Source organism: Meles meles, chromosome 7, assembly GCF_922984935.1.
Source record: "Meles meles chromosome 7, mMelMel3.1 paternal haplotype, whole genome shotgun sequence".
In the NCBI taxonomy this organism is placed as follows: domain Eukaryota; kingdom Metazoa; phylum Chordata; class Mammalia; order Carnivora; family Mustelidae; genus Meles; species Meles meles.
Genome location: NC_060072.1, coordinates 104,406,600 through 104,550,778, shown reverse-complemented (window position 1 = coordinate 104,550,778; position 144,179 = coordinate 104,406,600). Strand labels below are relative to the sequence as shown.

Here is a 144,179-nt window from a genome sequence, read left to right as displayed (position 1 = left end):
TAAATGTCAGATTACTTGCACTCGTATAGTACCATGAGTTTATGAAGTCCAGGATGGTGTAGAATTGGTTCTTTTTCCTGTTATATTTTTGCTTGAATCTTAACTCTGGAAATCACTTGATCTAGGAGAAGGCTTTTTTGAGCTTATTTCTAGAACATCACAAGTATTGAGAACAAAGTAATGTGTTTCCTTTCTAGACCATGTTTGTAGTTTCTTTTGAAACTTTTAAAAAAGGTTTTATTTATTTATTGGACAGAAATCACAAGTAAGCGGAGAGGTCCGTAGAGAGAGAGAGGAGGAAGCCAGCCCCCCACGGAGCAGAGATCCCAATGTGGGGCTCGATCCCAGGACACTGAGATCATGACCTGAGCTTAAGGCAGAGGCTTTAACCCACTGAGCCTCCCAGACACCCCTCAAAATCACTTTTTAGACATGTGATTTGTTAGATATAGCCATTGTTCCCCAGACTTCTATCACTTGAGTATTAAATATACTATTATGTTTTAGTATTTACCTTTTAAATCTTAAAATAGTTTAAAAACAAACTAATCTCTACTCCAAGAAGAAAACCAGCATCAATTTACCATGAGTAACTATGAAATAAAACAAAAAATGTAATTAAATTCTAACTAGATACTAATGCCCCCCAAGGCTCTGAACCCAAGAAGCCTGCTCTTTGTTGCAGTGAGAGAGATCTTACCCAACAACAAAATGGGGCTCTCTCTGTGGAATTATCAGAAGGATAAAATTGTAAAGGGAAATTGTAATTTCCCTGTGACTCTATACTATTTACTTCTGTGTTGTATACCACCCAAAGTCTCCTTGTGTGCCACCAGTGGTGTGGGTCCTGCACTATGGAAACACTGACCTGTACTAAGAGAACTGGGAGGTAACTTCTACCGGCAGCTCATTCTATTTTGTGGCTTTGAGGAGTTCAGCACCTAGTATCTTAGAGAACTTACTTGCTTTTTTTTCTTTTTTTTTTTTTTAGTTCAAAATGTCTTTAATTTATTTATTTTTTTTCAGCGTAACAGTATTCATTGTTTTTGCACAACACCCAGTGCTCCATGCAATATGTGCCCTCCCTATTACCCTTATTTGCTTTTTGATAACATTATAAGGTTGTTCAAGCAGTTATGAATTAATAATACAGGAAGAACAGTGTGATACCACTAGCAAAGTCTGCAACTCTCCTGGTTTGAAAGTTACCTTCATTAATAATTTTCTTTTGTGTTTATTTTTTTTTATTTTTTTAAAGATTTTATTTATTTATTTGACACACAGAGAGAGAGAGAGAGAGAGATCACAAGCAGGCAGAAAGACAGGCAGAGAGTTAGGGGGAAGCAGGCTCCCCACCGAGCAGAGAGCCCAATGTGGGGCTTGATCCCAGGACCCTGAGACCATGACCCGAGCCAAAGGCAGAGGCTTAACCTACTGAGTTGCCCAGGTACCCCTTCTTTTGTTTCTAAAGAAAAGATTCCAAGCAAAGTATATATAAGGAACTAAAATTTTATATCCAGAAAATAGTGGGCCCATTACATATAATTCATGTTACTGGGTGTATTTATTAAGCAGAATAGTCCAGAGGGTTAAGTCATTGAACTACCATGTTTACCAGAACCCATATATGCAGGTATGTCTGCAACTGTAAAATCTTGCTTAACTAGGGGTGGGGGAGTCAAGATGGCAGAGGAGTAGCAGACTGAGATGACATCAGGTCTCAGGAGTTCAGCTAGATAGCTAGACAGCTAGATAGCTATCAAACCATTCTGAACACCCACAAACCCAATAGGAGATCGAAGAGAAGAAGAGCAACAATTCTAGAAACAGAAAATCCACCACTTTCTGAAAGGTGGGATGTTTGGAGAAATGAATCCGAAGTGATAGGAAGATAGACCTTGGGGGGAGTGGCCAGCTCCCAGCAAGCTGTGGCTCAACGGAGCACAAAATTCAAACTTTTAAAAGTCTGCTCCACTGAGGGACATTGCTCCAAAGGCTAAGCAGGGGTGGAGCCCTCACAGGGACAGTGTGGTCTCAGGTCCTGTGGGGTCACAGAAAGATCAGGGGTGTCTGAGTGTAGCAGAGCTTCCGGGTATCAGAACTGAGAAGCCGGTGGCAGAGACGAGCCAAGGAGTAAGCTCTCAGCTCAGGGTCACCTCAAACTGTGATTCGTAGCACAGTTGGGCTACTGCTCTTTGAGCAGGGCACCCACAAGTGTAGATCCAGGGAGACCAACCTCCATTCACCAGAAGAGCAGAGCAGGAGGGTCTGCCAGGTTTGGAGTCTCCAGGCAAGGCTGTGTGCCAGAGACAGAAATGCTCCGTGACAGGCCGGGTGAGCTCGGAGCATGGCCGGAGACCAGGGAGACGGGACTGATTGAGCGCTTTTCTCTAAGGGCACACTGAGGAGTGGGGCCCTGAGCTCTTGGCTCCTCTGGACGGGAGATTGGGAGGCTGCCATTTTCATTCCCGTCCTCCAAAGCTCTACGGAAAGCATTCAGGGAACAAAAGTTCCAGAGAGCAAACCTGAGCAGATTACTTAGCCCAGCCCCTAAATATATATATATATTATATATATTTAAATATATTTATATTTATTTATTTATAATATATAAATATAATATAATATTTATAATATATTAATATATATTATTATATATATATAATATATATTATATATATATATTAAAAGAACAACAGGCAGTTGTTATAATCTTTTTAATATATTAAAAAGAACAACAGGCAGTACCAAAGGCTAGGGACCTAATCAATACAGTCATTGGTAATATGTCAGATCTAGAGTTCAGAATGATGATTCTCAAGGTGCTAGCTGGACTCAAAAAAGGCATGGAAGATATTAGAGAAATGCTGTCTGGAGAAATAAAAGCCCTTTCTGGAAAAATAAAAGAAATAAAATCTAACCAAACTGGAATCAAGAAAAGCTATTCATGTGGTGCAATAAAAAATGGAGGCTCTTACTGCTAAGATAAATGAGGCAGAAGAGAGAATTAGTGATATAGAGGACCAAATGATGGAGAATAAAGAAGCTGAGCAAAAGAGAGAGAAACAACTACTGGACCATAAAGGCAGAATTTGAGAGATAAGTGATAACATAAGATGAAAAAATACTAGAATAATTAAGCTTCCAGAAGAAGAAGAAAGAGAGAGGGGGGCAGAAGGTATATTGGAGAAAATTATTATAGAGAATTTCCCTAATATGGCAAAGGGAACAGGCATCAAAATCCAGGAGGCACAGAGAACCCCCCTCAAAATTCATAAAATTAGGTCCACACCCTGTCATCTAATAGTAAAACTTACAAGTCTTAGTGACAAAAAGAAAATCCTGAAAGGAGCCTGGGACAAGAAGTCTGTAACATACACTGGTAAAAATATTAGCTTGGCAGCACACTTATCCACAGAGACCTAGCAGGCCAGAAAGAACTGGCATGATATATTCAGAGCACTAAACAAGAAAAAGTTTCAGCCAAGAATACTATGTCCAACTAGGCTAGCATTGAAAATAGAAGGAGAGAAAAAGCATCCAGGACAAATAAAAACTACAAGATTTTGTAAACACCAAATCAGCCCTACAGGAAATATTGAAAAGGGTCCTCTAAGCAGAGAGAGAGCCTAAAAGTAGTAGATCAGAAAGGTACAGAGACAATATACAGTAACAGTCACCTTACAGACTAATAATGGCACTAAATTCATATCTCTCAATAGTTACCCTGAATGTTAATGGGCTAAATGCCCCAATCAAAAGACACAGGGTATCAGAATGGATAAAAAAACAAGACCCATCAGTATGTTGCCTACAAGAAACTCATTTTAGATGTGAAGACACCTCCAGATTTAAAGTGAGGGGTGGAAAACAATTTACCATGCTAATGGACATCAAAAGAAAGCTGGAGTAGCAATCCTTTTATCAGATAAACTAGATTTTAAGCCAAAGACTATAATAAGAGATAAGGAAGGACACTATATCATATTCAAAAGGTCTGTCCAACAAGAAGATCTAACAATTTTAAATATCTATGCCCCTAACGTGGGAGCAGCCAACTATATAAACCAATTAATAACAAAATCAAAGAAACACATTGACAATCATACAATAACGGTAGGGGATTTTAACACTCCCCTCACTGAAATGGACAGATCATCTAAGAAAAAGATCAACATGGAAATAAAGGCCTTAAATGACACACTGGACCTGATGGACATCACAGATATTTTCAGAACATTCCATCCCAAAGCAACAAAGTACACATTCTTCTCTGGTGCACATGGAACATTCTCCAGAATAGATCACACCCTGGGTAACAAATCAGGTCTCAAACAGTACCAAAAGATTGGAATTATTCCCTGCATATTGTCAGACCACAATGCTCTGAAGCTAGAACTCAGTTAAAAGAGGAAAGTTGGAAAGAACCCAAATACACGGATGCTAAAGAGCATCCTACTAAAGAATGAATGGGTCAACCAGGAAATTAAAGAAGAATTGAAAAAATTCATGGAAACAAATGATAATAAAAACAAAACGGTTCAAAATCTGTGGGACACAGCAAAGGAAGTCCTGAGAGGAAAGTATATAATGATACAAGACTTTCTCAAGAAACAAGAAAGGTCTTAAGTACTTGACTTAACCCTACACCTAAAGGAACTGGAGAAATAACAACAAAGAAAGCCTAAACCCAGCAGGAGAAGAGAAATCATAAAGATTGGAGCAGAAAACAATGAAATAGGAAAAAAAAAAAAACAGTAGAACAAATCAATGAAACTAGGAGTTGGTTCTTGGGAAGAATTAATAAGATTGATAAACCCCTGGCCAGACTTATCAAAAAGAAAAGAGAAGGGACCCAAATTAATAAAATCAGGAATGAAAGAGGAGGGATCACAACCAACACCAAAGAAATACAAACAATTATAAGAACATATTATGAGCAACTATAATGCCAGCAAATTTGACAATCTGGAAGAAATGGATGCATTCCTAGAGATGTATAAACTATCACAACTGAACCAGGAAGAAATAGAAAACCTGAACAGACCCATAACCAGTAAGGAGATTGAAGCAGTCATCAAAAATCTCCCAACAAACAAGAGCCCAGGTCCAGATGGCTTCCCAAGGGAATTCTACCAGACATTTAAAGAAGAATTAATACGTATTCTCCTGAAACTGTTCCAAAAAATTGAAATGGAAGGAAAACTTCCAAACTCATTTTATGAGGCCAGCATTACCTTGATCCCAAATCCAGGCAAAGACCCCATCATAAAGAGAATTACAGACCAATATCCTTGATGAACACAGGTGCAAAATTCTCACCAAAATACTAGCCAACAGGATCCAACAGTACATTAAAAGGATTATCCAGGGGCGCCTGGGTGGCTCTGTGGGTTAAGCCACTGCCTTCGGCTCAGGTCATGATCTCAGGGTCCTGGGATCAAGTCCCGCATTGGGCTCTCTGCTCAGCAGGGAGCCTGCTTCCTCCTCTGTCTTTCTGCCTGCCTCTCTGCCTACTTGTGATCTCTCTCTGTCAAATAAATAAATAAAATCTTTAAAAAATATAAATAAAGAAAAGGATTATCCACCACGACCAAGTGAGATTTATTCCTGGGCTCCAAGTTTGGCTCAACATCTGCAAATCAATCAATGTGATACAATACATTAATAAAAGAAAGAACAAGAACCATATGATACTATCAATAGATGCTGAAAAAGCATTTGACAAATTACAGCATCCCTTCCTGATCAAAACTCTTCAAAGTGTAGGGATAGAGGGCACATATCTCAATATCATCAAAGTCATCTATGAAAAACCCACAGCGAATATCATTCTCAACAGAAACTGAGAGCTTTTCTGCTAAGGTCAGGAGCAAAACAGGGCTCTCCACTATCACCACTGCTATTCAACATGGTACTAGAAGTCCTAGCCTCAGCAATCAGACAACAAAAAGAAATTAAAGGCATCCAAATTGGCAATGAAGAAGTTAAACTATCACTCTGCAGATGATATGATACTTTATATGGAAAACCCAAAAGACTCCACTCCAAATCTGCCAGAACTTGTACATGAATTCATTAAAGTATCAGGATATAAAATCAATGCACAGAAATCAGTTGCATTTCTATACACCAACAACAAGACAGAGGAAAGAGAAATTAAGGAGTCAATCCCATTTATAATTGCACCAAAAACCATAAAATACTTATTAATAAACCTAACCAAAGAGGCAAAGAATCTGTACTCAGAAAACTATAAAGTACTCATGAAAGAAATTGAGGAAGACAAAACAAAATGGAAAAACGTTCGATGCTCATGGATTGGAAGAAAAAATATTGTGAAAATGTCTGTGCTACCTAAAGCAATCTACACATTTAATGCAATTCCTATCAAATTACCATCCATTTTTTTCAAAGAAATGGAACAAATAAACCTAAAATTTATATGGAATCAGAAAAGACCTCGAATAGCCAGAGGAATGTTGAAAAAGAAAGCCAAAGTTGGTGGCATCACAATACCAGACATTAAGCTCTATTACAAAGATGTCATCTTCAAGACAGTATGGTACTGGCACAAAAACAGACACATAGATCAATGGAACAGAACAGAGAGCCCAGAAATAGACCCTCAACTCTATGGTCAACTAATCTTCGACAAAGCAGGAAAGAATGTCCAATGGAAAAAAGACAGCCTCTTCAATAAATGGTGTTGGGAAAATCGGACAGCCATATGCAGAAAAATGAAACTGGATCATTTCCTTATACCACACAGAAAAATAGACTCAAAATGGATGAAAGACTTCAATGTGAGACAGAATCCATGAAAATCCTTGAGGAGAACACAGGCAGCAACCTCTCTGACCTCAGCTGCAGCAACTTCTTCCTAGAAACGTCGCCAAAGTCAAGGGAAACAAGGGCAAAAATGAACTATTGGGCCTTCATCAAGATCAAAAACTTTTGCACAGCAAAGGAAACAGTTAACAAAACCAAAAGACAACTGACAGAATGGGAGAAGATATTTGCAAACAACATATCAGATAAAGAGCTAGTACCCAAAATCTATAAAGAACTTATCAAACTCAACACCCAAGAACAAATAATCCAAATAAGAAATGGGCAGAGGACATGAACAGATATTTCTGCAAAGAAGATATCCAGATGGCCAACAGACACATGAAAAAGTACTCCAATCACTGGCATCAGGGAAATACAAATCAAAACCACAAATGAGATACCACCTTACACCTGTCAGAATGGCTAAAATTAACAAGTCAGGAAATGACAGATGCTGGCGAGGATGCGGAGAAAGGGGAACCCTCCTCCACTGTTGATGGGAATGCAAGCTGGTGCAAGCACTCTAGAAAACAGCATGAAGATTCCTCAAAACCTTGAAAATAGAGCTACCCTATGAGGGGCACCTGGGTGGCTCAGTGAGTTAAGCTGCTGCCTTCGGGTCAGGTCATGATCTCAGGGTCCTGGGATTGAGCCCCGCATCGGGCTCTCTGCTCAGCAGGGAGCCTGCTTCCTCCTCTCTCTCTCTCTGCCTGCCTCTCTGCCTACTTGTGATCTCTCTCTGTCAAATAAATAAATAAAAAATCTTCAAAAAAAAAAAAAAAAGAACTACCCTATGACCCAGCAATCACACTACTGGGTATTTACCCTAAAGATACAAACGCAGTGATCCGAAGGGCACATACACCCGAATGTTTATAGCAGCAATGTCTACAATAGCCAAACTATGGAAAGAACCTAGATGTCCATCAAGATATGAATGGAAAAAGAAGATGTGGTATATATACACAATGGAATACTATGAGGCCATCAAAAGAAATGAAATCTTGCCATTTGCGTTGGCGTGGATGAAACTAGAGGGTATCATGCATCATGCTTAGTGAAATAAGTCAATCGGAGAAAGACAACTATCATATGATCTCTCTGATATGAGGAAGTAGAGATGCAACATGGGGTGTTTGGGGGGTAGGAAAAGAATAAATGAAACAAGTTGGGATCGGGAGGGAGACAAACCATAAGTGACTCTTAATCTCACAAAACAAACTGAGGGTTGTTGAGGGGAAGGGGTTCAGGAAAGGGGGGTTTGGTTATGGATGTTGGGAGGGTATGTGCTATGGTGAGTGCTGTGAAGTGTGTAAACCTGGCGATTCACAGACCTGTACCCCTGGGCATAAAAATACATTATATTTTTATAAAAAAATAAAAAATAAAAATTAAATTAAAAAATGTAATCCACAAGTGTATTAACAGCTAAATAAATACACTGTAGTGTATTTGTACAAAAAAAATTAACTATTTTCAGATAACATGATTTTATATGTAGAAAATCATGATACACAAGGGGAAAAACACCTCAATTTGAGGTAAGAAACAAATTTACAAATTTACAATGTTGCTGGATACAAAATCAGCACACTAAAATTAGACATACAGATGGCCAACAGACACCTGAACAGATATTTAACATTACTGATTATCAGGGAAACACAAATCAAAATTACAATGAGATACCTCACACTTGTCAGAATGGCTAAAATAAGGAACACAAGAAACAACAGTTGTTGGCAAGGACGTGGAGAAAGGGGAACCCTCTTGCAGTGTTGGTGAGAATGCAAACTGGTGCAGCCACTCTGGAAAAAGTATGGAGGTTCCTCAAAAAAGTTGAAAATAGAGCTACCCTATGATCCAGCAATTGCACAACTAGGTATTTAACAAAAGGATATAAAAATATTGATTTGAAGGGACACATGCATCCCGATGTTTATAGCAACATTATCTACACTAACAGCCTAAATGTCCACTGACTGATAAATGGATAAAGAAGTTGTGGTATATATAGAATAGAATATCACTCTGCCATAAAAAATAAAACCCTGCCATTTGCAATAACATGGATAGAGCTAGAGAATATTATGCTGAGATAGTTAAGTCAGTCAGAGAGAGACAAATACCATATGATTTTAGCGGCATGTGGAATTTAAGAAATAAAACAAATGAGCAAAGTGGAGAAAGAGAGAGGCAAACCAAGAAAAAGATTCTTAACTATAGAGAACAAACTGATGGTTACCAGAGGGGAGGGGAGGATGGGGGGAATTGGTGATGGGAATTAAGGAGGGCACTTGCTGTGATGGACACCAGGTGGTGTTCGGATGTATTGAGTCACTATACTGTGCACCCAAAAGTAATATTACACTGTGTGTTAACTAGTTAGAATTTAAATAAAAATGTTTTAAAAAATCTGTTGAGTTTCTATACATTAATATTGAAAAAGTCTAAAAACAAAATTAAGAAAACAATTCCATTGACATAGCATCGAAAGAATATTTCCTGGAGTCAGCCTACTGTAGAAAGAGATTTATTAAGTTTGTCACTTAGCCCTAAATTTAATAATTTTCTATAAATTTTCTCTATCTTCTAAGAAAAATGAAAAAAAAAAGCCATAAACAGGGTTCTTGTTTCTTCTTCTTAGTCTATTGAGGAACTTCACCAAACATCTATAATTGAAACAGTCTTCAAGGTCTTTGAAACTTACAATTGTAAAGAAACAAATATACCATAAATATTACCATAAATATATGGTAAGATAAAGGGGAAAAGTGGTTTGAGATGAGAACACAAAGAAACAATAGATTACCGTTATTGTTATTGACACAAATCCCCAGAATAAGGCAGCGATCGACCATGAGGGAATTAGGATATAAAAAATTCATGCAAGGATTATCTCCTTGTTTTTCTCTGGGAAGTTTCTGTATTATTTTCAATAGCAGAAAAATGTTGCTGATCTCTATTTAAAGATGGGGAACTAAATAGACACTATAGAATCTTCCCTTTTGCATCAAGACTTTCAGAATGACAAGGAAATTATTTTTTAAAAATCTATAATGGTGCTCAAATTAAGTGGAAACTCAATAGACCTAGATTCATATACAATTCTTGGGGAGAGATAACCTAAAGAATAAAATTAAATAAGGAAATCAATACCCAAAATGTATACTTAATACCATATATATTACTACTGAAACATATGAGTGGTAGTTCCAAGAATGCTTCAAATTTAGCACAAGGAGAAATCCAAGGGCAAATGGCAGGATAATCACATTCACTCCTAAAGTCAGGTTCAAAGATAGTAACTCTAGGGTATCTAAAAGACTTTAACATGAAAAATTATTGCAGGGTCATGAAAGACAAAACTTCTGAAGAAAATAAATATTATGAGAGAGAGACAATAAACACAACAAATTAAACACTTTATATCAAGGAAACACTTCAAGAAGATATACAAGATATACAAAATAACTAAAAGTAAGATATTCAAAGAGACATTAAAGGATATTTAATTAATTTTTAAAACCTAGACCATATAAAAATTTTCCTTGTTGAAACAGAAAACCCCTCAAAATAGTACTTGAAGGGCAAAATGAACACCATATAAAAAATATTCTCGACCTGAGAGACATAAAGAGATAATTCTCCCCAAGTACAGTAGATAGGGAGATAACAAAGATGAAGAATATAAAAATAAACATGAGAGATATCCATCTAATAGAATTTATAGAAATATTAAATGAGAGAACAGAAGATAAGCAGTAACAGGCATAATGACAACAGATGAGAAATGTCCAGAATTTAGCAAAAACATAAATCCTCACTTAGCCTTCATAGCAGGAAAACAGATGATACTCAAAGGAAATAGAATCATATTGACAGCAGACTATTCACCACTAACATTGGCAAGAAGGAAATTAGACAAAAATCATTGTTACCTTGACCATACAAGGAGTTCTTAGACATGACACCAAAAGTACAACAAATAACAAAACAGTCTGCTGGGATGCCTGGGTGGCTCTGTCAGTTAAGCATCTGCCTTTGGATCAGGTCATAATCTCAGGGTCCTGCTGGAGTCCCTCATTGGGCTCCCTGCTCAGCAGGGAGTCTGCTTGTCTCTCTCCCTCTGCCCCTCCACCCTGCTCATGCTCTCTCTCTCTCTCCCTTTCTCAAATAAATAAAGTCTTTAAAAAAATAATAGAACAAAGTGCTAAGTTGGATCTCATAAAATCTAAAAACTTTAGTTCTTCAGAGTTAAAGATTGAAAAACAATGATTTCTAGAAAATAATTGCACATCATATAACCAATAATAAACTTGTATCCAAGATACATAAAGAACTCTGATAACTCAATTAAAAAAAAATTAAAAAGGGGCAAAAAGATTTGGATAGTCACTTCCCCAAAGAAGATACAAATTTACAGATGGAAAATGAGCACATGAAGACAAATTTGACATCATTAGTCAGAGAAATGCAAACCATGATGAGGTGTTAATACACACTGATAAGAGTGGCTAAAATTAAAAAAAAAACTTGATAATGCCACATGTCGACAAGAATGAAGAGCAACTAGAAATCAAAGGCAAAATGGCACCACCATTTGAAAAACAATTTGACAATTTCTTATAAACATAAACAAACCACACGACCTAAAGATCTCACTGCTAGATATTTACTCAAATGAAAAGAAACTTTACTATTCGCACATAAGCCTGCACATGACTGTTTATAGTGGCTTTACATGTAACTATCCCCAATGGAAAGAACCCAAATATCCTTCAAATGACTACTGAATAAACAAGTCATAGTACAACCATACAATGAAATACTATGAAGCAACAAAAAGAAAAACTAATTACACATGCTAATATATATGGATGAATCACAAATGTATCATGCCACATGAAAAGAAGTAAGACACACAATGTTGTATTTTGTATGAATCTACTTCCGTGACATTCTGGGAAAGATAAAACCATAGAGACAGAAAACAGAAGGCATGGCAGAAGAGAAGTTAATTACCAAGGGCCATTTTTGTTGTGGTGAAACAGTTCTGTATCTTGATTTTGGTGGGGGTTTTACAACTATATGCTTTTGTAAACACTTGCAGAACTATCCACTAGAAAGGGAAAAATTTTACTGTATTTTGCCTTAGTACAGGTATTTTTTTTAAAAAACTAAAACAATAAAGTTTTCAGTAGAAAAAGAGAGCATTTTTCATGATATCGGAGTAAGTTGTTTCTTAAATAGGACACACACACCACTAACTTGAAAAGAAATACACATAAATTTCCACAATCTGTCCATTGAATGATTCTATTAAGAGAATGGAAAGGCATCCCTCAGAGTGGGAAAAGATATTTATAATTCACATATCTATAAAGAACTCATATCCAGAACACATAAAGGACTCCTCTAATTCAAGAAAGAAAAGACACATAACGTACTAGAGAACAATGGACAAAAGACTTGGACAAGCACTTCACAAAAGACTACTCAAATAGCCAATGAGCATCATTGAGGGAAATGCAAATTAAATCCATATGCAATACAACTACGGACCTAACCAGAGCAGCTAAAATGAAAAAAACCTGACACTGTCAAGTGTTGGGGCATATACAAAGGAAACAGATCTCTCATGTTGGGGGAGTATAACTAATACATCAAAATACATGTACACAGTCATCATAACGGCACCACTTATAAAAGCCCCAACTTGAAAATCACCAACACTAAAATGAATCAATAAAACATGACATATTCAGATAGAGGAATACTCTACAGCAAAGAGAAGGAAAGAACCACAACTACAATCGACAATACTATAGGTGGATCTCACAAAACAATATATAAAACAAAATTCCAGGTATCAAAGATTACATACTTCATGATTCATTTACATGCATTTCTAGAGCAAGCAAAATATATTGTTTGATATTCAGATGTTGGTTCCCAATGGAGAATGGTACCTGAATGAATGTACAAATGGGGCTTCTGAGATGTTTGTACTGGCCTCTTCTTGATCTGAATGATAATTACTTGAGTGTATTCATTCTGTGAAATTCATAGAACTGAACAATGGGACTTGTGTACTTGTGTATTTGATGTTAACATTACATTGAAAGTTCTATCTACCATTTGATAATGGTGTGTGCTTTTTGTATACATCATGCTTTAAAAATTAATTCAAGGTGTACTAAAAACCTACCCAAGAAATGAGAAAAATAACTTATAGTAACCTAAGAAGTTAGGAGGGGGTGCTGGGAATATTTCAGTCTGAATGCATCCCATCCCTTCTCCACTTTTGTTGTTGTTGTTGTTGTTATTATTATGTTCAGTTAGCCAACATATAGTACACCATTAGTTTTGATGTAGTGTTCAACAATTCATTAATTGTGTAACACCTAGTGCTCATCACGACACATGCCCTCTTTAATACCCATCACCCAGTTACCTCATCCCCCCTCCCTTCTGTAATCCTCAGTTTGTTTCCCAGAGTCTCCTTCCACTTTTAATTTCAGCACATTCCCTTCTCCTGACAACCTAGCAGGTCTTCACAGAACAGATCAGGCTCTGTAGTAATCCCCATAAAGGAAATCGATGCAAGTCTGTCACTTCTCAATGAGAGAGCTTTTTCAGAGAGTCCCAGGGTAAGGATTAAGTATAGTGTTTTCTACAGAATGCTTGGCTTTCCAGTAACTGTGACCTCACGGATGAAGAAAAGCTCTACTATCTGGCTTGTCTCTTGGGCTCCCAAAATCTGAAAAGGAGCATTGTTGGTTGGCTTTTCCAGAAGCAGACACTGAGACAGAATTGAGGGTGCAAAATATTTGTTAAGGATTAATGTCTCTGAGAGGAAGCCAAGTGTCAGTGTCAGGGGTGTGAAAAACAAGATGGACTAAAGGAAGAAGTTGAGCTATGATGCAGGTCTCCCAAAATCTCAGCGATTTTGATAGGGAAGGCTGGAGCAAGTGTGGACTGTTTTGAGTGTTGTAATAATAATTTGTTCTGAAAATATTTTCATAAGAGGGATAGAGAATTATAGAAACCACAGGTCCCAATAAACTTATTGGAAGATTGTACTCTTCACGCCATCAGAATTTTATTTATTAAAATGTATTTTTATTTTTAGTATTGAGGTATATATTCAATATCATTAATCACCAATGAAATGCAAATCAGATCAGTAATTAAAAGCAAGAATTACCTCATTCATTTTTCTATACCAAGAATTGTGTTTGATGCTCCAAGTATCTGTGAATCAATAAAAAGTTCAAATGAGCAGCAGAATGTAATGCAAGTAAGAAATTTAAGCTGCTCTCCCAGAAAAGGCAATCCATGCATCTTGTCTGGTTCATCAGAAACATATTTTGAAATTGGTAATGAGCTTTGGGAAAGTTGGCCTCAGGAAGAGCCTAAAATGATACTGGTGAGTTCAGTTAATCCAGCAGATAATTACATCTCAGGGAGAAATGATGAAGACTTACCTTTAAGCACTTACATGCAGATAACTGTGGGAGTTCTATGACAGTTGAAACTGTACTGTTGACACAGGTTGGTACACAGATTATAAAAAGAAGTAAATGCCACAGAGTTTATGATGAGAGCAAGCAGGATAATTATACAGAGGATTTAATAAACTGTGGGAAGAGGTTGGGAAATGCAATGGGGTTGGGAAGAGAGATTGGTAAGGAAAAATGAGAAGAAGTTAGCAAATGAAGGAACAGGAAATATTATTAAGTGGGTATATTTATTCTGAATACTCTTTCTCTGGAGTTGTCTTCCCACCTAAGACCACTGAGTACCTTCACAGAGAGTACCTAATAAGAGAACAGCTGAGATTGTACAAAAGGCCTAAAACACAGCCATTCCTTTCCCCTGATGCGACTTTGCTTTTGTCTTCCTAGATTCCAAGATGGCCGAGGGTACTAAATTTTGGGGTATGGCACCTATCATCCTGAAGATGAGCAAAGACCCCACCAACTTCTACATAGGCCGAGCACTGTGGTTCAGCATTACTTTTCTGTATATTTCAGTTGTGTATGTAGTGCAAAACACCTGGCTTCACCTAGATGTAGACTTCCAGTGCCATGGAAATATCTCCAAAACCTGTCTGGCAGAATGCTACGAGAATCACTTCACGAGGCCTGTATTAGGAGTTTGGTATGTGGTTGGCTTTGCCTTTTCCTCCATTTTTTTTGTGATGGAGTTTTTTGTCTCTCAGAGCGTGCATAAGCAAACCAAGATATTTAAGAAGGCATCTTTGGAAAAGGAGCCCCATGGCTCTGAGAGAAACGCAGACCACGTAGACACAAAGGAAGATGAGATTTTTGACTTATCCCGAGAGAAGCCCCTCCTGATAATGTATCTTGTCTACTTTCTCGTTCAGTGGTCTGTGCAGGTGATCTTCTTGGTCATTCTCATTCACTATCACCTACCACTGATTAAAAAATCCATTCAGTGCAGTACCCACATGTGTCATGGACCTTATGCATGCGTGCTGTTGGGGACACAGGAAAAGATGATGTCCATCATACTTCTGGCTACACTCTCAGTGGTTATCATGATGTTTTGTATTATGTTTTTCCTGTATACCATTAACACATACATAGTCATGGGACATAAATCGACCTGAGACATACAGAGGCTCTGTAAAATCCTGACAGTAGCCTTGACGATCAGCACTGATGACAAAACATGGAACGATGGCAGAGGAGGCCTGCAGCAGTCTGATACCCAAAAACAGACATTCTGGATCCTACTTTCACATTCCCAGAACACTCTTATCTTAGAAAAATAAACTCAGAGATGGGACAAGCCTGCTTTCTTCTCATCTGGGTAATCAATTCATTTCCCAAAGGAAAAATTGGAATAGGTTTCAGGGTATTTCAAAGGCAGGAATGTGAGGGCATTTTACCCTAGCAGTTTGAAATCCTGTCTATGGTGAAATTTTAAGAACTATTCTTTTTTTTTCTTTTTCATTTTCATGTGTTTCTTAGTTGTTGTTTTATGTTTTCTTTGGTAAAATGTCTAAGTTTTTTCCCTGCTTTTACTTTTTTTTATTAACATAGAATGTATGATTTGCTTCAGGGGTGCAGGTCTGTGAATCATCAGTCTTACACAATTCACAGCACTCACCATAGCACATACCCTCCCCAGTGTCCATCACCCAGCCACCCCAGGCCTCCCCTTTCTCTCCCTTTATGCCATGGTTCTCAACTTATTTGAGAGGGAAATATCTTGAGCAGAATAGAGTGGGAAAAGAATTTCTCCCTCCTTCTGTTCCAATTCATTTTTATCCCTTCCTGTCTCAACAAAAGATTTATGGAATCAACACGACCATATTCTAGGAAAAAAGAAAAATTTTCTGCTCCCTTAGCTCTGCTGGAAGCTGGAGGGTGCTAGGCCTCTGAGTAGCAGTACATAGAATTTTGTGTTTTTTTGTTCCTCCTTCCTCTGTATTGGGCTCAGAAATTATACTGTGTCTCTATGTGAATATGGACAGTTAACATTTACCAACATGTACCTACCTACTTTCTCTTATTTTAAAAAGAGAAGAAAAAATTTATTTTATTTTTTTTTAAGATTTTATTTATTTATTTGACAGAAAGAGATCACAAGCAGGCAGAGAGGTAAGCAGAGAGAGAGGAAGGGAAGCAGGCTCCCGGCAGAGCAGAGAGCCCCATGTGGGGCTCAAGCCCAGGACCCTGAGATCATGACCTGAGCAGAAGTCAGAGGCTTTAAAGCACTGAGCCACTCAGGTGCCACCCCCCAAAAAAAACTTTTAAAAATGGGGTTATAGTAGGTCAGCAAAGAGTGATTTTGACATGTTTGGGTGGGTTAAGTGGCGATTTTGACAACATGGTTTTTCCTTTGGCGTGTTTAATGGTGATGTTTAACAGACATCCTTACAGTTTAAGGTGACACTTTTAAACTCTGTCCTAATAATGACTTAAGCCCTGCCCCTCAGTGGAAGAATCAGCAGAACCTATAGAATCATATTTGGAATTGACATTCTCTATTGTAATTTTGTTTCTGTTTATTTTTTTTTTAAGATTTTATTTATTTATTTGACAGATAGAGATCACAAGTAGGGAGAGAGGCAGGAAGAGAGAGAGAGAGGAGGAAGCAGGCTCCCTGCCAAGCAGAGAGCTCGATGCGGGGCTCGATCCCAGGACCCTGGGATCATGACCTGAGTGAAAGGCAGAGGCTTTAACCCACTGAGCCACCCAGGCGCCCCTGTTTCTGTTTATTTTTAAATTTTCTTTTTGTTTCACTGGAAAGGAAAGATGATGTTCAGTTTTAAACATTTGTATAAGTTGCTTTGTTATAGTAGAAATAAATGTGTAAAAAAAAAACCCCAGTGGATTAAGAAGATGTGGTGTGTATATATATATAAATCTGGATACATATCTTGCCATTTACAATGATGTGGATGGAACTAGAGGTATTATGCTAAGCAAAATAAGTTAATCAGAGAAAGACAATTATCATATGATCTCTCTGATGTGTGGGATTTAAGAAACAAGGCAGAGGATCATATGGGAAGGGAGGGAAAAATGAAATAAGATGAAACCAGAGAGGGAAACAAACCATAAGAGACTCTTAATCTTAGGAAACAAACTGAGGGCTGCTGGGTAAGGGGTGGGATGGGGTAACTGGTTGATGGACACTGGGGAGGGTATGTGTTGTGGTGAGTGCTGGGTGTTATAGAAGACTGATGATTCACTGTTATATAAGGTGATGAATCACCCGAAAACAAATAATACATTATACGTTATATGTATTATTTGTTGTATGTTATATTTTAAACATTATATGTTTAAAAAGTACATACATTTATACAAATAAAAGGTACTTTTAAAAAAAGGTACTAGGGGGGCACCTGGGTGGCTCAGTGGGTTAAAGCCTCTGTCTTCGGCTCGGGTCATGATCTCAGCATCCTGGGATCGAGCCCCGCATCAGGCTTTCTGCTCAGCAAGGAGCCTGCTTCCCCCTCTCTCTCTGCCTGCCTCTCTGCCTACTTGTGATCTCTGTCAAATAAATAAATAAAATATTTTTTTAAAAAAGGTACTAGGGGTGCCTGGGTGGCTCAGTGGGTTAAAGCCTCTGCCTTCAGCTCAGGTCATGATCCCAGGGTCCTAGGATCGAGTCCCGCATTGGGCTCTCTGCTCAGCAGGGAGCTTGCTTCCTCCTCTCTCTCTGCCTGCCTCTCTGCCTACTTGAGATCTCTATTAAATAAATAAATAAAATCTTAAAAAAAAAGGGTACTATTCTATAGAACTACAATATGTTCCTACAATCTCACTTTCAACTCAGAAGAATTGAAATCAGGATCTAAGATTTTATTTATTTATTTGAGAGAGAGAGAGATAGTGAGAGCACAAGCGGAGAGGAGAGGGAGAAGCAGGGAGCCACATGTGCGGCTCCATCCCAGGACCCTGGGATCATGACTTGAGCTGAAGGTAGACACTTAATTGACTGAGCCAACCAGTCACCTCTCATTGAAAGATTTTAAGCAATAAAGTGACATTATCTGAATTTATGTTTTCAAACTTTGCCTTTTGGAACATAAGGACGTAAGAATGTAAAAGAACATAAGAATGTAAATGTAAATGTAAATGTAAACTGAAAGACCTTTTAGAAGACAATTGGAATTTTCCAGGGAAGGTATGTTGATAGCTTGGACTAGGGTAGAGATAAGATATCTTTTCAGGTCTGAGTCAACTAGTCAGTGCTAGATTGGACTGGGAGGCCCAGGAAAGGGGGAGTCAAAGATGACTCCTAGGTTTTGGCTTGAATAGCTGAGTATGTAATGGTATCATTTGCTGAGATGGTGACGAATAGAAAGGAACATACTGAAAAGGGAAAGGCATTAAGAAAAAGGGAATGTTCCATTAGGGATATAGGAATTTTGAAATGCTTGATAGAGAGCCAGTTGGGGGTGTTGAGTAGACAGTTTGGTCCATGAGACTGGAACTTGGATGAAAGTCTGACCCGGAAATATGTCAGTGTCTATATATGGTCTTCCAAGCTATGCAACTAGATGAAGTCACTTGCAGAGAGTTTGTATAGGGAAGAGGACCAGAACTGAGCCCTGAAGCCCTGAAGCCCTGAAACATTCATTGTTTCAGCAGTGGGGAAGCCAGCCAAGGAACCAGGGAGAAATTGCCCCAAAGGGAGGAGGAAACCAGGACTATGTGGTGGCAGAAAGACAGTGGAGTCAATATTGAATACAGCTGAGGGCAAGAAAGTCCCCATTGAATCTGGTAACCAGGAGAGCAAAAGCAGTTTCAGAGGCTTGGACAGGGAGATGAGGAAGAATAGACAGTATAGTTGGAAGCAGGCCTGTGCCACTCTCCTCTCCTTCAAGACCCTTGCAGAAGAGGGAGGGCTGGCTTACCCTTACAGTGGAGGGAAGGGAATTTCAAATTATTACCTCCACTGCTTTTCTTACTGGGTGATGGGGAGATGACTCACTTTTTAAAAAATCTATACATTGATAAACATTGGATTGGACTGTGTACGTGCATATATGACATGTTGTTCATCATGCTGAGTTCGATTTAGTTTGATCAAATATTCTTTTAACTTTAAAATTTATCTTTATAGACTTCACCATGACAGCAAACATCTGTTTAGTGCCTGCTGAGATTTCTTCTAGTTCCCCTAATGTTCTAAATTGAAAATGATGATAGCCCCATCTTGTGGACTTGTTTAGCTTGTGAAGGTACAACTGTGTCCTGTTCTCTATTCTCTACAACTCTCTCTGGAAGATGGTCAAGGCTTTTGTGAACTTACTGGCTTTCTGGTAAATGAAGACAAATCCAAACATTTGGCCACTTTGCTTTATTTTTGTTTTGCTTATAATTTCAGAGAGTCTATGTTAAACCCCATAACTTCATGGGAGAAATAGAGGCTCCTGGGCTAGCAGTGATACAACTGTGAAATCCAGACTCATTCCAATGTCAGGAGGCTGCAGCAATTTCTAGGAAATGTCAGAATTCTAATCATCCCTTGGCCTCTGGAGGTGAAAGCAGGAAGTGTGGCCCTTCCATGATACAGAGGCAGTTATGGAATTTTCTGATTGTGTAAATAATTGAAACTTTTATAGAAAAATTTTGGAGATTAAAGTTAGAAAATAGAAAGCATTCACCATCCAATCACTTGAAGACAGTTGCTATTATCATTTTTTATATCCCGTTTTGGAGCATAGGATTTTGATGCTTATTTTTAAAGCCATTAAGATCATTATACAGAGAGAACTTTGTGTTTGGTTAAGGTTTGAGGGCTTTGGGGTTATGTAGGAAGTTACAGATAATCTATCCATTTCTGTTTGTGAATCAGGAACACAGTGATATTCAGACTGGTTTCTCCAGAGCCAGGCCAGGAGAATTCATGTCCTTAGGAGTTTGCAGTGGCCTATTTTGTGCAGTGAGATTGTAATAATTTTTTTTCTTTCTAACTTCTCATGGCCCCTGGCAAACACTTAAAAGTCTTAGGCAATGTGAAATTTTTATTTTGGTGAGTCACTGTAATTTATGGCCACTCTGACTCCAGGGAAGTGGTTGTTTTAGACATTGGTCTTGAACTAATTGTGGGTGGTCATGGTGCCTACCAGGAGCTGGCTTTAGAATTTGAATTACAGGAAACAACATGTGTTGGAGAGGGTGTGGAGAAAGGGGCACCCTCTTACACTGTTGGTAGGAATGCAAGTTGGTGCAGCCACTGTGGAGAACAATGTGGAGATTCCTCAAGAAATTAAAAATAGAGCTTCACTATGACCCTGCAATTGCACTACTGGGTATGTACCCCAAAGATACAGATGTAGTGAAAAGAAGGGCCATCTGTACCCCAATGTTCATAGCAGCAATGGCCACGGTCGCCAAACTGTGGAAAGAACCAAGATGCCCTTCAACGGACGAATGGATAAGGAAGATGTGGTCTGTATACACTATGGAGTATTATGCCTCCATCAGAAAAGATGAAACCCAACTTTTGTATCAACATGGACGGGACTGGAAGAGATTATGCTGAGTGAAATAAGTCAAGCAGAGAAACTCAATTATCCTATGGTTTCATTTATTTGTGGAGCATAACAAATAACATGGAGGACATAGAGAGATGGAGAGGAGAAGGGAGTTGAGGGAAATTGGAGGCTGAGATGAACCATGAGAGACTATGGACTCTGAAAAACAATCTGAGGGTTTTGAAGGGGAGGGAGGTGGGAGGTTGGGGGAGCCTGGTGGTGGGTATTTTGGATGGCACGTATTGCATGAGCATTGGGTGTGGTGCATAAACAATGAATTCTGTTACGCTGAAAAGAAATTTAAAAAAAAAGAATTTGAATTATGACAGTTTTATTTTGAATGACACTGGTATTTAATAGCTTTACAGGGTCTCATTGCCAGTAGACAGGGGGCCATCAGAACCTCAGTAACAAGTGCATCTGAGGCAAGGATTCGCTCAAAAGGACAAGAGCATCTTGATTGGGGATAATTAATTGCTGCTTTTATAATTTGATTTTCAACCAGGTCTGCAGGCCAAGAATTTGCAGCTAATTCATGTGTGTGAGCTTGATAACTAGCGTTCAAGTAAAGGGCTTGTGCAGGTGTGGGTTGGCTGCTCTCTTTTTGTGCGTCTTTTTAAGCTTTTATTTGCTAAGATTTTATTTATTTGACAGAGGGAGAGCACAAGCAGGTAGAGCAGGAGGCAGAGGGGAAGGGAAGGGGAGAAGCTGGCTCTCAGCTGAGCAAGGACTCAATCCCAGGACCCTGGGATCCTGATCTGAGCCAAAGGCAAATGCACAACTGACTTACCCACCCAGGCGCCCCTTTTAATACTGTTTGAACTGAATTCAGAGCCAAGGGAGGAATCTATGGAGGGACTAAGCCATGGATATGCATGGTTTATAAACAGCCTTTAAGATTCATTCCCCACTTTGACATCCAGAGCCTGTAACATCTCAAAACCTAGGATGCACGGTCTCCGGTAGAAATGACATAGGGATTTGTCCCACAAGGCCTCTAGAGGCGCACTTCATCAAAAGCACCTTTATTTCAGGAACTTGCTGAAAGTGGTTCTCCTGCTGAAATAGTTCTGGGGATGAACATTCCCTGGGAAGCTGGGTTCAGACCTAAGATGTTCCACAGCAAGGAGCAGTCTCCATCGTGGCTTGGGACTAAAAACACCAGTTCCTGGGAGAGAGTGCAGGCCCTGTCACCACGTGGGAGCCCACACCGACACAGAAAGATGGCCCTCAAGGAGAAGTGGAAACTGAACGGGAAGAGCTGCTTCTCAGGGTGTGATGCCGACTGCTTCCCTTGCCAGTTTAAAGGAAAAAAGAGAGAGAGAGAGAAAGAGAGAGAGACAGGAATATCTCAAATGATAATCCCTGAGAAAAGAAATGAGTGACTCCCAGCCCCTACCACATCCTCGTCCCACAAAAGTGGTATATCTCATATTATCAAATTCAACCTCTTTTGACATGTTCTCCCAAGTGTTTTAAAAATTGAGATATAAAAGGACTTGTTTACAAAAACCAGGCTCTGAACTATAGAGAGCAATCAGATGGTTACCAGAGGGGAGATGGGTGGGGGGATGGGTGAAATAGGTGAAGGAGATTAAAAATGCACTTATAGGGGCGGAGTCAAGATGGCGGAGAAGTAGCAGGCTGAGACTACATCAGGTAGCAGGAGATCAGCTCGATAGCTTATCTAAACATTGCAAACACCTACAAATCCAACGGGAGATCGAAGAGAAGAAGAACAGCAACTCTAGAAACAGAAAATCAACCACTTTCTGAAAGGTAGGACTGGCAGAGAAGTGAATCTAAAATGACGGGAAGATAGACCGCGGGGGGAGGGGTCGGCTCCCGGCAAGCGGCGGAGGAACGGAGCACAAAATCAGGACTTTTAAAAGTCTGTTCCACTGAGGGACATTGCTCCAGAGGCTAAACCAGGGTGAAGCCCACGCGGGGTCAGTGTGGCCCCAGGTCCCGCAGGGTCACAGAAGGATCGGGGGTGTCGGAGTGTCGCAGAGCTCGCAGGTATTAGAACGGAGAAGCCGGCTGCAGAGACAGAGCCGAGGACTGAACTCTCAGCTCGGGGTTACCTTGAACTGGTCATGGGCTGGGTGAGCTCGGAGTGCGGCTAGAGGCTGGGGATATGGGAGTGATTGGGTGCTGTCCTCTGGGGGCGCACTGAGGAGTGGGGCCCCAGGCTCTCGGCTCCTCTGGGCCGGAGACTGGGAGGCCGCCATTTTCATTCCCGTCCTCCGGAACTCTACGGAAAGCGTTCAGGGAACAGAAGCTCCCAAAAGCGAACCCGAGCCGATTACTTAGTCCGGCCGCCGCCGGTAAGGGCGGTGCAATCCCGCCTCGGGCAAAGACACTTGAGAGTCACTACAACAGGCCCCTCCCCCAGAAGATCAACAAAATATCCAGCCAGGACGAAGTTCATCTATCAAGGAAAGTAGGTTCAATTCCTAAGACAGCAGCGCAATTCCAGAGGAGGAGAAAGCAAAGCACGGAACTCATGGCTTTCTCCCCATGATTCTTTAGTCTTGCGGCTACTTCAATTTTTTTTTTCTTTTTTCAATTTTTTTTCTTTTTTCTTCTTCTGCTAAATTTTTTAAAACTTTTACCCTTTTCTTTTTTAACGTTTTTTGACTAGTTTATCTAAATATATATATTTTTTCTTTCTTTTTTATTTTTTTCTTTATTTGTTTTATTTTTTAAATTTTTTTCTTTTTTTTCTGAACCTCTTTTTATTCCCTTTCTCCCCCCCAACAATTTGGGGTCTCTTCTCATTTGGTTACAGCGCATTTTTCTGGGGTTTTTGCCACCCTTTTAGTATTTTATTTGCTCCTTCATATCCTCTTATCTGGACAAAATGACAAGGCGGAAAAAATCACCACAAACAAAAGAACAAGAGACAGTACCGAAGGCTAGGGACCTAATCAACACAGACATTGGTAATATGTCAGATCAAGAGTTCAGAATGACGATTCTGAACATTCTAGCCAGGCTCGAAAAAGGCATGAAAGATATTAGAGAAACCCTCTCTGGAGATATTAATGCCCTTTCTGGAGAAATTAAAGAACTAAAATCTAAACAAGTTGAAATCAAAAAAGCTATTAATGAGGTGCAATCAAAAATGGAGGCTCTTACTGCTAGGATCAATGAGGCAGAAGAAAGAATTAGTGATATAGAAGACCAAATGACAGAGAATAAAGAAGCTGAACAAAAGAGGGACAAACAGCTACTGGACCATGAGGGGAGAATTCGAGAGATAAGTGACACCATAAGATGAAACAACATTAGAATAATTGGGATTCCAGAAGAAGAAGAAACAGAGAGGGGAGCAGAAGGTCTATTGGAGAGAATTATTGGAGAGAATTTCCCTAATATGGCAAAGGGAACAAGCATCAAAATCCGGGAGATGCAGAGAACCCCCCTCAAAGTCAACAAGAATAGGTCCACACCCCGTCACCTAATAGTAAAATTTACAAGTCTTAGTGACAAAGAGAAAATCCTGAAAGCAGCCCGAGAAAAGAAGTCTGTAACATACAATGGTAAAAATATTAGATTGGCGGCAGACTTATCCACAGAGACCTGGCAGGCCAGGAAGAGCTGGCATGATATATTCAGACCACTAAACGAGAAAAACATGCAGCCAAGAATACTCTATCCAGCTAGACTATCATTGAAAATAGAAGGAGAGATCAAAAGCTTCCAGGACAAACAAAAACTGAAAGAATTTGCAAACACCAAACCAGCTCTCCAGGAAATATTGAAAGGGGTCCTCTAAGCAAAGAGAGAGCCTAAAAGTAGTAGATCAGAAAGGTACAGAGACAATATACAGTAACAGTCACCTTACAGACTAATAATGGCACTAAATTCATATCTCTCAATAGTTACCCTGAATGTTAATGGGCTAAATGCCCCAATCAAAAGACACAGGGTATCAGAATGGATAAAAAAACAAGACCCATCAGTATGTTGCCTACAAGAAACTCATTTTAGATGTGAAGACACCTCCAGATTTAAAGTGAGGGGGTGGAAAACAATTTACCATGCTAATGGGCATCAGAAGAAAGCTGGGGTGGCAATCCTTATATCAGATCAATTAGATTTTAAGCCAAAGACTATAATAAGAGATAGGAAGGACACTATATCCTACTCAAAGGGTCTGTCCAACAAGAAGATCTAACAATTTTAAATATCTATGCCCCTAACATGGGAGCAGCCAACTGTATCAACCAATTAATAACAAACTCAAAGAAACACATCAATTATAATACAATAATAGTAGGGGACTTTAACACTCCCCTCACTGAAATGGACAGATCATCCAAGCAAAAGATCAACAAGGAAATAAAGGCCTTAAATGACACACTGGACCAGATGGACATCACAGATATATTCAGAACATTTCATCCCAAAGCAACAGAATACACATTCTTCTCTAGTGCACATGGAAACTTCTCCAGAATAAATCACATCCTGGGTCACAAATCAGGTCTCAACCGGTATCAAAAGATCGGGATCATTCCCTGCATATTTTCAGACCACAATGCTCTGAAGCTAGAACTCAATCACAAGAGGAAAGCTGGAAAGAACCCAAATACATGGAGACTAAACAGCATCCTTCTAAAAAATGAATGGGTCAACCAGGAAATTAAAGAAGAACTGAAAAAATTCATGGAAACAAATGATAATGAAAACACAACAGTTCAAAATCTGTGGGACACAGCAAAGGCAGTCCTGAGAGGAAAATATATAGCAGTACAAGCCTTTCTCAAGAAACAAGAAAGGTCTCAAGTACACAACCTAACCCTACACGTAAAGGAGCTGGAGAAAGAACAAGAAAGAAACCCTAAACCCAGCAGGAGAAGAAAAATCATAAAGATCAGAGCAGAAATCAATGAAATAGAAACCAAAAAAACAATAGAAAAAATCAATGAAACTAGGAGCTGGTTCTTTGAAAGAATCAATAAGATTGATAAACCCCTGGCCAGACTCATCAAAAAGAAAAGAGAAAGGACCCAAATAAATAAAATCATGAATGAAAGAGGGGAGATCACAACTAACACCAAAGAAATACAGACAATTATAAGAACATACTATGAGCAACTCTACGCCAACAAATTTCACAATCTGGAAGAAATGGATGCATTCCTAGAGACATATAAACTACCACAACTGGGGGCGCCTGGGTGGCTCAGCGGGTTAAAGCCTCTGCCTTCAGCTCAGGTCATGATCCCAGGGTCCTGGGATCGAGCCCCGCATCAGGCTCTCTGCTTGGCTGGGAGCCTGCTTCCTCCTCTCTCTCTCTCTGCCTGCCTCTCTGCCTACTTGTAATCTCTATCTGTCAAATAAATAAATCTAAAAAAAAAAAAAAAAAAAAAAAAACTACCACAACTGAACCAGGAAGAAATAGAAAACCTGAACAGGCCCATAACCAGTAAGGAGATTGAAACAGTCATCAAAAATCTCCAAACAAACAAAAGCCCAGGGCCAGACGGCTTCCCAGGGGAATTCTACCAAACATTTAAAGAAGAACTCATTCCTATTCTCCTGAAACTGTTCCAAAAAATAGAAATGGAAGGAAAACTTCCAAACTCATTTTATGAGGCCAGCATCACCTTGATCCCAAAACCAGACAAGGATCCCACCAAAAAAGAGAACTACAGACCAATATCCTTGATGAACACAGACGCAAAAATTCTCGCCAAAATACTAGCCAATAGGATTCAACAGTACATTAAAAGGATTATTCACCACGATCAAGTGGGATTTATTCCAGGGCTGCAGGGTTGGTTCAACATCTGCAAATCAATCAATGTGATACAATACATTAATAAAAGAAAGAACAAGAACCATATGATACTCTCAATAGATGCTGAAAAAGCATTTGACAAAGTACAGCATCCCTTCCTGATCAAAACTCTTCAAAGTGTAGGGATAGAGGGCACATACCTCAATATTATCAAAGCCATCTATGAAAAACCCACCGCAAATATCATTCTCAATGGAGAAAAACAGAAAGCTTTTCCGCTAAGGTCAGGAACACGGCAGGGATGTCCATTATCACCACTGCTATTCAACATAGTACTAGAAGTCCTAGCCTCAGCAATCAGACAACAAAAAGAAACAAAGGCATACAAATTGGTAAAGAAGAAGTCAAACTATCACTCTTTGCAGATGATATGATACTATATGTGGAAAACCCAAAAGACTCCACTCCAAAACTGCTAGAACTTGTACAGGAATTCAGTAAAGTGTCAGGATATAAAATCAATGCACAGAAATCAGTTGCATTTCTGTACACCAACAACAAGACAGAAGAAAGAGAAATTAAGGAGTCAATCCCATTTACAATTGTACCCAAAACTATAAGATACCTAGGAATAAACCTAACCAAAGAGACTAAGAATCTATACACAGAAAATTATAAAGTACTCACGAAAGAAATTGAGGAAGACACAAAAAAATGGAAAAATGTTCCATGCTCCTGGATTGGAAGAATAAATATTGTGAAAATGTCTATGCTACCTAAAGCAATCTACACATTTAATGCAATCTCTATCAAAATACCCTCCATTTTTTTCAAAGAAATGGAACAAATAATCCTAAAATTTATATGGAACCAGAAAAGACCTCGAATAGCCAAAGGAATATTGAAAAAGAAAGCCAAAGTTGGTGGCATCACAATTCCGGACTTCAAGCTCTATTACAAAGCTGTCATCATCAAGACAGCATGGTACTGGCACAAAAACAGACTCATAGATCAGTGGAACAGAATAGAGAGCCCAGAAATCGACCCTCAACTCTATGGTCAACTAATCTTCGACAAAGCAGGAAAGAATGTCCAATGGAAAAAAGACAGCCTCTTCAATAAATGGTGCTGGGAAAATTGGACAGCCACATGCAGAAAAATGAAATTGGACCACTTCCTTACACCACACAAGAAAATAGACTCCAAATGGATGAAGGACCTCAATGTGAGAAAGGAATCCATCAAAATCCTTGAGGAGAATGCAGGCAGCAACCTCTTCAACCTCAGCCATAGCAACATCTTCCTAGGAACAATGGCAAAGGCAAGGGAAGCAAGGGCAAAAATGAACTATTGGGATTTCATCAAGATCAAAAGCTTTTGCACAGCAAAGGAAACAGTTAACAAAACCAAAAGACAACTGACAGAATGGGAGAAGATATTTGCAAATGACATATCAGATAAAGGGCTAGTATCCAAAATCTGTAAGGAACTTAGCAAACTCAACACCCAAAGAACAAACAATCCAATCAAGAAATGGGCAGAGGACATGAACAGACATTTCTGCAAAGAAGACATCCAGATGGCCAACAGACACATGAAAAAGTGCTCCACGTCACTCGGCATCAGGGAAATACAAATCAAAACCACAATGAGATATCACCTCACACCAGTCAGAATGGCTAAAATTAACAAGTCAGGAAATGACAGATGCTGGCGAGGATGCGGGGAGAAAGGGGAACCCTCCTCCACTGTTGGTGGGAATGCAAGCTGGTGCAACCACTCTGGAAAACAGCATGGAGGTTCCTCAAAATGTTGAAAATAGAACTACCCTATGACCCAGCAATTGCACTACTGGGTATTTACCCTAAAGATACAGACGTAGTGATCCGAAGGGGCATGTGTACCTGAATGTTTATAGCAGCAATGTCTACAATAGCTAAACTATGGAAAGAACCTAGATGTCCATCAACAGATGAATGGATAAAGAAGAGGTGGTATATATACACAGTGGAATACTATATAGCCATCAAACGAAATGAAATCTTGCCATTTGCGACGACGTGGATGGAACTAGAGGGTATCATGCTTAGTGAAATAAGTCAATCGGAGAAAGACAACTATCATATGATCTTCCTGATATGAGGACATGGAGAAGCAACATGGGGGGTTAGGGGGATAGGAGAAGAATAAATGAAACAAGATGGGATTGGGAGGGAGACAAACCATAAATGACTCTTAATCTCACAAAACAAACTGGGGGTTGCTGGGGTGAGATGGGATTGGGAGAGGGGGAGGGGGCTATGGACATTGGGGAGGGGAGGCGAACCATAAGAGACTATGGACTCTGAAAAACAACCTGAGGGTTTTGAAGGGTCAGGGGTGGGAGGTTGGGGGTACAGGTGGTGGGTAATAGGGAGGGCACGTTTTGCATGGAGCACTGGGTGTTGTGCAAAAACAATCAATACTGTTACGCTGAAAAAAATAAATAAAATGGAAAAAAATGCACTTATAAAATTAAAAAAAAGGAAAGAAAGAGTGCACTTATGATGAGCACTGAGTAATGTATAGAAGTGTTGAATCGCTATCTTATACACCTGAAACTAATTAACTCTATGTTAGTTACACTGGAATTAAAATGAAAAATAAAATGATTGAAATTAAAAATGACTGAGCTACCCAGGTGCCCAATTAAGAATGAATGAATGAATAAATAAATATATACATATATATATAATTCAAGGTTTAAAAATGTATATATCAGTAATTTTCAGTATATCAACTATCACTTTTGCCTGTTTACCATTAACTAAAACCAGTAACAAATTCCAGAACATTTCCATCACACCAAAAAGAAACCCCACATCTATTAGCAGTCAGTCACATTTCTTTCCACCCCACCACCTGGTAATCACTAATATACTTTTTAGCTCTACAGATTTGCCACTTCTAGATAGTTCATATAAATGGAATGATACAGTGTGTAGCCTTTGTGACTGACTTCTTTCACTACAGGATAATGTTTTCAAGGTTCATCCATATTGTAGCATGTAGCAACTCCCATTCGTTTTTAGCAGAATAATTTTTCATTGCATAGATGTGCCACATTTGTTTATCCACTCATCAATTGATGGCATTGGATTGTTTACATTTCTTTTTAGACATTTATTTATTTATTTATTTATTTATTTGAGAGAGAGAGAGAGACAGCAGTGGGGAGGGGCAGTGGGCGAGGGGGAAGGAGAGAAGCAGACTCCCTGCTGAGTGCATAGCCTAGCAGAGCTCAGTGTAGTGACCCTGAGACCAGGATCTTAGCTGAAAGCAAGAGTTGGGTACTCAGCTGAGCCACCCAGGCACCCCTGGATTGTTTATTTATTTATTTTTTTTGGCTGTTATGCATAATGTTCTTTTTTTTTTTTTCCCAAAGATTTCATTTATTTATCTGAGAGAGAGAGAGCATGAGAGGAAAGAGATCAGCGGGAGAAGCAGACTCCCCACCAAGCAGTGAGCCCGATGCGGGACTCAATCCTGGGGTTCCAGGATCATGACCTGAGCCGAACGCAGTTCCCCAACAAACTGAGCTACCCAGGTGCCCCACTATGGACATTCTTGTGCAATCCTAATTGGTTTTTGGGGTCATGGTCATGGGCCCCAGAAATGCAACATAGGTTGACTAGTAAAGTTGAAAGAAATATTTTTCAGATACTTTTGAGTTTCTATTATGACTTTTGATGACACTAAGTGCTGAGATTTGGAACATAATTATGTTTGGATTAACTATCCTAAGATTTGGGGATTGTTTTATTTTTGTTAATGTGTAGGTGTGAAAAACAATTGCTGTGTAATTTTATATGCTTTAGATCCTTCATAGTGAGGCTGCTGAGCTGTGTAGTAAGGAAACAGACACAAAATCAGAGGTCCTGAACTGCAGCCACTCTAGAGAAAGAACAGTACAGGCTGCAGCTGCTTAAAGAATGAAGACATGGAAAATTCATCTAACTGAAATTGAGCAAAAGAGCAGTTGAAGAGAATGATTATTTAGACTTTAAACTGAAATTTGGGACTTTAATTTCTTGGATTTGTAATGCACAGGGACAGCAGAACTTTTGTACACTTTAGCCCTTTGGGACTTTAGCTAAAAGATTTTGGATTTTAATTTTTTAAGATTTATATCTTTTAATTATTTCTTTTTTATTTATTTATAATTTTTATATTTTATTTATTATTTTCTTTTCTTATTTATTATTTATTTATATATCTTTTAATTATTTCACTGGGAAATTAACAATGGGAGGGTTTTTTATTGAATTTAGGAGTATCACAGCATGTTGATATATGATTTTTGGAATATTTTAACTTAATTTGGAATATTTGATTTCATTTTAATGTTTTAATGTTGTTATTTAACCTCATTGCAGAAACTCTGAGAGGCTATGTTGGGCAATATAGCTGGACAAAATTTGGAATAGGAAATAGAACAGAAGTGAACATTCATCTTTAAATTCAGTACGGCCACTGAGATCATTCAATTAATATACCATTTTGTCCCATTTCAGAGCCTAGAGCAAAATCTAATTCTATTAGCAGTAAGAAAGGTCCTAGAAAGTCCCAGAGAAATCCACAAATGAATATAGAAGGGCAGTTATTTTCTTGTAAAAAATATTTTCTTCACTATGGTAAATGTATATTAGTTCTATGCTAATAATGCCTCATGGACTAATTTTTAGAAGATATCTAAAAAAAACCAGAGACCTACATTTAGAATAAAATTTTTTAAAAATGCAGCACAAGATAAGTCTTCTATTCAAAGGTAAAGGAAAAATACAAGGAATGATGGTTGTATTATCAGCTTACTCTTCCATCTGGGAGATGGAAAATTTCTTTTGCTGTAGATTTTTTAAGCAGTTAGATTACAGAGACATTCAAATGTGAAAAAAAAAAAGTTCTGGATTTTCCTCTCTTAGCTGAATCACTGCTACTTCCACTGCCAGGAGTGTAAAAATGGTGACTGGACTTTGGCCCTTCAGTTTTTTCTCCCTGGGCCAAAGTGGAAGATAAATTCGGCCGTTCTTCCAAGTGTGGGCCTTGAGCCCTTTCCTACCAGCATGGGAAAGAGGCTGGAAACCAGCTATTCTCTTTCTGCCCCTGACCTGTCAGTGGGTTTTCCAGAATTTTCCCACTGGCTCCTACTTTACATACTCTTCTCTGGAAAGGGAGTCACTTTTCCATTCCTGGCATTATATCTTAATTTGGTGCAAGTTTGTGGTATAAGATTGGACCTTTTGTTTGTTTGTTTCATCATGCAAGACCTGTTCTTTACTGTTTTTATTTTTTAAGTTCATGTCAATCACTTTTAAGAGTGATTTCAAAAGGATTTCAAGAAGGGCACCTTGGTGGCCCAGCTGGTTAAGCATCTGACTCTTGATTTCGGCTCAGGTGGTCATCCCATGGGTCGTGATCTCATGAGTTGTGGAATTGGGCCCCATGTCAGGCTCCATGCTCAGTGGGAAGTCTGCTTGAGATCTCTCTCTCCTGCCTCTCCTTCTGCCCCTCCTCCTGCTTGTATGCACACTCTCTCTCTCTCTAAAATAAATAAATAAATCTAGAAAGAGAAATAAATAAATAAAGAGAGAGATTTCAAAAATTTGTGTATATATGGCCATTTTATCCTGTCTTTAGAACATTTAAAAATGTTTCACTGTCTCCTTTAAAAAAAGTCTGGCATATTTGTTTAGTTAATGTAAAGACACCATGCAAGTTTCTGAAGCAGAATGTCATATACATTAAAAGCCATCTCTGGAATTTTGAAGTTAGAGAAAAATTCTGCCAAAAGTCCCACCTAGCAGTCTAATTCTAGTAGTGTTAGGAAGCTCACCTACTTTTCTTTTCTTTTTCAAAGATTATTAAATATTACACAATTAGGATTTCACATTCTACCTGGCATATGGTAAGTGTTCAACAAATGTTGGCTTTTTTTTTTCTTTTCTTTTCTTTTATTTTTTATTTATTTTTTCAGCGTAACAGTATTCATTCTTTTTGCACAACACCCAGTGCTCCATGCAAAACGTGCCCTCCCCATTACCCACCACCTGTTCCCCCAACCTCCCACCCTTGACCCTTCAAAACCCTCAGGTTGCCCCAACCTCCCACCCCTGACCCTTCAAAACCCTCAGGTTGTTTTTCAGAGTCCATAGTCTCTTATGGTTCGCCTCCCCTCCCCAATGTCCATAGCCCCCTCCCCCTCTCCCAATCCCACCTCCCCCCAGCAACCCCCAGTTTGTTTTGTGAGATTAAGAGTCATTTATGGTTTGTCTCCCTCCCAATCCCATCTTGTTTCATTTATTCTTCTCCTTTCCCCCTACCCCCCCATGTTGCTTCTCCATGTCCTCATATCAGGGAGATCATATGATAGTTGTCTTTCTCCGATTGACTTATTTCACTAAGCATGATACGCTCTAGTTCCATCCACGTCGTCGCAAATGGCAAGATTTCATTTCTTTTGATGGCTGCATAGTATTCCATTGTGTATATATACCACCTCTTCTTTATCCATTCATCTGTTGATGGACATCTAGGTTCTTTCCATAGTTTGGCTATTGTAGACATTGCTGCTATAAACATTCGGGTACACGTGCCCCTTCGGATCACTATGTTTGTATCTTTAGGGTAAATACCCAGTAGTGCAATTGCTAGGTCATAGGGTAGTTCTATTTTCAACATTTTGAGGAACCTCCACGCTGTTTTCCAGAGTGGTTGCACCAGCTTGCATTCCCACCAACAGTGGAGGAGGGTTCCCCTTTCTCCGCATCCTCGCCAGCATCTGTCATTTCCTGACTTGTTAATTTTAGCCATTCTGACTGGTGTGAGGTGATATCTCATTGTGGTTTTGATTTGTATTTCCCTGATGCTGAGTGACGTGGAGCACTTTTTCATGTGTCTGTTGGCCATCTGGATGTCTTCTTTGCAGAAATGTCTGTTCATGTCCTCTGCCCATTTCTTGATTGGATTGTTTGTTCTTTGGGTGTTGAGTTTGCTAAGTTCCTTATAGATTTTGGACACTAGCCCTTTATCTGATATGTCGTTTGCAAATATCTTCTCCCATTCTGTCAGTTGTCTTTTGGTTTTGTTAACTGTTTCCTTTGCTGTGCAAAAGCTTTTGATCTTGATGAAATCCCAATAGTTCATTTTTGCCCTTGCTTCCCTTGCCTTTGCCGTTGTTCCTAGGAAGATGTTGCTGTGGCTGAGGTCGAAGAGGTTGCTGCGTGCATTCTCCTCAAGGATTTTGATGGATTCCTTTCTCACATTGAGGTCCTTCATCCATTTGGAGTCTATTTTCGTGTGTGGTGTAAGGAAGTGGTCCAATTTCATTTTTCTGCATGTGGCTTTCCAATTTTCCCAGCACCATTTATTGAAGAGGCTGTCTTTTTTCCATTGGACATTCTTTCCTGCTTTGTCGAAGATTAGTTGACCATAGAGTTGAGGGTCGATTTCTGGGCTCTCTATTCTGTTCCACTGATCTATGAGTCTGTTTTTGTGCCAGTACCATGCTGTCTTGATGATGACAGCTTTGTAATAGAGCTTGAAGTCCGGAATTGTGATGCCACCAACTTTGGCTTTGTTCTTCAATATTCCTTTGGCTATTCGAGGTCTTTTCTGGTTCCATATAAATTTTAGGATTATTTGTTCCATTTCTTTGAAAAAAATGGATGGTATTTTGATAGGGATTGCATTAAATGTGTAGATTGCTTTAGGTAGCATAGACATTTTCACAATATTTATTCTTCCAATCCAGGAGCATGGAACATTTTTCCATTTTTTTGTGTCTTCCTCAATTTCTTTTGTGAGTACTTTATAATTTTCTGTGTATAGATTCTTAGTCTCTTTGGTTAGGTTTATTCCTAGGTATCTTATAGTTTTGGGTACAATTGTAAATGGGATTGACTCCTTAATTTCTCTTTCTTCAGTCTTGTTGTTGGTGTACAGAAATGCAACTGATTTCTGTGCATTGATTTTATATCCTGACACTTTACTGAATTCCTGTACAAGTTCTAGCAGTTTTGGAGTGGAGTCTTTTGGGTTTTCCGCATATAGTATCATATCATCTGCGAAGAGTGATAGTTTGACTTCTTCTTTACCAATTTGTATGCCTTTAATTTCTTTTTGTTGTCTGATTGCTGAGGCTAGGACTTCTAATACTATGTTGAATAGCAGTGGTGATAATGGACATCCCTGCCGTGTTCCTGACCTTAGCGGAAAAGCTTTCTGTTTTTCTCCATTGAGAATGATATTTGCGGTGGGTTTTTCATAGATGGCTTTGATAATATTGAGGTATGTGCCCTCTATCCCTACACTTTGAAGAGTTTTGATCAGGAAGGGATGCTGTACTTTGTCAAATGCTTTTTCAGTATCTATTGAGAGTATCATATGGTTCTTGTTCTTTCTTTTATTAATGTGTTCTATCACATTGATTGATTTGCGGATGTTGAACCAACCCTGCAGCCCTGGAATAAATCCCACTTGATCGTGGTGAATAATCCTTTTAATGTACTGTTGAATCCTATTGGCTAGTATTTTGGCGAGAATTTTTGCGTCTGTGTTCATCAAGGATATTGGTCTGTAGTTCTCTTTTTTGGTGGGATCCTTGTCTGGTTTTGGGATCAAGGTGATGCTGGCCTCATAAAATGAGTTTGGAAGTTTTCCTTCCATTTCTATTTTTTGGAACAGTTTCAGGAGAATAGGAATGAGTTCTTCTTTAAATGTTTGGTAGAATTCCCCTGGGAAGCCGTCTGGCCCTGGGCTTTTGTTTGTTTGGAGATTTTTGATGACTGTTTCAATCTCCTTACTGGTTATGGGCCTGTTCAGGTTTTCTATTTCTTCCTGGTTCAGTTGTGGTAGTTTATATGTCTCTAGGAATGCATCCATTTCTTCCAGATTGTCCAATTTGTTGGCGTAGAGTTGCTCATAGTATGTTCTTATAATTGTCTGTATTTCTTTGGTGTTAGTTGTGATCTCTCCTCTTTCATTCATGATTTTATTTATTTGGGTCCTTTCTCTTTTCTTTTTGATGAGTCTGGCCAGGGGTTTATCAATCTTATTGATTCTTTCAAAGAACCAGCTCCTAACAAATGTTGGCTTTTATTGTTACCACTCTTTAATTTGCTCAGCCACATGTGATCATCACACAACGATTTTACCCTATGCTTATGTAATACCTTTTTGCTCTCCTTCTCTCTGCCCTCCCTGGCTCTTTCATTCTTCGCTTTTTTTCTTTTCTTCCTGCTGTGGTCAGCTCCACAATCATCCTCTAAGTCTGCCACTATTTCTATTCTCATTGTTCCTATCAATAACTCCATCAGGCAAATAGTGCAAATTTGTATGTTTACTTTAAAAATTTATTTATTTATTTATTTGAGAGAGAGAAAGAGAGCACATGAGTGGTGGGGGTTGAGTCAAGGGAGAGGAAGAAGCAGGCTCCTGGTTGAGCAGGGAGCCTGATGTGGGGCTAGATCCTAGGACCCTGAGATCATGACCTGAGCTAAAAAGGCAGATGCTTAACTAACTGAGTGGTCCAGGCACCCCTGTATATTTACTTTCTAGTCTTATAAAGTACAAATGTGTTTCTTCTTCTTTTTTTTTAAGACTTTATTTATTTATTTATTTGACTGAGAGAGACAGCAAGAGCAGGAACACAAGCAGGCAAAGTGGGAGAGGGAGAAGCAGACTTCTTATTTTCTTATTGAGGTATATTATTAAATTTAAACATAAACTATTTAAATTACTATATCAACTTACACTAGGAGGTCCTATATGTTAGTATAAATGCATACCACCCAAATATTATTGCTTATGGGGCTATGCCTTTAGTCTTTCATGGACTGATGTGAAGTACCAGATTGCATTTATAATGCAGGAGAAGACCTGCTTCTGCTTTCCATGGCACCATTTTGTATTCAAAGTAAGGATCCTTGTTAGTTAGCTCATGGCATTTTCCTTTGGTCTAGTCTATAAGATGTGGGGCATTTGGGATGACATTTTGGCTCATCCTCATTTTATTTCTTTGGTCACTCCAGACATTTCTGGGAAGAAGGATTTTAACACTTCTTATAGCATTATGTTTTCTGGAAGTCAACCTATACTACCATGGACTCTTCAAAAATCAAGTCATATGTTGTTTCTAATGCTTGGGATCATCTCTCAAAGACATTTGCTGATTACCATGTTAATGTCTAAAAAATATTTTGACGGGTTCTCTGCTCAGCAGGGAGCCTGCTTCCTCCTCTCTCTCTCTCTGCCTGCCTCTCTGCCTACTTGAAATCTCTGTCTGTCAAATAAATAAATAAAATCTTAAAAAAAAAATATTTTGAAGCTCTTTTCCATGAATGCATTACCTTAGCATTCAGAATTAAGATGTGTCTCTGATTCAAAAATCAAAGTAGGGGCGCCTGGGTGGCTCAGTGGGTTAAAGCCTCTGCCTTCAGCTCAGGTCATGGTCCCAGGGTCCTGGGATCGAGCCCCGCATCGGGCTCTCTGCTTGGCAGGGAGCCTGCTTCCTCCTCTCTCTCTGCCTGCCTCTCTGCCTAGTTGTGATTTCTCTCTGTCAAAGAAATAAAAAATTTTTTAAAAAAATCAAAGTATAATCATGGAAACTATTTTTTCAGGAAATTAGATTTTCCTGGCTGAGATAGCAATGTCTGATTGTCAAGGAAAACTCTCCACATGAATAATATTCTAAAGGAGGAATAAAGAGGTTTTATCTGGGAATTTCAGAACACTGAAGGAAATGATTGTTTAAGGGGGGGCCTGATTTTTTTTTTTTTTAGATTGCTTTCCTTTTTTTTTTTAAATTTATTTATTTTTTCAGCATAACAGTATTGATTGTTTTTGCACAACACCCAGTGCTCCATGCAAAACGTGCCCTCCCCATTACCCACCACCTGTTCCCCCAACCTCCCACCCCTCACCCTTCAAAACCCTCAGGTTGTTTTTCAGAGTCCAAAGTCTCTTATGGTTCGCCTCCCCTTCCAATTTTTTTTTTATAAACATATAATGTATTTTTATCCCCAGGGGTACAGGTCTGTGAATCGCCAGGTTTACACACTCCACAGCACTCACGATAGCACATACCCTCCCCAATGTCCATAACCCCCTCCCCTCTCCCAACCCCACCTCCCCCCAGCAACCCCCAGTTTGTTTTGTGAGATTAAGAGTCATTTATGGTTTGTCTCCCTCCCAATCCCATCTTGTTTCATTTATTCTTCTCCTATCCCCCTAACCCCCCATGTTGCTTCTCCATGTCCTCATATCAGGAAGATCATATGATAGTTGTCTTTCTCCGATTGACTTATTTCACTAAGCATGATACCCTCTAGTTCCATCCACGTCGTCAGGCAAAGACACTTGAGAGTCACTACAACAGGCCCCTCCCCCAGAAGATCAACAAAATATCCAGCCAGGACGAAGTTCATCTATCAAGGAAAGCAGGTTCAATTCCTAAGACAGCAGCGCAATTCCAGAGGAGGAGAAAGCAAAGGGGGGCCTGATTTTGACAATGATTCTTTAATATATTGAAAAGGTGAGATAAAATTTTTATTTTTACTTCTTTATAACCACAAGAAGGCACCAGTTTCCTATTTTTAAAAGTTTGACATTGCTGTTTTTCATTTTTTTTTTTTTTTTTAAAGATTACAAGCTGTTTGGGGACATTTGGTTATAACTTTCCCTCAGATACAGGCTCATAGACTATAAGGCTAGAGTTATGGCATTAAATAAGAATTTGTAGGTGGAATAAGATTTATAATATACATCACTTATAACAAAGCTTCATTGTGGAGAGAGTAACTCATGAATAAGGTGCAGTAATTTGTCCACAAATGTTAAATTATGGAGTAAGTTTCAAACTCAAAACCTCATACTGGCAATTTTATGAGCATTTTCTCATACAAAGTCACATAAAAGAGTATAAACCAGCAACTAAAATGCAGTAAATACCAGAAATCTATTTACATGCTTTGAGATCTGGCTATGTATAGGTTTTGTCTTCGTTACCAGAATTATAATGCATTTGTGAGTTTGAATGGCCAAGACCAAGAATCAAAGCAGATTGTATCTGATTGCTCCCCCCTAGTTTTTTCTAGATTAACCTATAAATAGAATTTAGATTTCTCAAAATAACTACAGAATAGATTTTGGCTAAACATTCCATGGTCACACATTTTTTGTGATGTTGCCTTGAGATAACTTGAAGTTGAACTTGTGAGACTCTAAGCCCTGGTGAATTTGGGATAAGTCCCAGAAATGACGAGATGGCCTTGATGATGTGTGTTTGTTATAATCGCTTTCCACATTAGTTTACAAGTGTTAGAACTGTTCCAAAGGACCTAAGGCTAAGTTTATTTTATAGAGGGTCAACCCATTATATTAACATGATGACTGTGCTTTTCTTGTGGAAAACTTGGAAACAGACTAATAATAAAATGTCCCCCTGCCCCCCACTATGAAACTAGATTGCTTTAATTTGAGGGAATTGATCATAGTCTTACAATGACAGTTTCTACACTATTTTAGACAGCATTCTCAGTGTATTTAACATTTGCTTTGACAGCAAAGCTGTGGAAAGAAAGGTTCTGATTGAGTGGTTATGAACCAAAAACCAGGTAAGAAGCCTGACTTTAAGGAATAATTTCTACCCTGTTAATTGTCCTATGGGTCTTAAGGAAATGAGATAGACAATAATCCATTCTTAGGGGGTTAATGAGGCACAATGTCTGAAAAGTTAGCACGTATATTGGAACTTCCTTGATGATGAATGATGTCCAACATCTTTTCAAGGACCTGTTGGCCATCTGTATGTCTTCTTTGGAAAAATGTCTATTCAGACCCTCTACTCATTGTAAAATCAGACTGTGTTTGTTTTGTTTAGCTATTGAGTTGTATGAGAACGTCATGTATTTTTGATATCCGCTCCACTCCAAGTCCTATTTCTATGTTCCCTTTTCCTTGACTAGCACCACCATTCATTTGGACAGGCTAGTTTATCTCTCATCCTATCAACCACTGAATTCTGAAATTTTTACCTTCAAAACATCTTTGGGATTCTTCTATCAGTTTCCACCATAGTCTGAATAACATTTTTTAAAATGTGGCATACTGCATTATTAGCCTTAAAAATGGCTTTCTTGTATGCAATCTGACCTTCACTCTGGCAGAATAACCCTTTCAAATATGAATCTGTTGCTACCACTGCTTCGACAAGACACTTCAGAAATTCCTCTTTACATTGAGGATAAAGACTCTATTTCTAAACATAAGTCACCAGTGCCTGTATGATCTGGCCCCTCCCTCAGACTCTGGCTTTCTCCTGCACCACCTCCCTCACTCCTCTATGCTCCAACCTCCCTGGCCATGTTCTCTCTTGCCACAGAATCTTCTCACATGAGGCTCCTTCTGTCTGGATCACTCTTCTACCTCTCCACTACTTACCAAGTTGTCTCCTATCTTCCCGCAACATAAGCTCAAGCTTTAGCTCCTCAAGCCTGCCTTTATGGACCTGCCTTGCAGCTCTTTCTTGGCACTTATCACTGATAATTTTACATTTGCCTCTATTATTATTGTTAACCAATAATGCCTGTCTTCCCTACTGGGCTCAAGCTCTACAAGGTCATGACTTATGTCTGCCAATCATTAATTCCGTAATCCCAGGCAAGAGAATGTAATAGAAGTTCAATAAATAGTTGTTAGATGAAAGATTGCTTATATTGCTTTACAACGTACTTTTCTATCTAAAAGAAAGCAGTGTGTGATTACTGGTAGGTTTGGGCTGTCTTGAGCATTGTTGTGAAGTGGCCAGCAAAACCTTAAATGGCATACATGAAAGGGATGTAGCAGGCTACTGTGTATGTTCTTTCAGAGGAGGTTGTGGATAGAGTAGCCCAATTTCTCAGAAGAAACAGATGTTGCTCCCACCTTATTTCCTCTCTAGCCGCGTAAAAAGCAGACTAAATGGAGCAAGTTAATTTAGCACAGTTTCAGATGAAGTCTCACACTTTTCTTGGGATAGGATAGCATTATAGGATAGTCAAGGTGGTCTGAGATTGGCTGTGGACAGTTGCAATTGGTGTTCTTCCATACACGTTGGGAAGCATGTCGAAGTTTCCAGAAGTGTTACCCGAAATAAAAATCTTGTTTGCCTACCTAAAAGCTGTTCCCACCTTTTCCTGGGATGTAGAGCCTTTATTCCATTCTAGTGTGTAACCTTAACTCACGCACCTTGAGAAAGATACAGTATCCAGACCCCAGCAAGAAATTCTAATGGATCTAAGCCAGTCATTGTGACCCAGTTCCCTTGTCAGTTATTGAATCTGATGAGGGCGTGCCACTGCGTGTGAGAGGCCTTCCTGTTCTTGGAGAAAAGGCTCTTCTCTTGTTATCAGAGGCACGTGGATAAGCAGTCCCCCTCCTTCTGTTCAATACTGTTGTCTCTGAATGGGGTCCTGAGAAGGCTGCAGCCAGCTTGTGACATGGGAACTAGTCTGCAGATGAGAGACATGCTGAGCATGGCAGAGAGGCAAGGTAGAAAGCTCTGAGCTGCAGGCTAGTTCTCCAGACTCTAGCCTCCAGACTGCCACCAACCCACCACCTGTCTAAAATGTTTTAATGTAATAATTGTATTCCCTGCTTTCTTGTCAGTTTCCTGCTGTAGTATCCATTTGGCCTCTGCCAACCATTTTTCTGTTCTCATCTTTAAACATGCCACCCCCTCTGAACCTATACTCCGCTTGTTTCTTGGCATTTAAAGTCCTGTCATACAAGATCGCTTGCAGTTCCTGAGTGCTAAAGCCTGTTATTTCATGGCTCTGTCAGATTGTTTATGCTTTGTGTTCCCTGTGGTTTAAAAATCCTATTCTCTGTGATGCCTCTCTTGACTTCTGAGATAGCATTTATTTTACCACCAGACCTAGAACCTCTTTTTTTTTTTTTTGAAGATCTTCTTTATTTGAGAGAGGGAATGCATGCAACCAGAGGAGGAGCAGGGTGGGGGAGGGAAAGAGAGGGGAAAAAATCTTCAGCAGACTCCTTGCTGAGCTCAGACCCTGATGTTGGGCCTGATCCCATGACTCTGAGATGACGACCTGATCTAAAACCAAAAGTCGGATGCTTGACCAACTGAGCCACCCAGGTGCTCCCAGACCTAGAACTTCTAACGTAATATCAAAATGATTTCAAAAAATTAGTTATTTGTTTATCTCTCCCCAGTAGACTGAGAACATTCTGATCATTGGTTATTTATCTTTACATTTTCACAACCTATACAAGTCCAAGTTTGTAAAAGGTACCCAGTAAACATTTAATAAGTTAATGAGGTTTTTCCTCTAGTAGAGATAAAGGAGTGTGAACATCAAACCATTGGAACCCTAAGTCCACATGCGACCTACTGTTTTCAGTATAGTGTTCTTACAGAGAGTTTCTTTATTAATCAATGGATGGAAGTGTAAGTTCCAGAGTTAGTTTCCTTGCCATTGATTAAATAATTTATTTTTGAGTCTTAGTGTAATTCTTCTGATGGTCAACAAAAACTAGAAATTCTAGAATTTTTGAAAGGATCTTTTTGAAAGTGATCATTATATTATTGGGCAGTGTTATCTATATAGTGTTATCTATACAGTAAGTCAGTACTGATGCCTTGTTTGTGTATTTAGGGGTTCCTGTTGCGGGACAGGGGATCAGATGTTGAGAGTTTGGACAAACTCATGAAAACCAAAAATATACCTGAAGCTCACCAAGATGCATTTAAAACTGGTTTTGCAGAGGGTTTTCTGAAAGCTCAAGCCCTAACGCAAAAAACCAATGGTAAGTTGATTAGACACCATCCATATTTGGGAAGAATATCTAAAAGAAAGTCATAGTCTTACCTTTAAGTGGTCACACATACTTTTTCTAACACATATGCACATTTTCATTAGTTATATTCCATTATATTTGTAAGTTAAACTGTGTCAAAATGGAAATACCTGTTGACCCTCTCCCTTTTCTCAAATGAGAACCAACATCAAGGACAGAAGCACGAGTGCCTTCATGAGGTTTTTGATAATAGGGTGCTGAAAGGAAATCATGGAAATTATACAAAAGAATGCCAGGTTCCAAAATTGCATTTGATGGAATATGATTACCATCAATAACCTAATTCTTGCTTTTCATCAAGGTGTCATTTGTCATTGTTGTTATTTAAGTTTTTTTTTTTTCTTTTCCTCCTCCAGATTCTCTGAGACGAACTCGTCTGATTCTCTTCGTTCTGCTGCTGTTTGGCATTTATGGACTCTTAAAAAAATCCATTTTTATCTGGTAAAGGCTCTTTTTATTTATCTGACTTTTATTTTTAATCTTTTAAATACTCGACTTTTTTTCATAGTCTGCTTTAGACAGGAGAGAAGAAGCATTTCCTGTTTTGTTTTTGTTTTTTAAAGATTTTATTTATTTATTTGACGGAAAGAGAGAGATCACAAGTAGGCAGAGAGGCAGGCAGAGAGAGAGGGGAAAGCAGGCTCCCTGCTGAGCAGAGAGCCTGATGTGGGATTTGATCCCAGGACCCTGAGACCATGACTTGAGCTGAAGGCAAAGGCTTAATCCACTGAGCCACCCAGGCGCCCCAGCATTTACTGTTCTGGTGTCTAGGTCTTTTTTCCTAAGTCAACACTTCACAGATTGGGTCAATTTGAGGTGATTTTTTGCATTGAAGTAGAAAAGTCTTAATCTGTTATGGTTACATGCCATCTGCATTATCAGGGCTCATTATACTTACATTGCTTTGTGGGTTACAAGGAAAGTTCCTTCAGACACTGTACGAATTTCAAGTTTTATTTTGAGAAAATAATTAATATTTTATTAATGTTCCAAGGATTATGTTATAGCAAAAATGTTAGCTTAGGGGGCACCTGGGTGGCTCAGTGGGTAAAAGCCTCTGCTTTCGGCTCAGGTCATGATCCCAGGGTCCTGGAATCGAGCCCCGCATCTGGCTCTCTGCTCGGCAGGGAGCCTGCTTCCCTTCCTCTCTCTCTGGCTGCCTCTCTGCCTACCTGTGATCTCTCTCTGTCAAATAAATAAATAAAACCTTTAAAAAAAATGGTAGCTTAGCTTCTGTTAATGGTTGGTTTTCCAGACTTCTAGAAAGTTACACCTGTCCAATTACAAAATTTAAAAACATGTAGAATAATTTTGTAATAACAATAAAAAGTGAAATACTACTTTATTTCACAGACACACTAATAAATTTGTGAAAAATTTATATATAATACATAAATATATAAAAATTGGGAGTTCCTGGGTGGCTCAGTTGGTTAAGCATCTGCCTTCAGTTCAGGTCATGATCTCAGGGTCCTGGGATCGAGGCCTCTGCACCTTCTCCTACTTGTGTGCTTTCTCTCTCCGGCTCTCAAATAAATAAAATCTTTAAAATATATATATATATATATATATATATATATATATATATATATATACACACACATATATAAATTTAGTATACAATTAAGAATCGCCTCAAGTGATTCTCATAGTTCTCAGTTTGCCAGTCTAAAATGAAGTAATAATGCCCATCCTAAGTAGTTCCTGTTGCTTTCTCAGCTATTCAGTTTTTACCTCCTGTTTTCTATGTTCTTTATGATTGGTTACCTTGAGAGAAAATACTGATAACAATTAAAGAATAACAGTTGGTCTGGATCAGGACTTCATCCCAGAACTTGCATGTAACCCCATATATTTTAAGTTTTTTTGTGTCATCAAACCTTAGATGAAATTTTAACATCCAGGAATATTCTTTTCTTTTTTTTCCTAAGATTTTATTTATTTGACAGAGAGTGACTGCAAACATGGGGAGCAGCAGGCAGAGGGAGAAGCAGGCTCCCCGTTAAGCAGGAAGCCAGATGTGGGACTCAGTTTCAGGACCCTGAGATCATGACGTGAGCAGAAGGCAGATGCTTAACTGACTGAGCCACCCAAGCGCCCCCAGAATATTCTTTTTATAGCTAGAGTCACCTTCTTTTGTCTCCTCATTTTCAAAACACAACCAGTGTAGGGACACCATATGATTGATAATGGAGGGGTAGGGTTAGTTCTGGCTACTATTTTGTTTCTTAATTTCTTATATTAAACAAAAACATATATCAAAATATGAAGTGCATTGTCTTATAATTTCTTATAAGGTTCAAGTGGTTTGGCTATAAATTTAATTTGCATAATTTATAAAGTCCCTCTGTGTAGATCCTTAAATAAACAATGTAGTGGGCTAAAACTGTTAGTGTCCAATGTAGAATTACTATTTTACATTTACTCTTCCAACTTGTGTATTCTTGGTATGTTAAGTGTTTTCAACAAAACTCTAGTTTTGCCTACTGATTTTTTTTTTCGCATCCAAATTTCTGTCTTAAGGACAATATTTTTGTCTTCTTCTGAGGAAATTAGAAATTTCTCTATTTACTCACATCTGTTCAGTAGGGAAGTTTAACCAAAGGGGAGAGGTTTTAAGAAAGTTTTGTAATAGTTCCCTGTAGTTGATCTAAAGTATTTTACTGTCTTTCCAAGCTTTCACTGTCTTTCTTAATGATGTCATTATTGATATATATCATCTGAGGGCAAGTAATAACAGTCGCTAGAGGAGGAGGCTACATGAAAAGTGAAATAATCTCTTTTAAGGTTTACCCTTTTTTTAAAAAAAAAAAAGCTAGTGCCAGTTTTTATGCTAGGTTTAAGGCAATGAATTTTGTGGTGTGTATCCCTCACCAGTTGTATCAGGATAATTTAGGGTGATGGTTAAAAATGCAAACTGTCCTGGGCCTTTTTCTAAAACTACAAACCAGAAGTTCTGGGCCATGGCCTGGGAACTTGCATTAATACATTTCTCAAGTGAATTTTATGCAGAGAGAATGATTGATTTAAATTTCTCTTGTTAGATATTACAGGGTAAGAGGGAAATAATTTTTCATTTTAAAATATTTATTTATTTGAGAGAGAGAGAGAGATCACAAGTAGGCTCCCTTTCTGAGCAGAGAGCCTGATGTGGGGTTGGATCCCAGGACCCTGAGATCATGACCTGAGCCGAAGGCAGAGGCTTAACCCACTGAGCTACCCAGGCGCCCCAATTTTTTACTTTAATTGGAAGGTGTAAAGATGTTATTTTAGGGGCACCTGGGTGGCTCAGTCGTTAAGCGTCTGCTTTCAGCTCAGGTCATGATCCCAGAGTCCTGGGATCGAGCCCGCATCAGATGCCCTGCTCGGCGGAAGCCTGTTCCTCCTCTCCCATTCCCCCTACTTGTGTTCTCTCTCTCGCTGTGTCTCTTTCTGTCAAATAAATAAAATCTTTTAAAAAATTAAGATGTCATTTTAATGTGAGTCATTTATTCCTTGAACATGGTCTAGGAATCTGGAAGATGTAGTTTCTATACTTCACTATGAATTAATGTATGTAAACTTAAATATAATTTTCTGTACTTTCTTACATCTGAATAATAGGGTGGTTGAAATTTTATGAAACTATCAAATATATAAACAATTATTTTTTTTCTCTTTAGTCCGCTTCCAGACAACAACAGGGCTTGACTTTGCAGTAGAACCCGTCCAGATGAAAAAATGTCACCTTTGAACATGTTAAAGGAGTAAGTTAAAAAGTTTACCCTGCACTCTTCAAATATTATCTAATTATATAAGGCCAATATTTGATTTTAAAAGTATAAAATAGAAAAAAAAATATATATATAGGTCTCTACCTCCAGTTCCAGGTGTTAAAACTCTTGTAATTCTCTAAGTGACAAGAGTACTAAGTGCATCTTTGCTTCTGCAGTTTGATCTTTGATGCTGATGTCTGACACAGGGCTTCTAAATCCCTAGGAATTTCCTGGGTGATAGCACTATCATTTGTATGAGGCCACTCTGGTGGGCTCCTGGGTGGGGCTGGACACTAGAGAAAACGAAGCCATGATTAGAACCTTGGAAGTTTTAGCTTCACTGCATATTCTCCAGCCCTCTTTTAGGTATTGGAAATAAATCTCTGCTGTCATTTCTAACAGAAACTAAAACATGATACTGCATATAAGGAAATAATAGAGTATGTTCAAATGTGATGAAGTATTATGGGAAAAGTATGGAACAGCATGAAGAAGATTGGGAGTTTTGAGAGAAAGATCACAATTTTAAATGGGGTCATTCAGTGTCTGATTGACTGAGAGGGTGACAGATGAGTGAAGATTTGAAGATGATAAGTAAACCATGCATTTTTTTTAAGATTTTATTTTTAAGCAATCTCTACACCCCACATGGGGCTCAGACTTGCAACCCTGAGATCAAGAATCACATGCTCCACTGACTGAGCAGCCAAGTGTGCCTAAGTATTTGAGCAAAGGACACTTCTAGCCAGAGGAAGAGAGAGAGCAAAGATCTTGAGAATTAATGTGCCTGACTTGTTTGATGATCAATCAAAAGGCCACTTAAATTGGAGTAGAATGAGAGCTCTTACTCTTTCCACACTCTGTTCCCTATCTATGCATAAATATTTTTCACAGCCTCGACTATTAGGGAATAAAGTATCAGGAGTCACTATGATAATTTTATACCAAGTAGTTCTTCCCTTCCCTTGGCAATTTTTTAAAAAGATTTTATTTGTTTATTTGACGAGAGAGAGATCATAGTAGGCAGAGAGGCAGGCATAGAGAAAGGAGGAAGCAGGCTCCCCGCTGAGCAGAGAACCCTACGAGGGGCTCGATCCCAGGACTCCGGGGTGATGACCCAAGCCAAAGGCAGAGGCTTTAACCCACTGAGACACCCAGACGCCCCTAAGATTTTATTTATTTATTTGACAGAGATCACAAGTAGGTAGAGAGGCAGGCAGAGAGAGAGAAGGGGAAGCAGTCTCCCTGCTGAGCAGAGAGCCTGATGTGGGGCTCGATCCCAGGACCCTGGGATCATGACTTGAGCCAAAGGCAGAGGCTTTAACCCACTGAGCCACCCAGGCTCCCCTCCCTTGGCAATTTAAACAGCTGTGAACCCTGTGAGAATTGTGAAAAGAGAATAATTGTGGAAGAGGTTGGTGCGGTGAGTATTTGAAACTTATTACTGCAGAGGGCCCTGCCCATTTTAAGATGCGCAGTCAGCCTGCTCTACATTGAACCTGTGCTGAGATTATGGTCAGCAAGGCATTCTTACTTTCTCCCTGCAGTGTATATACTTCAGTACTCAATATACTACACTTCTTTTGGAATGAGTCCAATTCTGATTATGAAGCTAAAGAAGACATATTGATAATACTAGAAAGGGGTCATCACAAAGTTTGTAGATTATCACAGTTTTCTGTGCTAATCTAAACAAATATTACAATTACCGTTACAATTTTATATTGCCATCATCATTATAGAATCTAAATTTATATAGACCAATGTAATTTATAACATTTACCAAAATAGGTGGTCAGTAGGTGGTACCTGTGATCAGTTTTACCAACTCTTTTTTTTTTTTTTAATTTATTTATTTATTTATTTTTTTCAGCGTAACAGTATTCATTCTTTTTGCACAACACCCAGTGCTCCATGCAAAACGTGCCCTCCCCATCACCCACCACCTGTTCCCCCAACCTCCCACCCCTGACCCTTCAAAACCCTCAGGTTGTTTTTCAGAGTCCATAGTCTCTTATGGTTCGCCTCCCCTCCCCAATGTCCATAGCCCGCTCCCCCTCTCCCAATCCCACCTCCCCCCAGCAACCCCCTTAAAGAGCTAGTATAGGAATTTCTTTTCCTTGCCTAGAATTTCTGGTTCTGTAGGAATAATTTTATATATAGTTGCCATAAAAATACTAATAAGAGCTTTTATAACTTCATTCATTATCTTGATCCCTCAACTCTATTCTATATAGATTTTATATACTTCAGTTGGGAATTTTCTTGACACAAAGTTTGGGCAGAGGAAATGTAGCTTTAGTAGTAGATGACATCTAATCTGTTTCCCTTTTTCCTACAATTTAAAGTTATTGATTACCTTGACCAAGTGTCTTCTGGCCTTCTTTCAGTATATGGATATCTTTGAATATTTAAAAAATGTATTTTAATAGATAAAGGGCTTGATCTCTTCTTATATACATTATTTTTTTTATTTTTTGGGGGGATGCTATTTTTTTAAGAATTTATTTATTTATTCAAGAGAGAGAGCGTGCGAGAGAGCACAGGCAGAGGGAGCGGCAGAGGGAGAGGGAGGAGCAGGCTCCCCGCTGAGCAGAGAGCCTAATGTAGGGTTTGATCCCAGGACCCTGAGATCATGACTTGAGCCGAAGTTAGCTGCTTTACTGACTGAGCCTCCCAGGAGCCCCCCAGATCTCTTTATAAACATAAATTTTGAAGCTTAGCATTAACACAAAACTGTACAAATCACAAATCTGTACCTTAGTAAGTTTTCACACAGTGAACTCAGTATATTATTGGCACCCAGCTCAAGAAATGAAATATTATCAGAAACTTCCTAGTGTCCCTTTCTTCCCAAGCAAGCATATTGTTGTTCTGACTCATAACATACATTAATTGGCCTGTGTTTGAATTTTACATAAACAAAATACATGTAGTGTATATGGCTTCTTTCATTCAACATGATGTTTATGAGATCCTTCCATGTTTTTACATGAAATTTTACTTCATTCATCCCCATTGCAGATTATTCTATGAATCACAATATTGTGTATTTTCCATTAGGTAGACATTGGGTTGTTTCTAGTTTTGGCCTAAAGAGTGCTCTTGTGAATATCTCTTATGTTTCTTGGTGAACATATGTATGCATTTCTCCTTAGGGGTGGACAGAGCTTTACTTACAACTGTTAACTTTACAAACATTTTATTGTTTTAATAATTTAATCAGTAATTTTCAAAGACCATTCTAAGCCTAATTAAAAAAAACTCGTTTACTCTTTAACGACTGTATACTTCCTAGAGAAAGTCCTAGAAAATGATCTAGGAATCTAAGAGAGTCATGAGTTTAATTCTAGATTTTCATAATGCCCTTCAGCCCAGAGATGTTTCATGTTTTATTACACTTCTTGTCAGGTAGTTTCTTTTTAACCCTGACCAATGTACTTGAGTTCTTTTTTCCCCCACTGAGAACTATTTAAAGTTGTCTAATACATGGTTGCAAATTGGCTGCAGACGTATTATTAGACCAGTGTAATTTAAAATAAATACATAAAAGTACACACATAAATGTGCTTTTAATTTAAATTGATAGCTAACATTTTTAATGATGTCTGTTGAATTCTTGACAAATCCATAAAAATTTACTGTGCTTGGAGGTATACTTCCAAAAGGTAAGGTACCTTCCCTTTACCATGACTTGACATTAAAAACAAAATACAATAATCCATTGCTAATTTAATTTTTACCGATTTAAAAGCATAAGGTTTAGTTCTTAATGACTATTTTACAAATAAGTCTTCATTCTGAACATACCATTGTATAACATTTTTTTGAGAGAAAGGGGATTTTGAATTTTATTACAATTTCAGATTTTAAATTGTGAAAATAGTGTAGGGAACTCTCCGTACTCTTAACCAAACTCAGTAGTTTTTTAGCACTTTGTCCCATTTGCTTACTTTCTTTACATAAATGTATTTTTAAACTGTATAAGAGTAAATTGTAGATATCATGCTCCTTTAACGCCAAATATCTCATTATGTATCTCCTAAAAAATAAGAATATTCTATTACATAACTCCAGTATAGTTATTAAAGTCAGGAAATTTTACACAGTTCCAGAACGAATTATGAAATTTAGTTATATTCAAATTTCTGCATTTCTCTTATTAATACCTTTTGTAGTGAGGTCCTCTCATCCCCCACCCCAAATCCAGGTTTAGGACTCAATCCAGGTTTACACATTTAGATTTTTCTTTAATCTTTTTTTAAAAATTATTTTAGAGGAAGAGAGAGAGAGGGAGAGCAGGCAGTGGGGAGGGACAGAGGGAGAGAGAGAATGAGAATCTTCAAGCAGATGGATTATGACCTGAACCAGAATCAAGAGTTGCTGCCTAACTGACTGAGCCACCCAGGCACCCTTAGATTTTTCTTCAATCTGAAAAAGTTCTTTAGCCTATTTATTTATTTATTTATTTATTTATTTATTTGAGAGAGAGAGAGAGACAGGGTGAGCACACATGCAAGTGCAAGAGTCGGTCAGGGGGAGGGCAGAGGGAGAGAATCTGAAGCAGACTCTGCACTGAGTGTAGAGCCCCATGCAGGGATCAGTCTCACGACCCTATCATGAGGTGAGCCGAAGTCTAATGTTCAACTGACTGAGCCACCCAGGCTCCCCTCCTCACTATTATTATGGGAGTGGGTGTGGATCTTTCATGACCTTAAAATTTGTGCAGTATACATACTAATTTGTGGAATAGTCCTGTTTGTCTTTGATGTTTTTCTTTCAATGACTGCTGTGATTTATAATTAGAAATACATATTTAGGGGCGCCTGGGTGGCTCAGTGGGTTAAAGCCTCTGCCTTCGGCTCAGGTCATGATGCCAGAGTCCTGGGATCGAGCCCCGCATCAGGCTCTCTGCTCAGCGGGGAGCCTGCTTCCCTTCCTCTCTCTCCGCCTGCTTCTCTGCCTACTTGTGATCTCTGTCAAATAAATAAATAAAATCTTTAAGTTTCACTTATTTGTGGAGCATAACAAATAACATGGAGGACATGGGGAGACGGAGAGGAGAAGGGAGTTGAGGGAAATTGGAAGGGGAGGTGAACCATGAGAGACTATGGACTCTGAAAAACAACCTGAGGGTTTTGAAGGTGGGAGGTTGGGGGAGCCAGGTGGTGGGTATTAGGGAGGGCGCATATTGCATGGAGCACTGGGTGTGGTGCAAAAACAATGAATACTGTTACGCTGAAAAGAAATTTAAAAAAAAAAAGAAATACATACTTAGTCCCACTTCTTGTAGTTTTATAGTGATGACAGGAATAGATTTGTCTTCTGTTAATGAGTCAACTTTTAGGGCACACCTAAGGTTAACAGCTGGTTGCCAGGAGAATCAACCATGTGATAAGAGGGCTGGAACTTTCCACAAATTAGTATGTATTCTGCAGTCTTTTGGGACGAAGTCCTTAACTTACGGTATTTGATGCTATCTCCAGGTGAGTAGCATCAGAATTGATTTGAATGTTAGGGTGCCCGACTGGAGAATTGTTTGTTGGTGTGAGGGAAAACCATATGCTAGAATTGGGTACAAGATTGTAATGACTTTGTGGTGTCCTTGGACTATATGATCATGCTATGCTGTAATCACTTACATTAAACTTTAATGGTTTCCAGTATTTTGTGGTTAGAATTAGCAGTGTGAATTGGGCAAAATGTATGAAGAGGAAAGAGGGAAACATTCTTTCAGTTATCGAATGGGTAAGTTCAAAGGCGTAAAAGGCATATATTTCCTGTACATAGGAAATATAGTCAGTGATACTGTAATAGTGTTGTGTGGTGACAGAGGTAGCTACACTTGTGAGCACAGCATAATGTTTAAACTTGTCAATCACTTTGTTGTACACCTGAAACTAATGTAACTGTGTGTCAACTATACTCAGATATTTTTAATTAAAATAATAAAATCAGCACTGTGATGATCATCTTATTATCTCAAGGCTTTGCCTACATCCTTAATTATCCCTTTAGAATAAATGCTAGATTTACTCATTTATTTATTCAATTATTCTGGATTCTTATTCTAGAAATGGAATTGGTAAGTTAAAGGCGGCACTCATATTTAAGGTTTGTTTCTATACTGCCCACTATCTATACTGACAATGTTCAGCAGTATATAAAACTGTTTGCATGAATCTCTGCTAATTTAGGATTCATTTATTAAAATCAGTACTATAACATCAGAAAGTTTAAAGTTTAAAGTCACAGAATAGCTAAACACTTTTCTTTCTAATCACAAGAGATATTTTATAAAATTGTGGGAAAATTCTCAGTTACAAAAATACATTCTACCATTTAAACCACTTAAGAATAACAATAACGTGGCAATACAAGGGGTAGTCTTAAGGATATTTTTCAACAACTTTCCTTTAAGATAGATTTTTATGTTAAAATATAGCATTAATACAGGGTTTTTTGCCTTTTTAAATGAAAAATGAAAAGTTGTGGAAACCAGAGAAATCTGTTATTCCAACATGTGAAAAACGTGCTGCTGTTATGAAAATTTTCTGACATAGGAAAAGTTACAAAGCTGGAGACATGAACTACTTTACCTCTACATACTTAGTTATGTGTCACCTAAGACTAAGGACATTATCCTAAAGAGAATAATTTATCCTACCGAACAAAATTAAATACCGTTTCCTTAATATCTTGTACTCTGGAATTTTTTCAAATTTTCATCAGATGTCCAAATCAAATTTTCATCAGTTTCTGAAATATGTTTTTTATGGAAGAACATCAAGTCAAGGGTTCATGTGTCACATTTGGTTGCTTAATCTTTTAATCTGTGTTTATGTGAATTTTATCTTTCTTGTTTAATGACAGATAAGTTTATTATGTTCCATTCTCTCAAGATTTAAATGGTAGAGGAAAATTCGTTTTAAAGAAGTTCCTGAAGTGAATCATTGCTAGAGTCATATGTTTTGCTTTGTTTCAAAATAATAGTCATGTGCTTTCAACCTAAAAACTATGTATACATTGATTAATAACTACTTGTTTCATACGTTCACATCAGGTTTTATTTTTATTTTTTAAGTTGAATCAGTGTATTTGTTTTCTCTTTTAGGAATACTTTTAGTTGGATCACCAGGGACAGGAGAGATGCTTCTTGCTTGAGCTGTGGCTGGAGAAGCTGATGTTCCTTTTTATTATGCTTCTGGATCAGAATTTAATGAAATGTTTGTGGGCGTGGGAGCCAGCTGTATCAGAAATCTATTTAGTACATTTTAATGTATCTTTCGTACAATATGAAATTTTGTTAATTTTAAGGGAAGAGGGATTCTTACCCTTTATTTGTTATTCGATTATGATAGCTGACCTCACCATTGTGGGGTTTTGGTTTTAGGTAATTTAATGTGTGACCTAAAACAGAACTGTACTTTCCCAAATAGAGGAGCTAGAAGTGTTAGGTGAGGTTGGGGCCTATTGAAAAGCTGAGTTTTCTATTGTTGTCCTTTTTATCTTATTCATTAATTCAGTAGTATATAATTAAGGAATAGCTAGCCTCAAATCTGATTGTGGCTTGTACAGTCAGAAGAATGAATACTCGGTTATTTTTATTATGTATCATTTTGTATGGTACAGTTTTTTTCCTGAGGCTACTGTTCTTAAATCAGTTTTTAAAAAGAAAGAAAGAGATCTCATTTTATGTACTTTCTCCTTAATGAATGTCTTTTGTTGCCTTTGGCAGTCTTACAGGTTTTTAATACTTACATGATTTTGTTAAAAAAACATTGATTTCATTAAACTTATTTGTATCTCTTTTCTCTTCCTAGGAGAAGCAAAAGCAAATGCTCCCTGTGTTATATTTATTGATGAATTAGATTCTGTTGATGGGAAGTGAATTGAGTCTCCAATGCATCCATATTCAAGGCAGACTATAAATCAGCTTCTTGCTGAAACGGATAGGTAATTGAATCTTCGTCTGTCTTTGGGATATGGTAATATATTTGGGAACATTCAAGAAATAGTGGGGCATCTGGCTAAGTCAGTGGAGCAAGCAGCTCTACCTCCCTGAGTTGTGCATTTGAGCCCCACGTGGAGTATAGAGATTACTTAAAAATAAAATCTTAAAAAAAAAAAAAGAACAAGAAAAAAATGTAGGGAACTGAGTAGTCCCTGTGCATGAAGTCAAGACAAGCTGCATTCTCTGTATTGTGTTCTTTCCATTACTAATGGGGTGACTGAGGTATCAACTCTTCTTAATTGGTGATCTCTATACCTTTTTTTAAAATTTTTTTTTATTTCTTTTCAGCATAACAGTATTCATTGTTTTTGCACCACACCCAGTGCTCCATGCAATACGTGCCCTCCCTATTACCCTCCACCTGGTTCCCCAACCTCCCACCCCTCCGCCCCTTCAAAATCCTCAGGTGGTTTTTCAGAGTCCATAGTCTCTCATGGTTCATCTCCCCTTCCAGTTTCCCTCAACTCCCTCTCCTCTCCATCTCCCCATGTCCTCCATTGTTATTTGTTATGCTCCACAAATAAGTGAAACCATATGATACTTGACTCTCTCTGCTTGACTTATTTCACTCAGCATAATCTCTTCCAGTCCCATCCATGTTGCTACAAAAGTTGGGTATTCATCCTTTCTGATGGAGGCATAATATTCCATGGTGGATATGTACCACATCTTCCTTATCCATTCGTCCGTGGAAGGGCATCTTGGTTCTTTCCACAGTTTGGCGACCGTGGCCATTGCTGCAATAAACATTGGTGAACAGATGGCTCTTCTTTTCACTACATCTGTATCTTTGGGGTAAATACCCAGCAGTGCAATTGCATGGTCATAGGGAAGCTCTATTTTTAATTTCTTGAGGAATCTCCACACTGTTCTCCAAAGTGGCTGCACCAACTTGCATTCCCACCAACAGTGTGAGAGGGTTCCCCTTTCTCCACATCCTCTCCAACACACGTTGTTTCCTGTCTTGCTAATTTTGGCCATTCTAACTGGTGTCAGGTGGTATCTCAATGTGGTTTTAATTTGAATCTCCCTGATGGCTAGTGATGATGAACATTTTTTCAGGTGTCTGATAGCCATTTGTATGTCTTCATTGGAGAAGTGTCTGTTTATATCTTCTGCCCATTTTTTGATATGATTATCTGTTTTGTGTGTGTTGAGTTTGAGGAGTTCTTTATAGATCCTGGATATCAACCTTTTGTCTGTACTGTCATTTGCAAATATCTTCTCCCATTCCGTGGTTGCCTTTTTGTTTTGTTGACTGTTTCCTTTGCTGTGCAGAAGCTTTTGATCTTGATGAAGTCCCAAAAGTTCATTTTCACTTTTGTTTCCTTTGCCTTTGGAGACATATCTTGAAAGAAGTTGCTGTGGCTGATATCGAAGAGGTTACTGCCTATGTTCTCCTCTAGGATTCTGATGGATTCCTGTCTCATGTTGAGGTCTTTTATCCATTTCGAGCTTATCTTTGTGTACGGTGTAAGAGAATGGTCGAGTTTCATTCTTCTACCTATAGCTGTCCAGTTTTCCCAGCACCATTTATTGAAGAGAATGTCTTTTTTCCACTGTATATTTTTTCCTGTTTTGTCGAAGATTATTTGACCATAGAGTTGAGGGTCCATATCTGGGCTCTCTACTCTGTTCCACTGGTCTATGTGTCTGTTTTTATGCCAGTACCACACTGTCTTGGTGATCACAGCTTTGTAGTAAAGCTTGAAATCAGGTAACGTGATGCCGCCAATTTTGTTTTTGTTTTTCAGCATTTCCTTAGCAATTCGGGGTCTCTATACCTTTTTTCATTGATTGTATCATGACAGGAAAGTGATGATTCCCATTGAGAATACTAGTCTGTTTGGAGACGTAAAGAGTGTTTGCTGGTTCCTACACAATTTGTGACTCACTTTTAGGGTTGTGGTAGATTAAAAGTTTGCATCAGTTTTTATAATATAAAGAGCAAGAAGTGAGGTTGCTTTGGAAGAAGGAAAGACTTCTTTTTTTTTTAAGATTTTATTTATTTATTTGACAGAGAGAGTTCACAAGTAGGCAGAGAGGCAGGCAGAGAGAGAGAGAGAGGGAAGTGGGCTCTCTGCTCAGCAGGGTGAGGGACTCCATCCCAGGATCCTGAGATCATGACCTGGGCTGAAGGCAGCAGCTTAACCCACTGAGCCACACAGGTGCCCCAGAAGGAAAGACTTCTTAAAACCAAACAGGAAGTCTAGGAGCAAATAATTTGAATTGGTAAGCTTGAGAATAATTTTTCACAAATTAGGTTCCCTAGCCTTTTCCATTAGGTCATGTCTTCTGAAGTAGAACAAATACTGTGAAGGCATGTAATCATAGATGACTTTGTGATTTATGGTTAGAAATTTTATTGAAGTGTACTGGCCTAGTAACATTTGTTCTTTTTAAAAAATAATAGAGATGTCTTATCACTTTGGCTATAAAAAGGATCAGTCCCTTTTCTTTACTGTTACTAAATTTAATGATAGTTTTGTGTAGAGCATTTCTATATGTGTATTGTTTTAATTTTCAGTGAAATGTTACTTTCCTTCTTTTTTTTACTAGCTTTAAACCCAATGAAGGAGTTATAATAGGGGCCACAAACTTCCCAGAGGCATTAGATAAGTACATATTAAAAGACTGTTTTTACAAGTACTGATACATACTGAAACGTGGATGAACTTTAAAAGAGAAGGAAGCCCATCACCAAACATCACATATGATTCTGTTTATGTGAAATGTCCAGAATAAGCAAATCGGTGGCAACAGAAAGTAGATAAGTGGCTGCCAGAAGGAGGGAAGAATGAAGAGGGACTGTTGGTGGCTATGGGGTTTCTTTTGGAGCAGGGGAATAAAAATATTCTTAAGTTAGATTGTTGTTAATTGCAGAACTCTTACTATATTAAAAACTACTGGATTATCTACTTTAAATTCTGTGATGTATGAATTAAATTTCAGTAAAGTTGTTAAAAGAATCTTCTGACAACTTTATATCACAAAAGTTTGGGGGTGGTGGAGAGCATTTTTAAAATAAAATTTATTACAGTTTTAAATTTTTTATTTTATCATAGAGGTTATTTATACTCTAATTTGATCTAATAGTTTTTTTAATCTTGTCTAAGTCTGTGGTTTAACATTTTATACTTATAGCAGTTGTGATAGGAAGCTATCACAGTGTAGCTCTCATAATAGACTGCTGTAGAATTATTGTTCCTTGAGTGACTAGCTTGCATGTTTTTGTTTATGAGCGTTGTGTACTATCTCTATCAACCTTTGTTCTGCCTTCTGGTTATTGAAACTGTTACCTGAGTCATGTTTTACAAGGAGTTATCTGAATATTTATATGCAGAATTCCAGTCTAGGGTGGAATAGGTGATGGGGATTAAGGAGCACACTTGTGATGAGCAGTGGGTGACACGTGGAATTGTTGAGTCATTGTATTGTACACCTGAAACTAACATAGCACACTGTATGTTAGCTGTCCTTGAATTAAAATAAGAACTAAAACTCCATCCAAGATAATAATCCTTCACAAATATTTAATGTTAATGGATATGAGAGTCATTAACTTGCAACATTTAGTCATATTTATTCTTCCAAACATGAAATGTCTATCAAATAATACTAGAATTTTTATTTTTTATTTTAAATTTTTTATTTTTTAATTATTTTTCAGTGTACTAGAGTTCATTGTTTATGCACCACACCCAGTGCTCCATGCAATATGTACCCTCCACAATACCCACCACCAGGCTGACCCAACTTCCCACCCCCCCAACCCCTTCAAAACCCTCAGATTTTTCTTCAGAGTCCATAGTCTCTCATGGTTCATCTCAACCTCCAATTTCCCTCAACTCCCTTCTCCTCTCCATCTCCCCATGTCCTCCATGTTATTCCCTATGCTCCACAAATAAGTGAAACCATATGACAATTGAGTCTCTCTGCTTGACTTATTTCACTCAGCAGCATAATCTCTTCCAGTCCCATCCATGTTACTACAAAAGTTGGGTATTCATCCTTTCTGATGGAGGCATAATACTCCATCGTGTATATGGACCACATCTTCCTTATCCATTCCCCTGCTGAAGGGCATCTTGGTTCTTTCCACAGTTTGGCGACCGTGGCCATTGCTGCTATGAACAGTGGGGTACAGATGGCCCTTCTTTTCACTACATCTGTATCTTTGGGGTAAATACCCAGTAGTGCAATTGCAGGGTCATAAGGAAGCTCTATTTTTAATTTCTTGAGGAATCTCCACACTGTTTTCCAAAGTGGCTTCACCAACTTGCATTCCCACCAACAGTGTAAGAGGGTTCCCCTTTCTCCACATCCTCTCCAACAAATGTTGTTTCCTGTCTTGTTAATTTTGGCCATTCTAACTGGTGTCAGGTGGTATCTCAATGTGGTTTTAATTTGAATCTCCCTGATGGCTAGTGATGATGAACATTTTTTCATGTGTCTTAAAGCAAAAGTATTTTTGTTCTAACAAACACATTTTTCAGCATTAGGCACTTACAATTTCATAGTGTCAGTAATAAAATAATACTAATTTAAAAACCATGAGAGACTCTTAACTATGGGAAACAAACTGAGGGTTTCTGGAAGGGAGGTGGTTGGGGGATGAGGATTAAGGCAGGCACTTGACGTGATGAGCACTGAGTGTTATATACAGATGATGAATTATTGAACTCTATATCTGAAGCTAATGATATGTTGGTATGTTGGCTAATTGAATTTAAATTAAAAAAACAAAATAGGTAAATGTATTAAATACATGTATATACTGAACTAAAGGAAGATCTATAATCTTAGTAAAAATTTAAAAGCAAAGCAAATTAATGGATATAGTATTATCCAGTTCTTACAAAAGTAACATAATCTATGTATATATTACATATCCTACTTTATGTATTATCTACAAATCCATATAGCTATAGATGATATATGTTTGTACATATAGGAATCAAAGTCGTGGCTATCCAAGTGTGTGTTTGGAATCTTAACTTTTTTTATATGTCCCCCTTGGTTATACTTGTCACTGAAAACATGTAATACCTTTGTAATTTAAAAAAGTAATAAAGAAAATATAAACAATTATAAAACAGAGAACAAGTGAAAAAAAAACCTCCATCCAACTTCTGGTTATCGTTATCTTTCCATCTTGTCTTCAGAGTGTCAGTCCTATTTAATTTGACCTTCAGTACTCAGATTATTAATTTATATTTTCTTCTCATATTCTCCCTTTAGTGCCTTAATACATCCTGGTCGTTTTGACATGCAAGTTACAGTTCCAAGACCAGATGTAAAAGGTCGAACAGACATTGCTGCTAGAAACATGGGGGGGAGGTGGGGTTGGGAGAGGGGGAGGGGGGTTATGGACATTGGGGAGGGTATGTGCTATGGTGAGTGCTGTGAAGTGTGTAAACCTGGCAATTCACAGACCTGTATCCCTGGGGATAAAAATACATTATATGTTTATAAAAAAAAAAAAAAAGAAAAATAAAAAATTTTTAAAAAAAAGGTCGAACAGAAATTTTGAAATGGTATCTCAATAAAATAAAGTTTGATCAGTGTAAGTCTAAGTCTAGTAACAAACTTTATTATTATCTCTATGTAATGGTAATATTTCATTCCGCCCTATTTGTGGTCCTTACTTGATAAATGTCTCAGAAGACCAGTTTTTTCTATGTCCTTTTTTCTCTCCATTTGTATTTCCTTTTTAAAAAGTTTATTTCTTGATAATGACATATGTAGGACATTCTGTCATTTGAATCCCCATTGTAAAGGATGTTTTCTTGGGGTTCCTGGGTGGCCTAGTTGGTTGAGTGGTTGCCTTCGGCTTAGGTTGTGAGGGTCCTGGGATCAAGCCCCGCCATCAGCCTTCCTGCTCAGCAAGAGAGTCTTTCTCCTTCTCCCTCTCCTCCTGCTCATGTGCTTTCTCGCTCACTCTCTCAAAAAAATTTAAAAATTTAAAAATAAATCTAATTAATAGATTAATAAATTAAAATGATAAATATAAATAAATTGTAAATATAAATGAATTGAATAATTAAATATAAAATAAATTAATTAAACATAATTTAAAATAATAAATTAAATTTAGTAAATTTAATTAATAAATTTAAATTTAAAATTAAAAAATTTTTAAATTCCCTTTTTAAAAAGGAATGTTTTCTTGAGGGTATTCAGATAATACTTGAAGATAAATATAAGTGGTTTTAGATGAATGTAAAATATGAAATAGTAGAAAAAGCACATAAAATATCATCACTTTGGACCCAAAAGAAGCAAACTGTAAAACAAAACATATGAAAATATTATGGACCCACTTGAGTAATAAATGCAGCTATTAAATTAAGCTGTAGTATTTTCAATGATAGGTGAATCAATTTATAAAACCTGATATGTTGGGGCACCTGGGTGGCTCAGTTGGTTGAGCAACCGCTTTCAGCTCAGGTCAAGATCCTGGAGTTCCAGGATCGAGTCCCACATCGCGGACTCCCATCTCCATGAGGATTCTGCTTCTCCCTCTGACCTTCTCCCGTCTCATGCCCTCTCTCTCTCTCTCAAATAAAAATAAGTAAAATCTTAAAAAAAAAAAAAAAGCCTGATATGTTTCCTCTAATAAGGGGAGTTTTACAAATGTACATATAATACTAAATACTTAAGTATAAAATATCTCAAGATGAAATTCAGAAAACAAAATGTTTTCTATGAGTATATATTCTCAGGTGTGCTTAGACTAGTAACATTTTAGGTCATAATTTGAAGGTTTATAAATCATGTCTGGCAACTCTGCATTTCTTTATTTTTCACAAAGTTATTTAAATTTAAGAATTAATGATGTGTCCCAATGGGATTTTAATGGTCTATTTAATGGCAATTTTGGTTTTCCTTTAGAAAAAGTAAGTTTATTTTGTAGTTACAGTGATATAAATATTTTAAGTTCTAGTTCAAGATAGCTGTTTTCTTTTTTCTTTTGGAATATGAGTCATTTGTGAAGAGTTGTTTTGGAATTTTAATATTGTGTTTATCTCGGGGCGCCTGGGTGGCTCAGTGGGTTAATGCCTCTGCCTTCGGCTCAGGTCATGATCCCAGGGTCCTGGGATTGAGCCCCGCATGGGGCTCTTCTGTTCCTCGGGGAGCCTGCTTCCTCCTCTCTCTCTCTGTCTGCCTCTCTGCCTACTTGTGATCTCTCTGTGTCAAATAAATAAATAAAATCTTTAAGAAAAAAAAAATATTGTGTTCATCTACATAGCTGTGGATCCAGAAATTATAGCTCGAGGTACTGTTGGCTTTTCTGGAGCAGAGTTGGAGAATCTTGTGAACCAGGCTGCATTAAAGGCAGCTATTGATGGAAAAGAAATGGTTACCATGAAGGAACTGGAGTTTTCCAAAGATAAAATTCTAATGGGGAGGTTTTCTCTCTTTTTTATTTTCCTTGTCTTACACTATTCATTATGTTAGAGAATAAATTTTTTGAGAAAATGTTATAAGAAAGAAAGGTATAGGAGCAAGAAAATATATACTCAAAAGTAGCCACACAACTGGGCCTCTTACAGAACAAATATAGTTTATATAATTATACAGTTTGGGGGCAGGGGGTGCCCATGTGTTTACTCTTGTCTGGTATTGCTGATAAAAGAATAACTGTACTGATAAAAGAAAAATTTTGCTAATTTTCAGTATTTGATTTTAAATCTTGAATCGGCTTCAGAACAATTCCATTATGACATTTCTTGTTTAAATTTATTTTCTGGAAATAGAACTAAACTTTCCTGGTTGATAGTAAGGAGTAAGAGGACAGCTCTTACAATTTTGGTTGTCAGTTGGCAACTTATTTTGGTTTAAAATAACTTATTAATGATATTAAGTCATGTCACTCTAAGAATTTCTTAAAGGCAAGTGGGTTTCATTCATCTAAATATACATTCCTAACAGAATAATTTTATGCAATTAAATTTTTATCCTTAGGGCCTGAACATAGAAGTGTGGAAATTGACAATAAAAACAAAACCATCACAGTATATCACAAATCCGGTCATGCTATTATTGCATATTACACTAAGGACGCAATGCCTATCAACAAAGCTACAATCATGCCAAGAGGGCCAACACCTGGACATGTAAGTATCTTGTTTTTTTCTTTTCCTTCAAATAACACTTTCCAAAAGCTTTTGTAGGAAACTGTTGAGGAAAATAATTAAAAAGAAAATTCAACTAAGTTTTAAGTTTGCTGATAACTTTCTTCTTGAATGTTCTGAACCATTGTGAGATCAGAGACACTCATGAAACTTATCTTCTAATAAAGAATACTAACAGTTCAAATATTATATATTTACATGATGAAATTTAAGTCTGGAATTACAACAAAGTATCATTCTTAAATATGTCATTGTTTTTTCCCTCCGCAAAGAAACTATGTTAGTGGTTCCATAGTCTAAGATTTTTCTCCCTGAGCACAAGTTTCATTTTCTTATCTTTCTAACGATAGACATTTTAAGCCCTTTTTTGGCACCTGGGTACAAGTCCATCCTATTGCAGCATTATCCTATTGCAGGATTATATAGCTATGATATGTAAAATGAACTTTTGCTTTATAAAGAATTTTTCTTCCTTTGTATAATGCCAGTTTTGTTGTTAGTCGCCTGAGACCATCTCTACTAAATGTCTTTGAGCTGTCAGCATCATGATATTAAGCACTATAGCAAGAGCCAGATGACAATTCTGATCATTAATGTAAATATTTCCAACTGTGTCTGGAGTTTTTCTTTGTTATCAATTGTCTAGGTGTCCCTCTTGCCTGAGAATGACAGATGGAATGAAACTAGAGCTCAGCTGCTTGCGCAGATGGATATTAGTATGGGAGGAAGAGTGGCTTAAGGAGCTTTTATTTAGAACTGACCATATCACAACAGGTTGGCTGTAAAGAATGGCTTTAGTTCAGATCGTGCTTGCTGATTTAAAAATATTTTTAAATATTGAGTCTATGTATATTTTTAAATTTTAGGTGCTTCCAGTGATTTTGATAATGCAACTAAAATTGCAAAGCAGATGGTTACCAAATTTGGAATGAGTGAAAAGGTAATAGCTAATTTTACCCCTCCCTCATGTATCAAATGATGACTGCCAAGTGTCTCCTTATGAGACATGGTTCTTTTTTTTAAGACTATTTTTTTATTTGAGAGAGCGAGCATGAGAGGGGGGATGGTCAGAGGGAGAACCAGACTCCCAGCTGAGCAGGGAGCCCAATGCAGGACTTGATCCTAGGACTCTGACACTGTGACCAGAGCTGAAGTCAGTCTCTTAACCCACTGAGCTACCCAGGCACCATATGAGAGAAGGTTCTCGTTATAAATTGGTAACATTTACTTTTCCCCTGTCTCATTCCAAGTAGATTTGTCACAGATCATTCTAAACTAAACTTTTTTTTTTTTTGAGTACTAAAATATAGTATTCACTTTCCATTCTGGCTGCTTGGACAATAATAGTATCTCATGAGTTAAGCAAATGATAAGATATTCTGTTTCTGTTCATATGACCTAAAACTTCTGTTTGCCGAACTTGCTTACTTTGCCCTTCCCACATATTTCACTCTCCTACATTATCACAGTGATTTCACACAGCACTTCTAATACACTACATTGTGGATTTCTGGATTTGGAATAGTGGCAAAGGTTTTCTAAGAAGGTACTCAGAACCATACTTAGAATTTTAAAGTTTCTCTCTTGTTCATACTTTTTAGTCTTACAGTTTCAGAAGAATGTTGAAATTTCTATACTGAATTTCTTCCTTTCCCTTGATGAGGTTTCCTTAAGTATAGGATAGTACTTCCCCTGTTAACATTTATTAGTGGTTTGGGGTGTTTCTGTTCAATTTCTTTCTTTTCGTTTGTTTTAGCTTGGAGTTATGACCTACAGTGATACTGGGAAACTGAGTCCAGTAACTCAATCTGCTATTGAACAAGAAATTAGAATCCTTCTAAGAGTAATAATTCTGTTTTTCTGTGCTTATTCATCTGTCTAGTCATTAATGTGCCTAAATAGGTGCTACCAGAAGATAATGGTTACCTCTGTTTAGAACTGTCACCATATATAATCAAGAGAATGAGTGCTCCATTGAAGCCATGATTTCAGTACGTAGTTGGGAGCCTCTGGTCATAGACTGAATCTTTATTTTATTCTGGCGATAGGCTAGGAACAGTTAATATCAGTAATTATAAATATTCTACTTCAGCTGTAAAACCATAGTGTTGTTAGAATGGGGGGATATTTGATTACTTGAGTCTTTATTAGTTTTTCACTCTGACATATATTTTATTCAACAAATATTAGTTGCTTTGTGCCTCTCTGTGTACACATGCTGAGAATGAAGCATAAAGGTCTTTGAAAACAAGTCTTTTGGATTGCAGGGTCCAGTACAGAATATGTGAGCGTCGATTCAGTGAGATGAGTTAGTAGGTACTGTGGAATCTCCTTAAGGTACAGCAGATGCTTGGATTAGGGCAGTGAGAGGGGAAATTGAGAAAATTGAGAAAAATGAATGCATTCAAGAGATACTGATCTAGTGGAATCAAAGGCCTTTCTGATGTTTGGGTGAGAGAGCAGCTAAATTAAGTAACAAAGCTGTGTTCTCGATTTCTGCCTGGTGCAGTCATCTAGTTGTGTGTGCTGTTGACTGAGAAAACACTGATGATGGCCTAAGGTGGGGAAGTGTGTAGATTATGAGCTGAGTTTTATACATATTGAATTTGAAGTGTTTTCTTTTTTTAAGGTTTTATTCGTTTATTTGAGAGGGAGTGAGAGAGTGTGAGCATAAAGTGGGGTGAGTGAGGGGCAGAGGGAGATGCAGACTCCCGGTTGAGCAGGGAGCCTGATGTGGGGCTCGATCCCTGGACTCTGGGATCATGACCTGAGCTGAAGGCAGACACTTAACCAACTGAGCCGCCCCCAGGCACCCCTGAATTTGAGGTGTCTTAGTGAAGATTTCAAGTTGGGAGGAATACATGGGTCTGGTGCTTAGTGCAGAAGTTGGATATCCATTCCATTCCATTCCATTTGGATGTACATGAAGGCAGGTCTTGGAATGGAAAAGACTGAGCTAAATGGCGGAAAGTCTAGTGAATGAGAACTAGGAATTAGGGTTGTAGATGGCAGAATGAAGGATGTTGAAGTCAGATGGTGTAAACTTCCAAGGAATCATGCTTTATAGAAGAGGGTGGTAAAGTAATAGTCTGTCAGCAGTGAGGGGAACAAAGAGCTCACCTCTTTGCCCTGAAATATCTGGGATAGGAGTGAATCAGCAGCTGTCACTTGAGGGATTCAGAGTCTCCCCAGGAGGGCCAGGTTTGATTAACTCAAGGAGGTAAAAGCTATAAAGTCATTAAGTTTATGAAAAGTTTATATGATGGAAAGGTTTAGAAGGTGTTTCAGAAGAGGAATTCTCTCTCCCTTGCCTGAATCTTTATTCTCTCTTTTTTTTTTTTACTATTTATGTTATTTTGAGTAAATTATCTCTTCTAGTATTAGGGCATTGGAAATACTCTTTCTTTGCTCTTAATACTTTTCTGAAATGTTAAGCTTGTGAGGGCGGTAGGTACTCTTTCCACTAGATGGCACACTTACATTGTTAAGGAAAATGATGATTAGCTAGTGTACATTTTAAGTTCAAATGTATATGAAACTTAAAGATATAAAAGCCTTATCATAGTCTTACATGTTACAGTGTAAGGGTTTCATTCCAATGGAGTTTTTAAAGTTAATGCTAATTCATCCTAGGTTATTAGTTTCAATATTCCATGACATATTTATAATACTTTATATGTTATCTTTAATTTTATATTTCACTTGACCATAACAGTTCTGTTCAGAATGTCTAATGATGTTTATTTTTAATAATTGTGTTATTTTTATATAATGTATTCTTCTTGGTGTTGGTAAACTCATTTTACAGTGGTATACTCACTGACTGACTGGTAAGATGTTACCAAATAAGAATAGAAAAGTAGATCTTTTCTCACCCTTTAAAGTGAATAAATTGGTGAAATCTCACAAGGCAAAAGGAGGAAACCTGCCTTTCCTTTTTAACATGTATATCGAATAGAGAAATAGATTTCTTTGTTCGCAGACCTTATTTAAAAAGCAGATAAGTATAGTATATACTTATATGTCTTTAAGTATAGCTGCCTAAGTAGTCCTCACTTATCCATGTGATACATTTTGAGGTTGAAAATAGAACGTTTGCAAGTATGAAACTAATCTTTGAAAACCAAGCTTGCCTTATCTATCAACCAATCAATCAAGTAGCTCCATGCCTTAAGAGACTCTTAATCTCACAAAACAAACTGAGGGTTGCTGGGAGGAGGAAGGGGGAGGGATGGGGTGGCTGGGTTATGGACATTGGAGAGAGTATGTGCTATGGTGAGTGCTGTGAAATGTGTAAGCCTGATGATTCACAGACCTGTATCCCTGGGGCAAATAATACATTCTACATTAATTTTAAAAAAGAGCTTCATGCTTTTATCTTTTATAAATAGAAACGAATATAGTTCACATTTTTTAAGGCATATACATTTTTTTTCTTATTGATGATTTTTGCTTCTACTAAGTTTTCTGCCCCTTTGATACCTCCTTTTTTTCATTTCAGCACTCATATAAACGAGCGAAACATATCTTGAAGACTCATGCAAAAGAGTGTAAGAATCTAGCAGAAGCTTTACTAACCTAAATCTTTGGATGCCAAAGAACAATTCAAATTGTTCTTCAGGGAAAGAAATTGGAAGTGAGATAATAACTCTTAAAATGGATGCATTGCTGGTTTTGCTGCAGGAATATATAAGTAGCATTTCGGTAGTCTCCTTTTGCAACGCTTTTCTCCCATTCTTGCCTTGGTATCACTCAAGAGTGAAACATTTTGTCTCGCTTTTGTCACATTTAATGTAATTCTGGTTATTCTCATGATGACACCTATGGCAAATTATCAGCCCATAGCAAATATGTTAAAGAAAATAAAGAACTGTTAGGATTGGAAACAGCTTATTTGAGAAATGTTAATCAGTTATTCAGCTGAAAATAAGTAATGATTTTATGGTTGATTCCTCTACTAGATGTGAATAAAAATTGTGCCTGTAGCTCTTGGGAAGTACTTTTACTTGGCAACGTAAAATTATCGAAGGATTATCTTTGTTTTTAGATAGTACCATTAATCTTTGATGAAGAAATGCTGCTATTTGGCTCAAGTGAAACATATTTCTATATAGGTCAGTGGAAAGTTCATTAAGGTGCACTTAATTATTATGCTTCAGATTGTCCATATATAAAATAGTTCTGTTTTTGTCTATCTAAGAGAGAATTGTAAATGTACAGATTTAATCAAAATTTAAATGATTACAACCTTTTAGAAATGCAGCTTGCATTTTCATGGTCTTTTTTTTTTTAAACGTCATCATTCTTACTAATGAAATTTATTTCAGAGCAGCAAATATTTTGTTAAATAAAAAGTGAGTCACTTCAAAATCTGAATACTATATAATTACGCTTGGTATTAGAAGAAAGATTAACCCCAAATCTCAGTCCTTTCAAAGTGAACTTTGAATTACCCTCTTGGTTATGGAAAGTCATGTTTGCTTTTCATTCAGATTTTGTGAATATGAGCATGTTGTTACAGGATTTACAGATGACTTTATTTAACTGAATAGAGAATTATTTTAGAGCTCATTGTATTGGCTCTACAACCAAATTATATTCTTGAAGTGATTTTATTAAAATTACCTACAGTTTTCTAAAACTGTAGATGGTCTTCATTGAAGAAGTTGATAGAGGGAGTTTGTTATACAGTATCTTGCCTTTTTTTTTTGTAGTTTTAAATTTTGATCTAATTTCAAACTTACAGAAATGTTACTTGAATAATACAAGGAACTCCCATATACCCTTGGTCCAGATTCATTGTCCCATTTTTTAATTGCCCACTTCCCTTTCCCCTTTCTCTCCTCTTTCATCCTTCCCTGTTCCTCTCCCCTTCCTTCCTTCTCCCTGTATGTATACAAGTCTTTGTGTGGATGCATGTTTTTATTTTTCCTAGATAGAATTCTGGGGTTGAAATTTCTGGGTCATGTTGTAAGTTTCTGTTTACCCTTTTACAGACCTGATGAAATGCATCATTCTCTGTATCTTCTACAGTATATTCTTAGAGTCTTTTTGATAAAGTCATTCTGGTGTGAATGAAATAATATCTCATGGATTAACATGCGTTTATCTACACTAGTGATATCCTCTCCTGTTTTATTGGCCATGTGTATATTTTCTTTGGAGAAACGTCCATTCAGAACACCCTCACCGTTACTTTTGGGTTGTCTTATTATGTGGTGAAAAAGGTCATATATTCTGAACACAAGTTTTTTATCAATCTTGCTTTTTGCAAATCCATTCGACAATCTCTGTTCAGTGGAGTGTTTAGTTAATTCAGATTTAGTTTTGATATACTTTTCTACACCTCCCATTTTGCTTTTTGTTTCCTGTTTTTCTCATATCTCAAGAGATCCTTCTGTTCCTCCTTTTTTGAGTTATAGCTTAGTGATTGATCTAGGTATGACTGTGTGCATCTTATCAGTCTACTCTAATTCTGGTCAAATGTAGGAACTTTGTTTCAGTATATCTCATTTTATTTTCTGTGCTCCTAGTGTCATATGTTATATCTGTGCATGTTACATCAACTCAACAATATAGTGACATAACTGGTGCTTTATATAATCTTATTTCCACAGTCTTTCTCTGGGAATGTCCTTTATTTTTGTCTTTGTTTTTTTAAGAATCATTTTGCTGGATATAGAATACATGGTTGCTTTTTTTTTAATTGTTAATCATTTAGATTATGTTATCCCATAGACTCCTAGCTCCCATTTTTTTTTTTTCATTTTGATTATGTTATCCCCTAGACTCCTAGCTCCCATTACTTTTTTGTAAGAAGTCAGCTGTTAATCATAATTTTGGTCTCCTTTTGTGATAGGTTGGGCTTTTTCTTTTGCAGATTTCAAGGTTTTGTTTTTGTTTGCTTATCCTTGTCTTTTAGCAGTTTGACCCCATGGTGACGTGTTTAGGTGTGGATGTCCTTGTCCATTTCCTAGTTAGGATTTACTGGGCTTCATGGATCTGCAGATTAGATTTTCATCAAATTTAAGCAATTTTTGGCAATTACTTCTTCAAATATATTTATAATCCTTTTCTGTCTTCCTTCTGGGGGTCTCCTTACATATGTGTTGGTACACTTATCATTGATCTGGTCTCAGGCTTTGTTCATTTTCTTCATTGTTATTTTTTCTCCCTCTCTGCTTGAGATTGAATAATTTCTGTTGATTCTTCAAGTTCACTGATTCTTCTGTCATCTCAAATCAGTTGAATTTTCCATTTCAGGTACTGTATTTTTCAGCTGTAAGTTTCATTCAATTCTTTAATTTACTTTGTATCTTTTTATTGAGACTCTTCATGGGTTGTGTCATTTTCATCATGGTTTTCAACACTATTTCCATTAGTCTTTGACCATGTCCGTATAGCTGTTTTTAAATCTTTGCTGAATCTACCATCTGGAAATACTCAGATGGTTTCTCCTTAATGCTTTTTGTAGTAAGAGTCACCTTTCTTGTCTCTTTGTTTTATAATCTTGTTGAATTTCCGGTAATGTAGCAATTAGGGGTTCTGATTTCCTCCCCAGGAGGTTGTCTTGTTTTGTTTAGTAACTTGCTTCCTGTAAATTTATGAACTGTCTCTACCGCAGTGTGCAGCCATTGATGTCTCTGTTCATTTCTTAAATTTTTTAAATCTTGCTTCCTACGTGTTGCTGCTGTGCCTGCATCCTTTAACATTTAGCCAAAGTTTTGGCAGATGTTGTGTGCAGACCCCATTATTCATGCTTTCTCCTCTGCTGATGGATCTGTGTGGGCTTATAAGTCCATTCAACATTTGGGTCATTTTCAAGGCTGCCTGGTTTTTGCTTTCTAACAAGCTTTTTGCTTCTTTGCGGGTATGCGCATGCCTTGGCAACCATGGGTATGTGGGTGGCTTGAACCAGCTTCAGTTTCTACTCTGCATGCCTCTGGTAAATCTAGAGTTTATGTGGAGTGCTTATCACATCCAGATGGCTCTCCGACCTCTTAGAGTTTACAGTTAAATATCTTGCTACTCTTACCTCATTTCCCCCAAACAGGATTGCAACCTCAGGCTAGAGAACTCTGTGTGCTTAGCATGGAGGCCACCTCTTTGATTTACTTTGCCTCAGGTCAAGCAAGTCCCTTCTCTCTAAGTGACAAGTTCTGGCATGGGAAGTGAGAGCACAGCACAGACTCACACAGCTCTAACCAAACTTCAGTGATTTTCATGAATAAACACTTCTTAATTTGTTGTAGGTCTTCAGAGTCTTTAAAATAATTTTATCCAGATTTATAGCTGCTTTTTAAAAAGTGGGGATGATTTGTCAGCCTCCTCACCTCATCGTACTGAAAGCGAATTTCCCTCTCTTACTTTGAATCATACTCCAACCAGAGCAGTTTAATGAGAATAGACCTAGAGAGGACTGGTAAAGTTTCCAGAAGTATCCATTCAAGGCTCTCAGAATGCCAGAGTTTGACATGTAACATTTATCTATTAAGTTGATTACTTTTGGTAATGGATACATGTTTTATTTTTAGATATTCTTTGTGTTTATTTATGTTCATTTTATAGTAAATACTAGTTACTTCAGTCCACCTGGTTATGAGTATATTTCTTAATGTAAGTATGTAGTATTTTAATAAAATATGCTGGAATGTAGACTTGATCTTTGGATTGAAAAAATAACACCTAGTACTAGACATAAGAATTGGGAGTCGATATACTTGAACTAAGGACTTTATTTCTGTACAAATTCTCTCCTGCCCCCATTCTGTCACAGGTGAATCCCCATTCTTTTAGGCAAGAATGTGGATTCCCACCCCATATAGACCATGGACTTTAGTTATATATAAATGGTATGTTGACTTCGGTCTTGCATCATATGATAATATAATGGGTTGGTAATCTGTTCTGAATTTGAGAATGCATTTAATGGGAAAGAAAGCTAATTACAAGGCTGCCAAATGGGAGGGTGAGAAGATACTATTTCTCATAAAACCTAGTTTGGAGAGCTTGATACAAATCTCTTGCAGTTCTGGAATTATAAATGTTTGGCTTATATTCAGGAAACCTGGAACCTGTGAGGACTGGTAAGGTGCTTTGGCTAATGAAGGGAGAAGTCTAATGTTAGTTGAGACTGTTCTGCACACTCAGCATTTGGTCTGACAAAAAGTGCTTGAGTGCTTATGAAGGACCAGATGTTTGTCAAGTGTGGGGAGTGGGCCCTTGTGGGGAAATCCACTTTAGATACTGTACAAAAGGGTTGCTTAGAGGTACAGGGAGGCCTCAGAAGAAGACAATTCAAAACGGATCTCTGGATTCCTTAAGAGTTAAGAAGAAAGAAAGCCCGACAGAATGGATTGTGTTCACTCAGGCAAGGGAGTTGCTGGGGCGAACAGCCATGGGTACAGAAGTGCCCATGAGAGGAAGTCAGCATGAAAATAACTGCCAGGCACCTGGCTGGCTCTGTCAATAGACAATGTGATTCTTCATCTTAGGTGTGTAGCCTGCTTAAAAAAAAAAAATGATTGCCAAATGCAGCCTGTTCCAAAGCATCTTCGCCAGATAAGAACTCAGTCACCCCCTACAGTTTTAACTCCGGCAAGTTCAAGCCATACACAGCCAACTGAGAGGAGGAACGGAATTAGGCAGGAAAGAAGAAAACGACCATGTCAGCCTTCTAACCCTACTGCAGGTGGTTAGCCTGTAGCCTGGCCCGGCTTATGAACTCTTGACGTTTGGTGTTTTTATAATTTTGTGGGGCTGACATTCTGTTTTAGTGCCTTACAAGTTCAAACAACTCGATGGACTTTATATTAAAGTAAGCTTTTTCAATCTGGATTGGTAGAAAAATATCTGAATATTTAAGAGACTACTGGGAGATGATTTTGCTGTGTGATTTTATCCCGTGAGTTAAAAAAATTGGTTATAGGGGTGCTTGGGTGGCTCAGTGGGTTAAAGCCTCTGCCTTCGGCTCAGGTCATGATCTCAGAGTCCTGGGATGGAGCCCTGTAAGAGGCTTTCTGCTTAGCAGGGAGCCTGCTTCCTCCCTCTCTCTCTGCCTGCCTCTCTGCCTACTTGTGATCTCTCTCTGTCAAATAAATAAATAAAATCTTAAAAAAAAAAAAGAGTGGTTATGTATATTAAGATTTTGGGGGTGCTTGGCTGGCTCAGTCGGGAGAGTGTGATTCCTGATCTTGGGGTTGTGAGTTCGGGCCCCAAATTGGATGTGGGGATTACTAAGAAAAAAATAAATAAACTTAAAAAAAAATATTTGAGCATTTTTTTTTTTTGGTGCTGTAATTCCATTCATGTGATTATTCAAAACCTGAAATAGTTTTGTCACAGTTATGTATGGGATATATATAGATATATGAATATATGTCACCATTACTTTTTTAACAAAGCTTTATTTTGGTATTTTTAATGTGATTTTTATTGTACTATATTACAGCTTCATATTCTTTCCCCTTAAAATTGCTATGAAATTTTGTTCTGTTATCTTCCCATAATTGTTACCAGAATTAATACTGTTAATACTGAAAGAGCTAATTCAGGAATTTAGTAGAATCATCTATTTTTATTTATTTTTTTTTAAGATTTTATTTATTTGACAGAGAGAGAGAGAGAGAGAGAGAGATCACAAGCAGGCAGGCGCGGGGGGTGGGGGAAGCAGGCTTCCTGCTGAGCAGAGAGCCCGGTGTGGGGCTCGATCCCAGGACCCTGAGATCATGACCTGAGCCGAAGGCAGAGGCTTAACCCTCTGAGCCACCCAGGTGCCCTATCTATTTTTATTATTGCTGAATTAATAAGGCAAGAGAAATCCTTTCTGATGATTGCTTTTAGCTGGTCACAGCTCTTGTTTCCCTCTTCATTCTATTGATAACACTTCTGTGATTATGTTAAAAATTCAGGAATTATCTTGTGGCATACTTCTTTGCTTTTTAATATTGGTAAACTCTGATGTTATTTCTTTAGGTCTTTCAGCTTCTCTCCATTTTCCTGTCATCTAGATGTTGTTGATTTCTCAGTCTTTCTCTCCAGCCCTTCTGTTAAGGCTGTATGTCCCCCTGTTCTGTTTCTCCAGAGCATAACACGTGTACTTCAGCAATAACCTGTCCTCGAATTTATTCTGTGTTGACCTCCTGCCACCTAATGGTGAGTTCTAGGAGCAGTCTTGAACATATTTGTATCTCTAGGGCTAACTGAGGCGCTGTATAGGTAGTCAGCTAATAACATTTTCTGTGAATGAAACAATACTAGGCATTCAATAGGTTAATTCTTTTCATTTCCCTCACCCTCAGGTACAGCACTGGAATAGAAGGTTCAGATTCTCCATAGAAAGTTAAATAATGCTATAGAGACTATTATGTGAACTTTCATTCCTGAAAATACCATAGTGAGTAGAACAGAAACAGGAGATACCCTTTATGTGACCGAAATGTCTTTTTGTAGAGGAACATCTGATTTCTTTTTTAGAAGATAAAAAATGCAAGGTCGGATTGTGTGCCAGGTTTGTAACGTGTCTGATATGCAGAAAGACCTGTCAAAAAGAAGAAGACATCAAGCATATGAAATTCTTTAAGGTATTTTGGATTTCATATAAGATGTGCTTTATCTTTTGGTCAACCAGTTGCTGCCATTCATGTTCTAAATTAAGTGTCTTAACACAAATTTATTATTAATGAAAGTCTCTTAAAATTCAACCTCGGGGACAGAATTTCATGAATCTTTCGTATATTTGTTTGTAGTGCTGGGAGATACCAGACATCATCTTAAAAACTAGAGAGGGGACTTAGAGAGCAGGGCAGAAGAAGAAGTGAATGAAACTCAAATTTAAAGATTTCCTCTTTGCAATGTGAAATTATACTTCATCCCTTGGGTGACATCTAGAGTGACCTGCCATTTCCTGAGATCATTATGTAGCAGAAAGGATTAATAATTATTATTTTAGACACTGAGCCTATTCCGTTTCATATAGACAAATATTTCCAAGTTGCTCTTCATAGGGAATATACCAATGTTTATGCCTACCAAAGCCATTCTATTTTTTATTAGGTTCAGTTGGCTATGTCATTAGTTTTTTATGCAGTGTTCAGTGATTCATTAGTTACATATAACACACAGTGCTCATCACAACACGTGCCCTCCTTGATACCCATCACCCAGTTACCCCATCCCCCCTCCCCGCTCCTCTCTGAAACCCTGAATTTGTTCCTGGAGCCCATAGTCTCTCACAGTTTGTCTCCCTCTCTGATTTCTCCCCCTTCAGTTTTCCATTCCTTTCCCTTTGGCTCTCCGTCTTATTCCTTATGTTTGACATAGAAGTGAAACCATGTGATATTTGTCTTTCTCTGCTTCTTATTTCACTTAGCATAATCCCCTCGGTTCCATGCGTGTGGATGCAAATCCTTTCTTTCTTTCTTTCTTTTTTTTTTCAAGATTTTATTTATTTGACAGAGATCACAAGGAGGCAGAGAGGCAGGCAGAGAGAGAGAGGAAGGGAAGCAGGCTCCTCTCTGAGGAGAGAGCCCGATGAGGGGCTCGATCCCAAGACCCTGAGATCATGACCAGAGCTGAAGGCAGAGGCTTTAACCCACTGAGCCACCCAGGCGCCCCTGCAAATCCTTTCTGATGGCTGAGTAATATTCCATTGTACCACATCTGCTTTATCCATTCATCTCTTTTTTTTTTTTTTAAGATTTTATTTATTTATTTGACAGAGAGAGATCACAAGTAGGCAGAGAGGCAGGCAGAGAGAGTGAGAGGGAAGCAGGCTCCCTGCCGAGCAGAGAGCCCAATGCGGGATTCGATCCCAGGACCCTGAGATCATGACCTGAGCCGAAGGCAGCGGCTTAAACCACTGAGCCACCCAGGCGCCCCTATCCATTCATCTCTTGAGGGGCATCTCGGCTCCTTCCACAGTTCGGCTATTGTGGACATTGCTGTTATGAACATAAGAATGCATATGCCCCTTCTCCTCACTACATCTGTATTTTAGGGGTAAATACCCAGTAGTGCAATTGCTGGGTCATTGGGTCGTTATTTTTAACATCTTGAGGAACCTCCATACTGCAAAACCAGTCTTTAGAGTGTTGGTCTTTTTATGTCAGATTTTAAAAGACGTACTACAATGGAGCTGTAATTGGCATTTTCATTAATTAATATGGAGTGAAATTAAATATCTTCTCCTATATTAAAAAAAATACTTTCTCTAGTAGTTAATCGCATCCTTGCCAAATTCTTTACTCACCATGCTTGCACAAGTAAAAGCCACAGGTTCCATTAATTATGTGTTAAGACCATGTAAAGCGGGTGACCTTTTTTTATTTTCCCTTAGGAAGAAAGTATTAAAGCTGAGTTTTGTTTACTGCACACCTCTAATGGATTTTTCAGTTGAATTGTACCATTAGTAATCAGATGCATTCATTTTGGGGCATTAAAAATAATGAAATAGATTATTTGATATTACAAAGAAGTGAAAAATCTCCCATTTTCCAGATCCTTTGTTGCTCTATTATTATCCCGTGAACTTACCAAGTGATCAGATAAATCAGGATGTTTTTGTGAATAGATGGGCATCTCCTGAATAGGTTCTGGGTATAAACAGATGTGGTCAAAATTCCAAAAAAAAATATATATATGTGTGGGACACCTGGGTGGCTCAGTCAGCTAAGCGTTTGCCTTTGGCTCGGGTCACAATTCCCGGGTCCTGGGATTGAGTCCTGCATCGGACTCTCTGCCTCCTGCTCCCCCTGCTTGTGCTCTTGTGCTCTCTCTGGCAAATGAATAAATAAAATATTTTTTTTAAAAAGTGTACATCACATGAACTCTCAAGGAAAGAGATGTATAGTGAGAGCCTCTCTGAAGCTGCCATCTTACTGTGTTTAAGTGGATACATTTCACTTAATGAGCTTTTCCTTCATGTTTCATCCTTTCTGTGCTGCAGAAATAATTTTAGGCTCTCACCTCAAATTTCGCCACCCTTCACAGTCCTGAAAGTATGTTAAAGACCAGCTGTTCTTAAACCTGAGATGGTATGTCTCTGTAAGTCCTAGAAATGATGAGCGAGGTGATGACAAAGACAGAGGTGTCAGAAGTAAGGAAATGAGACAAAATAGGAAGGTATTTGGAGAACTTGGTTGCTAAAGGATTTTCAAGAAGAACAAAAGAGAGACTCTTGTTTTTTATTATTTCGAAATAATCACAATTAGCGAAAAAGCCATAATCAGTTGTAAAAAATGTGAAATGACAGCGAAGATAAGAAATTTGTGGTTCAAGTAATGTGAAGCCTGGTGTAAAATCTTCATGGATGTGGAAACACAGCCCTCACTAGTTAGAATGGCAAATTGCCAGTATTAGTGATGCTATGACAAAGGTTCAATTTTTTAAAAATCTTGATGAAAAATCATGTTTCATGCTGCTATAGCAGGAAACAACAGACTTCAGAATTTACGCAGCTTATATCATATACTTTGATTATAATATAACCGATTTTTTTTTCCTGTTTGGGAAACTAGGCAGATGTGTTTGCCTGTACCCTCTCTCCACATAAGCTAACGCCTTTTGTATACTTTTGAAAATTTTTGTTAGATTTTAAGATGCTTAAGTTTAATGCTTCTTGGTGTTATAAAAGGTCTTCAGATCTTCTTATATAAAATGTGAAGAGTTATTAGAGGAATAAATAGAAGGAAAAAGAATGTCTCTTGGTTAGGCTTCATAAAAATACACTATTTCCAAAAGTGAGATATTACTATGTGCCTATCCCAAGTCCCCAATTTAGTTTTATCCACCAGAGCTTTTGATCTCTTGGAACTGATTATATTGTTAACATGTCCTATCAATCACATGTGATACAAAAGCGGTATCTTGAATTTGTGCTTAATTTTGGGGAAGTATTTCTTTAAATGGATAACGCTGATTTGTTTTTTGAAAAGATTTACATAAATTGTAACAATGGGGAAGATTTTTTCCACAAAGACTTTCAGACTGTTTCCTAGGTACCTAATAGTATTTGCATGAAGTAATCCATATAACGGGTAAGTATGATGATCTGTAAGGTAGTGAGTATATCAAGATTCCAGTGGATTAAATTATGACAGAACTAAAGGGCAAATGTCTTGAGGTAGGTTCTTGATGAAGTTGAACCTACTGTCCGGATCAGGTAAGAGTAGAAGGCTGGTACTCATGGTTAATTTGTGAACTGGTTATACACTGTGATCATTTACAAAAAAAATTTTAGTTCCATGATAATGCTTATCATTCATGCTAATCCTTTTTTTCCTATATTTTCACTTATATTAAGTTTATTTGGTCACAGATTTTATGTGGCCAAATGTATTGATACTTTCTTTTATAACTTCTGTTGTTTGAAAAGTCTGCCACTCATCAGTAATACCACTCATACATGTTTTCTTCTGAAATATTTAATGGTTTAATGGTTTCGTTAAAAGGAGTAAACACTTTTACTAATAGGGTTTATTTTGGTGTATGTGGTGTGATGTGTAGGTAGGTTCTGCTCACTAATTTTTTCTAGAGTATTTTTATTTTCCATCGATTATTCTTTTGTAGACAACACTGCATTTAATAATTATAGATTTGGCCGCCGCCGCTGCCCCTTTCCCGGCCGCCGGCCGCAGCGCAGCTGCCACCTCCCAGCTGCAAGCCGAGCGGAGGCCAGGACGGAGCGCGCGAGCGCCGCCCTCCCCGCCACTCCGTGGGTCGCTCCAAGGCCCGAAGAGCTCCGCCGGCGCCCCCCGCGCCCCAAGTTCGCCCGCCCCCGCGGGCCCACCGCCTCCTCTGCCCGCCACCCCCCCGCGCGTCCCCCGCCACGCCCCCTGCCGCGCCACCGCCCTCTGCGCCCCGCGGCGCCCCCCACCCTCCCGCGTCCCGCCCGCCATGCCCGGCCCGGCCGCTGGCAGCAGGGCCCAGGTCTACCCGGAGGTGAACAGCCTGAGGAGCCGCAAGTACTGGGACTATGAGGCTCACGTCCCGAGCTGGGGTGATCAAGATGATTACCAACTGGTTCGAAAACTTGGTCGGGAAAGTATAGTGAAGTATTTGAGGCCATCAACATCACCAACAATGAGAGAGTGGTTGTAGAAATTCTCAAGCCAGTGAAGAAAAGGAAGATGACACGAGAGGTTAAAAGTCTGGAGAACCTTCGTGGTGGAACAAATATCATTAAGCTGATTGACACTGTGAAGGACCCTGTGTCAAAGACCCCAGCTTTGGTATTTGAATATATCAATAATACAGATCTTAAGCAACGTTACCAGATCCCGACAGACTTCAATATCCGGTTTTATATGTATGAGCTACTTAAGGCCCCGGATTCCTGCCACAGTAAGGGAATGAGGCCCAAGGATGTGAAACCTCACAATGTCATGATAGATCACCAGCAGAGAAAGCTGCGACTGATAGACTGGGGTCTGGCAGAGTTCCACCATCCTGCTCAGGAGTACAATGTCCATGCAGCCTCGAGATATTTCAAGGGCCCAGAGCTCCTTGTGGATGATCAGATGGATAATTACAGCTTGGACATGTGGAGTTTGGGCTGTATGTTAGCAAGCATGATCTTTCTTTTTTTTTTTTTTTTTTAAAGATTTTATTTATTTATTTGACAGAGAGAGAGATCACAAGTAGGCAGAGAGGCAGGCAGAGAGAGAGGAGGAAGCAGGCTCCCCGCGGAGCGGAGAGCCCGATGCGGGGCTCGATCCCAGGACCCTGAGACCATGACCTGAGCCGAAGGCAGCGGCTTAATCCACTGAGCCACCCAGGCGCCCCAAGCATGATCTTTCGAAAGGAGCCCTTCGTTCACGGACAGGACAACTATGACCAGCTTGTTCGCATTGCCAAGGTTCTGGCCACAGAGGAGCTGTATGGGTATCTGAAGAAATACCACATAGACCTAGACCCGCACTTCAATGGTATCCTGGGACAACATTCACAGAAACGCTGGGAAAACTTTATCTATAGTGAGAACAGACACCTCGTCAGCCCTGAGGCTCTAGATCTTCTGGACAAACTTCTGCGATACGACCATCAACAGAGACTGACTGCCAAAGAGACCATGGAGCACTCGGACTTTACACCGTGGTGAAGGAGCAGTCCCAGCCTTCTGCAGACAAGGTTGTGCTTTCCAGTGGTCTCACGGCAGCCCAGTGAAGACTTGGAAGGCAACGGGTCATGCAGCATTGATGCTTGCCAATAAAACCGACCAACCAAACCCAAATCTTGAAGGAAAACTACAATGTCATAAAAAGAAATTCTAGTCATTCCTTCGAAATGCAAAGAAGAGTAAAGACCTAACTGGCTGTCAAAAAGAAAGAAATCCCCCAGTACTAGTCTACAGGGTGCTGCCGTTGTGACAGCAGGACGATGCCCAGAGTTCAGGATCTGAGGGAACGCTCCCTTTGGAATGCATGGGAGAGGAGAGACTCGGGTTGTTGTCCATTTACCTTTATTTAACAGGAGGCCACTGTTGAATTAACCCGTTCAGTCAACAAGCTCTGAATATCTGACTTCCTATCTATTCCACTGTGGTCTGGGTTTCCTTTGGTTTCCTTTGGCTCAAGATTTAGCAAAACGTCAGCAGTCTATACTGACACACCAGCCTCATTTATGAAAAGGAGATATTAAAACAGTGACAGTATTTTTTTAAGCTTTTTTACAAATTCATGTTTTATGTATTTTTTTTATGACATGAGCTCTCTGGGAAACGGACCTCACCCCTGCAGTTTTCTTCTAAGTGTATTCATTTGGGAGCAAACTGCAGGCACTCACAAGAGGCCCCTTTGCCGTCAGCAGGCATCACTTGAAGCCTTATGACACCGTGAACAGGTCCCTCTGTCTCATCAGAAGTGCATAACTTGGAGCTCACTGTAACCTTTGTTGATTTGCCTAACCATAAAATCTTGTTGCATTTTTAACCGTGTAGCCTTCTTTTTCTTTTTGCAGCCTTGTAAGGAAAACCTCGCCATTTCCCAGCACATCCAACCCTATGTGTGCACCTGTTTTCATGCACCTCCCTGAAATAGAGACTTTCTGGTCATAACCATAATGAAAGCTGGAAAGTCGGTCTTCAGGCAGCTTGGGGAATGAGGGAAACATCCTATTAGAATGTATTTAGGAAAAGACCTACTGAGTGAGAAAAATGTACTCTTCCCCCACCCCCCACCCTTTTTGCCTTTTTATCCCCATGAGAAGAAATTTCTCTCTATAATCAGGGCAAGCTGCATTTGGAAGCTCCAAGAGGTCATATGTGAACGTGATGGCAGAGCTGTCCTTCTCACGGGCAGGGACTGGGGTCCTGTGTGCAGGTCCAGCCCGTTCCCCAGTGACTGAGCAATCATCATCTGGGGGGTCTGGGCGTTTAGTTGGAGCTCCTGGAGCCGGTGTCAAAGCTCGGGATCCATTGTGCCAGCCTTCGTGTTAGCAAAGGAAGCTAGATTCTGTCTTAGAAAGTAAACAGGCTGATTTCATTTTGGGGACTTGTCACCAGTCTGGTTTGCAAGCAGTCTCCTCCCCCAGTGCAGAGCCATGCCACAGCTATGGGGACTTCAAGCTAGGCTAGAGCTCGAGGTGTCAACCCACATCAGACCGTAGGATTTCTTTATTAACTATTTAATAATGTCACACATTTTTATAAGGTTAGATTGTTTGTTTGAAAACATCTGTTTACAGTCCATATTCCAATAAAATCGTATTGGTATTGGTTGCAAAAAAATTATATTTTTACATTTGTGAATTATATATTTTATACTTTGTTATCTAATGCCGAAAGCTTCATTTGTTAATCTTTAAACACATTTTTTTTTTAAGATTTTTCTTTGAGATAGAGCGAGAGTGAGTGAGAGAGAGAGTATTGTGGGGGCGGATAGTAGAGGGAAAGAGGGAGAAGGAGAAACAGGCTCTCCACTGAGTAGGGACCCCAACATGGGGCTTAATCCCAAGACCCTGTGATCTTGACCTGAACTGAAGGCAGACACTTAACCGACTGAGCCACCCAGGTGCCCCAATCTTTAAACACATTTAAAGCTATTTTATTATTTTAACTAGAAACAAATTACTATGTGCAAAGCAACACACAATTTATCATTGAAAAATCAGAAAATATAAATAAGAAAATAAGTATGTAGTGGTATTAATTCCTGGCAGTCTCCCAACATTGGCTCCCCAACATGCAAGGATTTGAGGGGTGATGCTAAATTTTTGCCTATCTCCTTCCCACTGGAGGGCTTTTGAGTCCCCACTTGAGTCCCAGGTTGAAGACTGAGCTACTTAATTTGCTTACGTTGAAAAAGTCTGGCAACAAAGAGGATACCTATAACGACTCTCTGGGCACCAACTCCCTATGAAATTTAGTGCCAACTCCTATGTTTGGCACACAGATTCTGGGACAAATAAAAAATATTTTAAAATTTAATATAATAGAGATGCCCACTCATTTTTCTGTTGAAAATAGGAAGTTCATTGAGTGATCGGCTCTAGTCATGAGAAGGTGTACTACCAGTATGTACCTTCCCCATAGGAAAGAATGACACAAGTGGGAATGGTTTGAACCTGCACAATGCTCTATACCCTCACGGTGGAGGCGGTCAGGCACATAGGCACTGGCCTGAATTCTGTAGGGCAGAAGTGTGGAAGTAAAACGGAGGACCAAACTGAAATTTTAACCTGTGTTCGTAATCTGAGTTTTAATGTTTGAAAGTTACGAAGAGGAGTTACAAATGTCCCACTCTGCCTAAGGAATCTCAGAGTCGCACATGGTGTCTTTTCTGGATTGGTGGGGGATATGGGAAGAGTGGGTACAGAGATAGTTTAAAAAAAAATCTCCAACTATGAACTGCCATAATAAGCAGAAATTACTCGGGGGGGGGGGGGTGGTCAAAGCGATGAGGGGTATGTTGGGTTACCCTGGGACTGACTTGTTCTTAGCACTAACAGCCCTGAGTCCCAAGAAGCCCCCAGTCCTAAGCACACCGGGGAACCTGTTTGAGATCTGGAGGTCAGAGGTCTGAAAATCTCACTCAAGTTAAAGTGTTGGCAAGGCTGCATTCCTTTCTGGAGGTTCTAGAGAAGAATCCATGTTCTTGTCTTTTTCTTTTTTTTTTTTTAAGATTATTTATTTATTTGACAGAGATCACAAGTAGGCAGAAAGGCAGGCAGAGAGAGAGGAGGAAGCAGGCTCCCTGCTGAGCAGGGAGCCCAATGCTGGTCTGGATCCGAGGACCCTGAAATCATGACCGGAGCTGAAGGCAGATGCTTAACCAACTGAGCCCCCAGGCGCCCCCTGTCAGTGATTTCTATTGCTTTTTTTCATTTCATTCACTATATTATTCAGCTCCAAAATTTTTGTTTAGTTCTTTCTTAACTATTTCCAGCTCTTTTGAAAAAATATATTTTATCTATTTGTTTGAGAGAGAAAATGAAAGAGATCAAGTTGGAGGAAAAAAGAGAGGGAGAGAGAATGTCAAGCAGACCCAGGGCTCGATCCCATGACCCTGAGGTCATGACCTGAGCTGAAACGAAGAGTCAGACACTTAACTGACTGAGCCACCCAGATGCCCTTTCAACTCTTTATTACATTTCTCATTTTGCTCATCTAGTATTTTTCTCATTTTATTGAACTGGCTTTTTTAATTAAAGGTTTTATTTGTTTATTTATTTATTTTAGAGAGAGCATATGTGTGAGCCAGGCGAGTAGCAGAGGGACATGCAGACTCCGCACTGAGCATAAGCTCGATGCAGGGCTGGATCTCATGACCTTGCAATCATGACCTGAAATAAAAATAAAGGGTCAGGTGCTTAACAGACTGAGCCACCCAGGCACCTTTGAATTGGCTTTTTGTGTTTTCTTGTAGTTCACTGAGTTTCCTTAAAACTGCTATTTTGAACTCTTTTTTGGATAAACTACTGATCTTCATGTGTTTGAGATCAATTACTGGAAGATTATTGTGATCATTTCACGGTATCATATTTCTTTGACTTTTTAAATTCTTTGAAGTTTTACATCGCTGTCTTTGCATTTGAAGTAGTCTTTAATGACTACCTTTCCAGTGTGTCCAAACCCGATTTTTTTGTTTTTTGTTTTTTGTTTTGCTCTGGTGGTGTGCTGGAACTTTACTGTAGGAAATCTAGTTTTCCAGAAAGGCTTTCTCTTCAGTGGGTGATTATCTAAGACAGTGTTTTCCAGGGGCTCCCAGATGTGGTTGAGAGGAAGGGGCTGGAGCCAGTGTATGGGCTATTGCTGGGTCCACAACTGGGCCTGTAGTGAATGTGCCTGTTATCTGATGCATGGGGAGGCAAGAGTTTTCCTAGGTCCCTGGTTTATGGTGCTTGGTTCCACAGCTCCTACAAAGAGGTCCACAGCCATTTTATCACCACAAAGACATTGTATTGTAATTGTATATTTTTCTGTCTTTAAAGCAAGGGATGTGTATTTCCTTATATATGGTTGGACTTCATAACTGTTCTGTGAACTAATAAATGAATTGAGATGGGTAGCAGAATTTCACACAAAAAAAATTGGTTTTCTTTATTCTTTACCAGTAAAATTATTAGAAAACATTGGCTTGGCTTTTTAAAAAAAAATTTAAATTTTTTTAAAAAAGATTTTTTTTAATTTAATTTAATTTTTTCCCAGTGCTCCAAGATTCATTGTTTATGGACCACATCCTGTGCTCCTTGCAACACGTGCCCTCCTTAATACCCACCACCAGGCTCAACCAACCCCCCCACCCCCACCCCTCCAAAACCTTCAGTTTGTTTCTCAGAGTCCACCGCTCTCATGGTTTGTCTCCCCCTCCCATTTCCTCCAACTCACTTTTCCTCTCCATCTCCCAATGTCCTCCATGTTATTCCTTATGCTCCACAAGTAAGTGAAACCATATGATAATTGAGTCTCTCTGCTTGACTTATTTCACTCAGCATAATCTCCTCCAGTCCTGTCCATGTTGGTACAAAAGTTGGGTAATACTCCACTGTATATATGGACCATATCTTCTTTATCCATTCATCTGTTGAAGGGCATCTTGGCTCTTTCCACAGTTTGGCGTTCGTGGCCATTGCTGCTATGAACACTGGGGTACAGATGGCGCTTCTTTGCACTACATCTGTATCTTTGGGGTAAATACCCAGTAGTGCAATCACAGGGTCATAGGGAAGCTCTATTTTTAATTTCTTAAGGAATCTCCACACTGTTCTCCAGAGTGGTTGCACCAACTTGCATTCCCACCAATAGTGTAAGAGTGTTCCCCTTTCTCCACATCTTCTCCAACACTTGTTTACTGTCTTGTTGATTTTGGCCATTCTAACAGGTATAAGGTGGTATATCAATGTGGTTTTGGTTCGAATCTCCCTGATGGCTAATGAAGATGAACATTTTTTCATGTGTCTGTTAGCCATTTGTATGTCTTCTTTGGAGAAGTGTCTGTTCATGTCTTCTGCCCATTTTTTGATGTGATTATCTGTTTTGTGTGTTTAAGGTTGAGGAGTTCTTTATAGATCCTGGCTATCAGCCCTTTGTCTGTAGTGTCATTTGAGAATATCTTCTCCCATTCCGTGGGCTGCCTCTTTGTTTTGTTGACTGTTTCCTTTGCTGTGCAGAAGCTTTTGACCTTGATGAAGTCCCAAAAGTTCATTTTCACTTTTGTTTCTTTTGCCCTTTGAGACGTGTCTTGAAAGAAGTTGCTGTGGCCGATGTCAAAGAGGTTGCTGCCTATGTTCTCCTCTAGGATTTTGATAGATACCTGTCTTACATTGAGGTCTTTTATCCACTTCGAGTTTATCTTTGTGTATGGTACAAGAGAATGGTTGAGTATTTATTTAAGATAGAGGGAGAGAGAGTAAGAAAGACCATGAGAGGGGAGAAGGTCAGAGGGAGAAACAGACACCCTGTGGAACTGGGAGCTTGATATGGGACTTGATCCCGGGACTTCAGGACTCCGGGATCATGACCTGAGCCAAAGGCAGTGGCTTAACCAACTGAGCCACCCAGGCACCGGAAAACATTGGCTTTTTAATGGATATTTTAACTGCTAAAGTTTTTTTTTTTTTTTTAGATTTTTTTTAAATTTATTTATTTGACAAAAAGAGATCACAAGTAGGCAGAGAGGGAGTCAGAGAGCGAGGGGAAAGCAGGCTCTCCACAGAGCAGAGAGCCCAATGCAGGGCTTGATCCCAGGACCCTGGGATCATGACCTGAGCTGAAGGCAGAGGCTTTAACCCACTGAGCCACCCAGGTGCCCCTAACTGCTATTTTTAAAATAGTGATCCTGCTTTGGATACAAAGGAAGTAAGGAAAGAGGAAAAAGAAAAACGAACATGGAAAGAATCTGTGATTACACCAAGGTTTGAGAAAGCCCCTTCTCTAACTTCTCATCCACTACAAATGAATGATGACAGCACTTCAAGTGGAATGGATCAGGATGAAGGAAGGTAAAATCTATAAATTCTTTATTTCCCTTTGAAGGAATTTTAACAGTGATTACTTTTTATGGAAATAAAATGCTGCGGTGTAGGTACAGGCAAGACAAGAAATACTCAAGTATATCAGACACACTGCTTGAAAGGTTAAGATGAGGACAAGTGACTTTGACAAGGAGCAGTTTCAACAGTCACCATGGAAGCTGGACTGTAATGAATAATTATAAAGAACTCCTTAGAGAATTTTTACAGGGAAAGGTATTAGAGAAATGGATGATAACTGAAAAAGAATGTGGAGTTCAAAGGAATTTTCTTTCTTTTTTAATTTTAAGGTGGGAGCCTTTAGAGTACGTTTGTATGCTCCTGGAAATGACCCAATAGAGGAGACATGGTAATTTAATTTTGTTCTCATTTCCAAATATTAGAAAGCTTATTGATTATATTACATTCTTTTAAAGATGATATAGGGGGCGCCTGGGTGGCTCAGTGGGTTAAGCCACTGCCTTCGGCTCAGGTCATGATCTCAGGGTCCTGGGATCGAGCCCCGCATCGGGCTCTCTGCTCAGCTGGAGGCCTGCTTCCTCCTCTCTCTCTCTGCCTGCCTCTCTGCCTACTTGTGATCTCTCTCTGTGTGTCAAATAAATAGATAAAATCTTAAAAAAAAAAAAAAGATGATATAGTAATTGTCCTTAGTACTCCTATTCATGTAGTTTTGTGTCAAGAAGTTGTTTATTCAGAATTGGTTTCACAGTGGAGTATTCTCATATAATTGAATGTGCACATGCTATCATTCATTGATTTAAATATATATGTATAACAGTAAATATATAAACCTTAGGACATTCTGAATAGAACTAATCATTCCTTGATAATTTTAGATATTCAGTGCATTTGACAGTATCATGAATAGCTATGGTTTTATTAGGGACTTTGAAGTATCTGGTTATATTAACTTAATATTGTTTAGATTCTGGGGGAAGGGGAAAGATTTTATTTATAATTGAAAAATAAACTATTAATCTATCATAGATTATTACTTTTGGTTTATAAAGTTCTAAATTACAAAAGCCATGATTCCTGTGCCAACAGTGTCATTGAAACATGTAGAGTGTGCTCAATAAGTGTATGTTCGTGAATAAACAGTTGAATGAATAAATGAATGCCCATTGATCAACTTCTTTAGAAGAAGCAAATCTTTAGTTGTTTGAAAGTAGATTGTCAATATTGCCTACATATGAAGTCTTTTTATTTAAAAAAAATGGTTGATTCATGAATTATTATTTACAATTATAGCTAAAAATGGAATACTAATAGATTCATTTGCTATCAGATTACTTAAAAACACTTAAATATTACTTTCACCACATACTGTAAAACACGTGTTTTTTTTTTTTTCTTAATAAACATATAATGTATTTTTATCCCCAGGGGTACAGGTCTGTGAGTCGCCAGGTTTACACACTTAACAGCACTCACCATAGCACATACTCTCCCCAATGTCCATAACCCCACCCCCCTTTCCCAAGCCCCCTCCCCCCAGCAACCCTCAGTTTGTTTTGTGAGATTAAGAGTCACTTATGGTTTGTCACCCTCCCAATCCCATCTTGTTTCATTTATTGTTCCCCTCCCCCCCAAACACCCCATGTTGCATCTCCACTTCCTCATATCAGGGAGATCATATGAGAGTTGTCTTTCTCCGATTGACTTATTTCACTAAGCATGATACCCTCTAGTTCCATCCACGTCATTGCAAATGGCAAGATTTCATTTCTTTTGATGGCTGCATAGTATTCCATTGTGTATATATACCACCTCTTCTTTATCCATTCATCTGTTGATGGACATCTAGGTTGTTTCCATAGTTTGGCTATTGTAGACATTGCTGCTATAAACATTCGGGGGCACGTGCCTCTTCAGATCACTACGTCTGTATCTTTAGGGTAAATACCCAGTAGTGCAATTGCTGGGTCATAGGGTAGTTCTATTTTCAACATTTTGAGGAACCTCCATGCTGTTTTCCAGAGTGGTTGCACCAGCTTGCATTCCCACCAACAGTGGAGGAGGGTTCCCCTTTCTCCGCATCCTCGCCAGCATCTGTCATTTCCTGACTTGTTAATTTTAGCCATTCTGACTGGTGTGAGGTGATATCTCATTGTGGTTTTGATTTGTATTTCCCTGATGCCGAGTGATATGGAACACTTTTTCATGTGTCTGTTGGCCATCTGGATGTCTTCTTTGCAGAAATGTCTGTTCATGTCTTCTGCCCATTTCTTGACTGGATTGTTTGTTCTTTGGGTGTTGAGTTTGCTAAGTTCCTTATAGATTTTGGACACTAGCCCTTGATCTGATACGTCGATTGCAAATAACTTCTCCCATTCTGTCAGTTGTCTTTTGGTTTTGTTAACTGTTTCCTTTGCTGTGCAAAAGATTTTGATCTTGATGAAATCCCAATAGTTCATATTTGCCCTTTGGCAATGTTCCTAGGAAGACGTTGCTGCGGCTGAGGTCAAAGAAGTTGCTGCCTGTGTTCTCCTCAAGAATTTTGATTAATTCCTTTCTCACATTGAGGTCCTTCATCCATTTGGAGTCTATTTTCATGTGTGGTGCAAGGAAATGATCCAGTTTTATTTTTCTGCATGTGGCTGTCCAATTTTCCCAACACCATTTATTGAAGAGGCTGTCTTTTTTCCATTGGACATTCTTTCCTGCTTTGTCGAAGATTAGTTGACCATCGAGTTGAGGGTCTATTTCTGGGCGCTCTGTTCGGTTCCATTGATCTGTGTGTCTGTTTTTGTGCCAGTACCATACTGTCTTGATGATGACAGCTTTGTAATAGAGCTTGAAGCCCAGATTGTGATGCCACCAACTTCGGCTTTCTTTTTCAATATTCCTTTGGCTATTTGAGGTCTTTTCTGGTTCCATATAAATTTTAGGTTTATTTGTTCCATTTCTTTGGAAAAAAATGGGTGGGATTTTGATAGGGATTGCATTAAATGTGTAGATTGCTTTAGGTAGCATAGACATTTTCACAATATTTCTTCTTCCAATCCAGAAGCATGGAACATTTTTCCATTTCTTTGTGTCTTCCTCAATTTCTTTCTTGAGTACTTTAGAGTTTTCTGCATATAGATTCTTAGCCTCTTTGGTTAGGTTTATTCCTAGGTATCTTATAGTTTTGGGTGCAATTGTAAATGAGATGGACTCCGTAATTTCTCCTTTTTCTGTCTTGTTGTTGGTGTATAGAAATGCAACTGATTTCTGTGCATTGATTTTATATCCTGACACTTGACTGAATTCCTGTACAAGTTCTAGCAGTTTTGGAGTGGAGTCTTTTGGGTTTTCCACATATAGTATCATATCATCTGTGAAGAGTGATAGTTTGACTTCTTCTTTGCTGATTTGGATGCTTTTAATTTCTTTTTGTTGTCTGATTGCTGAGGCTAGGACTTCTACTACTATGGTGAATAGCAGTGGTGATAACAGACATCCCTGTTGTTTTCCTGACCTTAGCGGAAAATCTTTTAGTTTTTCTCCATTGAGAATGATATTTGTGGTGGGTTTTTCATAGATGGCTTTGATAATATTGAGGTATGTGCCCTCTATCCCTACACTTTGAAGAGTTTTGATCAGGAAGGGATGCTGTACTTTTTCAAATGCTTTTTCAGCATCTATTGAGAGTATCATATGGTTCTTGTTCTTTCTTTTATTAATGTGTTGTATCACATTGATTGATTTGCGGATGTTGAACCAAGCTTGCAGCCCTGGAATAAAATCCATTTGGTTGTGGTGAATAATCCTTTTAATGTACTGTTGAATCCTATTGGCTAGTATTTTGGTGAGAATTTTCGGACCTGTGTTCATCAAGGATATTGGTCTGTAATTCTCTTTTTTGATGGGATCCTTGTCTGGTTTTGGGATCAAGGTGATGGCAGCCTCATAAAATGAGTTTGGAAGTTTTCCTTCCATTTCTATCTTTTGGAACAGTTTCAGGAGAATAGAAATTAATTCCTCTTTAAATGTTTAGTATTTAAATGTTTTTCTTTCTTTTCTTTAAATGTTTAGAATTCCCCTGGGAAGCTGTCTGGCCCTGGGCTCCTGTTTGTTTGGAGATTTTTGATGACTGTTTCAATCTCTTTACTGGTTATAGGTCTGTTCAGGTTTTCTATTTCTTCCTGGTTCAGTTGTGGTAGTTTATATGTCTCTAGGAATGCATCCATTTCTTCCAGATTGTTAAATTTGTTGGCATAGAGTTGCTCATCCTATGTCCTTATAATTGTTTGTATTTCTTTGGTGTTGGTTGTGATCTCTTTCATTCATGATTTTATTTATTTGGGTCCTCTTTTCTTTTTGATAAGTCTGGCCAGGGGTTTATCAATCTTATTAATTCTTTCAAAGAACCAGCTCCTAGTTTCTTTGATTTGTTCTATTGTGGGTTTTTTTTTTGGTTTCTATTTCATTGATTTCTGCTCTGATCTTTATGATTTCTCTTCTCCTGCTGGGTTTAGGCTTTCTTGTTCTTTCTCCAGCTCCTTTAGGTGTAGGGTTAGGTTATGTATTTGAGACCTTTCTTGTTTCTTGAGAAAGGCTTGTACCACTATATATTTTCCTCTCAGGACTGCCTTTGCTGTGTCCCACAGATTTTGAACCATTGTGTTTTCATTATCATTTGTTTCCATGACTTTTTTCAATTCTTCTTTAATTTCCTGGTTGACCCATTCATTCTTTAGAAGGATGCTATTTAGTCTCCATGTATTTGGGTTCTTTCCAAATTTCCTCTTGTGATTGAGTTCTAGCTTCAGAGCATTGTCGTCTGAAAATATGCAGGGAATAATCCCAATCTTTTGATACCAGTTGAGACCTGATTTAGGACCCAGGATGTGATCTATTCTGGAGAACGTTCCATGTGCACTAGAGAAGAATGTGTATTCTGTTATTTTGGGATGGAATGTTCTGAATATATCTGTGATGTCCATCTGGTCCAGTGTGTCATTTAAGGCCTTTATTTCCTTGTTGATCTTTTGCTTGGATGATCTGTCCATTTCAGTGAGGGGAGTGTTAAAGTCCCCTACTATTATTGTATTATTATCGATGTGTTTCTTTGATTTTGTTATTAATTGGTTGATATAGTTGGCTGCTCCCACGTTAGGGGCATAGATATTTAAAATTGTTGGATCTTCTTGTTGGACAAACCCTTTAAGTATGATACAGTGTCTTTCCGCATCTTCTATTATAGTCTTTGGCTTAAAATCTAATTGATCTGATATAAGGATTGCCACCCCAGCTTTCTTCTGATGCCCATTAGCATGGTAAATTGTTTTCCACCCCCTCACTTTAAATCTGGATGTGTCTTGGGGTCTAAAATGAGTTTCTTGTAGACAGCATATTGATGGGTTTTGTTTTTTTATCCATTCTGATACCCTGTGTCTTTTGATTGGGGCATTTAGCCCATTAACATTCAGGGTAACTATTCAGAGATATGAATTTAGTGCCATTGTATTGCCTATAAGGTGACTGTTACTGTATATTGTCTCTGTTCCTTTCTGATCTACTACTTGTAGGGCCTCTCTTTGCTTAGAGGACCCATTTCAATATTTCCTGTAGAGCTGTTTTGGTGTTTGCAAATTCTTTCAGTTTTTGTTTGTCCTGGAAGATTTTATCTCTCCTTCTATTTTCAATGATAGCCTAGCTGGATAGAGTATTCTTGGCTGCATGTTTTTCTAGTTTAGTGCTCTGAATATATCATGCCAGCTCTTTCTGGCCTGCCAGGTCTCTGTGGATAAGTCTGCTGCCAATCTAGTATTTTTACCATTGTATGTTACAGACTTCTTTTCCTGGGCTGCTTTCAGGATTTTCTCTTTGTCGCTAAGACTTGTAAATTTTACTATTAGGTGATGAGGCGTGGACCTATTCTTGTTGATTTTGAGGGGAGTTCTCTGCACCTCCTGGATTTTGATGCTTGTTCCCTTTGCCGTATTAGGGAAATTCTCTCCAATAATTCTCTCCAATAGACCTTCTGCTCCCCTCTTTCTTCTTCTTCTTCTGGAATCCCAATTATTGTAATGTTGTGTCATCTTATGGTGTCACTTATCTCTCAAATTCTCCCCTCGTGGTCCAGTAGGTGTTTGTCTCTCTTTTGCTCAGCTTCTTTATTCTCTGTCATTTGGTCTTCTATATCACTAATTCTTTCTTCTGCCTCATTTATCCTAGCAGTAAGAGCCTCCATTTTTTATTGCACCTCATTAATAGTTTTTTGTTTTCAACTTGGTTAGATTTTAGTTCTTTTATTTCTCCAGAAAGGGCTTTTATCTCTCCAGAGAGGGTTTATCTAATATCTTCCATGCCTTTTTCGAGCCCAGCTAGAACCTTGAGAATCGTCATTCTGAACTCTAGATCTGACATATTACCAATGTCCGTATGATTAGATCCCTAGCCTCTGGTATTGCCTCTTGTTCTTTTTTTTTTGTGGTGAGTTTTTCTGCCTTGTCATTTTGTCCAGATAAGAATATATGGAGGAGGGGCACCTGGGTGGCTCAGTGGATTAAGCCGCTGCCTTCGGCTCGGGTCGTGATCTCAGGATCCTGGGATCGAGCCCCACATCGGGCTCTCTGCTCCGCGGGGAGCCTGCTTCCTCCTCTCTCTCTGCCTGCCTCTCTGCCTACTTGTGATCTCTCTGTCAAATAAAAAAAAATCTTAAAAAAAAAAAAGAATATATGAAGGAGCAAATAGAATACTAAAAGGGTCGGCAAAGACCCCAGGAAAATGCGCTTTAATGAAATCAGAAGAGACCCCAAATCATTGGGGGGAGAAAGGGGATAAAAAGAAGTTCAGGAAAAAAAAAATTTAAAAAGAAAACAAATTTAAAAAAATATAAAAAAGAAAAAAATATGTATATTAGACTGATGACTAGAACAGGGTCACCCACTTAATTTCGGGAGTATTTTGGTCTCTTAGAAGAAACTATCTCCCAAAACCTTAAAGAATGAAAAACATATATAAGGGTAAACACAATGAAGAGATGGAATACGCCTATCAAGATGAAAAAAATTTTTTTTTTATTTCTAAAAAATGAGTTGGTAAAGCAGTTGGTTGGGAGAATAAAAAAAAAGAAAAGAAAAAGAATAAAGAAAAAGAAATAAAGAAAAAGTCTCAGGCTGGAGACTAGAAGAAGCCCTGAGTTAGATTTATGGTATATATTGATCTATTAGAATTTGTACCCCAAATTTTTTAGAAGAAACAACCCTATGTGTGTACAAAAAATAAAGTTAGATCCAATGAAGGATAAAATATGACTATATAATGAAGGTTCAAAAAATTATTATTTTTTATGAAAGGTATTGTTAAGATAAACTAGTTAAAAAACGTCAAAAGAGGAGAGGGTAAAAGTTAAAAAAAATTTAGAAGAAGAAAAAAAATTTTTTAAAATTAAATTAACTGCAAGAATAAAGAATCATGGGAAGAAAGCCATGAATTCCATGCTTTGCTTTCTCCTCCTCTGGAATTCTGCTGTTCTCCTTGGTAAGTGAACTTGGTCCTGGCTGGATGTCTTGTTGATCTTCTGGGGGAGGGGCCTGTTGTAGTGATTCTCAAGTATCTTTGCCCCAGACGGAATTGCACCGCCCTTACCAGGAGCCAGGCTAAGTAATCCGCTAGGGTTCACTTTTGGGAGCTTTTGTTCCCTGAATGCTTTTCATAGAGTTTCGGAGGTCAGGAATGAAAATGGCGGCTTCCCAATCTCCGGCCTGGAGGAGCGGAGAGCTCAGGGCCCTACTCCTCAGTTCGCCTTCAGAGAAAAGTGCCCAATCACTCCAGTCTTCCTGGCCTCTGGCTGTGCTCTGAGCTCACCCAGCCTGTGACTGGTTCAAGGTAAACCCGAGCTGAGAGCTCACTCCTTGGCTCTGTCTCTGTACCTGTGAGCTCTGAGACACTCAGACACCCCCGATCCTTCTGTGACCCTGCGGGACCTGGGGCCATGCTGGCCCCGTGTGGGCTTCACCCCGGTTTAGCCTCTGGAGCGATGTCCCTCAGTGGAAGAGACTTTTAAAAGTCCTGATTTAGTGCTCCGTCGCTCCGGGCTTGCTGGGAGCCTGCCCCTCCCCCACGATCTATCTTCCTGTCACTTTGGATTCACTTCTCCACCATCCTACCTTTCGGAAAGCAGTCGATTTTCTGTTTCTAGAATTGTTGCTCTTCTTGTGATCATAGAACTCTTTTATTATATGAACTTCTGAATTTATAATTGTTTTCTCCTTCACTAGACTTTAAGCTAAATAAAAGCCAGAAATCTGCAGAGTTTAGTGTAATATCTTTTTTGTTTTTTTTTTTTTTTTTGAGAGACAGAGTACATAAACTGGGGGAGGGGCAGAGGCAGGAGGAGAAGCAGACTCCCCACTGAGTAGGGAGCCCAATGTAGAGCTTAATCCCAGGACCCTGAGATCATGACCTGAGCTGAAGGCAGATGCTTAACCAACTGAGACACCCAGGCATCCCAGTAATATATTTTATATTGAAATCATTCAATATATATTTGTTTAATGTATGAATGAGTGAATGTGAAAAATACAGTCCTTTACATGCAAAAAGTACTCATATATTTTATTTCTTTTTCTTTTTTAAATAGTTAATTTATTGGAGAGGGAGCATGACTGGGGAGTGGGAAAGAACATAGGTGAAGGGAGAGAGGGGGGAAAGAATCTCAAGCAGACTCCACGCTGAGTGGAGCCCAATGCAGTGCTCCATCTGACAACTCTGGGATTATGACCTGAGCCGAAACCAAGAGTCAGATGCTTAACCAGCTGAGCCATCCAGGTGTCCTATATATTTTATTTGTTTTTTTTTTCTCTGATGTAGATTCTGTCAGCTTATTGAAAATCCAGGATGTGGTTCTTTCATATGAAAGATTAATAGAACTTAAAAAAAAATCACTGTGGACAACTTAAAAGAAAAAATTTTAAAAATGGAAAATAAGGCTAAGGGACTACAAAAGCAGCTATCAGAAATAAAAGAAATGATATCGAAGTTGGAGTTTGGAAAAGTAGAATGGGAGCAAGAACTCTGCAGTTTGAGATATGATATCTTGGTTTTAAGGAAATACTTGAACTATTTACTTTTTTTTTTTTTTAAATAGGCTCCACACCGAATATATGTGGGGCTTGAACTCACAGCTGTGAGATCAAGAGTCACATGCTCTACCAGTTGAGCCAGCCAGGTACCCCTTGAATTATTTACTTTTATACTACAGATGTGTAGAAGTTTTGAAATTGCTAACTGACCTGGGATTTTAGAGGGAAGAAAACTTCTTTAGTATTGTGAAGTATGAGATTCTTCAAAATAATACAGCAAGTTCTTAACAGTGAATACTTCTAATAATTTAATGAATATCCCAAATCGTAATTTTAATGACCATATAGAAATCCACCAGGTGGAAACCTCATTATTTAACAAATTGAATTTTGGGTCCCCCCCCCCCACTTTTCTATACTTGAATTAATGCTGTAAGGAATGTCTTTTATATAAATCTGTTTCTATATTTCTGGTTACTTGGAATAAATTCTTCAATGTAGTGTTGTTTTCTTAAAGTATAAAAATTTTTTAAAAAAGGTCTTTGATCCTATTTTTAAATTGGACCCATCAACAGTATAAAATGGCCATTTTTCTCAAGACAGAAATATTTTTAAAAATTAGTTTTAAACATACAGTGTGACTAAAAAGTAAAATGGAAAATGATTACTGCTATGATTTTTCAGCATCTCTCTTGTATGTTGATAAAATTAATTCAAAACTCTATACTGCAACACATATTACTCTTTATTGTTTACTTAATATAGATCCTGTGTTGTTATAAAAGGGTTTTCAAATGATTTATTAAATGGATAGTAGGGGAAACAAATAATACATTATATGTTAATTTAAAAAAAAAACAGATAAGGGCGCCTGGATGGCTCAGTTGGTTAAGTGTCTGCCTTTGGCTCAGGTCATGATCCCAGGGTACTGGGATTGAGTCCCCCATTGAGCTTCTTGCTCAGCGGGGAGCCTGCTTCTCCCTCTCCCTCTGCCTACTACTCCACCTTTTTGTGCTCTATCAAGTAAATAAATAAAATCTTTCAAAAAATGAAATGTATAATAATCAACAAGGTAAATTGAGAGTATTGCAGAAGAAGAAACATCAATATTATAGGGCAACAGATATTTGACTCCCTAGTAATCTGCGGGTGTACATTGTGTAAAGGCATCTGCAGATGCTGTCTTACACTGCCATACCTGTGATGTTTCGTGAAGTAGCAATTTACTTGTAGTGAATTATAACTTCTTTATAAACAGCAACTTCTCTTTTTAAATAGTAACTAAATTGTCTCTTCTATGGGAGGAGTAATTATGACTATGTGGAAAAAACAATAATTTTCCATTCTTTCTTGAATAATTTCAAAATTCCTTTCACTACAGTATCTCCCAGAGATATCTCCCAGAGATATCAGTACTAAGCAGCATAATGCTTTTTCATTGCTTCTTTTCAACTATATACATCTTTTGGAAGGGACTGAAATGAGAAATTAAAAACATGAGTCCTAGAAAGAAAAAAAAAATTGAGAATGTAGAAATTTCGTTTGGATAATAAACCAACATATTTGGAACCAGATCATAATATGAGCTTTTTATTGCTTACAAAACAAATTTTAAAATAAGCACATTTATTTGCAGATTTACTATAAAACAAGAAAAAGAAAGAACAACAAGTGCTGAAATGTTACATGAAAAGATTCAGGAGGAACTAACAAGAGAGGAAGAGCAGTATAATAAAGAAGTTGAAATGAAACTAGAGCTCAAACTTAATCTTAGAACACTAGATATGGAATTGAGGACTGTAAGAAATGATTTCAGTCAGGTAAGTCTTTGATAAAAATTGCATATTTCCATCACTATTATTTATAATATCTCTTTGATTTAATGTATATTACTTAGGTATAAAATAGATAAAAAATTTAGTTTTATACTAATAGTAACTATGATATTTATAGATAAAATAATTAATTTATTGGAATTTTTGGCTTCTCATATAAGCCCTATGTATATTTTCTGAATGAAGGGATGGAGGGTAAATTGAAATAAATATGCATGTTGGCTTTTTTTTTTTTAAAGATTTTATTTATTTTTATAGAGAGAGCATGAGTAGTGGAATGTGTAGAGGGGGAGGGAAAGGGAGGGAAAAAAATCTCAAACAGACTCTGAGGGCAGAGCCTGACTCAGGTTTGGATCTTAAAACCTTGAGATCATGACCTGAGCTGAAACCAAGGGTACCAACTGAGCTACCCAGGCACCCCAGTTTTGGATTTTTTATATTAAAATACAGGCTAAATGACCTTGAGACTATGATGGAATTAGTTAAATGTTTTTTTTTTTTTTAAAGAAAAGGGTGGAATTTAATCTTTATTTACAGACACTGCAAGAGAGGAGATTCCACATAGAAATAAGAAACCCACTGGGAGGAGGAGCTTCATACAGTTTGTACAGTTTGGAACTGGTCAAGTAGAGTTTTGTTGTAAAAAGTGCTACAATAACAAAACACATTTAAAAAGAGTTCTTAGTAGAGAAACAGTAAGACAAACTTCTACCAAACAGAGCACACCACAAACAACGTTCTGCGTCGGCTGTACAAGCTAAAAGTTAAAGGTCCCAGCGGTGCCATCCTGAACCTGGAACGTATAGCCTTCAGAGGTAGTTTCTGGCACAACATTCTGATCTTCCTCTTCCTCTACAGAGAAATACTTCTCAATCAAGTTTAATGAAGCTTTGTACACAGACTCATTTTCATGGTTTTGTAGAGCCTCGATTTTGTCCAAACCTCCACATTCTTCGATCATTATACTAAGTTTCTCGGTTTCACCTAATTTCTCAGCAGCCTGAAAGATATTGGAAATGGCATCCAGAATGACCAAAATAATTTTGGTATCCTTCGCAGTTAAGAGGTTCATCAATGGTTCTATTATGCCACAATGGACGAGGTATACAATCTGTTCAACTGTCCCACCACTTGTATAGTTGGTCACAGCCCAGACAGCTTCCTTTTGTGTCTTAAAGTCTGCCTTAGAGAGAACACCAACGAGGAATGGGACTAATCCATGATTTACAACTCGCTGAATCTGGTCCTGGCGGCCAGCTGTGATGTTTGACATTGTCCACGTGGCTTCCTTCTGAATATTAGTTTTGGGGTTCGTTAGCAGGCTGGGGAAGACAGCAAGCACTCCGGCATCTATTACAACCTGATTCTGTTCATCTGTCCCAGTAACAATATTTCCTATGGCTCTTAGCGCAGGAGTCACAATGGGCAATTCAGTAGCTCCTAGAAGCTTTACAAGCTGGGGCACAACTCCTGTTTTCACAACCATCTCAATCCGTTCATTTGGACCATCCGTCAGGTAGGAGATGGCCCAGCAGGTATCTGCCAAGACCTCTGGATCGTCGTGATGCAGGAGACGAACTAAGGTAGGAAGAATCTGCTCGACGGCATCTAGCGGGGGTGCGGGGTTCTTATTGCGACAAAGGTTTGAAAGTGTCCAAGTAAGGTTCCGTAAGTAACCACATGCTAACGATGACATATCAGGAACCGCAAGGAGAGCCAGAAGTGGTTCAACTGCACCATACTTGATAACCAAGTCTCGAAAAACTGAACCGTCACCTGCAATGTTTCCTAGAGCCCACACAGCCTGTTCGCTGATGTGAGCGTGGGAAGATGCCAACAGGGAAATGAATGCTGGGATAGCGCCTCCATCCACCACAGCCTTGGTCTGTTCTGATGTCCCGGAAGCAATGTTAGTGAGAGCCCAAGCGGATTCAAACTGAATGGGACTACAATCGGTTCTGCCCAAGAAGGACACAAATTTTGGAATCAAACCAGCCCGGATTATGTTGTCTATGGGGGGCTGCTTTTCCCGAGAAAGCAGTTTCCTAGCAGCTTGAGTAGCCTGGAGGTGGCTTTCCAAATTGTTGCTATTCATGCCCTTGACAATGTCATCAACAGACCAATTTACAGTGCCCTGGTTGTTGCGGTTTTCCTGCAGTGGAGAGGTAGCATCATCGGGAAACGAGCTTACGTTTCTCCTTTTCAGCATCTGGTCATCCTTCTTAGCTTTCCTCAGCTCCACATTAACTTCTATTCGACGCCGCCTCATTTCTGTACTGTCTTTCCCCTTGTTCTTGAATCTATTAAGGCGGGCAGCTGGTGAATTAGCATTCTCGTTGGTGGACATGGTTATGAGACAAAGGGAGAAAGCTACACGGCCGGCTCAGGCTTCCACGGGAGGTGGTCCGGGACGCGCAGGCTGCAGGTCAGCTGCCCTCAAAACGTCCACCACGGATCACCCCAAAGACGGTGTGGAATTAGTTAAATGTTTTGTAAAGAAATTTTATTTCACATACTATATCTACCTGTATTTTTACTCTATAACAAATTTAGCTGTCATTTAAATTAAAATTTGAGTTATTCATGTAGGATAAAAATCCTTGTATTTAAAAAGGCTATTTCTTTTGAACATTTTTTTAAAGTTCTCTTAAACTTTTGACTTTTTTTTTTTTAATGGTGTCATCCAAAATCCTAATGAAAATATGTCTTTAGGCTGTGGAAGAATGGAATGATACTAAGAAACAACTTTGTCGAGAACAGGATGCCAGAATATTACAAGATGGAATTCTAAACAATCACCTCTGCAAACAAAAGGAGGTAGAAATGGATAACAAAAGGTGTTCTGGGGGGTGCCTGGGTGGCTCTGCCTTCGGCTCAGGTCATGATCCCAGGGTCCTGGGATGGAGCCCCGCATCGGGCTCTCTGATCTGCAGGGAGCCTGCTTCCCTTCCTCTCTCTCTCTCTCTCTGACTGCCTCTCTGCCTACTTGTGATCTCTGTCTGTCCAATAAATAAAAAACTTTTAAAAAAATCTTTAAAAAAAAAAGGAGTTCTGGGGTATTTTCTTTAATTATTTTGAAGTACACGTGTGTATGTATTTGTATGTATATATAATTTATTTTCTGAAATTATTATTTTTTCTCCATGCATATATATATATTTTTCTCATATATATATATATATATGTTTCAGTTTTTGGCAGTTGTTTCCTCACCTCTCTCTCAATAGTTTAGCTTAACACTTCCACCGATGAACAGGAGGAAATGTGTAGCCTATTCAGAGACTTTATTTTGGATGTTAGTCTCTTACTTTTGAGAAAAGTAGCATTTTGCTCCAAGTAGTATCCTATTTCATTAAAGGTGCCTTTGAAACAATCATATGGTAATGATGATTTATTGATGAGTATTTTAATCCTAATAAAATAGCTTAGTGTATTTTTCCCTATTTTGTGTTTATTACCATTTTAAACATCATGATGAGGAAAACATTTATTGCAGCAGCAAATAATCTCATGATTTTTCTAAGAAAATTTTACCTTATTTACCATTGGTATTTTGTGTGAAATATGAGGCTTCTTTTGTCTTTATGATTTACGCTAGAGAAGAGCTCTAGTTTCGTGCACGAGCACTAGGAGTGGAGGAAGAAGACCTGCGGGAAGTCCTGCAGCTCACTTAATATTTTGAACCTCTCCACTCTAGAATTGTGATAACTAAAAAAGTTCATTGATGTATGTAGAAGTGTTTATAGTACAGGGCCTAGATTTGTCAGTTATCAGTAGATTTAACTCTTATAACTGACTACAGAAATGTTAGAAAAGTAGAATTTCTATGGACTATTGTGAGGAAAAAGAATTTTGGGAAATTTAATCTGTTGAAATATATGCAGAGCTAAGGATTTTACTGTGGCGTACCTGTGTTAGATGTCAGACTGTAAACTTGATTCTTAGTGTAGTCAGGTTTATTAATCTTTTATTTCAGGCTTTCTGGGTTTGTAATAAATCAGAGAAAGACATTTCCAGTTCTGAGATTCTTAAAAAATTTGTCTTGCTTTCTTTTTTCCTTTCATGCATTCATTGTTTTCAATTAAATTTTTGAAGCTTTGGGAATTTATGCTTGTATAAAGTTTGAGGTTTGGACCCAACTTTATTTTTTTCAGTTCAGTATCTACTTACTGCAACCTAGTCATTGTATAAACGTAGTTTATTCTTTAATTTCAGAGAAAAATCACCATAATGTAATTTTATTGTGTTCCAACTAAAAGTCTCCTTTGTTTTACTTAGATTTCTAATAGTCAGGAAAATGAAAAATATCTGTTGCATAAAAAAATACATCTTGGAGGATCAAATCACTATGCTAGGACTGAAAATAGACACAATAAATAACTGGAACCAGGAGAAGGAAAGGAAATACTGTGAAGACATTGACATTTTAAAAGAAAAGCATGTCAGTCTTCAAAAGACCATAAAACTGAATGAGGAAAGATTAACAAAAACAATACTCCAACACAGTGGACAGATTAATGCTTTGACCATTGAGGACACAATGCTAAAGTCTAAACTCAAGAATGAAAAGCAAAATAAAGAAAGACTGGACGAGAAAGTTGAATTGTACCATGCTAGACCAGCTGCTGCTATACAGGATTATGACCAAAGTCAGACATCAAAAAGAGACCTAGAACTTGCTTCCCAGAGAGCAAAAGGCAAATGGTTTCGTGTACAGGACAAATTGAATTTTGATGTGTCTAACCTAAAAGAAGATAATGAGCTTCTTTCTCAGAACCTTTCTGAAGCTGAAAGTAAATTTAATACTCTGGAAACTGAGCTCCATCGCACAAGAGATGCTCTCAGAGAAAAGACTTTGGTTTTAGAACGTGTACAAAGAGACCTAAGTCAAACACAGTGTTGGAAAAAGGAAATTTTACACACATATCAAAGTGCACAAGATAAAGTGAGTAAATACATTGGGAAGCAGGAATCCTTAAAGGAGAGATTATCTCAACTACAAAGTGAAAATATGTTGCTTCAACAGCAAGTAGATGATGCTCACAACAAAGCTCCCAGTAAAGAAAAGGTGGTAATTAATATCCAAGACCAGTTTCAGGATATTATAAAAAAACTTCAAGCTGAACGTCAAAAGCAAGCTTTTGTAATAGAAGCAAGCAAGAAAGAGTTAATCAATGAATGTAATCTTTTAAAAGAAAGAATGTATGAGTATGAAAAGGAGAAAGTAGAAAGAGAAGTATCCAGAAAGATAAATATTTTTCAAGCTTCCTGAGAAAATTCAAAGTAATATTTGATTATGGATTATTGTTGTTATTATTATCTTAGAGAGAAAGAGTGCACCTGCACATGAATGGGAGTGGGGCAAAGGTGGAGGGAGAGAGAATCCCAGGAGGATTCCATGTTGGAGAACTCCACCTCATGACCCTGAGATCATGACCTAAATGATTATAGCTGAATTTTGAATCTAGTTGAATATAAAAAATATATAGACTGTAAGTCAGCATAACTTGTATCCAGCCAATAAAAATTAGACTTGAGAGGTGCTTTAATCTGAATAAAATTGTTCTGTATTCTATGAAAGTTTAAGAAGTTAAGTTATAAATTGTTAATAGGTAGTAGGCTGATATTAATAATTTAATCTTATACTGCTAAAATAAGAATTTTAATCCTGTCATCACATGTTAATACCATGATGAACAGATAAATGGAAATGCTCAAAATACTAAAATGAGTATTCTGAAATTGAGATTCAATTAAGTGGATTAACTTGACAATTAGCTCCAGATTTCCCAAATGAACTGAATAAAAAGTACAGTATCTCAGTACTTTTTATACATATATACATAAGTATAAGTATATATTTATAAGTATAAATATATGTATATACATATATACTTTTATACATTTATGCAAGCTATACATGGTAGCTTTTTATACATTTTAGGTTGGCATAATTTTATTCTTATTTATATAAATTTGGACTTTTAGTCTGAAATCATGTATTCTTATACCTTTTAATCCTTTGAAGGCACTTACTTTTCATTAAATCATAATTTGGGACAACTGTGATGAGCTTTAGCAAAACTATATTTGATTTAATCTTCCCACGGCTATTTATAATTTTTTTTTATTTATTTGACAGAGAGAAATCACAAGTAGGCAGAGAGGCAGGCAGAGAGAGTGAGAGGGAAGCAGGCTCTCTGCTGAGCAAAGAGCCCGATGCGGGACTCCATCCCAGGACCCCGAGATCATGACCTGAGCCGAAGGCAGCGGCTTAAACCCCTGAGCCACCCAGGTGCCCCTGCTATTTATAATTTTTTAAGCAATTTTGCAAATAATTTGCTCATTTCAAAGCTCAATTACTATCATTTGGGCATAAGTTTGTCCAACACAAAGAGAATTGTATCTCTGTAATTTATTAATTGGGCATTGGATCTCCATTTTCAGATTAATGAGGGGTGGCAGGATTCTTGTGTAGCAGGAATGGAGGTCAGGGAGAGAGGTGAAAGCCAGGTTATCTAGGTTCTTGAAGGCCATTAGAATGACTTCACTTATGTTCTGAGATAGTTATCTATTAAAAGGATTTGAGCAGAGGATTGAATATGTGAGGAAATCTGACATTAATTGAAGCCTCTAATAAAAAAGAGGGAAAACATGTCATAATGTAGAATTTGCCAATGTTAGTTCCACCTATATACTCATTTCTTTTTGAGACTTCAGTAGATTGGGAAGCTTTGGGAAAATTCATCCACAAGGAATGGATAGTGGGGCTGAATTAATGATCTAAGTAACATAATACTGACTAGGCAGGATAACATCTTTTTGTGTCTTTAACCAAATTCATTAAACAGACATAATGTGTACATGTTAGGAAAAGGAGATGAATTGATGTTTGTAGTTAAAATTTCCAAATACATAGGTTAAAGTTATATATTGTTAACATAATTTAATAGTAAGATGATTTATAAAACCAGTAACAGAAATGTCTTATTAGGTAGCTGTGAGACAACTTCAAGAAAAACTGGCTGATACCCTAAACAAACTATCTATGTCAGAGGCTTCACTGAAGGTGACATCACATTGTCGTATGAATTTAGAAGATGAGACACAGGACTTAAAGATGAAACTGGCTCAGATTAGAAATCAGGTATGTATGAAATGTAACATGTCTAGTTAATCTGTACTAGGTTAAATAATATGAAGTGTTTTAGGATGCTTATTTCCATGGACCACTTCCTTTTGTATTTTCATTATAATCAATTTAGTATAATTTTAATATCTTCACAATGTACTTATTTCTTAAATTTGACTTTCATTCTGCTATTTGTGTTATACACTTTTTTCTTATAATAGTTACCCTTAGGAAAGTTGAAACTTACACATCATTCCTCACAGAAATTGAGACTTTTTTCCCCACTAAATAATTTTTTTAAAGATTTATTTATTTATTTATTTGTGGTGAAGGCGGGGGCAGAGAGGCAGAGGGAGACGGAGAGAATTTCAAGCAGACCCTGCGCAGCACAGAGCCCCCCATGCTGGCTTGATTCCATGACCCATAAGATCATGACCTGAGCTAAAATCCTGAGTTGGATGCTTCACCAACTGAGCCACCCAGCTGCCCTAAACAATGTTTTTTAATGATATCTCTGTTACCATGATGAGCTAAGCCGTGTAAAAGCAGAAGATAATGTTTAATGGAATGTTTCAGAAAATTGTCTTATTTCTCATCTTCACTTTTTTGAATGGATACAGAATCTGTACTGATTTCAGGATAACTTGTACAGAAAAGTGATTTCACAAACCGGTTGAACTTAGGCATTTCCTTCATTTTCTTTTCCTTTTCAATATATGATAAATGCACAGAAATATTTAGATCATGTATACTATATATGCCCAGAAGAGAGAATTAAGAAAATTATCTAGGCCTTGCCATTGGATTTTTTTAAAGCTTTATTGAGATAGATTACACATTCCATACAATTCACGCATTTAATATGTGTAGTTCAATGTTTTTTGAGTATATTGATAGAGGCAATCATTACTGCCATCAAGTAGAACATTCTAATTATCCTGAAAGAAACCCTTAGTCCTTGGCCCCAGGTTCAGGCAACCACCAGTCTACTTCCCACCTCTATAGAGTTGCCCATTCTGAATATTTCATATATAGGGAATCACACAATGTGTGGTCCTTTGTGACTAGTTTCTCTGCTTGTGTTCTCTCTGTCAAATAAACAAATAAAATGTTAAAAAAAAAACCACAAAAACTTAATTATGTTGAGCATCTCATCTTTTTATGTTGTTATTATCCATTTCTATATCTTCCTTAAGGACTGAATTAATTACTTTGCCCATTTCTTTATCGGATTGTCTTTTAATTATTGTAAGAGTTATTTGCATATCCTAAATACAGATCCCTTATCAGATACAAGATTTTCAAATCTTTTCTCTTATTCAGTAGCTTGTCTTTTCACTTTATTGATGGTGACATTTGAAGCAATGAAGTTTTTAATTTTGATGAAATATACTTAATCTTTTTTTGTCTTTTAGTGTCATGTCTAAGAAACTGTTGGCAAATCCAGTCACAAATGATACACCTATGTTTTTTTCTAAGAGTTTTATAGTTTTAGCTCTTACGTTTTGAGTTAATTTTGTATATATGCTATGAGGTAGAGGTCTAATTTTATTACATTGCATGTGGATAGCCATTTGTCCCAGTACCATTTCAGTACCATTTGTTAAAAAGACTATTCTTATTTCATTTAATTGTTTTATACCCTCGTTGAACGTCAGTTCACCATAATGTAGCAATTTCTTTTTAGATTGTCAATTCTAATACATTGATCTATATGTCTATCTTTCTGTCTCTGTCCAATCAAATTTTATGATCTTCCCTAGTCGTCTTGCAAATTACTCACTCACTTATGTAATAATAAAAAGTCACTGTAGTAGAACTTAACTTTACTCCTGTAGACATTTTTTGCTTCTTAAAAATGAGACTTTTACCAACTTATGCCTTGCTGACTCCATGATAGGATAAGAAGTTAGGCTCAAAAAGATAGGGTCCTATTTCTTTTCTCCATTCATATCGTTAGTCTCTCACTCAGTGCCTTGCATATCCATTTTCATCAAATCTTGATTGTAGGATTTGCTGTCTACGATTTACTTCATTATGTTCTATGAACTTGTTATAAAGTATAGACTCATCCATAAATTTCACCATCTAGGAAGGAAAAGATGAACTCTGGGCCTTCAGCTTTCCTGTTTTGAAATCTTGCTAATCCAAAATTGCAACTCACAATTAGTTACTCTTTTGACCTGGTTCTTGTGTATAACACTGGTGTTGATCCTGTTCTTGGCACACCTCCTACATTCTCAGAAAACACAGTTGTCTTTATCTGTCTTCTTTTAGTTTAAATAGAAAGATATGTACTTTAATAGCTCAATACGCAATTAATGGAATAAACATTTATTACATTATTTCAAGAATACAGCTGTAAATTATCAGGTTTGATTTAATGGAGTTATCAGAGACAAATAGTGGATAATCAGTTTGAATTAAAAAAAAAATTTCAAAGCCTGTTTGTATGATATGGGAAAGCTTTGTGGCACAACATAAAGACGAGATGGTCTTAATTACCTCCCCACATAAACAAGCTTGGGGTAAGATAAAGAAGTTATATTCAATTTAAATAGTGCCAAAGAACAGTACATTTGGTTTGCTACTGAAAATATTAAAAATGATTCCACAATGTTCTCTTTATTTCCTCACTGATGAAAGCAGAATAAAGATTGAGTATTAGATTAATTAAAAAATACTCAAAGCTGCCTATTTCTTTTAGAATTTCAGTTAAGGGAGATCAGGTAAAAGGTCAAATTTTGGTTATTAAACTATATCTAGTTTTTCAGCTATTATATTTCAAATCATATTGTTGCAACTGCCCCTCAGAACAATGTGTTACTTAAACTATAACCCCTGGAGGATTTTACTGGTTACCAAGCACATTTAGATACGACCTTAAGAAAAACACATACTGGCAACAGTTCTTTGGGGGAAAGGACCATACAACGGTGAAACTGAGCAGCTGGGAACGCCAGGCAGAACGAAATACTGCCTGCTTCCCTTTTCTGTGGTCTCTCTCTTCTCTTCCCAAAAGCTCCTATTGTTAGTTAGATGAGTCTTTTGAATGTGCTTGGTTAACTATAAACTTTACCCTCCTTCTTGTCTGTCCACAAGACATGTGACTAATGTTTGACCTTCATCGGCTCTTCTGTGGGCTATTGTTTCTATCTAATAAAAGTGAGACTTAGGAGTTGCTTGGTGTAGTAGTCTTTTCAACTGTTGTCCCCCTCTCCCATTCTCTTGCAGCTGACTTGTTTGTGCCTAATTCTTCTCCCATTCACCGACTGGAAGTGGCATATTGTCTCTCTGATTGTGAGTTTTTCTTTTCTTCTAACTTAAGGGGAAATTCTGTAAAGGTGTTCCTGCCAGTTGTAATAATTTGTAATTGAAGGGAATCTTAGAAAAATATCCTAAGAGAAAGGAAGATGGTGGCAGAGTAAGAGGAGCCTAGGTTCACCTAATACCTGAAGACTAACGGAACAAAGTCCACTATTAGAGAGAATATGCCACATCAAAGAAGGTAGGAAGTACAGAAATGTGGTTTAGGAAAGAAACAGATCCTGGCTGCTGCAGAGGAGAGGGAGTCATGGTCATGGAGAAGGGCAGGAGTGAGACATGGAACTGCACAAAGAGAATGTTTCCCTGTAGCCACTGACTTGGACAGTGAGAGGAGCTTAATTTCATGAGTTCTTACAACTAGGGGGGCTTAAAACCTGGAATTCTAACGGTCAATGGGCTTGGCTGGGATAGAGCCTGTAGGGCGCTGTGCTGCTCTTGGAGAGAAGGCAGGCAAACAACCTGGGAGCATACAGCATGGAAACAGTGATCTGAACAGTGTCTGGGGCATACAGTAGGGAAATTACTCACTCTTCTCAGAGCATTTCCCTGAGAGGCAGTGTTCACAGAGACCCCTTCTCTAGGAACAAAGGAACGAGCTGGTACCATTTCCCTCCACTGCCCCTCAGCACAAGTTTACAGAGCCATCTGTGGGAAGAAGTGCAGCTCTGACATTGGCTACCTAATCTGCTTATACCTTGCACTCCAGTGGAACTGCCCTGCTCAATCATTCTTGCCTCAGTTCCACCACAGCAGGCCTTTCCCCCAGAAAATCAGCACAAGCCCCTGCCCACACCACATCTGACCAGATTCGGGAGGGCCTCAGTTCCAGTGGAGGTGGCGACAGGTCTCATTTCACAAGCACACCAGAGCACACCTAGTTAAAAGTTGCTACATTCAGGCCAGGTACCAAACACTGCCCACAGCAGTTAGGGAGAGCCTCTGCAGATGTCTGGCCTGAAGGATAGAGCAGCCAGAACACAACAGCAGAGTGCATGCAGCACACACTAGAGATACTCCCCTAAGCACGAGACCCTGGGCACTACATGACGTCTTTTTTCATAAGTCCATTACTTTTGGGAGTAGATGACATTACTGGCATTTCTAGCACAGAGAAGCTGGTAGAGACTTAGATAAAATGAGAAAACAGAGGAATTTATCTCAAAAGAAAGAACAGGATAAGGCCACGGGTCCAGAGATTGAAGTGAGACAGATGTAAATATCATGCCTGTTGGAGGATTTAAAGCAGTGATCATAGGGATACTCACTGGGCTTGAGAAAAGAATGGACAACATCAGTGAGACCCTTACAACAAAGACAAAAGAGTTAAAAAATAATCAGAGATGAAGAGTGGAATAAATAAGAAACACACCTAATGCAATGAACAGCAGGCTGGAAAAAACAGAGGAACAAATTAACAACTTAGAAGACAAAGTAGTGGAAGGCAATGAAGCTGAAGAAGGGAGAGAAAGAAGAACTATGCAAAATGAGACCAGACCTGGGGAACTCAATGACTCCATCAAATGTAATAACATTCATGTTATAGGAGTCCCAGTAGAAGAAGAGAGAAAAAAGTGTAAGAAAATTTATCTCAAGAAATAATAGTAGAAAACTTCCCTAATCTAGGGAAGGCAACAGACATCAAGATCCAGGAGACACAGAAAACTATCAAAATCAACAAAAGCGGCCAACACCAAGACATACTGTAATTGAATGTGCAAAATATGCTGATAAATAAAACATCTTAAAGGCAGGAAAGCAAGTCAGTAACTTCCAGGGCAAACCCCTTAAGGCTAGCAGGAACTTTTTCAGCAGAAACTTTGCAAGCCAGAAGGGAGTGGCATTATCTATTCAATGTGCTGAATGGGAAAAACCTGTAGCCAAGAATACTCTATCCAGCAAGCCTATTACTCAGAATAGGAGAGATAGAGCTTCCCGGATAAAAACTAAAGGAGTTTGTGACTACTAAACTAGCCCCACAAGAAATATTAAAGGGGACTCTTTGAGTGGAAAGAAGAGACCAAAAGTGACAGTATAAAGGCAGGAAACATGAAAGGAGCAAAAATGAACATTTATATAAAACATAAGGAACTCAGAAAAAGAGGATATAAAATATAATACCTTACCTAAAGCATGGGGAGAAGAAGAAAAAAATAATGGGCTCAAACTTAAATGACCAGCAGCTTAATACAGACTGCTATATGCAGAAGAGGTTATATACAAATTATATATCAAAAACCACTAATAGTGGTGCCTGGGTGGCTTAATTGGTTAAGCATCTGACTTGATTTCAGCTCAGGTCATAATCTCAGGGTTGTGAGATTGAGCCCTGCACTGCACTCTATTCCAGCCATGAGTCTGCTTAAGATTCTCTTTCCCTCTCCCCACTTCACTCATGCCCTTCCTAAAAAGAAAACAAAACCACTGATAAACACTCAAAGAGGAGAAAGAAATCCAAATATATCACTAAAGAAAACCAGTAAAACATCAAAGACACAGAAAATGATCAGAGAAAATCTCCAGAAAGCAAGTAGTAAAATGACAAATACATATCTATCAATAATTACTTTGGATATAAATGGGGTAAGCGCTCCAATCAAAAGACATAGGATGTCAGAGTGGATTTAAAAAAAGAAGAAGAAAAAACAAGACCCATCTATAAGCTGCTTGCAAGAGTTTTATTTTTATCATAGGGACACCTGCAGATTGAAAGTCAGGGGATGGAAAAAACGTGTGTCATGCAAATGGATATCAAAAGAAAGCCAGAATAGTAAAACTTATATTGGACAAAATAGAGTCTAAAAGAAAGAGTGTAGTAAGAGACAATGGCACTATATCATAATACAGAGGACAGTCTGACAGGAAGAAGAGCTATCAATTGTAAATATTTATGCACCCAACATGGGATCATCCAAGTACATAAAACAATTAATGACTAACATAAAAGAACTAATTGATAATAATAGAATAATACTAGGGTACTTTATTTTTATTATATATGTTTTAAATGAGATTCATTGCTTTTATTCCTAATTGCAAAAGTATCCGTGAGGACAATGTACAATTTGGATATTTTAGGAAGGAATAGAAATAATCAATAGTTGGGTACTTTAACACACCACTTACATCAATGGACAGATCAGAAAGTCAACAAGGAAACAGTGGCTTTATATGATGCACTAGACTAGATGGGCTAAAGAGATATAGTCAAAATATTCCATACTTAAACAGCAGAACACACTTTCTGGAACATTCTGTAGAATAGACCACATATTCGGCCACAAAACAAGCCTTTTTTTTCTTTAATTTTATTTTTTTTCAGTGTTCCAAAATTCACTGTTTATGCACCTCACCCAGTGCTCCATGCAATACTTGCCCTCCATAATACCCACAAAACTGGTCTTAATAAATACAAGAAGATTGAAGTCATACCATGCACCTTTTCTAATCACAATACTGTTAAATTAGAAGTCAGCCACAAGAAACAATCTGAAAGACCACAAATGCATGTTGGTTAAGTAACATTCTACTAAACAATGAGTGGACCAACGAGGAAATAAAAGAATAAATTTAAAAATACATGGAAGCAAATGAAAATGAAAACACAATTGCCCAAACTTTTGAGATACAGTAAAAATGGTTCTAAGAGGGAAGTATATAGCAATACAAGCCTACCTCAAAAAACAAGAAAAACTTACAACAACCTAACCTTCACCTAAAGAAGCTAGAAAAAGAACAACAAATGAAGCCTAAAGTCAGCAGAAGGAAGGAGAGTAAAAATTAGAGCAGAAGTAGCAGTACCTGGGTAGCACAGTTGGTTAAGCAGCAGACTCTTGATTTCAGCTCAGGTCATGATCTCAGAGTCCTGGGATTAAGCCCTGCTTCTAGCTCTGTACTCAGCGGGGAGTCTACTTGAGGGTTCTCTCACTCACTCCCTCTCCACTTGACCCTCTCCCAACTCTCTCTCTCAAATAAATCTTTTTAAAAATTAGAGCAGAAATAAACACTATAGAAACTTTAAAAAGACAAAAATAGGAGAGATCAATGAAACCAGGAGCTGGTTCTTTGAAAAAATTAATAAAACCAATAAGGCTTTAGCCAGAGTTATCAGAAACAAGAGAAAAAGGACCCAAATAAAATCACAGATGAGAAAGGAGAAATAACAACCAACACTACAGAAATTCAGACAATTATAAAAGAATATTATGAACAACTATATGCCAACAATTTGGACAATGTAGAAGAAATGGATAAATTCCTAGAAACATATAAATTACCAAAACTGAAACAAGAATAGAAAATTTGAACAGACTGATAACCAGCAAAGAAATTGAATCATTAATTAAAAAACTATGAACAAACACAAATCCAGGACCAGAGGCAAATTCTACCGAGCATTTAAAGGAAGAGTTAGTACCTATTCTCAAACTATTCCAAAAAACAGAAAAGAAAGGAAAAACTACAAATTCATTCTATGAGGCCAGTATTATCCTGATACCAAAACAAGACAAAGACACCGCAAAAAGAACTATAAGCCAGTATCTCTGGTGAACATGGATGCAAAAATCCTCAACAAAATACTTGCAAACTGAATCCAACAATGCATTAAAAAATCATCACCATGATCAAATGGGATTTATTCCTAGGTTACGGGAGTGTTTTAATATCTGCAAATCAATCATTATGATACACCAAATTAATGAAAGGAGAAGAATCATCTGATCATTTCAAAAGATGTAGAAAAAGCATTTGAGGGGCACCTGGGTGGCTCAGTGGGTTAAATCTTCTGCCTTCGGCTCAGGTCATGATTCTGGCATCCTGGGATCTAGCCCTGCATCGGGCTCCCTGCTCAGTGGGGAGCCTGCTTCCCCCTCTCTCTCTCTGCCTGCCTCTCTGCCTACTTGTGACCTCTCTCTGTCAAATAAATAAATAAAATCTTTAAAAAAATTTTTTAAAAAGTACAACATCCATTCATGATAAAAACCGTCAACAAAGTAGGTTTAGAAGGAACATACTTCAACATAATAAAGGTCATATATAAAAAATGCACAGGTAATGACATCCTAAATGTGGGAAAATGGAAAGAAAAACTTCTTAGAAAAAAACTTCTAGTTATGTGCTGCTTCTCATTAGCACTGTTTGTCATTATTAAATTAATCTTAGGGGCACCTGGGTGGCTCAGATGGTTAGTGTCTGCCTTCGGCTCAGGTCATGATCTCCAGGTCCTGGGATCGAGTCCCATGTCAGGCTCCCAGCTCAGCAGGGAGTCTGCTTCTCCCTCTCCCTCTGCCTGCTCCCCTGCTTGTGCTCTCTCTGTATCTCTTGCAAATGAATAAATTCTTAAAAAATATTTTAAAAACTAATCTTAACATTTATTACTTCCCACTTTAATGGAGACCAATTTCTACTATATAAATTATGTATCTTATTAACACTTTTTGTCATCCATTTTTCTGTTTATCTTTCTGTTTTTTCTTAAAAAACTCCCCAAAGTTTAGTGGCTTAAATAAATAACATTTATTTTGTTCACAGATCTACTGTTAGTGTGGAGGCCGAGAAAATTAAGGCCATTCCACCTCAGGTTTAGCCTTAGCATAAGTACAGCCATCTTAGCTCTGGAAGCCATCTCAGACCCCTGTGCCCAAGGGCTGAACTTTCCCCTACTTTACTTTAGTTCTACGAACCCCCACCCTGCTTTGGTTCCAGAAACCCCCACCCTGCTTTAGTAACAGGAATCCCCACCCTGCTTTAGTAACAGGAACCCATAAATACCCCTCCCTTAACTAAGCTCGGGGTCCAAGTCCCTACTCTGCTGTGTTGGGTATACTTGGGCCCAAGCTTAAGCTCGTTAAATAAACCCTCGTGTGATTGCATCGGTGTTGGCTCCTTGGTGGTCTCTTGGATGCAAAAAGTCGGGTACAACATTAGGAAAAGTGTGGCTAGAACAGCTTGTTTCTCTTCCCCTAGCTTCAGGCGGGGCAACTGAAAGGCTTGGGGCTGGAACTGTTTGAAGATTTGTTCACTCACATCTGGTGTTGTTGATGCTGGCTATTGCCTTAGGACTATAGTTAGAGCAGGCAGCCAAAACACTGGCACACCTAGACTCTTTGTGGCCTGAACTTTCTTACAAGATGGGGGGCTAAATTCCAAGAAAGCTGCCTGAGCTGCAGAGCAAGGCAGAAGCTCTATTGTCTTTTGTAACCTAGCCTTGGAATACACAGAGCAACACATTCACCATATTCTGTTAAGAGAAAGTCACTAAGGTAGGCCCATGGTCTTCTTTTTAATGGAATGAATATTTAAAAACCGATGGATACATTTAAAAAGCAGCATGATTTACCCACCGACCACAATTTTTTGTATTCCTTCTACATGAAAAATACACTCACCTTGCCCCCATACCTCCCACAAATCTCAGTTCTCCTGGCATTGGGTTTAGGCTTGAGTCCAAGATCTTACCATCTTAATCAGGTACAGCAGGGATAAGGTGCCTGAAGTATAGTCCCTTGAGTGCAAGTCCTCTCAATCTGAACACTTGGGAATTAAGGAAGACAGTTCTCTACCACTCAAAATGGAACACTGGTAACCTGCTAAGTACTCTCCCATTGAAAGAAGATTGGAGGCACACTAGTCCATAGCAGTTTTGAAACACACCCTGAAGCGTGCTGTCAGTTCTTCAGTTAGGACTTAGTCCTAACCATGGGAATGCTTCTCCATGGCTGTTTGCTTTACTCTTTGAGCTCTTGGTTCTGTCCTTTTCATAAGGAATGACCTGTGTTTGTAGTTGCTTTTTCAGCCTGCTTCCTCCTCATGGGACTTCTAAGACTCAAAGGCCTATTTTTAGTTTGTACTATCTTGGTCTCGTTTAGTCCAAGCTCGCAAACAGTGTTTTTGCTACTATAATTCTCTTAGTTTTTGAGTTTTCCGTGAATATGATTGGATTTCATGCCATTAGAAAAGCCATTCTCGGCCAAAATTAGCAAGACAGGAAACAACGTGTGTTGGAGAGGATGTGGAGAAAGGGGAACCCTCTTACACTGTTGGTGGGAATGCAAGTTAGTGCAGCCACTTTGGAGAACAGTGTGGAGATTCCTGAAGAAATTAAAAATAGAGCTTCCCTATGACCCTGTAATTGCACTGCTGGGTATTTACCCCAAAGATACAGATGTAGTGAAAAGAAGGGCCATTTGTACCCCAATGTTTATTGCAGCAATGGCTACGGTCACCAAACTGTGGAAAGAACCAAGATGCCCTTCAACGGATGAATGGATAAGGAAGATGTGGTCCATATACACAATGGAGTATTATGCCTCCATCAGAAAGGACGAATACCCAACTTTTGTAGCAACATGGACGGGACTGGAAGAAATTATGCTGAGCGAAATAAGTCAAGCAGAGAGAGTCAAGTATCATATGGTCTCACTTATTTGTGGAGCATAACAAATAACATGGAGGACATGGGGAGATGGAGAGGAGAGGGAGTTGAGGGAAACTGGAAGGGGAGATGAACCATGAGAGACTATGGACTCTGAAAAACAACCAGAGGGTTATGAAGGGGCGGCGGGGGGATGGGGCGGGGTGGGAGGTTGAGGAACCAGGTGGTGGGTAATAGGGAGGGCACATACTGCATGGAGCACTGGGTGTGATGCCAAAACAATGAACACTGTTATGCTGTAAATAAACAAATAAAAATAAATAAATAAAAAATTAAAAATTAAAAAAAAAAAGAAAAGCCATTCTCCTGGGTCTTTTTTTTTTTTTCACTTTTTTTTAAGTTCTTTTCAGCATAACAGTATTCATTGTTTTTGCACCACACCCAGTGCTCCATGCAATACGTGCCCTCCCTATTACCCACCACCTGGTTCCCCAACCTCCCACCCCCCCACCCCCCCCCCCGCCCCTTCAAAACCCTCAGGTTGTTTTTCAGAGTCCATAGTCTCCTGGGTCTTTTTGAGATAAGCTTTTCACCTCAGGTTTCCTGCGAAGCTCTCATTTGATAATGCCTTTAAAATTCTCATACTCTTAAGATCCTTAAAGAAATTTGAGGTACACCTTAAATCCTTCTGAAGTCTTAATAAAGAGTTTATAGTTTTGGCTTCACCCATAGGCCATGTCTTCCTGGATTTGCTTTTAACCCAGAAGCCATTTCTTTATTTTAACTTTATTTGACAATACAGCATGTGGAGAGGCTATGAATGAGGAACAGATAGATGAACCCAGTAAGTCCTGGTTCCTTCATGTTGAATAGTCTTTCTTTAGCTCATCTCTCCTATCAATTTTACTTTCAAGTGGTTTGTGGCATGAGTTCCTTTTCCCTCTAGTGTCATTTTCTTCACTTATCTAGAAACCTTTGCTGCAAGCCTCTTCAAGGGCCATCAGGTTTCCACTAACAGTCTCTTGGAAGCCCTTTTGGTTTTCATTCTTACTCTTCTCTACTTCTCACTCTTAATCTTCTTTCAGGTTCCACCCACTTCCTGGTTCAAAGAAGGTTTAGTTTTAGTTTTTTGGTTTGTTTTTTTTTTTAATGGCAGCACCCCATTTTTAATATCTGCATCTATGCCAGTTATTTATTACTGTATAATAAACCCCCTCAAACAGCTCCAAACAGCATTTATCTTGATCACAAATCTTTGGACAAGGCTGAGTAAGGCCAACTCATTTCTTCTTCCTTTGGCATCACCTGGGATGACTGGAAGCTGAGAACTAGAATCATCTAAAACTTGTTCATGCACATGTTTGGCTGTTGAGGCTGGCTTTTGGCTAGGATGTTAACTAGGGCAGTCTCAGCTGGAATATTTACATGAAGACTCACTAGGTATCCTGGGCTTTCCCACAACAGCTGGATTCTAAGGGTGAGGTTTCCTAGAAGAAGAAAGTCAGATGGAAGCTATATCACATTTTCTAACTTAGCCTTAAAGATCACACAGCAGTTCTGCCATATTCTGTTCACTAGGAACCAGTTACCAAGGCTAGCACATATTAAGGGGAAGGATTGTCATGGGAGAAGTGTCAATTTATAAAACCACCACATCCACTCACCTTGTCTTTCCAATTATATCTAAAGGAAAGGAGTTCTTCCCAACTCAGCATCACTGAAACTCTAGCAAGTTTTTTGGTTGTTTTCATTGCTTAGTATATTCTCTTATTTTGTGGGAAGTAACAAAGGATTGTAACACTGTTGAGTTAAGGAATTTTTGGGGGGGGGCCAAAAATATATGGATCATCTCACTAAATTTTTTTCCCCACTAAATTTTTTTACTGAGAGATGTGATTTCTTAACCTTGTGAATCATTTCTCCTCAGAATGCAATTCAAATTAGCATAAAACATTTGTAATTCAGAAAAAGGCTGATGGCATTAGAATCAGTATTTATAGATTCATTAATTAGAGTCTTATTTTCAAAGTCTTCTTTGGTAAGCATTTATTGGCTCAGACCTACATAAGTCATTATGGTATTCCTAAAACTTCTTTAAAAGTTATGGAGTACGAGGGCACCTGGGTGGCTCAGTTAAGTGCCTTTGGCTTGGGTCATGATCCTGGGATGCTGGGATTGAGCCCCATGCTGGGCTTCCTGATCAGTGGGGAGTCTGCTTCTCCCTCTCCCTGCTCTTGTGTTCTCGCTGTCTTGCTCTCTCTCCCTCTCAAATAAATAAATAAAATCTTTTTTAAAAATTATGGAGTGTTAAGATGAGGAAAGGATTAAGAGACTTTCTACTAAGAGGTGACTTATATTTATTTTATGGAGGAAAAATATGAAACAATCATAGAGAAATAAAAGTATAAAAATCAAATACAAATGTGTGGCAAAGGGGATGACAGCAGAGATCGATTTTAGCAACTCCTAGTGGTTTTAATTTTGTTCTTAATTTTTTGAGTTGAGGTTCTACATTCCAAGACTGTACTACAATATAGACAGCATTTTGTTGAAAATGAATTTATCTTAAAATTTGAGCACCTGACTGGAGCAGTCAGTAATGTATGTAACTCTTGATCTTGGGGTTGTGAGTTCAAGCCCTATGTTTGGTGCAGAGATTTAAAATCTTTAAAATAAATTTGGGGTCTTAGTTTTGCACTAGACGATTTTCACTCTACTTCCAAACTTTATTTTATTATTCATGCAGGTTGACGATCTTACAGCAAAACTGGAAACTGTGTCTTCAAAAAACCAGGTTCTTACTCAAGAATTATCATCAATGAAAGAAATGCTGACAAAATGTGAAAAACTAGAGAAGAATTTTAAAAAGCTGGAACAACAAGTAGTAAACCTCAGAAGTCGTGTAGAAGTCAACATGGTAGAATACAGTGAAACAGAACAATATAAATGGGAGCTTGAAGAAAGAACAAGATTGAACATAGCAGAAAAATTAATAGAAGTCGATCTATTTTTACAGGTTAATTTATTTGTCTATAAAATGCTTTAATTCATTTCATTGCAAATTATATTTTGGTTATATGCAGTGTATAGTTTCCCTCTATTTCCTTTATAGCAATTTGGTAAATTTCTGGAAGCATTTGTTCCTTCCCTTTTAAAATTTCAGTTTTCATCATTATTCTCACTAAATTGATCTTCCAGAATGATTCACAGTGGAAAGTCATTTTATTTTGTAAGACCAGTTAGTATAAAACAAGGCTATTGAGAGGAAAAGAAAAAATTGTGCTTTAAAAATTTTCACCATGGGGTACATGGGTGGCACAGTCAGTTGCTTATTTGGGCTCCATTCTGGGCATGCCTACATAAAAAAAAAAAAAAAAAAAAAAAATGTACCATACTTGGATTATTCCTTTTTTTATATTAAATATCTTAATTATTTATTTGGAAAGCACAGGTAGGGGATGAACAGGTAGAGAGAAAATTCCAGGCGTACTTCATGCTGAGTACGACACAGGGCTTTATCCCAGGACCCTGAGATCACTATCTGAGCAGAAACCAAGAGTCAGGCACTCAAATGAGTCAGCCAGGCACCCATGTACTTCAATTATTCTTAAGTTGTATTGTTCACTTTTTAAAAAATTTAAATGATTTTATTATTCTTTGAATTATCAGATTACATGAGTTCTAATGTAAGAATGACCATTATTCACATTTAATTCAGTTTCACATTAATGATAAATATTTTACATTTCAGTTTGTTTTTTTTTTTTTTTTTTCACTTTAAAAATTGCTCTCTGGGGGCACCTGGGTGGCTCAGTGGGTTAAAGCCTCTGCCTTGGCTCGGGTCATGATCTCAGGGTCCTGGGATCGAGCCCCGCATCAGGCTCTCTGCTTGTCGGAGAGCCTGCTTCCTCCTCTCTCTCTGCCTGCCTCTCTGCCTACTTGTGATCTTTGTCTGTCAAATAAATTAATAAAATCTTTAAAAAAAATTGCTCTCTGAATCATTGACACAAAACTAAAAGAAAGAAATATACTGTAGTTACCCAGGTTGTAACAATTTTAAAACTATGCTTTTAATTTGCTTTAGACACAAGTAGCATCTCAAGAAACATTAGCACAGTTAAGAAAAAATAATAATGTTTCACTAAGAAGTCAAATGGAACTCAGAATTAAAGAGCTGGAATTTGAATTATTCAAAATGGAAAGTTCTCAAGAAGATCTTACTAAAAGAGAATTGGACAGATACAAGCACCTCTACCTAGAAGAAGTAACACATCGAACGTCATTGACAAATGAACTGAACAAGTAAGTTAAAACAATCATAGAAAGTAGAGTTAGCTTATTAATTTGCCTCTAAACCATAATTTTTATGGAGCCATGTTCATGAGATCAGTAGTAAGTGAAAGCCAACTAGATAGTATAATTTTGAAAAATGATGTTTGTAAATGAACTTACTGTTGAAATACTAGTCCAAGACAGTTTGCATCTCTCTTTTTTTTGGTTTTAAATGATTTTATTTTTTTCCCTTGAATATTTTCAGTGACTCTGATCTCCTAGTCTTTAAGCTAATTATTTGAAGGTTTATAATTTAGACAGCATATTATTATAAAATCGTGAGAATTACCCTAAATAGAAATGTTTATTAATATTTATTTATTAATGTTAGTTTATTTTTGGAAGAGTACATCTTTAATCCAAAAGGTCAAGACAGAAAGGGCAGACTCCACCTCCAGTACCCTGGTATCTGTGTTATAACCTAATTGCCTCTGGAGCTATTTCAATTCGTTCTGATCACAACTCTGCCATCTACTTCTCCCCAAGCAATTGTTCATCTAAATTATTCCTCAGTAAAAAATAAATAAGTAAATAAATAAAAATAAATTATTCCTCAGTGCCAAATGCTCAGTTTCTCTGAGGTAATGTGTGAAACGTACAAGAGTGGTGAAAGCCAATGCTTGAAAAATGTCTTCGAGGGATTTTTTTTTATTTTTATTTTTTTAAAGATTTTATATATTTATTTGACAGAGAGAGAGGGAGCAAGTGAGCACAAGCAGAGGGGAGCAGCAGGCAGAGGGTGAGGGAGAAGCAGGCTTCCCGCTGAGCAGGGAGCCAAGTGTGGGGCTCAATTCCAGGACTCAGGGGTCCTAACCTGAGCTGAAGGCAGATAGATGGCTAACTGACTGAGCCAACGAGACCCCCCAGGATGATTTATTTCTGCAACTCTAAACTGGTTAACTAAATATTAGTATGTGTCATGAATCTTTTAAGTACAATCCCCAAGAATCTTTTAAGTACAATCATTCCAGAAGGCAGCAGGTATTACCTGTTAAGCCATGGACATCACTGCTAGCCATTCCTCTCCCTCCTTAATTTGAAGTACTTGTTAGTTAGGAACCCTAGAAATAAATATACTTCTTTAGAACAGTTTTAAACCTATAATTATACATAGTAGGTCTGCTCTGTCACATTTACCATGTTAAAACACTATTTTTTTCCATTTTATTTATTTTTTCAGCGTAACAGTATTCATTCTTTTTGCACAACACCCAGTGCTCCATGCAAAACGTGCCCTCCCCATTACCCACCACCTGTTCCCCCAACCTCCCACCCCTGACCCTTCAAAACCCTCAGGTTGTTTTTCAGAGTCCATAGTCTCTTATGGTTCGCCTCCCCTTCCAAATTTTTTTTTTTTTAATAAACATATAATGTATTTTTATCCCCAGGGGTACAGGTCTGTGAATCGCCAGGTTTACACACTTCACAGCACTCACGATAGCACTTACCCTCCCCAATGTCCGTAGCCCCCTCCCCCTATCCCAATCCCACCTCCCCCCAGCAACCCCCAGTTTGTTTTGTGAGATTAAGAGTCATTTATGGTTTGTCTCCCTCCCAATCCCATCTTGTTTCATTTAAAACACTATTTAATGGCACATTCTGTTTACTATTATGGAAACTTAAAAAAATGCAAGTAATTTAGGAATGATTTGGGGAAAAATGAAATACTAAGCATTGTGTTTTGTAATCTTAACAAGACTAGTGAGAGGCTGGCAGAGACCAGTACCAAACTTCTGGTGGAGAAGCAGCAGAAGCAAACTTTGCTCAACACTATTAATATGAGGCCAGCCCTGGAACTGCCTTATGGTAGAAATGTTAGTAGTAATAGTTCGCTATTCAATAGAAATGTTGCTCTAAGAGAAAACGTGGTGATTCATACCTCAAGTAATGACATCGGGACTTTCTTGACCAAGGTTAGTTATATTATCTTACCTTTTTTCCCTTGGGTTTCAGATTTCTGATATAATTTTTGTTTTTAATTTGGCAAAATTCTGAGTTGTTTAGCTAACTAATACACATTAAGTAAAAGTCATAATTATTTGTGCTAATAAAGAAATGAGACAGAAATTTTGATTTTTTTTTCTTAGTTCCTGGAGCTCTTATTTTCAAGAGATAACATACCTATTATTACCTTTATTCAATAAGTATAACTAAAATGACATATTTTATTATTTTTTCAAGATTTTATTTATTTTAGAGAGAGAGTGTACAAGAGGGGGAGAGAGTGTGAGACTCTCAAGCAGACTTCCTGCTAAGTGTGGAACCCTACATGGGGCCCAGTCTCACAACCCTAAGATTATAACCTGAGCCAAAAACAAGAGTCAGACACTTGACTGAGTTACCCAGGCACCCCAAAACTGACACATTTTAAATTTCTTGAAAACCTACATCTAAATTCAATTTTAGAAAGTAAATATTGTTGCTCACTAGTGAAATCTATACTTAGATGCTTTGACTAATTTCCTGGTTGGCAATGGTTCATAACAATTTTAAAGTTCGCTGTTACCCATTTTTCCCACCCCTATGTATAAGTGAACAATAAGAATCCAAACACTTAATCACATATGGATATTTATTATTTAAAAGAATCCATGATAAGTCCTTTTTCTGAATTAAATAAACTTGTAATGCTAAAAAGATTAATTTTTCTTTTTAAGTTATAATTGTTGTCATTTTCTTACCTGAGAGTACATCCTTAATTGTTTTCTTTTTTTTTAAGATTTTATTTATTTATTTGACAGAGATCACAAGTAGGCAGAGAGGCAGGCAGAGAGAGAGGAAGGGAAGCAGGCTCCCCGCTAAGCAGAGAGCCCAATGTGGGGTTCGATCCCAGGACCCTGTGACCATGACCTGAGCCGAAGGCAGAGGCTTTAACCCACTGAGCCACCCAGGCACCCCCTTAATTGTGTTCTTACTTGGAGCATTTTTTAAAAACTTGTAACACTTCTATTTCAAATTTTACAAAATGTCTTGCTGAGCAATTGTAGAGCATTTTCCAAATCGCTAAATCAAGCAAATACTGGATTTTTTTTTTTAGAGAGAGAGAGAGAGAGTGTGTGTGTGCAAGATGGTGGGGGGGGGGGGCGATGAGGTGCAGAGGGTAAACAGGTTCCATACTCAGTGCAGAGCCTGATGCAGGGCTCAGTCTCAACGATCCTGAGATCATGACCTGAACCAAAGTCAAGATCAGGTCCTTAACTGACTGAGCCACCTAGGTGCCCCCCAATTGGAATTTTTAAAATGAAGTTCACATATATCTACCCTGCCATCACTTGAATGATTGATGACTAAGATGGGAGTAATAGGGAGTCTTTAAGTAGCAGCTAGTTTCCATTATGTATCATTGTTATTAAAATATCCATTTCAATCAATGTACATAGGTTTATGGTTTTGAAGGTATATTCATGGTCTTATTAATGTAGACAAAAGTAGCATAGGCTCATGGTAAATGAGGTCTCAATCTTGTTCTTTCATTTGGTTTCCTTATTGTCTTGCTCTCTTTCCTTCTAATTTGAGGACTTTCTTTAGTGTTATGCTCGGTTGCCTTTCTTTTTCTTTTTTGTATGTTATAGATTTTTGTGATCACAATGAAGTTCATATATAACATCCCATGTATATAGAAGTCTATTTTAAGTTGATGGTTACTTAAGTTCAAACACATTTTTAAAACACTACATTTTCCCACCCCACCTTGTTTTATGTATTTGATGTCTTAGTTTACATCTTTTTATTTTGTGTATCCCTTAACTAATTACTGTAGATATAATTGTTGTTACTACTTTCGTCTTTTAACATTCATACTGGCTTTATAAAAGTGATTGATCTATTACTTTTATTGTATGTTTGCTTTTACCAATAAAACTCTTTCTTTCATAATTTTCTTATTTCTAGTTATGGCCTTTTCTTTCTTTCTTTCTTTAATAATCTATTTTTGAGAGCAAGCAAGAGAGAACACAGATGGGAGGGGAGGGCCACAGAGAAAGGGAGAAGCATACTTCCTGAGCACGGGGCCTGGTGTGGGGCTCAATCCTAGGAGGTCCCTTAACCTGTCCTCATTTTTTTCAATTCTTTTATCTTTTTATTTTTTGGCTTGGATGATTTCTGCTACCCTGTCTTGTCACTTATCTGTTCATCTGTAGCTTTTAATCTGCTATTGATTCCCTCTGGTGTATTTTTCATTTCAGGTATTGTATTTTTCAGCTCTGATTGGTTCTTCTTTATATTTTCTCTTTGTTGAAGTTCTCACTGAATCCATCCATTCTTCTCCCAAATTGGCTGAGCGTTTTTATGACCATTACTTTGAACTCTTTATCAGGTCAATTACTTATCTCTGTTTCATTTAGTTATTTTTCTGAAGTGTTGTATTTTTCTTTCATTTGGAACATATTCCTCTATCTCCTCATTTTGTCTGACTTTCTGTGTTTATTTCTGAAGTTGTTCTTTTTAACTTTCTCCCTCTTTAAAGTATGTTGCTTTGAACAATGAATGTTAGTTATAAAGTCAAGGAAGAAGATACCATTTCTAAGTATTGTTTGTTCATTTTTCTTGTTGAAACTGTGGTAGAGTAGGTGACAGATAACATTGCTCTACTTTTTTAAAAAATTTAATTTCTTTTCAGTGTAACAGAATTCTTTGTTTATGCACCACACCCAGTGCTCCATGCAATGTGTGCCCTCCATAATACCCACCACCAGGCTCCCCCATCCTCCCACCCACCGCCCCAACCCTCAGACTGTTTTTCAGAGTCCACAGTCTCTCATGGTTCATCTCCCCCCCAATTTCCCTCAACTCCCTTCTCCTCTCCATCTCCCCATGTCCTCCGTGTTATTTGTTATGCTCTTCTTTTTCTGAGTTGAGAACATAGGAGTCAGGCAGTTGGAGATAAGCTTAGTAACTTTAATACATATCAACAAATTGGAGGATGTGGTTTAGGTATGTAGCCACAGCGAACTTCCTAATACTTTATTCCAAATTAGGCACTTCCACACACAGTTGTAAATGGAAGGAACAGATTTTTGATGCGCATCCCACAAAGATGAAAGCAGACATACTATGGCAAGCATAGCTTTTCAAAGAAGAGATTTGGAAACATGTAGGCACTGCTTAGTGCCTTCTCCCAAATTCACCCATTAGGTAAATCTCCTTTCCTGTCATGAAGAAGGTAGAGAAATGTTCTCACATGGAAATGAAGGTTTACCTATAATTTCTGAGTGGATTTAATTTATAATTAAAGTTAATCGTGTCTTTTGTACATATGAACTAGTGGAGAGGCTAGATGGCAAAGAGGAATCTGTTCAGTGTTTTAAATTTTGCTATAAATAACTCACAACATTGGTAACTCATTTGTTGATTGAGGGGTGCAGGTGCCCCTTTGGATCAATATATTTATATCTTTGGGGTAAATCCATAGTAGTGCAATTACTGGATTGTTGGTTAGCTCTATTTTCAGCTCTTTGAGGAACCACTGTACTGTTTTTCAGAATGGCTGCACCAGCTTACATTCCCACCAACAATGTAAGAGGGTTCTGCTTTCTCTGCATGCCTGACAACATCTGCTTTTTCCTGACTTGTTCATTTTAGCCATTCTGACAGGTGTAAGGTGATATCTCATTGTGCTTTTGATTTGTATTTATTTCCCTGATGCCAAGTGATGTTGAGCATTTTTTTCATGTCTATTGCCCATTTGTGTGTCTTCTTTGGAGAAATGTCTGTTCATTTCTTCTACCCATTTCTTGACTAGATTGTTTGTTCTTTGGGTATTGAGTTTGATACGTTCTTTATAGATTTTGGATATCTGATATGTAAATTGCAAATCTCATTTTCCATTCTGTAGGTCATCTTTTAGTGTTGTCAGTTGCTTCCTTTGCTATGCAAAACCTTTTTATCTTGATGCAGTCTTTGTTTCCCTCGCCTTTGGAGATGTGTCTAGCAAGAAGTTGCTTTGGCCAAAGTCAGAGAGAATACAACCTGTGTTCTCTTCTAGGATTTTGATGGGTTCCTGTCTCACATTTAGGCCTTACATCCATTTTAAATCTTATTTTTCTGTGTGGTGTAAGAATATGGTCCAGTTTCATTCTTCTACTTGTGGCTGTCCAGTTTTCCCAACACCATTTGTTGGAATGACTGTCTTTTGTTCCATTGGACATTCTTTCCTGCTTTGTCACAGATTAGTTGACCATAGAGTTGAGGGTCCATTTCTGGGTTCTCTATTCTGTTCCATTGATCTATGTGTCTGTTTTTGTGCCAATACCATACTAACCTGATGAAGACAGCTTTGTCATAGAGCTTGAAGTCCAGAATTGTGATTCCACCAGCTTTGGTTTCCTTTTTCTACATTCCTTTGGCCATTTGGGGTCTTTTCTGGTTCCATACAAATCTTAGGATTATTTGTACCAGCTCTGAAAAAATGTTGATGGTATTTTGATAGGGATTGTGTTGAATGTATAGATTGCTCTGGGAAGTATAGATATTTTAATGGTATTTGTTCTTCCAATCCATGAGCATGGAAGGTTTTTCCATTTCTTTGTGTCTTCCTCAGCTTCTCTCATGAGTTTCTATAGTTTTCAGAGTACCGATCCCTTGCCTCTTTGGTTGGGTTTATTCCTAGGTATCCTAATGGTTTTTGGTGCAATTGTAAATGGGTTTAACTCCTTAACTTCTCTTTCTTCTATCTCATTCTTCTAACTGATTTCTGTGCATTGATTTTATATCCTGCCACTTTGCTGAATTCCAGTAGGACTTCTAACAATTTTAGGGTCGAGTCTTTTGGGTTTTCCACATAGAGTATCACATCATCTGCAAAGAGTGGGAGTTTGACTTCTTGCTGATTCAGATGTCTTTATTTCTTTTTGTTGTCTGATTGCTGAGGCTAGGACTTCTAGTAGTAGAGTAGCCACCCTGCCATGTTCCTGACTTAGGGGCGAAGCTCTCAGTTTTTCCCCATTGAAAATGATATTCACTGTGGGCTTTTTGTAGATGGCTTTTATGATATTGAGGTATGTTCCCTCTATCCTTGCACCATGAAGAATTTTAATCAAGAAGGGATGCTGTACCTTGTCAGATGGTTTTTCTGCATCTATTGAGAGTATCATATGGTTTTTGGTCTTTCTTTTATTAACATATTGTGTCACACTGATTGATTTGCTGATGTTGAACCACCCTTGCAGACCAGGAATAAGTCCTACTTGGTCACGGTGAATAATCCTTTTAATGTACTGTTGGATCCTGTTGGCTAGTATCTTGGTGAGAATTTTTGCATCCGTGTTCATCAGCAGTATTGGTCTGTAATTCTGCTTTTTGGTGGGGTCTTTGTCTGGTTTTGGGATCAAGGTAATGCTGCCTCATAGAAAGAGTTTGGAAGTTTTCCATCCATTTTTATTTTTTGAGACAGCTTCAGAAGAATAGGTATTAATTCCTCTTTAAATGTTTGGTCGAACTCTCCAGGGAAGCCATCTGGCCCTGGAGTTTTCTTTGTTGGGAGATTTTTGATGACTGCTTCAGTTTCCTTGCTGGTAATGGGTCTGTTCAGGTTTTTCTGTTACCATTTCTTCCAGGTTGCCTAATTTCTTCCAGATTGCCTAATTGCGAATAGTTGTTCATTATACATTCTTAAAATTGTTTGTGTTTCCTTGGTGTTGGTTGTGATCTTTCTTCTTTCAATCATGATTTTATTAATTTGGGTCCTCTCTCTTTTCTTTTTGCAAAGTCTGGCCAGGGGTTTATCAATCCTATTACTTCTTTCAAAGAGCCAGCTCTTAGTTTTGTTGCTGTACTTTCGGTTTCTATTTCATTGATTTCTGCTCTGGTCATTTTTAATTCTCTTCTCCTGCTGGATTTAGGCTTTCTTTGCTGTTGTTTCTCCAGCTCCTTTAGGTGGAAGGATAGGTTGTGTATTTAGGACCTTCTTTGTTTCTTGAGAAAGGCTTGTTTTGCTCTATACTTCCCTCTTAAGGACTGCCTAGGCTGCATCCCAAAGATTTTAAATGGTTGTGTTTTCATTTTCCTTTGTTTCATGAATTCTTTTACCTGTTCGTTAATTTTCTGGTTGACCCATTCATTCTTTAGTCAGATGCTCTTTAGTCTCCGTGTATTTGAGTTCTTCCCAAATTTCCTCTTGTGATTGAGTTCAAGTTTCAAGGGACTATGGTCTGGAAATATGCAGGGAATGATCCCAAACTTTTGGTACCGGTTGAGACCTGATTTGTGACTCAGTATGTGATCTCTTCTGGAGAAAGCTCCATGTGCCCTGGAGAAGAATGTGTATTCTGGGGCTTTGGGATGGAATGCTCTGAATATATCTGTGAAGTCCATCTGGTCTAGTGTGTCATTCAAAGCCCTTTTGTCCTTGTTGATCTTCTGCTTAGATGATCTGTCCATTGCAGTGAGTGAGATGTAAAAGTCCCCTATTATTTATTGTATTATGCTCGATGTGTTTCTTTAATTTTGTTATTAGTTGGCTTATGTAATTGGCTGCTCCCATGTTAGGGGCATAAACCTTGACAATTGTTAGATCTTCTTTTTGGAGATACCCTTTAATTATGATAGTGTCTTTCCACATCTCTTATGACGGCCTTTGGCTTAAAGTCTAATTTGTCTGATAGAAGGATTGCCACCCCGGCTTTCTTTTGATGTCCATTAGCATGGTAAATAGTTTTGTACCCCCTCACTTTCAATCTGGATGTGTCCTTCGGTCTAAAGTGAGTCTCTTGCAGATAGCATATTGATGGGTCTTGCTTTTTTATCCAGTCTGATACCCTATGTCTTTTGATTGGGGAATGTGGCCCATTTACTTTCAGGGTAACTATCAAAAGATATGAATTGAGTGCCATTGTATTACCTATAATGTCATTGTTTCTGTATAATGTCTCTGTTCCTTTCTGGTCTATCTCACTTTGGGGCTCTCTCTTTGCTTAAAGGATCCCCTTTAGTATTTCTTGCAGGGCTGGTTTGGTGGTCACAAATTTTTTAGTTTCCGTTTGTCCTGGAAACTCTTTATCTCTCCTCTATTTTGAATGACAGCCTTGCTGAATAAAGTATTCTTGGCTGCATATTGTTCTGGTTTAGCACCCTGACTATACCATGCCAGTCCTTTCTGGCATGTCCTGAGCTGCTTTCTGGATTTTCTCTTTGTCTTTGAAATTTGCAAGCTTCACTACTATATGTCGAGGTGTTGGCCTATTCTTACTGATGTTGAAGGGGGTTCTCTGTGCCTCCTGGATTTGAATGACTTTTTCCTTCCCCAGATTACAGAGGTTCTCTGCTATAATTTCTCAGATATACCTTCTGCCACACCTCTTTTCCTCCTCTTCTGGGATTCCAGTTATTCTAATATTGTTTTGCTTTATGGTATCACTTATTTCTTGAATTCTCCCTTGTGATCCAGTAATTGTTTATCTCTCTTTTTTCTCAACTTCTTTATTCTCCAACATTTTGTCTTCTATGTCAGTACTTCTCCTTTTTTGTGTCATTTATCCTAGCAGTTAGAGCCTCCAATTTTTTAATTTGAAATAGTTAATATTTATTAGTTAATTATAGCTCAGTAAGTCTGTAAAAGATAAGTAGTGTTTTATTTCACCATTACCCATTAAGTACATGATGATTTTTTAAAAATTTCTATTCAATTAGCTGATATATGATATATCAGTTTCAGATATATCAGTTTCAGATATAGTGTTCAGTTAACCATCAGTTGTATATAATACCCAGTGCTCTACACATCACATGCCCTCCTTCATGCCCATCACCCAATTACCCCTCCCCCATCCCACCTCCCCTTCAGCAAACATCTGTTTGTTTCCTATAGTTAAGAGTCTCTCATGATTTTTCTCCCTCTTTGATTTCTTCTATTTAGTTTCCCCCCCTTCCCCTATGATTCTCTGCACTGTTTCTTATATTCCCCATATGTATGAAACAATATGATAATTGTCTTTCTGTGATTGACTTATCTCTCTCAGTATAGTACCCCCCGTTTCCATCCACATCAATGTAAATTGTAAGAGTTCATCCTTTTTGATGGCTTTGTAATATTCCATTGTATTTATATATACACCACATTTTCTTTATCCATTCATCTGTTGATGGACAGATGGGCTGTTTCCACAGTTTGGCTATTGTGGAGATTGCTTTTATAAATGTTGGTGTCCAGGTGCCCCTTCAGATCAGCATGTTTGCATCTTTGGGGTAAATACCTTGCAGTACAATTACGGGGTCATATTTTTAACTTCTTGAGGAACCTCCATACTGTTTCTGGAGGTAGAGTCTCCATTTTTTTATTGCATCTCATTAATAACCTTTTGATTTCAAGTTGGTAATATTTTTGTTCTTTTATTTCTCCAGAAAGGGATTCTGCAGTGTCTTTTGTGCTTTTTTCAAGCCCAGCTAGTATTTTTATAGTTGTTATTCTAAACTCTAATTCTGCCATCTTACTTACATCCATACTGATTAGGTCCCTGACAGTCAGTAGTACCTTCTGTTCTCTTATTTCAGGTGAGTTTTTCCATCTAGTCATTCTGTCTAGAGAAGAATAGAAAATGAGAGAACAAAATACTAAAATAACAACAACAATGCCAGAGAAATATAATCTTAAACCAATTAGAAGAGACCAGAAACCAAAATAAATAAATAAATAAATAAACTAAAAATTTAAAAAGAGAGAATATAATCAGACAGGTGATGAGAACAGAGCAATATACTAGATCCTGGGTATATTTTGGTCTGTTTGTTAGAGGAAACTACATCCCAAAATTGTAAAAAAAGAAAAAATATATATATCTATATTTGCATATATATTTTTTTGCATATATATATGCAAAAATAAAGTTAAACACTATGAAAGGATAGAATGTAACTATAAAAATTAAAATTAAAAAAGTTTTAAAAACCCGAGTTGATAAAATGAGAAATTGGTTGAAATGGAAAAAGAAAAGGAAAATTAAACTTGAAAGATTAAGATTAAGATTAGGGAGGATTTTCCCCCAGCACTAGAGTTTTATAGTTCTTTGTGATTGGTTACAGTTGATTTTAGCGGGAAGTTCTTGCTGATTTTCTGGGGGAGGGGCCTGTTGCGCTGATTCTCAGAGGTCTTTGCCCTGGTGGTACTGCGCTGCCCTTGCCAGGGGCCAGGTTAAGTAAGGGCCTCCAGATTCGTCTTCGTGGCTTTTGTTCCCTGACGGTTTTCCGCACTGCTTGAGAGGATTAGAATGAAAATGTGAGCCACCCAGTCCAGTGTCCAGCCCTAGAGCTGAAAGCGGGTACCCTCCACTCTTCAGTGTCCCTCACAGAAAATCTGTCAATCACTCTTATCTCCCTGGTTTCTGCCTGCACTCTGTGTACACCCAACCTTTGAGCATTTTTATCTCAGCCATGCAACCCTCTTTGGAGTTTCCAAACTTTGCAGTCTCCTGTGGCATGCATTCATGCCATTCCTCCAGGGGGAGGGAGGGAGGTCTTGCCCTGGTTTTTTTGCGGGTTGGGCCCATGCTCTGGGAGAAGTTACCCAGTGGGCTAGGGTTTGTGGTTAATGGCAACACTGAGCTGAAAGCCCCCTCCTCTGCTCTTTGATTGCTGCTGGCTTCCCTGCTGAAACACCTGGGAACTCTCCCATACTCAAGCACCCCATTCTTTCTGTGACCCTGGGGATCCTGAGATCAGGCAGTTCTACCTAGGATTCCGACCTACTTCTCCACCTGAGTGCTTTTCAAGCAGGTGTGTCCCTCACCAGATTAGACTTATAAAAGTTCCAGTTTGCACGCCACTGCTATACCACTTTCTGATAGGCAGTTTATGCCCCACCCCAACAGTTTATCTTCTCAGGTATCACCTTGGATTCACTTCTCCACGCCACACTTCCTACCTTTCAGAACGTGGTCACTTTTCTATTTGTAGAATTATAACAGTTCTTTTCTTAGATCTCAGGTTGAGTTCACAGGTGTTCAGAATGATTTGAAAGCTATCTAGCTGAGTTCCAGGGACTGGACAAAACTATGGTCCCCTATGCCTCTGCCATATTCCTCTTCTTCCAGAAATTATGTATATTTAATAGACCAATATTAATTGTACTTTTTATCAGATTTATCTAAATAGCGTAACATGTATTTCTTCTGTTACCTAAGATTAAAATAATTAGGGATTTATTTTATTTATGTAATTATCTTTCTATTTAAGCAATCCCTGACTTAGTTTTAGTCTCTAATAGTGTTATTTTAAGTTCACATTTCATAAGCTATATATAATTCCTACAATAAAGTCTCTTGTTTAACTTGAGCATTATAAATAATATTTGACTTATTTCAGATGCAGCAGGAGTTGGAAAAAAACATAACTAGAGAACAAGAAGAAGGTATGTTGCCAAATTTCTGAATTGAGATGGTCATTGATTTCTGAAATAAACTATGAATGGTAAATGGCATTGCTTTCCATTGTTTGGATAATAGGTACTATGCTAAAATTTTTAATATATATCTAATAAAAAAACATAAGCATAATGAGGAACATACTTATTCCTCCTTTAGTCATCGTGTTTCAGACTTTTAAAAAAAAATCTCCATTGGGAGAGGGGGAGCGGGCTATGGACATTGGGGAGGGGAGGCGAACCATAAGAGACTATGGACTCTGAAAAACAACCTGAGGGTTTTGAAGGGTCAGGGGTGGGAGGTTGGGGCAACCTGAGGGTTTTGAAGGGTCAGGGGTGGGAGGTTGGGGAACAGGTGGTGGGTAATGGGGAGGGCACGTTTTGCATGGAGCACTGGGTGTTGTGCAAAAAGAATGAATACTGTTACGCTGAAAAAATAAATAAAATGGGGAAAAAAATATCTCCAAATGTCTATTTATCTGTTATTTCAAGCTGTAATCCTCCTTCACTTCTGCCATCCCTCTGGAACTGTCAACCTGAATATGTGGGCTTTCTCAAATCCTTGTTTCTGCTAATGATATAAAACAAACAAACAAAAAAAGCAGCCTTGTCTTAGGTGATACTTAGTTAAGCAATTATAGTTCAAATACCTGTCGCTTGACAGGTGACAGTTAACTCTCCAGTCGTTGATTTTGTCATTGATTTACCTTTTGCCATTGGGTAAAATTCCAAGCTCCATGCATGGAATAAAAACACCCAAATCAGTTTGGTTCTTGCCAGATTTTTCAGCCTTCTCTATCGCTAACAGTTACGTTACTCTGCTGCTTTGCTCTCGCACCTCTTCAGCGTCGACTATATGCAATTCCACAAGTGTTCTTCTCACTTTCTGTGTACGTTCTTTGTATATGCATCTTCCCTCTACCTGGCACACTTCTTCCCTGTCCTTCAGGTATCAACTTACATATCCCCTCCACCAAAAAGCAGACAATATTGATAGAAAACTAGGATTTTCCTTCTGTGTATTCTTATGTTCAACTCTGAAAATTGCCAGTTTGATTTTTCAGTCTGTCGTATATGATTGTTCATGGGTGGGCTCTGTTATCATCTTGCAATGAGAAAAACAGAAGCTCTGATATTTATCCACAATAGCTAGTACCTCAGTGGGCAACCGTGAGCAAAATATATTTAAAAGTAAACTTGTGGGGCGCCTGGGTGGCTCAGTGGGTTAAAGGCTCTGCCTTCAGCTCAGGTCCTGATCCCAGAGTCCTGGGATCAAGCCCCACATCGGGCTCTCTGCTCAGCAGGGAGCCTGCTTCCTCCTCTCTCTCTGCCTGCCTCTCTGCCTACTTGTGATCTGTCTGTCAAATAAATAAATAAAATCTTTTAAAAAAAAAAGTAAAATTGTATTTTATATTGTAATTGTATTAGATATTTTTCATTCTTCATAACACTCCTAAGGCTTCAACTTTTTTGTTTTACTAACCTTTAGTTAACAATGAAGTATTTTAGGTAAAGACTGTAATTCTTTTCAGTTGCTGCTGAATTTGAATCAGGCTCATCCTGTGGGGCCACCTCTTTAGAATCTACTTTTGAAAGACATATGAATTATGACGATGTACTGAAATCATCCAGAGATTTCTCACAGTTTCTGAAGAAAAGGTGTACCATCTGAAAGATAAATAGTAAAAATTTATTTACTGGATGTTTATACAACATTTTAATTGTTTCCTATTAAATGGATGTTATGCAAAAATCTTTATTAAAGGAAAACATTTCTGGATCATGTATGTAATGAAAGTTTATATAATATTTTAAGCTATGTTTCTTGGCAGCTATTTAGCTTTTAAGCAGATTTTTTATGTGGAAATCAGCATTATTGGGTTTTACATGTTTCAGGCTACCCAAATACCAGCTTTCTAAATAGCACCCAACCAACCAAGTTTCCATGAATACTTCAGTCATGTTAATTGATAACTTTTTGGTATTTTCCAATTTTTTTTTACTATATGTCAACCTAGAGATTTAGACACAGATTATTTTGATATATTGCTGCTAAGTTTATTGTCAATGTTTGCATGTATTCTAATTTTTATAGTGCTATAAAACCTATATATAATTTTTAAAAGATTTTTTTTTATCTCAAAGATATCTGTACCCCCCATTCTCATAGCACCATTATTCACAATAGCTGAGATATGGAAACAACTCAAGTGTTCATTGATGGATGAATAGCTAAAGAAAGTGCCATATATATATATACATTATATATATATATATTTCAGCCTTAAAAAAGAAGTAAATCCTGCCATTTGTGACAATGTAGATGAGCCTAGCAGACATTACACTATGTGACATAAGCCAATCACAGGACAAATACTGCATGATTTGACCTATGTAAGATATCTAAAATAGTTAAACTCATAGCAGCAAAGAATGTAATAGTGGTTGCCAAGGGCTACAGAGTAGAAGAAATGGGGAATTGTTGTTCAATGGGTATAAAGTTTCAGTTTTACTAAATAAATAAATTCTGGAGATTTTTTTTTTTAAAGATTTTATTTACTTGAGAAGGAGAGTGAGAGACAGATCATGAGCAGGGGAGACGGGTAGAGGGAGAAGCAGACTCACCGCTGAGCCAGGACCCTGATACAGGACTTAATCCCAAGACCCTGGGATCATGACCTGAGCCGAAGGCAGAAGCTTAACCGACTGAGCCACCCAGGTGCCCTCTGGAGATCTTCCGTGCAGCAAATATAGTATAGGTAACTATACAATATTGTCTGCTTCAAAATTTGTTAAGAGAGTAGATTATGTCAAATGTGCTTCACACACACACACACACACACACACAGGAGCACAAGGAAACTTGGCAGGCATGAGATGTGTCTTTTGATTGTGGCAATGGTACTGTGGGTGTTTGCATATGTCCAACTCATCAAATCATACATATCAAACGTGTATTTCTTTGTGTATCAATTATGCCTCAATAGAGATGTTAAAACTTTTTAAATAAAAAATAAGAAGCTATGGTGGAAAGAATATCTGGCCACCCATAAGTTCTAGATTCTATTTATAGCTAGAACACAAACTATGTGATTAGGGAAATTACTTATTCTCTTTGTTCCTTTATGTGTAAAATGATGGGATTGAGCCAGATTAGCAAAAAATATGTATTGTTTATCTAAAATTCTAATTTTTTTAGTAGTTTTGCATTCAGATTATAAGAGTTGGGAAAGGCAAGAACCTCAACAGAATTGTATGTGTCCTCATTACTTACCGGACAATTTATTTATTTTTTTAAAAGATTTATTTTAGCGGCGCCTGGTTGGCTTAGTGGGATAAAGCCTCTGCCTTCAGCTCAGGTCATGATCCCAGGGTCCTGAGATCAAGCCCTGCATCAGGCTCTCTGCTCAGCAGAGAGCCTACTTCCCCCTCTCTCTGCCTGCCTCTCTGCCTGCTTGTGATTGCTGTCTGTCAAATAAATAAATAAATAAAATCTTTTTAAAAAATAAATAAACTACACTTAAAAAAAAGAAAAAGATTTATTTTACAGCAGAGGGGGGACACCGAGAGGAGGGAGAGGGAGTCTCAAGCAGACTCAGTGCGGGAGTGGGGCTGGATCTCATCACCCTGGATCACAACCTGAGCCAAAATCAAGAGTCCGGTGCTCAAGTGACTGTGCCACCCAGACACACCCCAGATAATTTGTTTTAAAGTATCTGGACTTACCTTGTTTAAGCAGTGAAGAAATATAAATTAGAAATATCTGGGCTATGTTAACCATTGAAGTTAAATCCTTGGATCTCGATAAATGATAAATTACATAAGATCAGAATCTAAGTTCATATTCATTGGACAAAAACATTTTGGACGGTGCAGTGTCCTCTCAGCATGTGGAATATCAAGCTCATCTTTAAGTGATCGATGACATAGACAAACGTTACAAATCTATGACATCCCAGCTCTTCCATTGCTAGGAAAGATCGCTTTTAAATATGCACAGGAGCAAAACTTTCTGCCTCTACCAGTATGTCCAAGGGAATTACATCCGACCATTAAAACTACTTCTTTGGGCCTTCAGAGGCGGAATGAGACAGGGAGGACAGATGGGATACAGCTACCAGAAACAGGTATGCCTTAAGGTGACCTAACTGGTGATCAACCAGAGGTACCGGGGTGTTTAGCAAAGAATGGGCATGGTATGTTTGAGGGGATGGGATGAGTATCAGGTAAAGATGAGCAGAAAAATGACAGGGGCAGGTGTTGCTGTAACAAACTTCAGTAACTTCGTAATTGTTCCAAGCACATTCCTGTTGCCATTCTGAGACCTGATGCCAAAGATAGCATCTTCTAAAGGGGTTCCTGTTTTTATTGTTTTGATGAGAAGCTGGAGTCCATTCATTAGCACTGTTCTCACTTCTCTCCTCTTTCACTCTCAACCAGAAATTAGGGTCCATGAGAAGTTAATGGCCCCTGGTTCTGCACCTGCCCCCAATTAGTACTAAGGCAACAGGTGAAAAATATGTTTGGAATCATGCAAACCTCCAGAGACAGGTAGATGTCCTCATTAAGCCTGAGAATTCAGAAGAGTCCTGAGCTGTGCAGTTGTGCTCTCTGTTGAATGATCCACAAAACCAAGGCCCCTGGCCGTTCCGATTATTACCTGGACCAAGAGGCTGAATAGATTGGGAAAGTTAAAAAGAAATAAAGAGTAACTCCAACGAGTTACTGCAAGCAAGAAAGATTCACAAGGTCACTAATGTAACAAACTGTGCTCAGTTTAGAGCAGTAAAAATGAAAAGCAAACTACGGATTTCCCAGAATATATTATTCTAAAAGTCTTCATGAGAGGCTTTTTTAAAAAGTAACTCTAGACTTTTTAAGACAAAATGCGAAAACAGCATTCCTATATACACTTCCCTTTGTGTTATTATCTTACAGAAAATGACGGTACATCGTAATATTAGTACAATACTGTTAAGCAAATTCAAAACTTAATCAAATTTCACCAGTTTTTCCATTGCTTCTGTTTTAGGACCCGATCCAGGATGGCATCTTGGGTTTAGTTCTGTCCTGTCTCCTTGGTTTCTTCCAGCCTCTAACGATTCCTCAGTTCTCCCTTGTCTCCACAATTCTGACATTTTGGAATGTCAGAATTTTGGAATTCATTTTGGAATGAATGCCCATCTATTATTTTGTACCATGTGCCTCAGGGTGGGCTTCTCCGGTGATTTCTCATTATGAGTTGGAGGTTCAGCACTGTTGGGGGCATGCCATAAAGACAATGTGCCTCCCAGTGTGCCCTATCAAGGGGCACTTGATGTCAGTATGTTTTACTGATGATATTAACATTAATCACTCTGCTAAGGTCAATGGCAGGCTTTTATCACCTTTTTTTAATAGGTGAAGAAGGAGAAGCTTAAGGAGAAAAACAAGCTACACAGCCTAAATATAGGGTCTGACTCCAAAGTTCATGGACTTTCCAAAATGTACCACATTGTCCCACGTTAGTTGGAACTATAGTGAAAATTCCATCCCCCCCTTTTTTACTTCTCCTCTAAGATCCCTAGGTGAGTAAAGTTGACTAAAACTGTTGCCCATTCTGTGTCTCTATGTGCTTTCAGAGTTCTAAAAAAAGGTGAACATATAATTCAAATGAAAACATTAGAAAATTAACATTTGCAGTCTCTCAGTGGAAAAGGATATTAAACATCAGGGTCTTGTCTTTTCTCCTGAGCCAGATTTATGTTTTCTGATGATCTGAGGCAAAAATAATTTTGTATATTGGGCAGCAAAAACCAACCAACCAACCAAAACAACTTTGTCAAAAGAGAGTATTAATATTTTCATCACAGAGAGATTTGAACATAGGCTGAGAAAGAGAACTAAACAGTTTTGAAGGAAATTTTCTTCAGAGAATCAGTGATAATAATCTCAATGACTATATTTGGCCTCCAGACTAGAAAAATAAGAATTTATTTTCCTTACTTTACCTCACTCCCCTGTCTTCCCACATCAATGATATATCTGAAATAATTACCATACCTGCTCTTAGAAATGTTTCACATAGAACAGACTTCATATTCTATTGGAAGGAAATCTAGTCAGTGAAATTAAAATGTTATCCAAAAAACTAAGTGAACATATTATATGGTAAATGTAAAATTGTTTTCAATTAATTTATATCTGTTTTTATATTTTTCCCAAGCCAGAATATATTTCTTACACTGGAATAAATTAATATATGAGTATACCATCTCACATGAAGCTTCAAACTGTTCCTAGGTGTTTCTCTCATTTGGACAAAGCTATCCATAAGTCACTGAGTTATGGGCTTCATTATGGGAAAAAAAGACTGGCCAATCTCTCCAGAGTATCCTGATAGAGAGAACTTGAAATTACAAAGGATATGAAAGAATGTGGCCAGTTCATTCATTAAGCCACAAATATTTTTCAAGTTAATATATCAGAGTGATCACGCGCACTGAGGCCAAACTACCTTAGCTCAAACCTGGGCTTAATATACTAGTTGTGAGGTCTTGATTAAATTATTTAGTCTTTATGGGGCACCTGGGTGGCTCATCAGTTAAGCATCCAACTCTTGATTTCGGCTCAGGTCATGATCTCAGGGTTGTGAGATCAGGCTCCTCGCTTAGCAGGGGAGTCTTCTTGAGATTCTCTCCTTCTGCCCCTCCTCCCCTCTAAAAAATTATTTAGTCTTTCTACATCACAGTTTCCTCATTTGTAAAATGGAGATAGTGGTGTTCTATAGCTCATCTGTAGGATGGGGATAACAGTAATCTCTTCACATGTTCTAATGAGGAGCAAATGAGGAAATATCCATAAAACACACACACACAGGTTTTGTTACACAGTTGTACACAAAGTAACTGTGAAATCTACTGTGTCCTAGACATTGATCATTCTTGTTGTCCTAGCATAATTATTAATAGGTCCTCCCATTCAATCTAAAAAGAGTCCCAGTTTGGAAAATAAAGTACATAGCCATCCTTGTTACAAAGCATGTAGTAAATACTATATAACCATTGGTTATTATCAAAACTTCATTCTGAGCATTGGGGATGCTTAGTAGTGAGCAACAACAACAAGGACACCGTAATCTCTGCCTTCCTGAAGTTTTTATTCTAGTGGGAGACATAACTAACCATCAAAACCAATCAGTAAAATATATGTTAGATGGTGATAAATATAATGGCATTCAATAGCAACTCAGCTTCTAGAAACTGCCATTTAGCCTATCTTCTCAAATGTATCAGTGGAATTTTTTTAAAAGATTTTTAGAGAGAGAGAAAAAGAGAGAGTGGGGAGAGCAGAGTGAGGGGGAGAGAATCTCAAGCAGACTTCCCACTGAGCACAGAGCGCAGCGTGAGGCTTGATCCCAACATCCTGAGATCATGACTTGAGCAGAAACCAAGAGCTGCGTGTCTAACCAACTGCGCCACTCAGGTGTCCCTATCAGTAGGCTTTTTAAACTTGTCTGAATAAAGAAATATTAACTCAAAATGGATTAAAGACTTAAATGTAAGACCAGAAACCATAAAACTCCTCTAAGAAAAAACAGGAGAAAAATCTTTGACATGGGTCTTGGCTTTTTGGGGGGGGGGAGGCGGTGGGGAATGACACCTAAAGTGCAAACTACAAAATAAAAAATGAACAAGTGGGACTACATCAAACTAAAAAGCTTCTGCACAGCAAAAGAAACAAGGAAAAGGAAAAGACAACTTAAGGAATGAGGGGCAAATATTTGTAAGTAATATATCTGATAAAGGGGTTAATATCCAAAATATATAAGGAACTCACACAACTCAAGTAAAAATAAGTGATCCAGTTTAAAATGGGCGAAAGACCTGAATAGACAGAAAGGTATACTACCTAAAAGATACACGAGTGGCCAACAGGGGCATGTAAAAGTGCTCAGTGTTGTTAATCATTAGGGAAATGCAAATCCGAAGCAAGTAATATCTCCCGATCTTATCAAAAAGATAAGAGATAACATTGTGTAAGACTGATGATTCACAGACCCTGAAACAAATAATACACTATATGTTAATTTTAAAAAGATAAGAGATAACATGCTGGCGAGGATGTGGAGAAAAAGGAATCTTTGTGCGCTGTGGGTGGGATGTAAATTCGTGCAGTCACTATGGAAAGAGTATGGAGGTTCTTTGAAAAATTAAAAGTAGAACTACCCTATGACCCAGCAATTCCACTTCTGTGCTTTTCTTTTGGTGAGTTCACTATCTAAAACGCTCCCCATGGGTCGCCCAGGTGGCTCAGTCGTTAAGCATCTTCCTTTGACTCAGTTCGTGATCCCGGGGTCCTGGGATGGAGTCTCATATCAAGCTCCAGCCCAGCATTGGGCTCCTTGCTCAGCAGGGAGCCTGCTTCTCCCTCTCCATCTGTCTGTCACTCTCCCTGCTTGTACACTAGCTCTCTCTCTGTGTGTGTGTCAAATAAATAAGTAAAATCTTTAAAAATAAAATAAAATGCTATCCACGTGCAATGCTGATGCTGACATGCTGTCTGAGTGCAGGAAGGCTGTGTGCGATGTGCCTAATGGAGAAAGTACATGTGTTTGATAGACTTCCTGTTAGCTGTCAGTGAATCTTATAATGTTAATGAACCAACAACATTATATTGAATATAGTGTCTTTAAATAGGAAATACATAAAACAGATGCACTGATCAGTTCACCAAAAATATGTTACTAGAGGTTCACAGTATCTGACTCTATATTTTTTCTGAGAGTATCAGTTCAATAGTCACTGATTCTGTGTTCTTAGTGACTTTACACTATGTATGTATCATAAGTAAACCACACACACACCCCAAATTGATGTTATTTTCCCAATAGAAAAGAAAAACGCTGGATTAAAGGTAAGTTTTTTCTTGGAAATCTATATCCTAGAATAGAAAGTAAGTTGAAAGTTTACTTAATGTGAATGTCTATGTTATAATTTAATGTTAACATAGAAACATATCATGGCATTTTGTAATTAGCACCCTGAATTCCAGAAGAAATGGAGAAGGAATGATCCTTCTAGATCTAGAGTCTAGAGCCACAAGGGGGCTTCACTACCTCAGGAATGAGACTTGATATTCCAACTAATTGATAAGAAAATGTTTTCTCTGAATTTAGAATTTATCCTCTTCTCATTATTTACTTTCTCTTGTTCAATCACATAGTGTTCATAATTCTTTAAAAAATTCGTTGGCACATGTTAGCCATGCACCATTATTGACTCAGTGAATAATTTACAGATTCAGAATGACATAGAGTTAAAAACATTAAGCCGAAGTTAAGAATTACTTTGGTCTATGAAACTTGGATTTCCTATTTCTTGTCTCTGTAGGCGGATAAGAAATGCAGCTCAACAACACACATGTGAAAGGAAAATGGAGCTATTTCAGGACAAATTGGGCCTTAGTGACCTTGTGAGAAAGGAGATTTCCACTGAGACACCCCGACCCTTTAATACTGGGTTTCGTCGATCCCATCAGACAGGACCCTGTCCAGAAAAAAACCACAGCAAAATTTACTCTGGCAGGAAAGCTCATGCAACCAACAAAATCTAGAAAATCGAGATGTTACTGTGTTGCCTTCCTCAGTCAAATTCAAATTTTCATGCCCATTTAACAAGAGTGAACAGAGGTGCATTGTATAGCCAGGGAGGTCAATTTTCTGAACGTGTCGCCCTGCCAGGTTTTGATCTAGACTGTTCGAGTTATCCATAACTCCTCCTTTCCCTGATCATTCATACCAATCCACCAGCACTCCTCCTGGTTTATCCTTCAAAATATATCTGGTATTTTAAGACTTCTTATCAACCTTGCCACCTGGGCCAAAGATGGCATCATCTCTCATCGGGATTATAATTCTTAGGCATAGTATAAAAGATTTCCCTGATTTGTCTTTTTTCCCCACTCAGTGCAGTAGCTGATGCAATCTTGTGAAAAGGTAACTTGCAATATAGCACTGTTCTTTGCAAAAGCTCCAGTGGCTTCTTACCTAAGTCAGAACAAGGTCAGAGAGAATCATTAAAATGGAGGACAAGGCTCTCAGAGATCCTGTCCTCCGTGACCATGACCTCTTTTACCTCATTTATTGCAGCTGTACCCCTCCCCCTGTCACTTCCTGCCTCTTACTCTAGCTGTTGCTCTAACCTGCTGTATATGCTTCTGATTGGAGGCTGGTGCTTGTTATTCCCTCTGCCTCTTTCCCAGACATCTTCATGGTTCGCTTCCCCACTTCTTTCAAGCACTGGGTCATTATCTCCTTCTCAGTGAGGCTCTCCTTGACCACCCTCTTTAAAATCTCAACTCTCTTCCAGGAAGAATTTCCTGTCTCCTTTCCTGCTTTACTTCCCCCCACATTATTCATCATCTTCTAATAGACTACATTAATGTACTTAAAATTTTCGTGACACTGTTGTTTTTCCACTTTCTAGAAAAGAGCTACCATAAAAGCAAGGATTTTTGTCTCCTTTGTCATGTCAGTATTCCTAGAACCTAGAATATTACCTGGATCAATAAATGCTTTGTTGAAAGAATTAATGGTAACTCTCAGCTGTGTGTGTGTATGTGTGTGTGTCTGTGTGTGTCCTAATGTGGGTAGGAACCCATCTCCAATCCCTTCGCATATTCCTGATGAAGTCTTCTCTGGCAGAATGTGAACGACATTAAGTAGGCATTTTACTTTGGTCACCCTTAAACTCTCTTAATTCAAGCAGAGTAAACACAACATAAAAAGTCCAGATGGGTTTGGTTGTTTATGCAACTAAGCCAGGGCAGACAACTGTGGAGTGGCACATCCAGAAAAATACCAGGACCCAGGCACCCATGCATTTTCAGTGAGTAGATAAAAGCCAAGAGTTAGCCCATGAAACTCATACTGTGAAGTCTACCTGAAGATAAACGACAACAGAGGTCCCAATTTCCTCTCTGTGTGAACTTGGGAAACACAGGAAGGACTAGATCATTCTTAGAGGATGTTAAATTTTCATAATTATACTGAATAATTGACTTGAGCACCCCTCCCACCATGACACGTCTCAAGTTCTTCTCCTTTTATGAATCCACCCAAAGAACAAAATAAAAAACTATGCTTTTTTTTTTTTTACCCTGCAGAGTTTATTTTTTTGTATGTTACTCTTGAACACGAACACGGAACTCTATGCCATTCTACAGTGTGAGTGCCGAGTAAAAATGATTTCAAAATTCTTAAGGAGGACAGTGTAAGATATTTGTATGACCAGGGTGCTGAAGACATAACCTGGGAGGAGCCTCCTTAAAAATATAGTGATAAGAACTAAAGGAATTACAAAGATGAAAAAGAGCTCAATGTTGACCCCACCGCCCCCCGAGGTAGATAGGAAATAAGACTCATTTTCTAAATCATCAGAGGAAAAATATTTTAACAAAACTAATTTGGAATTATTTATCTATATTATTAGTTCCCATTCTAGAAGGAGATGGAGAGCGTAGATCTCTGGTAATAATCTTAATTTCAGAAATACTTAAGGAAGACAATGTCGCTTCATACAGCCTTGTCAAGTGAAAAGAAAGTGTGAGGGATAGGTAATGTTTCTGTTGGTATCTCAGCCATGATTTTGGTCCAGATGTTTTATTTCCTATGCTGGCCCTATTTACTGGCCCTATTTTATTAGTAGCAGATTCAGGATCGTCACAGATGTGAGACCGTGAAACCATCACGATGAAACCATTACACCGTATAGTTGTTTTAGCTGTTCCAGTTATTTTTTCTTCTTCTCTAAGGGCCTATCATGTGCTCTCCTCACAAATAAAATTGGTGCATCTGGGAGAAATGGCAGCATGCTGTGTTTGCTCATGTTTACCTTTGAGATTATTTTTCCTAAGCGATGGTGGGTTTTCTAGATGTTTTATGTAAACTTGAAACTGAGTAATAAAATGGTAAAATAAACCACCACCAAAAACAAAAGCCCCAAAACAATGGGTTGAACAATTGTTCCACATAAAATATCGAATTGTTGGGTGGAAGTTTGTCGAACTAAGACTGAAGTGTTCAGGTCTTGGCGTTACATAAGAAAAGCAGACACATTTGGTTTGGGAATAGAACTCTAAGTAAGGACTCTAGCTAACCATTTCTCTATAATTTATTTTACTTTGCTGAAACAAGCTTTAATTTCTCCCCTACCCTACCCTGCTTCCATTTTTTTTTTTTTTTACAATCTTGCCCATCAAGGCTTCAAAACCCATTTCAACTATTTCCAAGGGAGTATTGGATGTGCCAGAAATTTAAATCTATTACTAAAGTTGTAATTTGATGAAATACAAAAACCAAAAATCAATAAAGTACATCCTCACTGTCCACAAAAAGGAAAAGAAAATATTTCTTTTAAATGTTCATAAAGTCATTGGCAGTAATGTCTGTAGCCTCTCACTAAAATTTCACCTTGCATGTTCTGATGGCTTGGGAACATCTAGGGAAAGTGCTCTATTACGCTGATTTTTTTTTTTCTCACTGTAGTCCTCTACAAAATGTCATTTTACTACATGTGTATCTTAGTTCCCATAAAACTTCATTCTTTCCTGAGATACATATAGTGATACAGCTTTTTAAATACATGAATATTATTAAGACTTCAGATTGCCATTGGTATAAAGCAAGCTCATTTGCTTTTTAAATTCTGTTCACACCTGAAGATTTAATTTCCACTCATTCTTAAAATGATTAAAATAGTGTATGATTTTCCAAAACTCATACTTTGCTTTTTATTCTCGGTGTGTGCACAATTCACAAATTGTATAAAGAAGATGTGCTCTCTGCCATCAATTGTCTGTCTGTGTATCAGACAGGGACCTCTAAGGAACCCCGAGATTTATTACAAGGAGTCAGTTCATGCGGTTGTGGAGGCTGAGAAGTCTCACAGT

The 144,179-nt window shown here is 38.1% G+C and overlaps 2 protein-coding genes and 2 pseudogenes across 2 annotated transcripts; 3 read left to right on the top strand and 1 right to left on the bottom strand.

Annotated features, from left to right (window-relative positions):
• Positions 1–42,303: 42,303 nt before the first annotated feature.
• On the top strand, positions 42,304–67,064 carry LOC123946914 (annotated as a pseudogene).
• Positions 67,065–78,313: 11,249 nt separating this feature from the next.
• On the top strand, positions 78,314–79,582 carry LOC123946915 (annotated as a pseudogene).
• A 1,105-nt stretch (positions 79,583–80,687) lies between these two features.
• LOC123946463 (ankyrin repeat domain-containing protein 26-like) lies at positions 80,688–130,088 on the top strand. Its single transcript, XM_046011843.1, is given in 13 exon segments — positions 80,688–80,847; positions 94,691–94,764; positions 94,767–94,911; positions 96,544–96,722; positions 99,450–99,574; positions 100,892–100,895; positions 101,016–101,066; positions 101,068–101,973; positions 103,732–103,884; positions 117,315–117,584; positions 118,653–118,874; positions 120,598–120,813; positions 129,924–130,088. Coding segments are annotated over 13 exon segments (2,670 nt in total).
• On the bottom strand, positions 97,252–99,203 carry LOC123946755 (importin subunit alpha-1-like). Its single transcript, XM_046012471.1, has one exon. The coding sequence runs from the start codon at positions 99,082–99,084 to the stop codon at positions 97,495–97,497; it is 1,590 nt and encodes a 529-aa protein (XP_045868427.1). The 5' UTR covers positions 99,085–99,203; the 3' UTR covers positions 97,252–97,494.
• Positions 130,089–144,179: the final 14,091 nt, after the last annotated feature.

Bases quoted from the DNA above. Each gene is read 5' to 3' on its own strand.
- LOC123946755 (XM_046012471.1), bottom strand. From the start codon at position 99,084: ATGTCCACCAACGAGAATGCTAATTCACCAGCTGCCCGCCTTAATAGA.